The 144,179-nt window shown below is 37.6% G+C and overlaps 1 protein-coding gene and 1 long non-coding RNA gene across 2 annotated transcripts; one reads left to right on the top strand and one right to left on the bottom strand.

Moving 5' to 3' along the window:
• Positions 1-5,479: 5,479 nt before the first annotated feature.
• On the bottom strand, positions 5,480-56,768 carry LOC129031640 (uncharacterized). The gene is made up of 4 exons (XR_008501078.2): positions 56,652-56,768; positions 55,623-55,713; positions 11,682-11,825; positions 5,480-7,706 (listed from the first exon to the last, which is right to left on the bottom strand). It is a non-coding gene; the product is annotated as an uncharacterized LOC129031640 (long non-coding RNA).
• Positions 15,575-74,604, top strand: RGS5 (regulator of G protein signaling 5). Its single transcript, XM_054478144.1, has 5 exons — positions 15,575-15,713; positions 50,130-50,240; positions 56,520-56,581; positions 65,975-66,141; positions 71,188-74,604. Exons 1-5 carry the CDS (start codon positions 15,670-15,672, stop codon positions 71,347-71,349), a joined length of 546 nt encoding a protein of 181 aa, XP_054334119.1. The 5' UTR covers positions 15,575-15,669; the 3' UTR covers positions 71,350-74,604.
• Positions 74,605-144,179: the final 69,575 nt, after the last annotated feature.

A 144,179-nucleotide genomic window follows, 5' to 3' on the forward strand; every position in this document is an offset into this window, starting at 1 on the left:
GTCTGTAATTCATGTAAATTAATATTTAAGATATATAAAATTAATATCTAGCAGTGGATCTACTAAAATTTAAAAAATAGTTTTGAATGTAAATGATATTTTAAGATATTTGTAACAACTATAATGTGATATAAAAATATCTGTGGATTCTATTGGTGACAAATTACAAATATCCATCTGTGGGTTTGTTGGTTCTATATTTATAATTATAGGAAATGCTAAATTTCAGTTAGAGGTTAATGAAAAGAAAGATATCATTTTTCTCTCATTGAAGTTCACATATGCTTTAAATTTTATCAGCAGGCTCTCAAATCACCTGAGACACGTGGAGCCTTGGTGAAGAACTCATGGGTCATGCTCAGCTTTTCAAACCTGCATAGCTCCAAATTACCAGACGCTTAGTTCACTTGGGCTGCAGGATATGGCAAAGCCATATTACCCTTTTTTTTTTTTTTTTCAGACAGGTCACTTTTAGCCCAAGCTTGTCTCTATTCCAGGCATGGTAAATGGTCAACACAAATCCACATTATAAATAGTGGGTTCCTCATGGCTCTGTGTCCTACCTCTTGCGTCCAATCAGTTCTGCAATTTAAAATCTGTTACTCACAGTACCATAATCTGCGTACCAATTTTCTCTCTGTTAGTTTACATTCCAAATAATATAAATCCCAATTCAAACAGTGTTAACCAATAAGAAGATTTAATAAACCACATATCAGAAGTTTTGCACAATGGTAGAATTCAGGTTCAGTATACTTTTAGTCAGTAGCTCAACAATGTCATCAAGGTTCCAAGTTCTCTGCTCTTCTCTCAGCATTGTTTCCCAAAACAAATTCTAAGGAACACTAGCCCAGGAAAGAAGTGTCTGACAAAACAAAGAAACAAAACCTCAGTGAAAAATATGCTCAGGAAACATTTCACAGGATATTCTCATCTTACAGATGCACAGTGCTCATTGGCATATCAATGTATGTACAAACATTAGTCTTAAATAATGGTTTTCTTTAATGTTATAATTTATAGGAAAGAATGTGCATAGTTATTTTGTGGAAGGATGCCAATAGTGCTCTATTTTAGGGCCCAAATTTCTTCTCTTTGATGGGAGGAAAAGTGCCAATGCTGATATCTTTCAGGGACCATTCTTCAACAATCAGTGTTCCTTCATGCAAAAAACCCAGAGTAAAGGACAGATTGTTTTTGGTTCTATTTCATAGGGAAGGTGAACTGAACAGCTGAGTCTTTTTATTTTTTTAACTGTTATTTTAGATTCAAGGATACATGTGCAGGTTTGTGATACAGATAAACTTGTGTCATGGAGATTTGTTGTACAAATAATTTCACCACCCAGGTACTAAACCTAGTACTCAATAGTTATTTTTTTTATTCTCTCTCTTCTTCCACCCTCCTCCTTCAAGTAGGCCCCTGTGCCTGTTGTTCCCCTCTTTGTGTTCATGCATTCTCATCATTTATCCTCCACTTATATGTAAGAACATGCGGTATTTGGTTTTCTGTTTCTGCATTAGTTAGCTAAGGACCACAATTTGAGTTGACATTAAAAACCCAGTGGAGTTTATGAAGCCAACTGTAATGTGAGTACTTGGGAGTTGTGAAGTTTAGTTGGCAAGGTCGCTGTGAATTAAAATTTATTTCAAATTGGGTCTCATTTAGAATGACTTTAAAGTAACTTTATCCACCCTTTCTCAGGGCCAATTACAAGCTGAGAACCCTGGAGCCCATAGCATGCTCACAATGGTTCTACAAAGTTATCTGCAAAATACTTCACACTTATTTGAGTCTTACATGATAATATCTTCAGTGAATCCAGTATTAGAATAACTGTTCTTATATTCAGCATAGTTTTTGTGATTGCAAATGATGACCTACGAAAAATCTCCTAAAAGTAGTTTGCTGACAGGTTATAAATCTCCACCGTGCTATCTATAGCTGAAGTCAATCTGCCTAGTTATTATACACCATAGAGCTGATCTCTGATGAGACAAAATAAAAAGTGTTTATTTATGGATCTTATTGATTTATTTCCTCCACAAGACAGTGGGGGAAATCTGTGAAGGCTGGAGCCCATCTGGTTTGTGAGTCTTTGCACTGTCACTTTTCACATGGTTAAAATTTCCCAGGCCAAGAGGTTTCACTAGGCTCACTAGGCTGCAAGGGAATTGAAACTCAAATGGTCCCTCATGTCCCCCTTTCTTGCCTTTGCAAGTCTTCAGGATAGCAAATCCTCCCTGGCCCCTGTGCACTTGTCAGCCTTCGACAAGGGGATGAGACGGGGTAAGGAGTGCCCTTCATGGGTTCCTTCCCGACTCCCACATTAGCACAGGTAAAGCTTTAAGAAGTCCTGGTGAAAAAAACTGTTTAATTTTGTTTTAAACACTGTTTCTAAGCTTATTTGGCAAGAAACCCACTAACATCCTGCAGAATCAGTGCTCCACTGAACATGCCTTTGGGAGGCCTTCATTACATGACTTCTGCCTGACTCTGGCAAACTTTTTCTCTAAAAAGGTTTAGGTATCTGCATATAGGAGTGTGTATAAAATTTTTATTTTATTTTATTTTAATTATTATTATTATTATTTAAATGAATAGACATGGGGATTCACTATGTTTCCCAGGCTGTTCTCAAACTTCTGGCCTCTAGTGATCCTCCCACCTTGACGTTCCATGGTGCTGGGATTACAGGTGTGAGCCACTGTGCCTGGCCTAAAAACTTTTAAATGTAGTTTGGATATAACCCAAATGCCTAATAATTCCCTTAGGAAACTGCAGGAAAGAAGACTGGAGAAGGGATTTCAATTTATTTATAAGATTAATTTGTTTTCTAATGTTTGCTTTCATTCTGGCATAGAAGAGTTAACAGCTCCCTCTCGCAGCTGCTGTCTTGGGTAAAGGTACTATTCTTTGTGGTCCTCCTACTCTCTAACTATACTTTTGTAATTTGCTCCTTTATAAGTAAACCTTCTTCCAATTATCCTAATTTGAGTGTGCCATCTGTTTTCCCACTGACACACTAGTATTGTATGTTTACTATGAGACAGAAAGACTGTAGGTACTTTAGATAAGTTAAATCATTTAATCCCAAAATGTAGCTACATCTATTAACTATATCTTATTGATGAAGTGACTGACATCAGAGAGTTGGGATAACTTGCCTAAGGTCCCATAGCTAGTTAGCAACATGGGTTTGGAGTAAACCCAAGCAGCATGGCTCCAGAATACTTGCTTTCTACCATTATACTATGCAGCCTCTCAGATAAATGATTTTGACTATATACGATGAAATTCATGCAGCATATACAATGAATGACATAGATAAATATGAACCAACATGGGTAGATCTCAAGAATCTAAGGTTGAGGCAAAAAGAAAGCTTCAGAATCATTCCATTTTATGTATATTTTAAAATAAATACACAAAACTAGCTTTAGATTGTTTATGGATATATATGTGTGTGTGTTTATAGTAAATGATAAAAGGTTATTTGAAAGCAAACTAAATGCATCATAATGGTTTTCTTGATAATGGAAGAAAGTGTGTCTAGGGAAGAGAACAAAGGAGATTTCAACTTCACCTATAATGATTTCTTTGTTTAAAACCACAAAGTAATGAAGAATCTTGGAAAAAACAGACAAAATTTGGCAATTTTTGATTCTAGGTCATGAGTACATGAATGTTTGCTATATTACCCATTGCACTAAAGCAAACACTTTTTAAAGCTCAATTCCAAAAAGCAAATAGCAACAATAACACAAAAATTAAAGAAAAAGAAATGTGAATAGTAAATAGAAGGTGAAGGCATGGAGATTAGATATGGAAAAATTTCTTTAAAGAACTTTGGCCATAATGGGGACGACAGGGATAGAGGGAGCTGTGATTGGTGGTAGGGGTGAGATTAAGGATGGGTTCTTGAAGAGAGACTGGAGCATGGTTGTGTGATCATGGAGAATGAGCCCGAAGGAAGGGAGAAACTGATGATGAAGAAGATAGAGGGAGATTATATAGAAAGGAGCAAGGCCCTGTATCTGTGAGCAAGGGTATATATATATGTAGTAATAGAAATGTGAAGGTGTTCGTTTCTGAAGGATTCACCCTGAAGTGAAGTATGGATGTGGTGCAAGGCCTTGAGGAGAAGGTATGAGATAGTCATTTCAGCAAGTGGGAAACTGAACTTAGTAGAGCAACCTAGTAGAATTTCTGGGGAGAGCCAAGTACCCATTTGAAGTTACTGATCACAGATTTAACATGAAATCTGTCTCTCCTGTGTGAGAACCTATGTGATTCTCTTCAAGAACGTTTAGTTGCTTGGTGAAATTAGACTTAGGTTTTGCTATAGAATACATTGGAGAAATCAGGAGTCAAGGGAGTGTTTGCAAGAGTAATCATACTTTAGTCCCATGGAGTCCAACCATGGGACTAAAGTAGGGAAATAAATAGAAGAGGGATTTGAAGACTGGTGAGAAAGTAGAGTTCAATCAATTGATTATCTGATGAGGTCAAAAGATTATTTTAATGGGGTTACTTGATCAGTTAATCTCAAAGAATAGGAGATGGTGTCAGAAAACGGAAGGTTTGGATTTGAGATCTTGCAGGTGGAGAAGTTTCTGGTAATGACGAAATTCTGAGTGAATCATTGGTGGAGTGATGCAAAGCTAATTAGAAATGAGTGTTTTTAAATTCATGGTGGAAATATCAACTGAAGGGAGATTCAGGGGGGCTTTCCCCTGAATACAGATGATACAGTGAATGGAAGATTGTGATCCTGCAGTTGAAGTTCTTGGAGCGTAGGAGGAAAAACCAGGAGGGAGAAGTTAGTTTTGTTTTATTTAGCTTCAAACATGGATTAAATAAATGAAGAGTTTTGTTTTCCTTGCATAACCAGAAGCCTGGATGTAGGCTCTCCAGGCTGATAACAGTAGCTACATAATGCCAATAGCCTCCTTTTATCCTTCCTCTAAACCATCTTGAGCTTGTGGCTTTTGCCTCCATGCTTGCTGCCTCATGGTTATGAAGATCCATCATCAAGTTAGCATTACACTCAGCAAGAATGGAGAGGAGGGGGGACAAAATGAGAGAGCCAGCTGACTCTTCCCCCATTTCAAGTGAGTTCTTGCGAATTCTGTCCAGTATTTTATGTTTACACCGCATTAACTAAAACCATGTGACATGGCTAATCTTAGCTTCAAGGGAAACTTAATTTTTCCTTTAAACCTAGGCATATTTTTGCTCCATTCAAAATCAGTTTTCTTTTTTTTTGGAAAAAAGCAAGTAATGCATAGCAACTAATAGTATCTGCCATGTGTTATATCCAAGATGTGAGTTTTAATGGATAAATTAATTTTGTGAAACCAAGGAGGCTCGTTAATCTGAAAATAACTATGTACAGCAAAAGGGAAGACTAAATTATTTTTTGATCCTGAGATCCACAGGATACAAGTAAAGAAAATTAAAATTATATTTATTTTTTCTTATTTGAGCTACAGTTCAATTTCATTGAAGTCCAGGAAGTGGTAGAAATGAAAAGAGAAGAAGAAAAAGATAGGGAGAGTAAGCTAATTCATAAATACACAGATATAGGAGGGCCAGTGATATGGCTATAAGAGAAAAAGGAATTGGAACAAAATAGTGTGAGATTAATAGTTGATGAATAGTGAGGCTTTACCTCTACAGGTGCCTGATGTAAACAGAGACATAATATAGGATGGTGTTGATCCCTAATAGTATATTGGAGGAGGGTGTATATCATTTTGTGGCTGTGGTCTAGATACTTAGGTTGGTGATGTATTGGCTCCCAGGACAGCTGTCCCCTTGACTTACATGCAGAACAATGAGGGAGCTATAAGGAAGCCTGCTCCTCAGGCTTCACTGGAGCTAAGATGCTGTGTATCAGTGGCAGGTATGCCCAGCATAGTTATGGAGGTTGTGTTCTGCACAATAGCACACAGCCAAAAGAGGTTGGTTATCTGATGAGCCAGTGCCTGTGCCTTGGTGCTTTGAGAATCAAGCCATGTACTTAGGTGTTTTGTCCACCTTGAAGAGCCTTTCTTTTCTAGTTCTCATTAAGACAATATTTCCAGGCAATGCTATGATATTTGTGGGTATTCCTATTTATTTAATTACCTTACATATTTTTTTCAGTAACAGAGATTTACTTATACAGGCTCTCCAGCCTACATGTTTTGGGGGACCCAAAGACAAATAAAACATGTTCCCTATTTATCCTCAAGAAGCTTAGTGTATACCAAGGAAATAAGACACAATAGCTGTAATCACCCAGACTCAAAGAGCCCCAGCATGTTAGAAATGGAAGGGAACTTAGAGGCCATCTATTCAAATCACTCATTCAGACACGGGAACCAAAACTAAATAAAAATATTTGTGAAGAAGGAGATTAGGAATTGCAAGACTAATCCTCAATCCAAAAGATGTTTCTTATTTTGTGGAAAAGGAATTAAGTCTAAGACATTTTGGCTCAGAAAGATCAAAAAGGACGTTGTTTTTAAAATGTCCTTCAGTGCTACATTGGATAATATTTGCAGTGAGAACATGGACTTACAGAATGTTCTTCCAACAGAAATTATTTGTCGGGGGATGATGCTGTTCTCCAGGGAAAGGGACAGCTTTTTTAATGGCCGCTACTGACCTTGAGGATAAATACAACATTAGAGTAATTATACCAGAAAAGCAGCTCTCATAAAACTGTGTTGACTGTTCTTTTTAGAGACAGAGTAGGACTCCTTGTTTATAAATATTATCCAGAGGCAAAAAGCATGGAGCCTGAACACAACTCCATCCTACTTCTCATGTATCGTATGTGGTGAGAGATTCCTGGAATTTACAGTAGAATCATCTTATTCTATAGTTGAATGGAGTTTAGATACAGTGAGGCCACCCCCCAGAGAAAATTCTATCAAAACATTTAATAATGTAACAGAATATAGTTTTCCAGTCACGATTCTTTCATGAACCAAGCGAAAAGAGCTAGTGAGAATCCTTCTAAACTTCTATGCCTTCACCACCTCCTTAACTAAGGACTTACCAAAAAAGCCCCCAGACCCCTCACATTTTGTTCCCTTAATAAGTTTTCTTAGAATCATCATTTTATTCATTTTCTTTTCACTTTGTCTCAGAATGGACCTACACATTTCCAAACCTCAGCCTTCCCACTCCATTCACTCTGCTCACATTTCATTCTCCTATTAAAAATAATTAACCTTATGGCTCCTTAAGTTAACGTATCATTTCTCTCCTTCCAATCACCCTTAACCTCCTGAAAAAAGAAATCTTTGCTCATTGCTTTAACTACCTCAACTCCCATTCACTAGCCAATTTCTTACAAATGGAGTTCTGCACCCACAACTTCTCTGACATCATGATCTTCAAGGTATTTTTTCAGTCAATTAGCTTAGATAAAACTGAATCAAACCTTACCCATCTCACTCCTGTTTACTCTTGGCTTAATTCAGGATTTCTAAATGCTCTTAGTTTGGGTCTTCCATATGCATAATCCAGATTTAAACTATTCATTCCCCTACTCCATTCTCCAGATTCCAACCAAGACACCAACATATGACCAGGTTCAAAAGCCAGTGTATACAGTAGAGCCAGGCATAGCCAACGTAGAGACCTGACTTTCATGCAGTTTACCTTGGGAGAAAACTCTTACAGGAGGTAATTCCACAGAAGATGAAATCCTAGACAGAAATTAAAAACCATGAGTAAATTCAGTGTCATGGAAAAAAATAAAGAAAAAGACAGGTAATTTCAATAGCAAATCTTTGTTGAGTGCTCATTGTGTGTAATGCACTGCTATAAACGCTTTTAGGCATTGTCTCCTTTAATTTCACTTTATAGAAAATACCGAGGTGCTCAAATTTTAAGTAATTTGCCCAGTGTCACAGTTAGAAAGTGATAGAACTATAGTTTGAATTGAGATACTTTCTCTCTTTCTTCAGTCTGTTCTCTTAACCCCTATATTCTACTGCCTCCTAAAAAGTCACTGGAATCCTTTAAAAGTGTTTAAAAAAATTTCAAGGGAATTAAGCCAGGCCATTATGTCCATAAAACTAGAACAAGAACAGTTATTCAAAAGAATCAAATAGGAATCTTAGAAGTAAAATGTATAGTCATTAAAATGTTTAATTCAGAAATAATTGATAATTCTTTAATAAGAATAAAGACATACAGCCTGGCGTGGTGGGTGGCTTATGCCTGTAAGCCCAGCATTTTGGGAGGACAAGGCAAGTGGATTGCTTGAACCCAGGAGCTTGAGACCAGCATGGGCAACATGGAGAAACCCTGTCTGTACCTCAAAAAATACAAAAAAAAAGAAAATTAGTTGGGCGTGGTGGTGCATATCTGTAGTCCTAGGAACTTGGGAAGTTGAGGTGGGAGGATGACTTGAGCCTAACAAGCAGAGGTTATGGTGAGCTGAGATTGCACCACTGCACTCCAGCCTAGCTGATAGAGCCAGACTCTGTCCCCCCCAAAAAAGAATAGACATACAGAAAAAGAAAATTACAGTTGTAATCTTAAAACCAATATCATACTTATTAAGGAAACACTAGAAAATGTCCACTAATATCAGGAATAAGGCAAAAATATGCCCTTGTCAATATTGTACTATAGATATTAGATAATATAATCAAAGAAAATCACTTAGAGGCATAAAATTTGGTAAAGAAAAAGAAAACCATCTCTTTTTTGCAGAAGCTATGACAGCAAGCCTCAAATACCCTAGAAAATTGACAATAAAACTAACTTCAATAATATAATTCAGTGAGGTCTCATAATATACACTTAATAAGAAATTAATTAGAGGACATAATGGTAGAGAAAATCCCATTTATAATAGAAGCAAAGAAGATTAAATACTTAGGGATAAACTTAGCAAGAAACGTATAAAACCAACAAAAGGAAAATTATAAAACACTCTTGGCAGATACACAAGTAGACTCAAACAAATGGTAAGATATTCCTGTCTTTGGATAGGAAGACTTAATGCTATAAAGATGTCAGTTCTCCCTAAATTCATTTATGAATTTAACACAATCCTAATAAAAATTTCAACAAGCTTTTTTAGGGAATAAAAGACTTGATACTAAGGTTCAACTTGAAAAGAATGAACATACATGAATACCTAGACATTAAACACTACCAATCTTGCATAATTAAAACAGTATTCTACTGGTAATCAAAAGGACAAATATACTGGTGGAAAAGAATAGTTCAGAAATAGACTTAAGTACACGTGGAAATTTAGTGTAAGATATTCTGTAATTTCAATTTGTATTTCTTCTTTTCACTCAGTTATTTAATAGAAAGTTTTTGAATTTCCAGGAGGAAGGGCCTTTTTGGTTTTGTTAATCACATCTAGTTTTAATTCATTGCAATCATAGAACATTTTTTGTAATATTTCTACTTAACTGGACTTAACTAATTTTCTTTTTGAATTGTTAGATCCTGATTTTCTGTGAATATTTCATAGGTATTTGAGAAGAAGTTAGATTCTCTATTAGCAGGGTGTAGAGTTTGATATATATCCATAAGAAGTACGTGTGAGTGTGTGTGTGTGTATGTGTGTGTATTTGACCATAATACTTATTTTTTGTCTTCTTTCTTGTACTAAGAATAAGGCATGCCAGTCTCTGATTATTAGCATGTTTCTATGTACTAGAAAGGTAGTTGCTGTGTTACTTTGTGCAAAAATATTTATATTTAGTATTTCCATTTTAAGTTGTGGCTTTTAAGCCTTAAAAAGTATTTACCTTTGTTATATTCAATACATTTTGACTTGGATTTATTGTCTGTCAGGTTTACTTCTCTTGCTTTCTTGTTGTTTATGTCAATTATACCCTTGTCCATTTCTTTATTTTTAATCTTTCTAAATAACCTTGTTTTAGGTATGTCCTTTGTATACGGAATATAGTTAGGTCTTACTTCTGACTTTTTTTTTTTTTTTTTTTAATGGAGATGAAGTCTTGCTCTGTTGCCCAAGGTTGGAGTGTACGCTATCATAGCTCACTGCAGCCTTGAACTCCTGGGCTCAAGTAATCTTCCTGCCTCAGCCTACTGAGTAGCTGACACTACAAGCATGCACCACGATGCCTGGCTAACTTTCTTTTCTTTTTTTCTTTTCCTTTTTTTTTTTTTTTTTTTTTTTTTGAGACGGAGTCACGCTCTGTCGCTCAGGCTGGAGTGCAGTGGAGCGGTCTCGGCTCACTGCAAACTCCGCCTCCCGGGTTCACGCCATTCTCCTGCCTCAGCCTCCGGAGTAGCTGGAACTACAGGTGCCCGCCACCATGCCCGGCTAATTTTTTGTATTTTTAGTAGAGACGGTGTTTCACCGTGTTGCCTGGCTATCTTTCTTAAAAACTGTTTTTGTAGAGTTGGGGTCTCACTTTGTTAACCAGACTGGGTTTCATTTGTAAGCCTAACTAAAACTTCTTTTTTAATGGAAAATTTATGCACATTTACATTTATTGATATAACTTATATGTTTGGTCTCAAAATTCTGTCACACAATATTGAATAATTATGTGTCTTTTATGATTTTTCTATATGTCACTCTCTATGAACTGTTTATTCCTTGTTTTTTAATCTTTCTTTTTTATTTTTTGGTATGTAGGAAGATTTATATTTCTGTTCTAATGGTTACCTTTGTACATATACTTTTCTTAGTGTCTTTCATCTCCTGTTTTCTTATTTAACCTGTTATCTGGTTTATCCAATTTTATTGGTATCCTTTAACTGCTTCTGCAACAATCAATGATCTAATTCTACTTTTCTTTTTTCTCCCATTTTTAGTTTCATTATTTTTATAAAGAATTCTTGCACACCAATATTAAAAAGCCAGATAGTAAAATTGTTTAAAAAATGGGAATATACAACTAACGGAAGAAAAATTACAGTGGCCAATGTGTATATGAATAGAAGCTCAAATTCCCTAGTAATTAGAAAGGCACAAATGAAAATGACTTGGTATTTTTTGCCTGTCACTGGAAAAAATTAAAGCCTGGCAGTGTTTCATATTTGGGAAAATGAGGCTCTTATTTATTTCTGGTAGGAGTCTAAATTGGTCTAACTGTGTGATAATTTTGTACTGTTACACCTCTCAGCTGTCCCACTTTATGAACTGCATTATAGATAAACTGCTCCGGGGGCATATACAGGAATATTAATTTAAGCACTTTTGCCAGAAGCAAACAATTAGAAATGACCTAAATATTTAGCAATGGGTCTATAAAGAAATTCAATTATATTTGCATATGATAGAATTCTTTCCAGCAATTTAAAAGCATAAACTAGAGGTATAGACTTTACACTTCCTATGTTAGTACTGATGCTTTGTAATCCTGAACAATTTCATTTCCATTTATATGATCAGAGGGTTTTCTCTTTGAAATAGCAAAAATTATACCACTTATCTCATGCTTTTGTTGTGAAATTAAATGTGTAAATATATGAAGTGTTTTAAAAGGTGATTAATACATAGAAATTATTCAATAATGTTAGTTGTCATTATAATATAAAAACAAAAACAAAAAATCATAATCTTAAATAACAAAAGATGCAGATTATATTTCTATAAATCAAAACACATACCAATAATTAGTATATACTTTTTATGAATTCATATTGTCTTAGTTTGTGCTGTTATAACAAAATACCTGAGACTGGGTGCTTTATAAACAAAAGAAATTTATTTCTCGCAGTTTTGCAAGCTGGGAAGTTCAAGATCAAGGTGCCAGCAGGTTCGGTGTCTGATGAGAGCTGCTCTCTGCTTCTCCAAGTTGGTACCTTGTTGCTGTCTCCTAACATGGCAGAAAAGCAGAAGAAAATGAACCCCCTCCCTCAAGCCCTTTTATAAGGGCTCTAATCTCATCCATGAGAGCTTTGACCTCATGACTTAATCACCTCCTAAAGGCCCCACCTCTTAATATTAACACACTGGTGATTATTAAGTTTTAACACATGAATTTTGGGGGAAACGTTCAGATCATAGTACATATGTATATGAGGACATTAAAAAATGACCTGGAAGACCATACACGAAAATCTTAACAGGTACTGAGTGTGATGAAAGGGGAAAAATAATGGACATGAGAGTCCTCTTTTTTTCATTAAAAAAATAAAAAGGCAACATAAACCATATACTTTTAATGAATCCATATTGTCTTGGTTTGTGCGGTTATAACAAAATACCTGAGACTGGGTACTTTATAAGCAATGGAAATTGATTTCTCACAGCTCTGGAAACTGGGAAGTTCAAGATCAAGGTGCCAGCAGGTTCAGCAGGACTATATTTAATATAAAGTCCAGGGACTTATCCATTGCCTCTTTATTTCTTTAAATAAAAAAAGGCATGGAAGCAATATCACAACCTATTAACAGTATATATTTCTGAGTGGTAGCATTATAAATTGAGCTTGCATATGGTTTAAAACATTTGGCAGAAAGACAGAGAAATCAAGCAACATGAAGGTGAAGACCTTGCCTCTGTTTACTCCATGTGCTCCTAGCCGGCTTTAGGGTGAGACTCTTACTGTGAGTAGGGAGATTAGTGAGTAGACGTCTGTTCACCATGGATCACATAGTCCAAGAGGTCCCCAAATTGGAAGTGATAAAATGCATCTCAATAAATATATTGCTAATAATAGTTAAAATAAAGACACTTACATATGACTTAAGGAAATGAATTAGAGATGAATCAGAGCAGTTGTGTGGGCAGGAGATCCTTTTCATCTGATGAAAATGTTCAATGTCTCTCACTGCTTCCACTTGCACAGCTAACTCCTGCCTTCTGTAGAACTGTGGTATCTAGTGCTTTGGAGCCCAAACGCCTGTGGCATCCTCCAGGCAGATGGATATCTCTTCGAAGCACCCCCGTAAATTCCCTCCCCTGTTTCATTAGGTACCACTCCTAATCACCTCTTTTCACATTCCATGAAGAAGTGGTTGAAATCACTCAGAATATGATGGCTTGTTTCTCTTTTTCTTTGCTATTACAGATTTATACCTTTTTCATATATTTACTGTCATTTCTGAGGGATTCTCAGGAGGGAAAGGAGATTTAAAAATAGTTCAATTTATTTTTTCAGACTTCAAATTTATTTTACATAGCAGGCTCTCTCCTTTTTTTTTTTTTTTTTTTTAACTGTGGTTAAAAAACATATAACACAAACTCTATTCTCTTCACAGATTTTTAAGTGTACAGTACAGTATTGCTAACCATGGGCACAATGTTGTACAGCAGATCCCTAGAAATTTTTCATTTTGCATAACTGAAACTTTATACCTATTGAAACTTTATTGAATAGCAACTCCTCCATTTCTCCCATTTCTAACCTCTAGCAATCACTATTTTACTTTCTGCGTCTAGAGCACACTCTTTTACATACTCTCTGGCTATCCCATCCTTACAAAGTTTTAAAAACAAATAAGTATTGGATTTAATATTATTTCTATTTAATTTCACATTTTGGGTTCTAGTCCATCTTTTAGTAAATCGAGATAATTTTTATTCTTGAATAGTCCATCACATGAACTCCTTTGGGACAGTCAGAAACATGCTTTGATTTTTAGCCCTCGCCAAGACATCACCCTCCACTGCTCTACATTAAACTTGGGGTTTTTCTTTTCCATATTGTTATCTCCTCAAGGCCCCTTGGTATCAAATAATGATTTAGACTCTTATCACAAGGAGTCTCTTCTACTGGTTTTATATTCCCATTATTAGATTTAATAGTCAACAACAGTGTCCATATATCTCAAAAATAATAATTCATTGATTTGCTGATGTTTACTCAGTCAGTAGATGGCGGAACTTGGACAGTTTGTTTAACTCATTCAGTATTTACAGATGTCTACGTGTCTGACATTGTGCTTAGTGTTTGGAAGGCTGAGGCAGGAGGATTTCTTGAAGCAAAGAGTTCAAGACCAGCCTGGACAACAAAACTAGACCTTGTCTATTCAAAAAATTTAAAAACTAGCTAGGCATGGTAGCAAGACCCTTTAGTCCCAGCTACTTAGGAGGCTAAGGTGGGAGGATCGCTTGTGCCCAGGAGTTTGATGATGCAGTGAGCTATGATCATGCCACTTCACTCCAGTTTCTGGTCTGGGTAACAGAGCTAGACTCTGTCTCAAAAACATGTATATGTGTGTGTGTGTGTGTGTGTGTTTGTGTGTGATTTAGAGCTACAGCTTTCAAACTGTTTTGATTATGATCCATAGTAAGAAATATAGTTTACCTGATGACCCTGTGCACACTTACATATTGATAATTAAAGTCAAAATTTCAGAAAACAATACTTAACTTTTTACATCCGATGCACTTGGATATTTGTCTATTCTATTTATTTCATTAAAAACATCAAGTCATAATACACTGCATTGACTTTACAAGCCAGTAACAGGGGTTGATCAACCATTGCCTAAAAAGGGTATATAAAGAGGGAGTCATTTAAAACAACTAATTTCAGATAACAGAGAAAATTATGAGAGTACTCTTTAATTCCAAATTCAGAGCTTTTCTTACGGATTATTCAGTGCCACTTTTTTTTAAGCTTGGACTCATGCCTACCTTTTAGGCATTTACATTTACAGGTTAACTTACGAGCACCTTGGGCCCTGACAAGATAAGACACAATTCAGGTAAATTTTGGTAAATATTCCTTGAGTGATAGGAAGCAGCAAAAGTTTGAAGGAGAAGGAAAGACAAGCCTAGGCTATGGTGGGGAGGTACAAAGAATTACAAAGTATTAGTCATCCAAGCAAAGAGTAATCAGAAGACCACTGACAGAATTAACAGAGTTCAGGGATAATATCATACTCAATCCCTACTAAGATTTTGGTGTTTGGTCTCCCAGATCACTTTTTTAGTACCTTCACAGACATATGGATTCATAAAGAATATATAGTAATTATTCATATTTGTTTTGATTTATATAAACAGTAATCTTGTCTCTCAGCTCCAGAAAACCTTGCCTGGTGCTCCCTGAAGGCTCACAACATTCCAGCCCGGCCTCCATCACTTACTTATAATGTGTTTTGGGGTCTTGAGGGCAGGGAGCTTTCTCTTTCTTCTCTGAATTCCTAGCATCCAGCTGAGTGCCTGGCACTTGGTAAGTATTCACATACACAATCCTTGAATTCCCTAGATTTCAGTTTCCTTCACTGTGAAACAAAGTGGGCTAATCGATCTCCAGGAGGCCTTACAGTCCTAAGAATCTATGACTTTGACCGATCTGAAGTGGTCCAAGACACTTTGCTTCACAGGAAGCTCACATCTTCCTTGAGATTGGCCTGAGATTAGGAGTTCAAACAACCAATGACCTGTGCACAGTTTAGGGCCTAACCCTGCCCTGGCCGGTTAGCAAGAGAGTGTTGTGATAAGAGCAGATGAAAGCCTTATGCCAAAGCAGTGCCTGTAGCAGAGAAAGGATTCCCTCCTCCACCTCAGGGCCCACTGCTGCTGCTCTCCAGCCTGCAGTTTCCTCTAAGGCTCTGGATTGGCTGGAAGAGCAACAGAGGGCTGGGAAAGAGCTTCTATATATACCTCAGGAGGAAAAGCGTCCCAGACAGTTTTGAAGTTTTCAAAGACTGGCTCTGCTGTTAAGAAGTTGTACTTAAAGCAGAGGAGCTAAGCCACCTGCCAAAATGTGCAAAGGACTTGCAGCTTTGCCCCACTCATGCCTGGAAAGGTGAGAACCAAGTTATTTTTGTTTAAGAGATGCAGATATGGAGAATCTTTACTCAAGGGAGGCTGCCCAGGGGTAACAGAGGTATTGTAGTTTGTGGCTAAGCTGAGGTGAAACAGGTGCTTGACTGTAGATTGGGTATTATCTCTTCTCTGTAAACAATATAGAGATTTTGAAAGATCCAAGCTAGGAGATTAATACAATATAGAGTATTTCATACATCATTTAATATCCAGAACATAATTTCCTTCAAGGAGATGCCTATTCTATAAGTCCTTATTTAGAGTAAAAACTGTATGGTTAAGGATATAGATTCCAACATTAAACTGTCTAGATTAGAACCCTGGCTGTGCTACTTACTATTTGTGTGGCTTTGGGCAATTTATTTAACCTCTATGTAGCTCAGTTTTCTTATCTGTAAAATGGAGATACTGAGAGTTCTCTACCTCACAGGTTGGTTATGAGGACTGAATGAATTAATACATATGAAGCACTCAGAACCATGTCTGGCACCTAGTAGACTGTCTAAGTGTTAATTTTTATTAATGTACAGTGACTGGGAGAGGGAGGCAAGTTTGCAGTGAGGAAGAGGAAATTTCCCATTGTTCTTTGTTCTCTTACTTCATCAGATAGAAGTAGCTGGATGGCTAGACAGAGAAAAAGCCCTTGGGACACAGGGGTTATTTATTAGCTAGCATTCTTTTTCAGATAAATGCATCAAAATCTTTGAGGCTCCCTGGTTGTCCGTAGGCTGGACAATATTCTGGAGAGAATCCTAGGTATCTAGGCTAAGCAAATAGAAGAACAAATATCTTACTTGTTAGAAAACTTAACCCAACCATCCTCTCTGATGGAGAGAAGTAGGGATGTTTCTCCTTTTATTGAGAATGGATTTGATTAAATTGGGTTTGATCCCTTGTTATTTAAAGTAAATAAAGAAGATCCTTGCACAGATGTTCAGCCCTAAAGGCATTAGCAGTGTTTGTCTTGGAAGATTTTATTGTTTAAAGGGCCATCTATGACTTCTGTCTCTTACAAGTTCAGGTCTTCTTTTTGATGCCTTCCACTCTAGAAATAACCTAAAAATAATTTTTAAGGAGATAACATTGTAGCATATAATTTTTTCTCCCAACAATACTATCTAGTAACTGAATATGAAACTTCCAGGGAGACTTACTCTCTGAATTATGGCTTTCAAACTTTTTTTTATTATGATCCATAGTAAGAAATATAGTTTACCTAATGACCTTGTGCATACTTACATATTGATAATTAAATAAAAGCATAGAATATTATTATTTTTTTTAAATTTACATAAAAGAAACTTGTAGCTGTTAAGTTGTAGAAGTTAGATTGTAACTAGGGGATCAATATTGTCTATTGTACCAACCCTGGGGAAAACGATAGGTTTTAAAGGTGGATACTATTTATTGCTATTAGCCTGTTCTTTCCTCTTACCTAGTATATAGAAAGCCTAAGAAATAGGGAGAGTTTTCTGTGCCTTTCCAGAAAGGCACAGAAAACTCCTTGAATATGAGACAATGTATAATTATTTCCTTTGCCATTTTTGCAACTATGAGAATTGCAACTTGACTTTAATGGATGCTTTTAGCCTACTTATTGTTTGAAATTGTGTATTCTTATGTAGTGAATAAATCTTACTTTATTAATTGGCAAACAATTGACTTTAGAATGATTGTAACATCAGTTTGCCAAGCATTTTGTGATTCTATGACACATTGCTTGGCATTTGGTGAGAAATCAATAAAATTTCTGTTGAAAATTTGCCATGTTAATTATTTTGCTCTGTGTTTTCTCATAAGTATGCATAATATTCACTGAGATATATGGATGGAACATTTCTTTCAATGATTCCTATTACTGTATTATATCTGATTCACTAGCAACATTAATATTGGATCACTTTATTTTTTGATGCACAGTAAATTCTTATGCACCAGGATATAACTAACGTTCATGTAGAATATTGAAGAGTGGCGAGTGGTAAAGGAGTGAGCTTATTTTCCCCATAGATTCACTGAGTCTTTTATTTATTGGGATGTGGTAGAATACTGCAATTATTGTGAGCTATTACATATTGTTTCATAATCTGTTCTCATCGTAAATAGGGTCATTGTAATTTCTAATTACCACGCTGCCTGAGAAGAATGTTTTGGAGAAATGGAATTGTGGAGCTGCGAAGCTGTTAGCACTTACCCATGGAAAGGGTCTAACACTGTCTATTCTAAGGGGAAAATGATACTTGAATAAATGCTTCCAAACCTGCTTTCCATGGCTCTATCATCTGACTCCCACCTTCCTCCCCCACACAGGCTCCTGTCTTTGCATTTCTTCTCTCCAAGCCACAAAAGGAACATGGATATGCTTCAATGCTTAGACAAAAATATTTAAAAATTCATATAAAATAAATTAGGGCAACAAATACACATTTTGAAAAATCTGCTTTAAATGAAAAGCTCTGTTGAAGAGTTCAGTTCTGACTTCCATATGGCATTAGAAATATAATTCAGCTTACAAAAATCTGAATAGCATATCATTATTTATCAGAGTGGAAAGAGTACTAGTTAAGGAGTAAGGTGCAGACTCAGTTTTGTCATTATCTGAATTTGTGTCCCTGAGCAAGTTATTTCACTTTCCCAGGACTCTATTTGCTAATTTAATAGGTAAAAGTTGGATTCATTGTTCTCTAATATGTTTTTGAGTTCTAACCTAATGTAAACTAAGTGAGGTACACTTAGTCTCAATGACTACTAAGGGATGTGATTAAAGGAAAATTTTCCTATTTTTCTATAAAAGTTTGAGAGCAGGTGGGGAATGGTGGCTTATGCCTATAATCCTCACACTTTGGGAGGCTAAGGCAGGAGGATCCCTTGAGGACAGGAGTTTGAGGCTGCAGTGGGTCATATTGCACTACTGTACCACAACCTGGGTAACAGAGCAAGAGCCTGTCTCTAAAAATCAGTTAATTAATTAATTTAAAATAAAAGTAAAGTTTGGGAGGAATGAAGAATCAAATAATGAAAAATAATCAAGGACCCAGCCCTGTGCTGAAACCACTGGGCCATGGCAGAAGCAACCTGCTCAGTGATTCTAATGCTGATTTATAAGAAAGCAATTATAAGAATAATTTGTTTCCTGTAAGGGGAATTGTTTTTGACAGCAACTCTTTATTAGCAAAGAATATAAAATAAACTTTTTTTTAACAACAAAAAGAGAAGTTTCTTTCCATAAGATTAAAGGGTGGAATATATATAATGGGTAAGGATATCCAAAATCTGCCGCATAAGGTAAGAAAATTTCAACAATTAACAAAGATTCACTTTTCCATGACATGTAAGGAGAAATCTAATCCTAGAAAATATTCTTTCTGAATGTCCAGGGAAGCTTTCAGCCAAAGTCAACTTTGATATATTTGTATAAACTAGTCTTTATTTATTTAGATTTGAAAGACTATTGCTTATTGAAATTTTAAGTAGGCCTCGCATACTTTTATATGTTTAAAGAGGCAAATAATCCAAACATTTGGGCAATGAATAACCATAAGCACACAGTTTCTACCCTCTGGCATATTGAAACCTGTACTACATGGGTGAGAATCTTATATTGTCAATGAAAAAGAAAAGAGTCGCGTCAATTTAATATCTTATTTTTACCCATGATTTTCAAGTTTGAATTTTAGGCTTCTTTTGAAAATTTATTTTATTTTCAGAGTCTGTTGAATTTCTCTAAACAAGTTTAAATTTTAAAGTAAATATTGCTTTTTGGGAAAAGATGAATGTATTATGAAACAAAAAGTGTTACTATTGGCCAGGCACATTACTCCTGCCTGTAATCCCAGCACTTTGGGAGGCCAAGGTGGGAGGATCACTTGAGGCCAGGAGTTTAAGGCCAGCCTGGGCAACACAGGGAGACTCTGTCTCTAAAAACAAACAAACAAACAAACAAAAATAAAAACACCACAAATATTAGCCAGGCACAATGGATAGCACCTGTAGCGCCAGCTATTCAGGAGCTGAGGTGAGAGGACTGCTTGAGCCCAGGAGTCTGAAGCTATAGTGAGCTATGATTGCTACTATTGACTTCAGCCTGGGTGACAGAGTGAGACCCCATCTCTGAAAAAAGAGGATTATTTTAAAAAACTGATAATACTAATAATTGAACTGGTTGCTTTATGTTATGATGACAACTTTGATTTTTAGGCTTAAAACTGTGTGCTTATGGTTATTCATTGCCCAAAAGTTTGGATTATTTGTCTCTTTAAATATATAAAAGTATATGAGGCATCCTTAAAATTTTAATGAGCAATAGTCTCAAAAATCTAAATATCATCATAATATAAAGGAACCAGTGCAGTTATTAGTATTTTAAAGAGCTACAAGCCCTTTGCTACTCTGGGTGACTGGCATAGATCTGATTTCTGTTTCAGACTGAAAAGGGCTAAGGGTATAATGTGTTTAATCCACAGTTCACACAGGGACTTTTGGCCATCTCAAGGGTGTGTCAATGCTAGGAATTTCAGAAGCCATAGGAAGTAAATGGGAAAGGTAATTTTCAAACATTTATTATTTTTAAATTTATTTTAAATTTTTGTTTTTTAAAATTTTGTTTTTAAAATGTATTATTATTTTACAAAACAGTCATTTTTTCCCCATGTTCTCTGATTTATGTGGGTCAAGTGTGGACAATTCAGAATAGAAAGGCAGCTAATAAGCAGGACTACTAATGAACTAATCTTCTGAGGTTGTTAAACCTTTAAAAGCACTAGAGTGAGTCAAGGTTCCTGGGTTTTCAGGATTAATAAATACAGCCTTTTTCAAAGGCATAAGCACATCCTTGGGCTAATTGTAGAGAAAAGGCAAGCACCAAGTGAATTAAAGACTGGCAATTAACTTGAACAACTGATAGCTCAATTGGAATGAATTGAGGACCATTAAAGAAACCTGAGAGAGGTCCTAGCAGAGCCTCTGGTTGGGTTTAGGATTATGCTTGCTGAGAATAAGTATGAATTTCAAGCTTACTATACCTGATTTTCTGGAGATGTCATTGAAAACATTGTAGTGAAACTTTAGAATGTTGAGAAAGTGAATGAACTATTTAATAAAATTTGGAGAGGGATCACTAAGAAAAACATTTATTTTGATTCCTACTGATGAAACAATATCAGTGATTTCTCTAGATTGCCTTTCAAACCTGTGTACTTGCCTTAGGCATATGGATGAAAGACCCATGCCCTGCTCCCATGGAAATTTAAGCCCAGTTAGGGAGATAAATAAGAAAAAAGTAATGCTCAGTGTTGCAATCCACTACAAAGGAATATATCCATAAAGTGCCATGAAGCACAGAAGTTGGGGTAGTAGGCGGGGCCCCTAGAGCTTTTAGTGGGCAGGGAAGAATTTACAAGGTTATAAGGATGATGCTTGAACAAAATCTAAGAGGACAGAGGAGTTAGCCAGGTCTAGACAGGAAGAGGACAGAGAAGGAAGGCCGTCTAGGTGAAGGGGACAGGCCTGTGTGTGCAGAGACCCAGAGATGGGAGGGCACAGCCAATGTGGCTGATGTTATGACATCTATGTACAACCTGTATTATCTCTCAGAGGCCAACAAGGAGGGAAACCGCTGGGTTTCTAACCACAGTTAACCTCCTGGGCAGCAAGTCCTGCATATGGTTCTCTGGGAACTTCTCCAGTGCTCATCTGTCCCCAACTCTGAGGATGGAAGAGATTTATTCAGGGGAAAGATGGTCCTCCCCTTCACCTAAATGATTTTATTACTAAAAGGATAGACTGTATTTGGTGTAGTAGGCACCAAATAAACATTTTGTTGAAGGAATACATGAATGAATTTACAGCAAATAGAGACAAGAGAACTTCTAGGACAGCTTGGTGTTTTCTCTGCTTTCCTTGGGTATTGGGGAGACCAAGAACAGTATCGCTGGTGACATTTTAGGCCACAGTCGGAAAAAGAGTGTGTGTTGCTAAATAAAGAGAGGTGCATGCTGTGGGAGAAGGGGAGTGGGGATTAGGAGAAAAAGAAAAGTGAAGGAGACTGTCTGCATTTCTATAATGAGGAAAGTCTTGTTAAAGAGGTGAGTCTTCTTTTGGCTGCAATGATGGTATCCCTTAGGTGAGCTCTAGGAAATTGTACTGTCTGGGCTGTTCCTCATGCAGTTACTGTTGAAGCTTCTTTAGTGAATTACATTCTGTATTCCAGCTAGTTGTCCCTTTCTATTCTTTCTTTCATTTAGTCTGGGTTATGCTGAATCACCAGATATCAATTCGTAACACTTTTAGATCCCAGAATCTTACATTTTGAAACATCCCTGAAAGGTTATCTAATTTGTTTCTCTTTCTCTAGCAAGGACTACACAATATTACGGGATAGATGATATCTAGGGAGAGAGTTTATTTATGTCTCTGGAGCCATTGTTAATGGTTTTTGTCTGTACTGCTGGCCAGAGAGCAAAGGGGCTAAATTTTAATTAATTCAGTCAGGATCAATCATTAGTAACAGGAACCAGAATATGGCTGGAGGCCAGAAGATAAGTTTCCTATCTCTTTCCTCCCTTAAAGTTCTAATCGGTTCTCAGATAACATTGCATCTGCACTACTTTGAAGGCTGAGTCACCCAGAGGATAAAGACAGTGAAAGCCTGATTGTTTCTAAACCATCGGAGGAAGTTACTCTTAAGATTACAGGATTCAGGAATAGGAAAGAAAATGTTCACAGTAAGGAAGGATGTGAGCTCAGGGTCTCTCCCCTGCCTCAAGACCAGCGCTTGAACTGCAGTGTGGCGGGGTAGAAAGAACAGTTCTCTTAACTTCACCTCTATTTCTTCCTTACTGTGTGAACTTTGGGAAGTCACCAAACCTCTCTGAACTTCATTTTCTCAGACGTGCTAAAGTAAATAAATGAAATATTATATTTAAGGTGACTAGTTTTTAGTAGAAGGACCCCTATTAAACAATTATTTGCCTTTTATCTCTCTTTTCCCCTTTGTAGGCAGTGAAGGAAACATAATTTAAGTCAGTCAATTATGTGCTAAGGCCTTTGATAAAACTTACTCCTTTTTATTCTTCCTCATCATAACCTCATCTTTTAAAAAAATAATAAAGATAAATTTTAAAAATGGTACAGTATTTAAAAAATACTTTATCCATAATTTTTTCAAAGTATATATTTTTAAAATTATTATTGTTACTTTTGTTTCAGTAGTTTTGGGGGTACAGTTCATGTTTGATTACATGAATAAGTTCTTTAGTGGTGATTTCTGAAATTTCAGGGCACCCTTCACCCAAGCACTGCACACTGTAGCCTATAGGCAGTCTTTTATCCCTCATCCCCCTTTCACCCTTGCCCCCGATTCCCCACAGTCCATTATATCACTCTTATTCCTTTGCATCCTCATAGCTTAGCTCCCACTTATAAGTGAGAACATACAATATGTGATTTTCCATTCCTGAGTTACTTCACTTAGAATGATAGCCTCCAGCTCCTTCCAAGTTGCTGCAAAAGACATTATTCCATTCTTATATACAACACAGTATATGTATACCACACTGTCTTTATCCACTCACTCACTGGTCAATGGGCACATAGGTTAGTTCTATATCTTTGCAACTGCAAATTGTGCTGCTATAAACATGAGTGTGCATATGTCTTCATATAATGACTTCTTTTCCTTTGGGCAGACACTGGATTGGGATTGCTGGATCAAATGGTAGTTCTACTTTTAGTTCTTTAAGAAATCCCTATACTGATTTCCATAGAGGTTGTACTAATTTATATTCCCACCAGCAGTATAAAAGTGTTCCCTTTTTACCATATCCATGCCAACATCTATTGTTTTTTGACTTTTTAAGTATCATCATATATTTCTTCTTACAAAACATATCAAGTCTTTACAAAACGATAAATCTCATTGAAAACCATGATCATACTTAAAAATTAACAATAATTCTATAATTCATTGACTATCCGGTAAGAATCAAAATATTTTCAATGCTCTTTTCTCAATTGGATTGTTTGTATTAGGATCCAAAAATGTTCACACATTGAGATTTCTTAATCTTATATCTCTCTCAGTCAATAGGCTTCCTGTTTATTCTTTCTTTGCAATTTATTTGTAAAACAGAATCTTTTTAGACACAAGTATAAGAGGCTATATAACGTGGGAAAGGTACTAGATGGGGAATACAGGCATCTGAGCTGTAACACTGGCTTCTACTACCTAGTGGAGGATAAGTCATGTGCCAGTTCCCCTCTCCAAGTATCACTGTTACATTTGTAATAGGACGTGATCAATTATATGGTCCGTTATACTCCTTCTAGCTCCAACACCTTCCTATTCTGAATTGGGACACCATGTATTTTGAGAAAATATTCAATTTTTATTATAATTTCTTATCTCATCTAAGTCATATAGGAAGGCCTGGGAAACAAACTTCTGAATGCAGCTTAAAAGAAACAATCAATTAAATATGTGCAATTTTCTTCCCATAATGTTTAAAAATCTCTGTGGACTCAATTAAGAACCCCACATTTCTTTAAAAGACTTGTGATAAGTTCAGAATATACTCCCAATTTGTGAAAAGTATATATTAATATGCAGTGGAAAGTGATTCTGTTTTATTTTGGTGAATTCTATGAAGAAAAAGGGTGGTCTCGGTTTCTCGTACAATTTGAGGATGAATTAGAATCTGAATCTAACAGTGTATGATGCTTGCACTTGATTTACAGTTAACTTCATTTTTTCCTCTTCAAGTGTATAATGTCATTGAGGGCAAGATAAAAAAGTAAACACAGACGCATGTGACTTTGGGGGTGTGGCACCACTGACTACATTTATATTACGCTCCATTTTCTCCAGTGGGAAAGGGTGGCCCACTCCTGCCCTTCTGAATGCTGCTTAGAGGTAAACTTGTCGTTTGTCTTAACAGTGGAAAAGTTTTCATCCTTGAGGATGGGATGAGAAGGGTATGTCAGGGTTTCTAGGTCTTTACATAATTAACCAATTTTCATCTGCCATCTGGGTAGATCATGGAGTACTGACAATTCTTGGAAGTGCTATGAAGACTGCTGACTGCATAAATCCATGTCAGGCATGTATATGCTCAGCAACTGCAAATTCCAACCAGATTAGGAACATATAGTTTGCCTCCAGACTAGGCATTAGAAATTGGGTCTTTCCTGGAAAATCTGTAGGTGTGATCAACCTAATTATAGGATGCATGCATTATCAACACAGCTAATCCATGTGTGTTTTTAGGCTTATTTACCCTGACCATAGAGCTCCTGAAAAGTCCAAACAGAGTATTTATTTGCAAGGCATTCCATTCAGTTGCCATGCCTAGGTAAAATAACTTAACCTGATTTTTTTTTTCTCCTTCAAAAAGAAAATATTTCAGTGTTTAAAGGAATTGGCCAAGCAGCTTTTGAATACTTTGGAGAGTAGATACTTGATGACCATGTTGGTTTCATGAATAGTAAATGAGGCTAAGACCTTTATCCTATGTTCTCCATGTTTTCCTTCCTAACTGTTTCCCCAGGCACTGCTCAAAACAGCACCTAGCCCATCTGGACAGATCATTTAGAGACTTAAAACTCTACATTCTAGAAAGACATTGGAACTATCATATTAGAGTCAGAAGAAGAAAAGCAACACGAAATAAAGTACTTGTAAAAATGTGAAGTGCTCTCCTTTGCAAGTGTTTGTTATTATTAGCGAAGTATGTGGAGCTGTTTTGGTCAAGCTTCCACTTTTTGATATTTTCTTGTGCTGAACATCTGTTTTTGATGAGGCACTTGTCTATGGGATTCAGGAAGTTTAGAAAGAATCAAGATGTTCCATTAAAAAATAGCTTCCTGTATTTTGGCAAGTTATTTTAAGTGATAGTTTATGAGAGATATCCAGTGAATGGGAGTGTGAGACCACATAACCTGTGTACTTGGGACAAGGTCAACAGTGTAGGTCACACTGAAGACTTTCCCAGAGGATCTGGTGGTCTGATGCTTTCTGGATGACAAACTTTCAGAGTCTTAAATCTTGCTACTGAATCACCGAAGTGCAAAACAAGATGTCATTTGAACACACACATGCATGTGCAGGCACACACACTTACACACATATACCCTCAATATTGTTTATGACTTGGATAAAAGATGGATTGTTTGTTGAAATCAGAGATTTGTGCACACAAACTGAAAGTGTAGCTGGGCCTGGTAGGAAGAAACATTTTTCTTTCACAAAGCTGCACGTAGATTGATGGGATTTTTTTCCACGTTAGGCAAATAGGTATTTTCTGTCTTCATAGTTTGGATTTTATACTAAGTGTGAAAAACAAACTTTTTCTCTCTCCTCACACAACACTTCACTTCTGACACCCAATGTGTGGGATTTCCCCACAAAGAAATTCTCCAACTTTTTGTAGGCACCAAGGATGTGTTCTACAATTCAATTCAACTCTGACGCTATCTACTTGGAGTTAACACCATATCCCACAGGTTAAGGGCTCAGCCCCACAAGACTGCCCCCTACTTCAGATGCCAGTTGTAAGTTCAGCTATAAATTAGGGTTTCCTGTAATCCCTTCTTTAGCTTCAATAATTTATATAATGTCTCATAAGACACAGGAAAACATTTTTACTTTTACTGATTTATCGTAAAGGCTATTGCAAAACATACAGTTGCAAAGGATACAGTTGAACAACCAAATGAGGAGGTACATAGAGCAAGGTATATGGGAAGGGGCACAGAGCCTCTGTGACTTCTTCAGGCACACCACCCTCCTAGCCCCTTGATGCATTCTTGTTCACCAACCCAGAAGATCTCTGAACCCTGCATTTTAGAGATTTTTATGGGGGCTTCATTACTTAGTATAATTGATTATTAACTCAATCTTCAGCCCCTCTTTTCTCCCCAGAGGAAGCTTTGTTGAAAGCTCCAAGCTTCTAATCATGGTTTGGTTTTTCTAGTGACCAACCCTTATCCAGGAGGCCACCAAGAGTTGCCTCATTAGAGCAAAACATGGTCCTCTTACCCAGGAATTTCCAAGGGATTTAGGAGCTCTGTGTAAAGAACCAGGATCAGAAACCAAGTATTAGAACAAAAGTTGCTCCTAGCACCCTTATCACTCAGGAAATTAGAAGAGTTTTAGCAACTTTGTGCCAGGAGTTTATGGCCAGAGACCAGAGGTTAGACTATGGCATAATAAGAAACGCACTCATGAAGGCAGTAAGCCAGCCCTTCACACCTTCACTGCTCCCATTTTAGACAACCAATGTTTCAGTTACTTGTTTCACTTCTCCATTAAACTGTTACTCTGAAGAGGATATCTATCTGCTCGTTGTTGGACATAACAGGCTATACTCTGTGTTCCTTGGTCTGAATAAATGATGGCTGGCTACGCAAACTGCTGCACTATCTTCTTTTTTTTATATATAGCATTTTGAGCATTTGCATCTGACACTTCATAAGCAAAACGCACTCTAGGGTCAGTGGCTATTCCTGTCAAGACTTATTTGTAGCTCTCCAAGGCTACTGGCATCAGTCTCACTTGCCAGCTATGTTCCTGCCCTTCCCACCCAAGAATCTGCCACATAGCCATCGGCAGTCTCTGTCTCTTTTGCTGACAAACAGGACAGTTCTTACTGGCATTTTGTTTTTCAGAGTGTGCAAGAAGAGTATGTCCAGATTTAGTCCATCTCTGCCTTGCTGTAGTACTCCCATATCCACTCATTTCATGGACCCAGGTGGTCGCTACAGGAGAGCACACAGGGATATATATATATGTATGTATTGATCCAATCACCTTTCAAACCTGAAAGGGACTTCTGATGGCCATCAGCATGTCCTACTTTAATGAACCCCTTGAATTCCCATAGTCATTTCCATAGAGCTGTGCCCCATGTGGGTATCCCTTTAATGGGCTAGGTTTCCACTGACCACATAGCCAGGCAATTGGCCACTGCCCATGAGTCAGTAAAAACTGAAACACAGGGGCTTTCATCATTGTTAAATTCTTCCATCATTGCTAGGAAAACAACATGCAATTCAGCCCACTGGGCTCACCTGTTTTTATCTTCTTTGATGGGGTGACAGCCTTCCAACAGGATGCTGTCCATACACCTTGGAACTACTGTCCACAAACCAAGTAACTGTTAGTCAGTTGAGCACTGTTTATAGGGTATTGTCTAAATGATGGTAGAGTTTGGCAGCTCCTCACACCGTTCCACAGTCAGTCCTAAGGGAAAAGGGGCTCCCTGCTGGTATCTTCTCTTTGCATTCTCCGGGTAGTATGATCCTGTGTAAGATCCTGTTCATTTTACTATGGAACTTTTCCAGGCACTGCCATCCCCATTAGAGTGTTTCTCTGATATCACCAAGACACAATGGGTATTTCAGGTTTCAAGACTATTTTATGTCCTTCAGTTATAGAGGTAGTTTAAATTAATGTCCAATAGCAAGCTAATAATTGACCCTCAAATGGAAATTCTCTAGTCCAAAATCCTCATAGTTGTCATGGGGAGGCACTCACAGGCTTTTGCTATAAGCCTCAGTCTAAGCTCTGTACAGGGCTTTCAAACAAAGAATATGTGCATTCAGCCTCTACTCTATATTGCTTGGGCTTGAGCAATCTTATTGGTTCTAATTTAGCGTGTTCAATTAGCATTGTTTGGAGAGCAGATTTACATGTCTTCTGTGTTACAATACTAGGTAGGGGAAATACTTCCCAGTCAGATACAATGTTGATCCCCATAATATAACCATTTCACACAGAGCCTGCTTAAACATCCCAACTTTCATAATTCTATCAAATTCAAATATTTTCATAATTCTATAAAATTTCAAATTCTATCAAATCTCAAATTTTTCTGTTCTCTCAATTTCGTTGTAGCCTAAGTGAGGACTTTACCAGTGGGTTTTGGTACCACGGTGTATGAGACTCCTGTTTCTAGGAGCTCTGGAAACTTTTCTTCTCCACTCTCTGACCATTTACCCACTCATAGCAAAAGGCTTTGGGTTCCCACAAGAAGGTCAAGCCCAGAGACAGTGACACCTTTATTAATCTTTATCTCAATTGAGTGGTCTAACTTTTGCTCCAAGCAATTGCAGGTCATATTTCTCCTTCTAATCTTAGTCTGCTGGCTTTTTAACCTTCTCCAAACTGGGGTAGATGGAAGGACTTGGTTAGGGCCCTTTAATCACCAGAGATCACTTTGACCCACACCAACTTTGACAGTGTTGTATTAAGACCCTTGTTTTAACGCCATCAATGTTTGCTTTATTCATCGCACTTCTTAATAACCCTGTAAAGATTTTATCGTGCTTGCATGAGTACCATTTTACATCTCTTTATTTTTCTGTTTGTTTTGCTCCATTGAATCACCTAATGTCTTAATAACTTTTTAGACATTTTTACCTTGTTGGGAAGAGTTCCTTGACTCTTTGCCATCCTCTTGTTAACTACTCGTATCGTTTTTATTAGCATATGTACGACCCATGAGGGGAAGCCAAGATAGCAAATTCAATAAAACTTCCCAGATTGTCATTTAATTTTGCCACAGTAAGATTATATGGAGTGCCCATGCAAATGGTGCTTTCTTACCCACAACATTTACCATGTCCTGGAAACACAGGCATATTCAGTGAGTGAATAACCTGATTATCACAAGACAGTCCCACATGGCCTGCATTCTAAGCAGAATGGCTGCTTCATCTGGGCTGTTCTATATGGCATTTATGTGGGGAAAGGAACAGTTCATTTTCTTGGGATAGACAGACCTTACAACCTTACAGTAGCTTTTTTTTTTCTTTTTTTTTTTTTTGAGATGGAGTCTCACTCTGTTGCCAGGCTGGTATGCAGTGGTATAATCTCGGCTCATTGCAACCTCTGTCTCCCAGGTTTAAGCGATTCTCCTGCCTCAGCCTCCCAACTAGCTGGGACTACAGGCACATGTCACCATGCCCAGCTAATTCTTGTATTTTTAGTAGAGAAGGGGTTTCACCATGTTGGCCAGGACGGTCTTGATCTCTTGACCTCATGATCTGCCTGGCTTGGCCTCCCAAAGTGCTGGGATTACAGGTGTGAGCCACTATGCCCAGCCACAGTAACTTTTTTCTAGTTCGCCAGGTTGCCTCTTCCCTCAGGAATAACCTCCTGTGTCTCTGGATCCTGTTTTACCATCTGTGATTATCTCATTTTGAGCTGTGAGTCCAGAATCCACCCCAAATCCATTTTAGTAAAGGTTCTTCAGGAAGCTGATGATACCAATCTATAAAATGAAGGAACTCCTTCACACTATATGCCCTGGTTTCAGTAGTTCCTGGGTTGTGCTCTTTCCCTGTTGACTATCTTTTGTGTGACCAGAGGGCTCACAGGTAGTTCTGTTGTTCTGCGTAGTTTTTCCTTTTGTGGGTGCCTTTCAGGATAGTGGCTAAAGCTCAGACAAACTTATACCTGAACTTGGTCCAACACTGAGGTCTAACCCAGCACTTTGAATTTAGCTATTAAAGATAACAGTGACCATGGGATTGTATGCTTAGCATGCCTCGTCTTAGTTTGTATTTCCTTACATATCCAATGAACCAGCTCCTCAGGAGTCAGATCTACCACCATTTCTAAACTCCATTGATAACTCTGGCTTTTAGTAACTGAGTGCAGTGCAGCTGCAGTTTCGTACTATGTCGGAAAAACTCTCCTCAAGCCGTATTTTCCGTCTGCTCTCACACCACAACAATCATCAAGAAGACTTCTGCGACTTCTGGAAAAACTCCCACACACCAAGCAGTTGACACCAGCTGAGAGTCCTCCAGTTCAATTCCAGCACTATCTGTGCAGAGATAGCATCAAATCCCACAGGTTGAGGGCCCAGTCCCACAAGACCACTCCCCCTACCAGTGGTAAGTTCGCACCTCCGGAACTTCTGATAAACTGGCTTCAAGTTAAGGTTCCCAGGACCCTTCTTTGGGTTCAGTTAATTTGCGGGAGTGGCTCACAGAACTCAGGGAAACACTTAACATTTACTGGTTTATTATAAAGGATATTGGAAAGGATACAGAGGAAGAGACACTATGGTGAGGCATGGGGGAGGGGCGCGGAGTTCCTATGCCTTACCTGGTACACCATCCTCTGGGAACCTCCAGGTGTCCAGCTATCCGGAAGCTCCCTGAATCCACTTCTCTTGGGTTTTTATGGAAGCGTTTCTTCTGCCAGGGTATGAGGCGAGACCCGTCAGGGGAGTGTCTTAAGACCCACAATCACAAAGGTGGGAGAAGATTAGAGTCCTGCCTGTGGTAGGTGAAAGGAAGGCTGGAAAGAGATTCTGTTTCCTGAGGCCTAACATACCCATTATCACAAAAGACTGTAACAAGGGCTATGGGAGTTATGAACCAGGAACCGTGGACGAAAACCAATGTATATCATAACACTACACATACTATAGGTGACTAGGGGGCCATAGCCATTCTCATTTAGCTGGCAAGATTGAGAAAAATGCAAATAAAGTTTTCTCAAATTCTAATCTGAGGGTTAAAATAACTTTTATTTTATTTTTAAAAATTTCCCTCTAATCTGTTATCTTCTGGATCCACTAAGTATAGTGGATCTTTTATCTCCCTTCCTGGTCCAGATTGGGCCCTGATGTTTGTAATTATGCTGAAATGTGAGTGCAGATGGCTGGAGTGCAGCTGAGGGAAAGGGATACGTAACTGCCACTAGCTACTTATGGAAAACATTTTATTAAATGGATACTGGCTCGAGAGCATGAAAAAGAAAAGAATAACAAAGCCAGTTGACAATTATGACAGACTAGGAATGAGTGCCTAGCACAATTTTGATCACACAGAGGCATGTAATAAAAGTCTATTGAATTGAATTGATAGATTCTTCTCCATATATGGGATGTGATTTTTTCCCCTTTCTCTAATATGACCAGCTTAGAATCACAGACTGAGAATTGATTCAGGGTAACAGACCAATTCCTTCTTGCATAGATGAGAAAACAGGTCCAAATTGCTTTGGGGACTTGTCCAAAGTCACATAGTTGTGAGTTTGAGCTTATGCAAGGCCTCTGGATTTACACTTCATCTTCATTTTATTTTATCGGATAAACTTTTATTTAAGAATTTTGGTCATATGTTCATAATTTTGTCTGTCTTTGCTTTTTTTTTTTTTTTTTTTTTGAGACAGAGTCTCACTCTGTCGCCCAGGCTGGAGTGCAGTGGTGCGATCTCGGCTCACTGCAAGCTCTGCCTCCCAGGTTCACGCCATTCTCCTGCCTCAGCCTCCGGTGTAGCTAGGACCTGTCTTTGCTTTTAAGATATTTATTCTTCCATTAGCACATCTTTCACAAAGTTTTGGTTACTACACTGCAGTCTTTAAAAAGAAATGGGGCTGGGCACAGTGGCTCATGCCTGTAATACCAGCACTTTGGGAGGCCGAGGTGGGCAGATCACGAGGTAAGGAGTTCGAGACCAGCCTGACCAACATGGTGAAACCCCATCTCTACTAAAAATACAAAAATTAGCCAGGCATGGTGGTGTGTGCCTGTAATCCCAGCTACTCAGGAGGCTGAGGTAGGGGAATTGCTTGAACCTGGAGGTAGAGGTTGCAGTGAGCTGAGATTGCACCACCGCACTCCAGCCTGGGTGACAGAGCAAGACTCCATCTCAAAAAAAAAAAAAAAAAAAAAAAGACTTTTTTTTCTCTATTTCTATTTGCCAGATGCATATAACTGCCAGTTAGAATAACTGAGCAACTGAGAGAGGTGATATTGCATGATAATAATTAAAAGCCCATATGCTGACATGAGACCAGGTTGAATTATACCTTTATCATTACCTTGTTTTAACCCCATCAATGTTTGCTTTATTACTTGGTGAATTTGAGCAAATTATCTAAGTTCTCTATGGATCACAGGGTCACAGTAATACCTCCCTCATAGGATTATTGTGAGCACTAAATAAGTTTATGCATTGCATGTGTTGAGTGAACCATGCAGTTAACTGAGAAATGTGTGGTTTCTCTTAATGTTTGCTTTTTCTTAGTTATCTTCAGGTTGAGACAACCTTGCAGCCAAACCTCAGAATGGATCTAGAACAGGGAACTGTAAAACATCAGGAATTACCTTCATCTCCCTACAGAGGTGTAAGAATGGGACTCCCATGAAAGAGCCCCTTGCAAGGAACATTAGAAAGTAAATGAGACAGATGGATGACAGGAGGAAGGAGAGAAGGGAGGATCACAGATAACCAAGTTGAGCCTGGAGGTTGAGAGGATAATTGGACTCTTGATGCAATATGATTACGTGAAAGGGAAGCTATTTGTAGCAGGTGATGAGTTCATTCTTCTGAACTCTCATCTTGTGTTTTAGGAATTTTTAGATGATTTCAAGTCAAAAGCCCTGATCTTCCTGGACAATTTTATAGTTGTTAGTTATTAATTTGATTTAAAAAAAACAGCCATGACTCCCACATGCAGGACTCCAGGGAATAATTCATAGATAACATAGCCATAAAAATGAAGCCCACTCACACCCCTCTGCGTGCATATGTGTGTGTGTGTGTGTGTGTGTGTGTGTGTTTAAATAAAGACTATAGGACACTGTCTTGTCTGGTTTGAGCTTTTGGGTTTAGGAGAGGAGGAGCAATATTGGAACAAATAGCTGGTTCGGGAGAGGAAGATTAGATAAGGCTGAGAGAAACAGATAATTCAAAAGAGGTTAAAAGAATTAGGATTATCTATTAACTGAAAATAGAATGGTAGAATGAGGATCAGAGAACAGTCTGACTGGTTTTAAGTCTATTTTCTATAGTTAACTAAGTTTAAAAAACAAAAGCTAAATGAGGTGTATTAGTTTCATATTTGCTGCTATAACAGTTGCCACAAGCTTAGTCACTTAAAGCAACATGAATTCATTGTCATACAGTTCTGGAAGTCAGAAATCGAAGATGAATCCCTAGGGCTGCATTCCTCCTGGAGGTTCCGGGGGAAATTGATTTATTTGCGTTTTCTAACATCTAGAGGCCACCTGCATTCCTTGACTCATGTTACAGCCAGCAGTATAGCATTTTTTAATCTTTCTTTCTGATTTCATTGTCACATTGCCTTCAGACTTGACCCTCTTGCTTTCTTCTTACAAGGACTCTTGTAATTACATTGGGCCAACTTAGACAATCCAGGATAAATTCCGACTTCAAGATCCTTAACTTATCACTTCTGCAAAGTCCCCTCTGCCACCATGGAGGGCGATGTGGGGATGTAACTTTGGCCATCTGACTTGTTCTCCTTTCTCCTTTTATTTCTGTGTCTATGCCTTGCTAACTCTTCTTCTGTCACCTGGATACTTTTTCATTTAACAGACATTGTTCTTCCCTTTTTTTTTGGAGGGATAGGGTGGTCAGGAAAGCTTCCTAACACTCTCTGTGGCTTCTCCAAGTTCTCAGGTCTTTTTGTTTCCCTTGGTGGTGTGTTTTATAACTGATGGTCTCCTGTCACCTGTGACTTGCATTTGAAGTACATAAAATTACATTTCTATTTGTTTAAAATGGTTCATGTCTACAGTCTAGAAAAGTGTACTCAGCCCAAAGACACCCTGTTGTCTTGTGGCAACAGGGTGACCTTTTGCTTGGTTCCTAGACTTTGTGTTCCATTAAGCCCAGATCTCTAACTTAGTGACTCCTATTCCAGTAACCACACAATTTAGGGGAGTTTCTATTCTTTAGTGCTCAATGTGCAAGAACCACAGGGCAGACTGCATTGCTCATTGGGAGGAAAAGGAAGGAATCATCTAAGAATGCTGAGGAGAAGTTTTCAGGAATGTGATTTGCATGTACCTTGAAAACTTATGTGAAATTTTTAGAGAACTTATTAGAGAAATGTGAACTTCCATATTAAACATTGGAAGGAATCACTGGAGAGATGGGAGAAAGACAGAAAGAGGGCGCCTGCTTTGGGATCCAAACCAATACCATTTCCTTCTCTGGCATGCAAGATCCCAGCAAGATCTCCCTCAGGGAGAAGCTATCCCTTCATTCTATAAACTCTCAGAGAACTTTTCCGTTATTCTTGTAGTTTATATCACATTTTCCTCAGTCAACTTGTCTGTGTATTTGATATTATCTAATTTAATTCTTAGCATAATCTTCCAAGGTAGATATTATCAACATTATTATTTTACCAATGAATAAGTTAAACATCTGGCCCAAGGACAGAAAATGTGCTCCATAATCCTGAGTTTACCCTCAGGTGTGCTAATTCAAAACCAAGGGCTCTTTCTACCATATCACAGCTGCATCTCAATAAAAGCATCTATACATGTCTCCTTTGTAAAATGAAAGCAATTTGAGGTCAGGAATAATTGCTTATTAATTTTGTAAAACAACCACATAGCATCCAGTACAGTGCCTGACAAATGGTGGTTGCTCTATTAAAATCTGACAAGTAAATGAATACAGAAATGAATTGAATGCATGAATCAGTAAACAGATTGTTCCTGAAAATAGAAATCTTGGGAATAATAAGTGGCTGTTAAATTTTGGGGGGAGAAAGAAGAAATGGTTTGAGGTCTAATTCTATGCTTCAGAAACAGTCCTCTTATTCCTCATTGTTACGTTATTATTTTCCTCAGCAAACTCTTTTAAAAAGCTGGCAAAGATAAATGTTGACCAAGCATTGTTGTTTGCAGCAATGAATTTGTATCTTTTATATAAATGTATTGCGAGAGGACACATTAAAGTTCTGGGAACTGTAGTTTTATTAAGTGATGTAAAACATGTTAATGTTTATTAAGATCTCAATTAATTTTACATTTCTCCTCTTTCCCTCCCTCCTTCTCCAATACCTTTTATTACCCCTTTCATTTATATTTTTGTGATATATAAAATGAGTTACTAGTGCCATGTACAATAAGAAACTTTCAGTCTATAAAGTCCCTCAGTATAATTCAAAGCAGGAGGACATGGAGACACCCAAAGACTTTGAATGACTGCAGTGTTCAGAGGAGCTCTCGTGGGAATCCCTTCTGACCCCTCCACCTTTGGAACTCAAAATAAACCATAAATGCCTGTCTTCCTTGACCTGAGGACAATTTTCCCACTATTCATTATCTGGCTTCCAAAATGAATTGCCAAAAGTCCAGCCATCCTGCCAACAACATTTGGAATAAGATGGGAGAATTTAAGGTCAAAGAGAAATAAACTGTTTCTGTCTTGTTGGTCTTGTCCTTCCACTGTCTCCTTCCTTACCCCCAGTAACCTACTCTGAGGGATAGCATGTCAGAGACAGCCCAGAAAAGCATGGGAAATATCTCAATTTCCACGGGAATCCTTGAGTAGGGAGTGGCCAGTACTTGGGAAAAACAGTACTCTTTTAAAAACTAAAGTAAAGTTACAGCACCAGGGCGGTGATAATACAATGTAATTGAGCTGAACTAGGCAGCAGTGGAGGTCTCCACACTTGCTTTCTTTGTCACTCCATAGGAGTTCCCAATGAAGAGGCCAGCAGTGTATCTTCTCTTTGCTATCAGAATTGGTTGCATTATTATGAGGTAGAAATCTTCTGAAAGGAGTTTACCTTGAATGTTAGTCAAATAGATCTTTCTTGAGCCTGTCCTATCCTATCCTATCCTATCCTATCCATTTATCCATTCAATTAACATATTATTAATCAACATATATATGCAAGATATGATGATAGGGATAGGACAAGTATGATAGTGACAATAATAATAATAGGTAACATTTATTGAGTATTTATAATACTATACACCAAGTTCTATGCTAAACCTATTAATGCATTGACTTATTTAGCATCACAACACATCTATAAGTTAGAAATTCTATTATCACCATTTTTACATAGAAAAATGAAGGGTTGGAGTTTAATTAAGGGTTGGAATTTAATTTGCCCAATGTCACTCTGCTGGTAAGTAAGAGTTGGAATATAAACCCAAGCAGTGCGGACCTGTGGTCTTATCATCTATGTCATCCTAAGAGTTAAAGCAACTTTATGGTACTCAAGTTATTTTTAAGGTTATTTAAAATAACCTTCCTTGGTCTTCCTTGGGGAGACCAAGGAAGTAAGACAAGGCACCCATCCTCAAGGAGCTTGCTATCTCACTGGGAGTACATACATATGGGACTCTTAGGTATACATTTACAAAAAGCTAGAGTCATTCCATGAAAACGTGCTATCCATAACTTTGGAAGAAGAAATGTGTTCTGTTCTTTGCTCTGTAACTTACTGGCTATGAGAACTTGGAAACATCTTTTAATTTCTGTAAATCTCAGTTTTTCTACTTTTAAAATGGGGGGGGGGTGCAAATTAAAAGCTCCCTGAGGCCCCTTAAATAGGCCACTGTTTTGTAATTTTGTAGTAGATAAGAGAGAAAGCAGTCTGGGATGGAGTAGTTACAGAGGTTTCAAGAAAAGAGTGAGACTTGTTCTGATCCTGGAGTATTAAACTGGCATAGAGGTGGAGAGAGAAAAAGATGGTGTGCTTGGGAGATACTGAGGAGGCCAACAGGAGTAGGTGTACATGTGGTTGTGGAGAATAATGGGAAATAAGGTTAGCAGCTGAGGATGTTAGAAGGCAGAGAGTGATGTTTGAAGCAGATATGGTAGATCAGTGGTCCTCAAAGTGTGGTCCTGAACCAGAGGTGTGAATCCTCAAACCCCACCTCAGACCTCCTGAATGAAGAAAAGCCAGAGGCAAAGGTTGCATACCATATGATCTTATGTATATGAGAAAAAACAAAACTATAAGGATGGAGAACAGATCAGTGGTTGCTAGGGATAAGAACAGGGGGCCGGGCGCGGTGGCTCAGGCCTGTAATCCCAGCACTTTGGGAGGCCGAGGCGGGCGGATCACGAGGCTGGGATATCAAGACCATCCTCGCTAACGCGGTGAAACCTCGTCTCTACTAAAAATACAAAAAGTTAGCTGGGCTTAGTGACGGGCGCCTGTAGTCCCAGCTACTCGGGAGGCTGAGGCAGGAAAATGGCGTGAACCCAGGAGGTGCAGCTTGCAGTGAGACGAGATTGCACCACTGCACTCCACCCTAGGCGACAGAGCGAGACTCCGTCTCAAAAAAAAAAAAAAAAAAAAAAAAAAAAGAACAGGGTAAAGGCTTTATTACAAAGGGGCAGCATGAGGGAATTTCTGGGGTGACAGAACTGTTCTGTATCCTAACTGTAGCAATAATCTGTGTGTTAAAACCTGCACAATTGTACACCCAAAAAACGTGGGAATAAAGAAACTTTGGGGTGGAGCCCAGCTGTCTGTGTTTTAACCAGACCTCCAAGTGATTTGGGTGTACACTGAAGTTTGAGAACTACTATGGTTAATATAGAGAACCATTATAAGTGAGGAGGAAATTGTCTCTGCAAGCCTGGCCTGATAGGGAGTGCTGAAGGCACTGCAGTAGGAAGAGGGAAATGGGCAGGTGGGATGTTACAGTAATTCAGACCTGGAGAAAGGTGGTAAATATAGGTATGAAAAAGCAAGGACACATTTAACAGGATTTCCTTGGCTGGGCGCAGCGGTTCACACTTGTAATTCCAGCACTTGAGGAGGCCGAGGCGGGTGGATCATCTGAGCTCAGGCATTTGAGACCAGACTGGGCAACATGGCAAAATGCCATCTCTACATAAAATATTAATACAAAAGTTAGAAGAATTGGTTGAGCCCAGGAGGTGGAGGCTGCAGTGAGCCAAGATCATGCCACTGCACTCCAGTCTGGGCGACAGAGTGAGACCCTGTCTCAAAAAATAAAAATAAAAGGATTTTCTGGGAAGACAGAAAAACACTTGTGACAGATTAGCTATTGGCAGTGAAGAAGAAAGTCTAAATAATGTAGATTGGAGCATTTATAAATTATGAGAGTAAGGAGAATATTATAGTTACATAAAAATGGGATATTGGGAAGAAGGGTTGAGTAAAAAGGAATACATGGTGCCATTCACAAGGCATTGAACACCTCAGGTCCTTGATTGTTCTCATTTATATAGTAAATATATTGAATGTGATCCTCTTGAAATCTTAATTTTTTTATAGCTGGAGGAGCTATTAGAGGTTTTCTCACTAAACTTATTTCCTTTCTCCCTTTCTCTTTTTCTACCTTTTCTTTTTTGACAGAAAGCAAGAGAGCTCAGATAACATATTCAAGATCACCCAGGAAAGTACTGACTGAGTTGATAATAGGATTTAGTCAAGGGCAAATCTTTTGCTGTTGTACTGTTTTGTTTTTTTTTCTCTATTTCCAATTGCTATGCTCTATGTTACGTTCTATGTTGACAGCTGTCATTTTTTTCTGTTAATAATCTGGACCTTTTCCTTCATTGGCACAGGACTTTCTGTAAGTAATAATAATAATAAACCTTGCCACTTATGGAGTACCATAGTACATGTGCTAGGCACTAATATTAGTGTTTCACATATAGTAACTCACTTAATCACAAGAGGCTTATGAAATAGATACCATTATTATCTTCATTTTACAGAAGAGAAAACTAAGGCAAGGTAAGGTTTAAAAACTTGCCAAAAGTCACACATGTAGTAAGATGAATCTGGGCAGTTTTGCTCCAATATCCATGCCCTTTACCACTATGTTATTCTGTCTCTTGCTTTAAGAAAACAAGAGTTTAGTTTTAGTATTAATTGGATTTTCTAAGAGTTCAACGTTTCACTTGACTTTCTCTCTAGGAACAGTCTTTTTAACGTGTATTGTATTTGCTTTACAAGCTTCCAGTTATATAATCTGAGACAGGATTTTTGCCACGGTTGGGAGTTGGGCATTGTCTCTCCCGAGTGTGGGGAAGATTTAACCCAATTCAACATGTTACTTTTGACTGTAGTAATGGAATGGGGATCTGGAAAGTATCTTATGATATTGCTTGGACAGATCCAGGTGGTCATATGACTTAGTTATCCAAAACAGCTGGTTGCTAGTCTTTTCTTGATGACTTTTCTTCTGTAATGGAAACTTCACCACATTTATTGTTCACGATTTCCATGGTTTCATCACCATTTTATGGTAAGTTCTCCTGAACACTTCCTGTTTAAGTTTAAGCAATGTTTGTGTGTGTGTATGTGTGTGTGCTGGGGTAGGGGCCTTTCACGCTTATAGATGGCTGCCTTTTGAAAATTTATAAATGCATCATTATTTATCAGTTTCTTGTTCGAAGCTTCATAATCTCTTGAAGCTAGAGCCCCTTGTGTGGGTTTAGGTATCGTCTTGGTTAAGGGTAGGAACCCTGGTGCTTTTAGGATCAAGTCTCATTAGGGGTACCACATAGTTGTCCCCTTCTGTGCTCCTACCACCTCCCTGGACTCCTGAAAATGCGTATGTGGCTAGAGAAGATCAGGATTTGATTAGTTACCGAACCCTAAATCCCTGTCCTCTGACATTTTCTCAAGGATTCTCTCTCTTTTCCCTATTTTTCTGCTTCTTTTATTTATTTATTTTTAAATTTTAAATTTTTTTTTAATTCTTTTGAGACAGAGTCTCCCTTTTGTTTTCTAGGCCCGAGTGCAGTGGCACCATCTCAGTTCACTGCAACCTCCACCTCCCAAGTTCAAGCTATTCTTGTGCCTCAGCTTCCCTAGTAGCTGGGACTACAGGCACGTACCACCATGTCTGGCTAATTTTTTTGTATTTTTAGAAGAGACGAGGTGGGGGGTGTTCACCATGTTGTCTAAGCTGGTCTTGAATTCCTGACCTCAGGTGATCCGCCCGCCTCGGCCTCCTAAAGTGCTGAGATTACAGGCATGAGCCACCATGCTCAGGCTTTCTGTTTCTTTCTTTACCACTCATCAAACACAGTAGTCTTTCACTCCTTCTCGCTGGGAACAAGCTGGCGTATCTCAGTGATTTTGGGGTTTTGGAAAACAAATACCAAAATGGGATACTCTTGTCAATTATCATTTGCTTTTGACGTCACAACACAACTCCCTCAGAGGCAAGAAAGCACGAAATGCCTGGCTACAGTCTTTAAAGAGGAAAAATTACATGTAGAGGAACATATGAATTAACACCTGATACATTAATATGTATTTAAGCTATTATTATTATCTTTAAGAGTTGCTACAGATCACTTGTTTTCTGCGTGTTTGCCGTGGAGAGGGGTGACTGCGTGATCATGGATGGAGTCCTTGCACCTAGATTCAGGAATTGTATGATTAAATGAAAGTCTGGTGACCTCATGTGGTCCTTCACACTTGGATATATCAGGGATCTGGGGAGATAAAGTGTGTTTCTCCACCAGGTGACTGAAGAAGAGGATGCCCAACAAGTGGGGCCAGGTTTATGAAAGCAAGACCACCCTACGCATAATGAAACCCAACTGTGCCATATTTTTTGGACAAATACTTATTAACAAGCTCATGTAAAATGTTTGTATGACTTATTCTATAATCTCAATAAAGTCCTAGTTCTTTCTGCCCTGACTACACCTTGTATGAAGAGTTTGCTCAGATACAATAATATTCTAAGCTGGGATTCTAATACCTTTTAGTTGATATCAGGCAACAAGAAATCTTAGCATCAATGTCTGGATAGAGGACTTTGTGGGAATCAAGCCACAGGTGCCATCTCTAAGGGTTAAGAGTGAATTACATTTTCAAAACCTTTCTATGGAATGGGTGGGGGTTTCCACAATAGTGTCACCAGTCCAGATAACTTGAATATTATTGTGACTGGAGAGCCCATTATCTAATGAACAAGCCTATGTAGCACGCGTTCTGCTAGTTGGCAAAGCATCCGATTTCGATCTCGATAGGGATAGCTGAGGCGGCGACAGCAGCCACCTTTGGAGCATGGTCTTTCTAAAGAGCTTGCTGACCACCGTTTAGATATGAATGCTTGATTAGGTCAAGCAGCTGAATTAACTATGACATACATAATGTCATACTGTAGTGATTACAATCAGCTAAAATTTTTTATTTCATTGTTTTTCATTTCTTGTTTTGTATCTGTCTTGCCCAATTTAAACATAAACTCAATGAGAGGAGCTTATCTTTTTTATTTCATTGAAAATATCAAAACATATTATAGCGTACATCATGTGGTAGGCATTCAGTAAACATACTTTTAATTTGTTGAATAAATAAGTGAACAAAAGGAGAGGCTGCACAGGGTTTTCTTTTTCTTTTTTTCGAGACAGAGTTTCACCCTTGTTGCCCAGACTGGAGTGCAATGGTGTAATCTCGGCTCACCACAACCTCCACCTCCTGGGTTCAAGGGATTCTCCTGCCTCAGCCTCCGGAGTAGCTGGGATTGCCGGCATGCATCACCATGCATGGCTAATTTTGTATTTTTAGTAGAGACGGGGTTTTACCATGTTGGTCAGGCTGGTCTCGAACTCCCAACCTCAGGTGATCCGCCCGCCTTGCCCTCCCAAAGTGATGGGATTACAGGCTTGAGCCACTGCACCCGGCCTGCACAGGCTTTTCTCTGTCCACCATGGTCCTAAGAAATTAAGTCAGCTTATTTAAACAAGAACCCTGGGAGGCTTCCTAGTCTGTTACTGCAGGTTACTTGTGATGATCCCTTACTGAAAATGAGCTAACCTGGGGTAGCTGAGTTAACAGCTTGAACATAAAAATGAAAAGAGTTGTTATTAAGACAATCTGCTGAAGGGAAACGTTAGAACATATCAAGAGTTGAAAGGGTATAATAGATAAACGTGCTTTCTGTGAACATATTTGACACAAATGACATTGTCACTTCCATCTTTTCAGCCATCTTATAGTTTGAAGGGGCTTATTATGTAATTAATCACTAATATGAGCGAAAGCCTAAAACACTGCTAGGGAATGATTCACTTGTGTTTAGAAACAGAGCTTTCATTTCTGAAGTCATATCATAACACATTAGTACTACTACTACTATATATCCCTTAGCATTTTCTTCACCTTTTTATCATTTGGAGCACCCGAGGAGTATTTCATATTAACTAACCATAGAGTCATTTTCCATCATGTATCATATATTAATTATATAAATCAAGTAAGAAAATAAATATATGTTTCAACATGATATCACACTGTATTACTAAACTTCTCTTTCATATGCTGTTAAAGCACAAGCAATGAGTGAATTTTCTGTAGTTCAAATTGAAGTAGGTAAATTCAGAAAAAGGGTAGATGGTAGATGCCAAAACGATAGATTCTTTCCACCACAATCACCCGGCACTGCCTTTCCCTGCAGTTAAGAGTCCATCTTGATTTTAGGGGCCATGCTGAGGATCCTGGCAAGTTGAGGATTTCAGTCCCAGAACTGAGCTGACTTTCCACTAACATATTCTTATACTCCCCCTAAGGGTTTTCAAGATCATCCATTACCCTGTCTCGGAGCCACCTACGAGGAGCAAACTCCACTGATCTGAAGTTTTAAATGAGCAGCCAGGAAGAAGGCTGTTCCAGCTTTCAACAAAATGCATCCTCCCTCTTGATGGGTCCTCGCAGGGACCCTCTGGGCCCCCTTCCCTCTGTCAGTCTCTGCTGGGTTCTACCTCTCAGATTAGTTCCCAGCTGCACGGAACTCAGAGGAGCTCCTCTCTCCTCTGGTCTCTAATCCGGCAAATGTCTTACTCTCGGCTGTGGACATTGACGGCTAGCGAGTGTTTTAGAAGCTTGTGTTTATCTTTCCTGGGTATCTATTCCAGACATGTTCTTTTTAGTCCGTGGAAAGAAGCCTTGTAGTGTTTCTTCAGAAGGAAGCAGCCTGGAACCAATCTGCTCTTTGCTCAGTTCTTTGCTAATGCTCACGCCTTCCCACAGCCGGCAGGGGGCAACTGCGACACGGATTTAAATTGCATTGAGTTTAAATTGGATTATCCGATGTTAGGACACCTCTTTTGGAAACGTGTTGTAAAAATCTTGCCTCATGCTTCTCAACTTTCCTCCCTCTCTTCTTCCTTCTCGTTGTTCCTGACATATGTCTGGCGTCTACAGCGAAACCTGTTGGTGATTGCCGAAAGCCTTTCAACCACAGGAACAGCCTATGCCCCAGGGCTACTTCTGTTTCTTTTAAATCCTGAAAAATTATGGTCTCATAATTGATTCTTTTCAGATTGCTAGTGATTGCAATTATCCTCCCTGCCTCTTCTCATCGGCATATGTCCTATATAATATGAGGAACTAAATGCCCCACTTGACCATTCTCAATCTCTTTCAAGGACAGAAATTGAATTCACTTACTTTATAGTGCTTATAGTCATTTAATGGTGTTACCTCTGTCCAGTTAGCAAATTAGAGACATTTTAGTCCTCCGTGACTCATTCTAAGCTGCACTCCAATATTTCACCTACTCCACCCCAAAATGCAGCTTTACTATAACCTAGCAATTCAGTTCATTCATTCATTTGCACATTCATCAATTTACATGGCAAATCTTTATTGAATGCTATTAAATGCCAGGCCCTGTGCTAAGTGCTGAAGCTGTAATTGTGAACTAAACAGATGTTCACTCTACTCTTGGGGACCTAACACTTTAATGGGAGAGACAGACAATATTCGCATATATATATACATACGGAGATATAAATGCCAATTGAAAAATGTCATGAATGGAAAATTCAGAGGGCTCTGAGGATATGTTAGGAGAAGTTTTTAGGTATATAATATCTCCCAATGCACATTGGGAAGTTAGGGCTCCTTGAGGTTAGAGTCTATGTTTGTTTGTTTATTTATTTATTTAGAGATAGAGTCTTGCTCTGTTGTCCAGGCTGGAGTGCAGCGGCATGATCTTGGCTTACTGCAACCTCCACCTCCTGGGTTCAAGGAATTCTCTGCCTCAGCCTCCCAAGTAGTTGGGATTACAGGTGCCTGCCACCACGCTTGGCTAATTTTTTTTGTATTTTCCGTAGAGATGGGGTTTCACCATCTTGGCCAGGCTGGTCTTGAATGCCTGACCTCATGATCCACCCACCTCGGCCTCCTAAAGTGCTGGGATTACAGGCATGAGCCACTGTGCCAGGCCTATGTTCTTTTGTTTCTATACTCCACCTACCTACATCAGTGATTGGAAAAATATCTGCTATACAGTTTACATATATGTATTTTATATTCAATTGTTCCAAGTGTCTCTGAAGCGAGAAACAACTCTGTAACCCTTGAAACACCTAGTATAAGACTTTATATATAATTGGTTCTTCACACATTCTGGTGGAATGTAATTGTATCTCTCAAAATTTAGCTATGTTTCTGTTTTTAGTGATTGCTTGTGCTGGTTTTCCACACTTATGCATCTTAAGGTGATAACCCGCTAAATTCACGCACTAGCAGGAAGGACTGAGGTGGTCCATGGCCTTTTGAGTTTTGACTTCCCAGCCAGGCAGCATACCCACACAGGGAGCAGATTTAAAACTGCAAAGCCCCAGAATTATTCAAACCATTTTCAGTTTGGAATCACTAGTGTGAGTCATCAAGACAAAGAATTATCTTCCTCTGAGCCTTTAATTAAACTTTAACTCAAGCATTTTCAATTGATTTTATTTCAAAACAAGTTTTTCTTTGTAAAACAAAAGAATAACAAGACGAGGAAGAGAGATGACAGGAGATAAAAATAGTTTCTTGTTAACGAGCATTAATGTAATGTGGCCAGGAAAAAATATCTAGTGTGCAGTCAAATAGAGCCCGAGACCGAGCATGAAATTGTAAACAAATTAGAAAATTATCTTCTCTGGATGGTGTTGTTTTTGATGTTAAATTAATGTCAGATACATTCAAGTTTATCTATAAAGGGAAAATAGTTTGGTAGGCTGGAGCTATTGTTTCTTTTGAATTTTTCATTTGGTTTGTTTTATTTTCGTATGTCTGTGAGGCTATGGTAGGGAGGAAAGGGAAAGGGGGGATGAAATAATATTCCAGGGATTCTTGAGGAGTAAAACAAATCTAATATTATTTAGTCTTGTGAAAAGAGTGCAATGTTTAAAGTGATTTGAACTTCAGCATTTGTCAACTCCTCGGCCTTTAAACTTTACTGTTGTATGAGCAGAAATGCAATAATACTATTCATTCCCTGAATAATGAACTCCTAATTAAATTTAATAGACTTCACAACTTAAATACTCTTAACTTTATAATGCTCTATACTTGAGCCTATACCAAGCCAGAAATTGAAGCCATAGAAAAAAGTGTTTTCCAAAGCACTGAATATCTTTTCTCCCTTACATTTCCAGGGCAAATATGAGGAAAAGAGTAACCTGATGTTCTGGTATGTTAGTCTGCTCTGAGGAAATGGAATACGATTTTCTCTTGGCAATGTTGTAAATGATAGTTGATTTCTAGATCATTCCACAAAAAACTCTTATTTAAGCAGTGATATAGATAAAATAGTAGTAGGGTACTGATTCATCCTGGTTTTAAAAGGATTTTGTGGTATGTCTTGAGCATTTAACTACCATTTATAAATGGTGTTTTCACAGAAAATGCATTCTGAAATAGTAAAAGAAAATGTGAGATACATTGAGTTCATATGATAGGATGCCACGTCTTTAAATGCAGACAGTCTTTCAAAGGCGCTTTTCAATAGTTTTATCTCTTGTTTGTTTTCATACCAACTTGCTGCAAGCTAGGTACTGTATAGAGGTCCCTCCAACATCCATCCCTCTATCTGGAAGGGAAGCAGAGTAAGTTCTTCGAATAGGCTTTCTGCTGTCTCACATGTCACCCTCTTGCAGTACAAACTACTTTTACATCCCTTAAAATAACACGCACCCACCCTTCCCTCTGGAACGCTCATTCTTTTCTAGCCCAACTGACTGACTGCTGCTTATTCTCTAGTTCCACGTTTGCCTCCTCTGAGAAGTTCCCCGTGATTTACCATTGTGGACACTAGTGCTCCTCTGCGAGAGTTCTGCTGCTTTCTGGACAGTCTGTCTTTAAGCACCTGTTTGTGATTGTTTCCATATCTAAGACCTCTCCGGGCTAAAAGCACCTTGAAAGCAAGGAGCAAACCTAATGGTGTTTGTATATTTACTGCATACTGCCTGACACAGTAAACATGACCAATGAGTAAATCAGTAACGAATAAATGAATTAAGTCACTAATAATTCTTTTACATACATTCGATTTCTTTGTTCTAATTATCCCTTAATCTCCAACTATTATTCTTGCATCAGGAAATCAAACACAAATATTTTTCTGCCTTTTACAAAAGCAAAAGGTTCAAATGGAGCAAGAAATAGAAAAAAAAAGGAACTAAAGTTGAGAGGGGGGATAAAGTTAAAACCAAAACAACCAACCAAACAGAAACCTAAACATGAGAGACTTTCATTACATCATTGTTATCTAAATATTGGTGAGTGAACTATTGGGTCAAGGTTGAAACTGAAAACAGTTGCAGCATGCATTCCACAGGTGGGTGTACAGGAAGGGAGGGACTTACGGAGCCAGGAGGACATGGATTATGGATGAAGGTTTTCATGGACTGGGTGGGATACTGCGTCCTAGTGCACCTTGCGTCTCTGACTGTAATACTGCACATTAGCCAGCAGAGGGTAGCCACAAATATTGCATGCGTTTCTCCTCCCCACTTAATGTTTTCTTCATTTTTCAGATAAATATAAAATTGGCAATTCTTGTCCCCAGAGGTAGAATATAGAAGGTTGTGGGTGTAGTAATTCCTTAGTAACTTGCGGGGAATTTTTTGTATGTTTCAATGTAATGTTCGAAGCTAGGGAACATGGGTGGTGGGTTGGAAAAATGATTGTGTAGTTAGAACTAACTTTAAAGAAGCCTTGTTCTATGCCAAATGCTGTGCTAAGTGACTCATATGCATTAGTATATTTAATCATCTCAAAAAGTCTTAGGATATACTATTTTATCAGTCCAAATTTCTAGGCAAAAGAACTAAACATTAGATAATTTAAGTAACTCGCAACGCCTGGAATTAAAGCGACACTTATTCTAATTCTCAGTGTTATATAAGCTCCCTCAGCAGAACAGTCCCAGTTTTTACCCTAATGGCGTGCTGAGCTTGATCTGAGGTACTGTGGGACCTGACTTGGCTTTAGTCAGTGAGAGGGTCTTAGGGAAAGAGTGAAAGCAGAACAAAATGAAAAGGAAATGACACTGTAGAGATGACTGTTCCTAAAACATAGTTTTCAAAACCATATTTACTAGCCTAAAGGAAAATATGTTTTAATTAGGTATTTATGGAGTTTTTATAAGTTACCACAGGTTTCCTTACATTTTTTTTCCCTAATATCTGTAACTGCAAATCTTAGGCATTTACTTAAATCGCCTCATCACAGCCTCCCTGTGAACAAATGAGGAAAGTATGTGTACAATAGTAAAATCCTATTTGGCTGCCAAGTGAACTTCACCACATCTCTTTAAGACTTTGGTTATGATTAGCATTGACTGGGAGGTAAATATTAGCAGATTTGTAAAGAACAAAATCAAGATATTTTTAGTTCACTTTCGCCAATATTTTTAAATGTTTACTATGTTGCCAAGCATTGTGCTAGGCACAGGGGTTAAAAGATATTTAAGACTAAATTCCTACTATCAAAAAGTTCTCATATCCAGGTAGAAAAACAGAAACATAAGTCAATGACCATAATGCAATATGATGAACCCTCTCTTAAAAGCATGGGTAAAGTGCTAAGGTGACCGGGAAAGGGTAGCTTTTTGGGTCTCCCAATATTCAACAACTTGTCCTATGGATTAATATTTAAGATTTGCCTGGTGCTTTTCTAGTTTAGAATTGTGATAAAGTGATGGATAGATTAGAAGGTTAGTTTTAAAACTGAGCATGAAAATAGTTGCATCCTGTGATGGAGGAGTACCCAGAATTCTGACCATATCTACTCACTAAAATACTGAAGATACAAAGAAGCAGTAAATTCTGCTGTAGTTTGTTGTTTGGCAGTTAGTACTCATTTATCAAGGCTTACTGCACATAAGATAGTCTGACAGCCATAGGGAACAATGGATAAGGAGTTGGAAACAAAAATTTTGTAGAGAAATAAATAATCAAGTAGAATGATTTAATTTTATAGCTGGAAATAGCTCAAAAAAATCTAAAATGATGGATAACTTCATCATTTTACAGATGAGGGAACTGAGGTCTGGCAGTAAAAAGTGATCATTTTACTTCTCAAAAGAAGACATTTATGCAGCCAAAAAACACATGAAAAAATGCTCATCATCACTAGCCGTCAGAGAAATGCAAATCAAAACCACAATGAGATATCATCTCCCACCAGTTAGAATGGTGATCATTAAAAAGTCAGGAAAAAACAGGTGCTGGAGAGGATGTGGAGAAATAGGAACACTTTTACACTGTTGGTGGGACTGTAAACTAGTTCAACCATTGTGGAAGTCGGTGTGGCGATTCCTCAGGGATCTAGAACCAGAAATACCATTTGACCCAGCCATCCTATTACTGGGTATATACCCAAAGGATTGCAAATCATGCTGCTATAAAGACACATGCACACATATGTTTACTGCGGCACTATTCACAATAGCAAAGACTTGGAACCAACCCAAATGTCCAACAATGATAGACTGGATTAAGAAAATGTGGCACATATACACCATGGAATACTATGCAGCTATAAAAAATGATGAGTTCATGTCCTTTGTAGGGACATGGATGAAGCTGGAAACCATCATTCTCAGCCAACTATGACAAGGACAAAAAAACCAAACACCGCATGTTCTCACTCATAGGTGGGAATTGAACAATGAGAACACATGGACACAGGAAGGGGAACATCACACACCGGGGACTGTTGTGGGGTGGGGGGAGGGGGGAGGGATAGCATTGGGAGATATACCTAATGCTAAATGACGAGTTGATGAGTGCAGCACACCCACATGGCACATGTATACATATGTAACAAACCTGCACGTTGTGCACGTGTACCCTAAAACTTAAAGTATAATAATAAAAAAAAGTGATCATTTTTTCCAAATGTCATATATCTAATAACAGTGAGGACCAGAGCCCTGAGAAGACTAGCAGGCAATGCATGCAGAGTTCTACCTGGGAACTCTAGCATCAGAGAGCTTGGGCTCACATCTGTCTCCACCAAATACTGGCTGGGTTAACTTAAGTTATTTAAACTCGTGTCATTCGGTGACCTCATCTGCAAAATGGAAACAGTACTATAGTGTCTGCAGATATAAAATGAGAGAACACATGTAAAACAATAATGAGGATTAAAATGCAGTGCAAATTAATGAAGGACATACTAAGAGCTTGATAAATGCTATTTATTAGTACTTATGTGTCCTAATTTCTGCATTACTATTCTTTCTGCCACAAGAAAAATAAAAGTGAAATGGGATTTTGTTCAGTTTTGTTTCTCTGACACAGGAAGAAATCTCTTCTTAAAATCTGTATGCACATGTGGTGTCCTCATTTCCCCTTGTGTCTCTTCTTTCAGGGCCAAGGAGATTAAGATCAAGTTGGGAATTCTCCTCCAGAAGCCAGACTCAGTTGGTGACCTTGTCATTCCATACAATGAGAAGCCAGAGAAACCAGCCAAGACCCAGAAGTGAGTCATGAATATGGATTCCACTCATTTCCTCCAGAGGATGGCTATTTTTCAAGTGTTTAGCACCATTCCTCATCTGTAGAACTACCCCCTTCAATTACTCATTAAGGATCATAAGAGCCCTCAGAGAGTTGGTTTGCAAATAAGTTCTTTTTTTTTCTTAACTATCTCATGTCTGGAGCATCTTATTGAATACAGGCAGAATACTTAAAAAATTAAAGATAAGACTCAGCCTTATTTTTGAGAGACAGACATACTTATAAAATAGACAGACCATACTTATAAAATGATACCAGCCACTACAGCAGTGTGGTAAAAATACCTGCTCATTTACTGCCTTGGTAACCACTCCTGATCCAGTTAATTATGAGCCCTGGATGCTTACCTGCTGATGAACTATCTAAAGCTGCTTCCTCAGCAGGGTGATGTGAGAACATTTCCCTCAGAAAGATACTAAGGACAAGGCAGACAATTTCAGCCTAATCGTTCCTTCTCCAAGATAGTTCCCCTCAAGGTCCAACAGAGGAACAAAGTCTGTTACTTAAGTGAAGAATGAACACTTGACTAGCTATTTGTATTTAACGTACACCAAGTATTTTTCCCAATTCATAAATTAATATTCTCGATTGGATTTCTGCAGTCCTCCCTCATCCCCATTCTCCTCTCCCTACATATTCCTCCTGTCAATTCAGGCATCCTAGGGAACTATTACTTCTAAAGAGTCATGATGTTATGGCAGTGAATCCAGGTCTCACAGTGTGCATTGGCCCTGCTTTAACTCAGGAACATGACTCCCAGCATTCCCATTGTTCATCATCATCCCTGCTAGCTGCAGAGACTGTCACTACCTAGACAGATACACTCCATCTTCCCATTAAAACAGAGATACCCATGAAAATCAAGAAAGGAAAATGGGAAGAAGAAAAGGCCAAGGCATTCAAATTCCTTCACTCTACTATCTTAGAGCTTTGAGGATATCACAGAAGTGTGGTAAAAATATAGGAGTCCCTTTAACCTCCATTTCTCTTTTTAAATGGAACATTTGTGTAAATTGGCCAGCCTGTCCTTTGTCCAAATGACCTCAACTTAACATAGCTGGATTGATTGGGAGATAAAGAGATGAGTTATTCTTTTTCTTTTTTTAATCTTTTTCCATTAGCCTAAGTGAATATTTCCATTCCTCCTTTTTTTTATTACTTCAAAGTGATTCTAAACAGGAAGTGAGGCATAATTGCGTTTTCTGCATTTGAAAAGGAGAAGCTAATTCAGTGTGGAGCAGCAGGCACCAAGCGGTAGGGGAGAATAGGAACCACATTTCATAGCAGCAACAGATCAAAACATCTATTTTGAAGTAAACAATGTGACAATTTATTGATCCGTTGGAATTAACTTTAAAAAAATAGAGTTCTACATTTCCTGCTTTAAATCTCTGCTTTAACATTCACATAGACCCTTAAACTGTTGAGGTTAAAAGGGATTCAGAGAGAAGCTGTTCTAGAAGAAACCCTGGGGCTGACCATTTATTGGATTATTTACTTCTCTTGTCTTCCATCCGCTTTCTTCCTCCAGCAGCCTAAATTGTTTTGGAAAATTCCTTCATATCCCTAGAGAATAATTCTGTGTCTATTGCATTTTCAACAGTGACCAATAAAAAAGTTTCCCACTCTTTTCTGAATCCATAAACCCCATCCCACCTCCTCCTGTTTGGCAACTTTCTATGCCACTTATCTGACAGGAAATACTGTGTTCTGCATAAGCTCCATCTCTCTCTCTCTTCTCTCACTTTAAAATTTCTCTGTATTTTTAACTCATGTTCTTCTTTCAGAGGGGAAAGTAATTCTTCTCTTGATTGGAGGTATTTTTTAACCTTTCTCATATTCTTTGGGTTACTGACATCAGTAGAATCCGTTTTTTAAAAAGCATTTTCTATTTTTTAACATGTATTTTTGAGTTCTCACTTTTAAAAACAAAAATGGACCATTGAGAAAAACAGAAATAAGTGCTTATATTCCTATCCCCCTAAAGACAGCTCTGTTCCCCTTTTTGCACTTTTAGTAGCGCTTTTTCCCTGTGGACCCTCTTCCCCAGGAGCAAACAGGTACCCGTGTTCCATGCTGGAAAATTCTCTCCCCCGCTTTCTCTCCTTCTGCTTCTATGCCTTTCTCTTACTTTTACTGGCTAACTGTAGAAAGAGAAGTCTGTACTCATGGCTTTCAGTCTTTTCTGTATCTCCTTCTTAACCAGCTTCAACCTTACTACCTCACCCGAACTGTTGTTTCTAAGGCTCCATCTGTCACTTGTCTGCAACGTTTGACGGCTCACCAGTTGACTTACTGTTTTTTTTGTTTTTTTGAGACGGAATTTCGCTCTTTTGCCCAGGCTGGAGTGCAATGGCATGATCTCAGCTCACCGCAACCTCCACCTCCCGGGTTCAAGCGATTCTCCTGCCTCAGCCTCCTGAGTAGCTGAGATTACAGGCATGCACCACCACGCCAGGCTAATTTTGTATTTTTTAGTAGAGACAGGGTTTCTCCATGTTGGTCAGGCTGGTCTCGAACACCTGACCTCAGGTGATCCGCCCACCTCGGCCTCCCAAAGTGCTGGGATTACAGGCGTGAGCCACCAGCCCGGCCTAGTTGACCTACTCTGAAAACTCTCTTCCTTAACTTCTAGTCCTGCATTCCCCTCCTGCCTTCTCTTTCTCTAAGTGCGCCCACTGTTGCTCACCCTCTGGATGTGAGCATTCCTTAAGGCTCTGCTGTAGGTCCTCCTGAGAAACAGTAGACAACATTAGCCAACCACATAGGTTTAGTTTGTGATAACTGTTATCATGGCTTACAAAATCATCAATTGTAAAATGTTAGGAGCTGATATAGATATTCATATAGTTTATTTTATATTATAGATGTCTCCCTTTCCCCTGCCTATGTCAGCAATTTTTAACCCCTTTTTCTGGTTTGTTGTTATAGTGATCATTTTATACTAAAGAATGACCTCCACACATAAACAGTACCTAGTCTGTGCTAGTGGAAAACAGTTACAGAAGTTGTCCTGCATACGCTCACCTGGTTATGGTGAGCCTGGCTGTGAGGACTAAAGATCTATGTACAATTTCAGGCCCGCATATGGATGTCAAAAAATGACATGTTTTGCTTGTTCTTAAGTCTGTATGCCCAACCATGATGCCCAGGTCACCACTGGTTATCAGATAAGAGCTCAATAAATGCTCATAAACTTGAGCCTGGTCATGAACAGACTGTACTGTTGAGCAGGAAGGGAGAGGGGACTGGGCACATCTAATTGACAGTAAATAACTTGAATTTTCTTTTCCTTGTTAAGAGCACCAATGTGTAAGAACATTTTTAAGACATTTAAGTATGTGCCAGGCACTGCGCAGATTAAAAACCAAATCAAACCAAAACAATACAAAAAACAAAAACAAACAAAAAACCCAACCACAGGCACTTGAGGTTATAGCTAGTAAGTGCCAGCATTGCCAATAGCAGGAATAATGGTTCGTGGGACTGGTCATTAAAATCTGAGTTTGGGGTTATTTGTGGCTTTCATCAACCAGGCTAACTCAAGGCAAAACCATCATTCATTTACTTATTAATCTGACACACATTTATTGCAAGGTGGATTGATGCTGTAAGGGTACACCACAGGATAGGGTGGAATGGGAAAAGTTCTCTGTGCATGACAACCTATACCCTTCGGCAGTGAGTGCATCATTGCCATGTGAGAGATTCAATGAGTAAAAGCGGTAAGAGTAGAGTAAAAAGAGAGACGGCCCTTCCAGCAGAGAGGGCCACTTCCTGGGCCAGGTGGCATTTACACTAGGCATTATAAAACATGTGGTTAATCATCTCTATAAATGTTTATTTTGAGTTTCATTTGAAATAGCTTTCTCTCTCTCCCCCACACTCCCACGCACAGAAACTCCATACCCATCCTCTGTGGTCAGCTATGACCTTGCAAACCAGAACATTTATTGGTCATATAGATCTGCATCTATCTTGTTTCCAATGAAGTCAGACCTAATGAGGACTGGCAAATTCTGAGAATAAGGACAGGATGAACCTCTGTTAACTCCTAGGCTGGTAATCAAAACACTGGGCTTCATGCTGTGGGGGATGTGTCCTACTTGACTGTGCCCTTACATCAATTTGGACCAATTTCACCCCCAAGCGGGCTCTGCACATTTCCTTTTCAGGAATTTAATCTTGGCTGTGATGTGCTGCTGTTATTGACCATTAGCCTGGTTCCAACAAGGCCATTTGGGACAAATTAGATCGGATAACATGCTTAAGTTTGGTATACCTGCTCATGTCATTTCTTCTTCCTTTGTTCCTCTATACTAACCAGAGGAAAAGTGGGGCAGGAAAGTGATTTCATTTAATGAGAATATTTATAAAATCAGGAGATCCTGTGAGTAAATCAGCCTTCCTCTTGTTCTGAGCTACTTTCTTTTGTCCAATAATTTAATGTCCTGCTGCTTCTGTCAACAATGAATAGGGACTTGGTGGGTGTCTATTATGTGCAAAACATTGAACCTACTATAGTGAAGCAGGTAAGATGTGTAAGACCTTGTGCTAAACATGTAGGCATGAAATAATATGTACATAAAACAGTTTTCCACTTCCAGTAATATAAAAGAGCCAAGAGGAGTTATTGACCTCTAGTAGATAGGTCCTTTTCTGGTTAGAAATAAAATTAACAAGAACGCTATAAAGACATAATTATAATCACCCTGTTCATGCCGTTTTTTTTCTTTGTGAGCTCCTTTATACTAGCCAGAGAAAATGGGAAGAGGGATGGGTAGCTCACATATTAGAAATAAATTTCTGAGGCATCAGTATGTTTTCCATCTATGATGCCTGTGTTTCTAGCCAGCAAAACAGAAATCACCCAAGATTATTTCACAAGGTTTGTTACCCTCAATTTGGCAAGTTTAACTTGCAAAGAGTGAACACATAAAAGTTTATGAAAAATCATATAATCAGGACTCATAACCGATGCATGTTCTGCAATGAGGAATAGAGAAGTAAAGGGATTATTCACAATACTTTAGCCCAAAACCTACTGCCGTCTTGGACTCCTTATATAAATAAAGTGAGGCTGATTCTGTGCCTGGGACAGCAAAATGAAAAGTAGAATAAACAGCTGTCATATCAACCAAAGCTGCTAATCTGAATAATTAACCCCCCCCCCGAAATATCATTGTATAAAAACTAGAAGCAGGAATTTTTTTTGATTACCTGGACAGTTGATAAACAAATTAAGAGCTAAGGAAATTCCAGTTTAGGAAAAACACCTCAATTGGCCTTAATACTCTAGTAAATGCTTTGTCAGTCTGTTTTGATTTGGCAACGAAGAACTCACATCATAATGCAAGAGTTCGAGCCGGGTGAGCCGAAGACTGTGCAGTCAGCCATTTTTCCCAGACAATACCAGCTCCACTTGACACATCCTGCTGTGAGAGAAAAATTGGTGGTTGAGATGAAATAGCTGCAGGGTTTCTGCATATATAGATGTTAAAATAGAAGCAGCCTAAGGAGAAATTATATGTTGGCTATAACCTTCTCCTTTTGAGTCAGCATCTCGAGCATTTGTGTATAACATTCCTATTCAGGATATATTAACCACTTTTTGTTTTTTAATTAGAAAGAGTAAATCTTTAAAAAATGTCTGATCCTGTTCTAAGTGGGTAGGAAAAATGCACCTACATTTTTAACATGTAAATTTGCTATGATCACAATCCCAACATAAGGAAAGCATTATACACTCACATCTTCCACTATTCTTAATTAGATGGCTTTGGGATGTGGATGTGGAGCCCCAATGCCCTCTGTTGATTCAGTTAGGTGGTTAACATGCAGTATTGGTGAGGCGGAGAACAGGAGTTCAATCTCTGTAATGGGACAACCGGATTTCATGAAGTTATATTTGGAAAAAAGACCACAGTTGGAACAACTTTCATGGGATATATAAGATTATCAAGACATAGCTTAATGTCAAACAAACTCTACTTTTAAAAAGGGAAAGACCTAACCAAAATGTTCAAAAAAGATGAAGATATGCAATAAAGATGTATGAAAGCAAACCCAGCTCATCAAACCCAATTGTTAGAGAGAAAATAACTTAAACTTCCTTGTCCTGAGGATAGACCAGCAGTCATATCATTTCCATCTAAGAGAAACAGGAAGTAGTTATTGCTGGTACATGTGGTTCAATGCCTACTTACGCCATACCCCTTTTCTCTCCTTATTACTGATGTAGACCCTCGCTGGACGAGGCCCTGCAGTGGCGTGATTCCCTGGACAAACTGCTGCAGAACAACCGTAAGTTTCCATTGTTTTTTTTTAAATAAAGGTCAGTTAGAGACAGAAACAAAAAACATCTTTGTATTACCTGTGTTCTTCTTCCCCAGTGTTGACATTTCTTCAATTTTTGAAGGTGATATCAATAAGGGAAGGCGGCTGCAGGTATGTGATTATCCAGTTCACAAGAAAAGGAGGGTCCATGGCACTATGAGGGAATGTGAACATAAGGTGTTCTGAAGACTCATGATTGCAGTTGTGTTCCCATCTGTTCTGCTTACTTGCATGAGCCAGAGCAAGTGGCTTGACCTCCTCAACATTCTCATCAGTAAAATAGAGAAATTACATTTCCAGACTTAGCCTCATAATAAATTGATAAAGATCAGATATAGCAGCATAAAGGTTGCTAACAAGTCATGAGTAGTACATCCTGGTTCAAACTATTATACTGTCAACTGCTCTTGTGACCTGACATGGGTTGTTATCTCCTCCAGCCTCAGTTTCCTCTTCTGGCACCATGCCTTTTACATCTTCATTCAAGAAATGACAAAGGTGCTGATCAGTGCAGACTCTTTTCCAAGCTAATACCAGCGCATCAATAAGCACTAGGTGCATTTCCCCAATCCAAAATCCCTACTGATTCCCATGGCTTACAGTACCAAGTTCAAATTTCTGATGTTCAAGATCACCATAACTATATGGCCGGTCTGTAGGCAAATTGAACAGTTCTCTGCTCCATATAGGATTTCTACATATAATCCCCTTGGCTGGAATATCTTTTACTCATATCTTTCTCTCTTGAAATTCTCCCTTTCCTATAATAGATAATTCAAATAAGAAATGCCTAGTGTTCCTTGACCATCCAGAACAATTTATCCGCCCTCTGAACTTCCAAAGTCATTTGTCTGAACATCTTTTATTCCACTTATTACTTGCTGCCTTGTGTTCTGTTCATAGTTGGCTCCCTTCTATGATAGGTTATAAACTCACACGGGCAAGAGTTAGTCTTTTTCATGTAGATAATTTCACAACAGGAAGTATATAGTATCGGGAAAACAAATATTTGTTGAATAATTCACTCTAAAAGTATGAGTCAATTTAAAATACCCTACCTATATTTCTCCATCTTTATAACAAGAATGGAATATGAAACTTTGTTACATGCTTTGCAAAAATAAGGATTTACAAAATATTTCTCACAAGACCATTATGATTAATGGGCACAAAGTAGATGACAAAGAATATATGTTGAATTGTATATGAACATTCCTTATGTCTTGCTTTTGGTGTCATAAGCTTCTGCTTACCTGCAATAGAATTAATCTTTTATTTTTGGAGACAGAACACCACAGTCTCTAATTTGGAACTTTCTCTAGCTTATTCATTTCTGATTCTCTCTCTTCTTTTCTTGTGCTAAACAAAGTACCCTGCCCTGACACATGTAAGATGTTTGGTGAATATTTATGTAGTGAATGAGTGAATGAACTAAATTCATTTTGCTTCTTGGACCTAGAAATTCCACAAGGTCAACTAGTAGAATAATATTTATGTTTATTAATGGACTTATTGTCTTGACTCAGTGGTTTCTGGGCCAATAGCAGATTGACAGATGACCTATTGATAAATTATGAATACTAGTACTCTGAGCACAGGTGTTTATTGCTATTGTCAAAAAACCTGAGAGTTAGCAGAACTATTTTCATGTTTTCAAAACCTTTAAGGAGAAGAATAAATATTTATGTGCCCATATACAATCCTTTTCAGTCACACTAAATCCTTAGGGCCAAATGTCTATATATTTCAGGCTTTTAGGAGACAGAGAGCTACTAGAATAAGAAAGCTAGGGTTAGATAGAATTAAAGAGAGTTAAGCTGGAGGCAGTTAGTGTTTTGAAGGACTGAAGATTTTCAGCTTGCAAACAGATGATTACCATCGTGTAAGATTGAGGCCCGAGAGCCTCACAGTAATATTTACTACTTCTCAGAGGGGAAAATATACATGCACCTGTGTGTGTTCATGTATGTGTGTGTGTATACACATGTATGTATGTATATATATAATATTCACAATATTTCATATAATTTATATATGCATTTTAAAATTATATATGTGTATATATGTGTATGTAGTATGTATGTGTATGTATTCTTGTGTGTGTTTGCCTGTGTGTTTATATATAAGTTCCACATAATTATCTTCTTAAGTAATTAATATTTTTAAGACCTGGGCAATTAATTTCCCTAAAGCAACAAATAAGAAAGCATTTATAACTGTTCTAGTCAATGCTTTCCTTGAAAGGGACACTAATCCGTTCAAAGTAGCCCAACTGAAAAAGAAGGGTTATGGTATGGAGACCTCACAGAAACAAAGGCAAGCCATGCCCTCTGGGAGGTGAAGCCATCAGTAAGTGAGACAGTCTCTCCCCTCTGTTGCAGGAAGTCAGGGACCCCAAATGGAGGGATCGGCTGAAGCCATGGCAGAAGAACATAAATTGTGAAGATTTCATGGACATTTATTAGTTCCCCAAATTAATACTTTTATAATTTCTTATGCCTGTCTTTACTGCAATCTTTGAACATAAATTGTGAAGATTTCCTGGACACTTATCACTTCCCCAATCAATACCCTTTCTTCCTATGCCTGTCTTTACTTTAATCTCTTAATCCCATAATCTTCATAAGCTGAGGAGGATGTATGTCACTTCAGGGCCCTGTGATGATTGCATTAACTGCACAAATTGTTTGTAGAGCATGTGTGTTTGAACAATATGAAATCTGGGCACCTTGAAAAAAGAACAGAATAACAGCAATGTTCAGGGAACAAGGGAGACAACCTTAAACTCTGACTGCAGGTGAGCCAGGGGGAACAGAGCCATATTTCTCTTCTTTCAAAAGCAAATGGGAGAAATATCACTGAATTCTTTTTCTCAGCAAGGAACATCCCTGAGAAAGAGAATGTGTCCCTGAGGGGAGGCCTCTGAAACGGCCGCTTTGGGGACAGCTGTCTTTTATGATTATAGCTGAGGGATGAAATAAACCCCAGTCTCCTGTAGTGCTCCCAGGCTTATTAGGATGAGGAAATTCCTGCCTAATAAATTTTGGTCAGACCAGTTGTCTGCTCTCAAACCCTGTCTCCTGATAAGATGTTATCAATGACAATGCGTGCCTGAAACTTCATTAGCAATTTTAATTTCACCCTGGTCCTGTGGTCCTGTGATCTCGCCCTGCCTCCGTTTGCCTTGTGATATTTTATTGCTTTGTGAAGCACGTGATCTCTGTGAGCCACACCCTATTCATACACTCCCTCCCCTTTTGAAAATCACTAATAAAAACTTGCTGGTTTTACGGCTCAGGGGCATCACGGAAACTGCCAACATGTGATGTCTCTCCCGGACACCCAGCTTTAAAATTTCTCTCTTTTGTACTCTGTCCCTTTATTTCTCAGACCGGCCAACACTTAGGGAAAATAGAAAAGAACCTACGTGAAATATCGGGGGTGAATTTTGCCCGATACCCCTCTCTAATTCTCTACTCTTACCATCACTCTATTGCTCTCTTCTTCTTTATCTGTCTCTGCTTCTCCCCGTGACTTGTCTTTCTCTTTGTCTCTCTTGCCACTCTGTCTTTGCCCTTTGCTTCTCTCTGTCTGGCTGTTCCTAGAGAAGAACCAGTGGAATGCCAGGCTTGCCCAGATAATTCTACTCCAACATCACTGACCTGAAGAGACAATATTTGACCTATTTTCCCAGACATCAGCTATAGAATACCATGAATAACTGTAAGCCAAACTGACAAATCAGTTCTTATGAGAAGTTCTTATTTGAACCCACAAAAACTAATAGTCTATAATCAGAAATTACCCAACATTAGCTGTGGCTGATGCAAAACAGGTAATGAAGGAAGATACATTTGGGACATATATACCTCTAAAACTTCACAACTGGGGCCAAGTGCAGTGGCTCATACCTGTAATCCCAGCACTTTGGAAGGCTGCAGCAGGAGGATCATTTGAGGCCAGGAGTTCAAGACCAGTCTGGGCAACATAAAAAGACCCCATCTCCAAAAAAAGAAAAAAAGAAAGAAAGAAAATTAGCCAGGTATGAGGCAGGAGGATGGCTTGAGCCCAGGATAGTACCACTGCTCTCTAGCCTGGGCCACAGAGAGAGGCCCTGTTGCTATAAAAACAAATCAAGACAAACCACTTCACAATCTCTTTTTGCATGTTTGATGTGATAAATTTAAACCATTTAACCTTAAGGAGTAGCATCTTTGTCAATTTATAAGGGAAATTTGGCATTGTTATGTTAATGTAGGATATTGACTTTCACAGTTGATGTGTTAAATAGTTCCCCAAGAATTCCTTACATTCATATCTTTAATTTTTATTGAGTGGAAATGAAGTTAATTGGTACCAAGCTTCTAAAAAATATAAGACAGTTAAGTTGCTACTCAATCTCTTCTAACAAGGTTCTTCTCATTTTCCTTCATTTTTAAAGTAATTTTTAATCATCCAGTATATGTGATTGTGTTCTGAAAGTACATCAACTTCCTAGCTGTTTTGCCTTCAATTCTTTAGGTGGCACCATCTGTTTTCATTTCATAGGCACGTTGGGCGTATAAACAGTGTGTTGTTCTTCAAACACAAAAATAGATTTCACATGGGAGTTTAAATAAGAGTGACATTTAATAGTTCCCCACGCAACCATTTTTAAGAGCAGAGAAGAATGAAACAAGCCAGAAGCAGCAAAGTTTTTATGTGGATCTCCCTTCCCTAGGAGTTCCAGAAGGCCAAAGCATCTCCTTGAGACACCGTTGAGATTTAGATTTGTCCATGGGAAATGAGGGAGCCTGAATCCAGACACATCTTTTTGTTTCTATCTTTGCGCTCCCCTTTTGCTTCTTTTTCTTTGGTTTTCTTGCTTCTCTTTTCTGGCTCATTTTTGTTATCATCTTCCTCACAGGCAACCATAATTTCCTTGAAAATAATTATTATAATAATTAAAGCAATAGCTAACACTTATTATTCATCATGTGCCAAGCACTGTTCTAAGCACTTTGCATATGTTAATTTAATGATTGCAATAATTTTAGGACTTGAGTGCCATCACAATCCCTAGTTTTCAGAAAATGAAATTGAGATTAAGGGGAATTAGGTAACTTGTCCATGAAATAAAATGCTATAACAGCAGCAAAATCTATAATTAATTTTTTTAAAGTTAGTGTTCTTTGATTCTGTCACTTGGAAGGAAATGCTTCCCTGAATGTGTCTTATTTCTGCGGGAACCTCTATTAAATGTTAGGTGAACAGATTTAGACTAGGAGGTGGGATGCAAAAGAGAGGCAAACAGGTGAAACTTACTCAAAGAATTAACAGCCTCATGGAAAAGACATAGAAGCAAATAATCCCAACAAAAGAACAGAAAGTGACTGCTTCTCTCATAATAATAAACATCTTCAAGAGCAAGTCAATGGTAGTAAGTAAAGGCTACCTCACAGATGAGGCAACATTGGAGTTGGGCTTTGAATTAATTAAAAGATTAATTTTAAATTTGTAATGAATAACAATAATGAACACCAACATGTATTGAGCTACGTAATGATAATTATGTCAGGTACCATGTAAGAATTTTACATGAATTATTTATTTCTTACCACAACCCCATCAGATAGGTTCCATTAGTATCTCCATTTAACAAGATGACGCAACAGTCTCAGAGAGATTTGATGACTTGCTCAAGTTATTGCAGTAATATAATTTTTAACCAATAAGCTAGAAATGGTGCTTATCAACTATCAATGAGTTCATTTTTATCCCCTCTGGTTGAAGAGATTTGCACTAATCTAGTTTTTAATATGTTTTTCCTTTGTAGCAAACTGACTTGGATTTGTCTAATGCTCCTTTAATTTTCAAAGTGATTTTATAGGTGTTTTCATCTTGTTCTTAGGTAGGGCTGGCTGCTAGTTTACATGGATGTCAAAAGTGACACCATTCATTAGGGCGAACTCTGCAATTGTAATGTAGATTACAACCTGGAGTGTTTCCATAAGACCAGATAATCAGGTGGGTTTCATTGGCTTTCTAGATAGTGGATGCCTGGAGAGGTGGGTTGAGAGGTACTCTGAGGCTCTGTGCAGGGTCAGCAGGGAAGAACGTGGTGATTTCTCAGGGAGGTGTGCTGAGGCTCTACTGGAGTGGGTAGAGGAATGGTTGTAGGGCAAAGAAGAAATGTGTGTTCTTTGCAGAATAGAGACATTTGGCCTGGATTGTGTTTGACTCTGACCCAATAGGATGTCCGCAGGGGTGATGGGAACTAAACAGAGATAGTGGCTGAGGAAGGAGCTGACAGACAACCAGAGGCTAAAGAGGAGAAGGGGTCTCAGGGGTAGCTTTAGAGGGACCCTCTAGAGAGTGCCCAAAAGCCAGGTGCACAGATTTAGAGAAGGAATAGCTTTACACATCTCGCAGACGAATACAATATAAAGCTATTTTATGAGTTATACATGAACAAAAAGGTTAAAAGAATATTGTGGAATTCAATGAAAGTTACAAAATTAGTATCCAGGAAATGGACTTGCTGCACAGGAAAGTTATTTTCCAAGCTTATTCCCTGGAAAGTCAGTAAATGTGAACATTTCTGTGAAATCCCAGCATATATCCCCGGGTCACGAATAAGAATGTTTGGGAGGACTGAGATTTTTGTCCCTATGCTTTCCAAAGACGCAGAATGGGTGATTCAGAGATAGGTTGTGGGGATATAGGGCTAATTAGAATAAATTTGTCACAGACTTATTCTGTGGAATTATTTTTGCCTCCAGCCGTCTTAGACCTTATTGTGTGGGAGCTCATAAGACTTCATTTCCTGGAAGCTAAAACATGCCTGAGAATGTTTTCATTTTGACAGAGACTATCCGACACCTTTTGTTTAAGAAACAATGGACGTTTTAACCATGATAGAGAGAGAAATAAGTCCTATATTTTTCTTTTAGCACTTATGTTAACTCTCGTGTCACTAAGTTAAGACAAATAGTGCTGGAAATATAGTAGGAAATATTAGAAGAGAGAGAAAATACACCTGATTTTATCCAGTTACAGGTTATCAAATGGTTTTAAAGTAATTCTTCTGGCCAAGTTTCTAGAAAAAATTGTTTTTTTTTCTTTGTTTTCCTTTTCCCTTCTTTTCACAAGTGTTGAAAATTGTTTATTACACCTACCATTGCTCCTAGATATATTTTTATTGTTAATCAATTGAAAATGTATTTAGGGTAAGTACAGGAAGAAGGGATCAAATTACTAAGTGTCTTTTTTGGATCCTGAAATTGTTGGTGACCCTAATACAAGTTAATGATCATCCTAGCCATTCTTTTTCTTTAAAATTGGGTATAGTTTCAGGGTACTGTGAAGGGTATGAGAACAGTAAAAATATACAGGAGGTAAATTGAAAATGGATAACTATATATAGTGCCTTTGTTTTTATCATTGCATACATTTTATGCTTGTGTGAAATCAATATATTGGCAATGACTAATAAATAAAACTTTAGAGCCTATAAAAAGAATAGGAAAAAAGAATAAATGAAAATTAGGCCAAAGGAAATGAATTCAGAACGTAAATATGATCCCTAAGCAGAACTAATGTATTGCAGAAGTGTTTCCAGGTGGGGGCAAATTAGAGAAAACCAGACCCTAAAGTACTGGTGACAATAATCCTTCCTTCTGCCCTGGGGGGCAAAGTGACATTCGAAACATGTTACTGAGGGTAGGTCTGTGATTTTGACACAGCTTCTGGAAAATTAGAGTTTTTCTCTCTCCTCCTGTTTGAAATCTTTACTCCTCTTAGATAATAAATGAACATGAATTCTCTCCCTATAGCTATACATTGTTTAGAATTTTGGTTTATATATATATATATATGTGTGTGTGTGTGTGTAATATATGCTGAATAATACATATATATATTCAGCATTAAGGAGAAGGAAAATATTGGATCAGGCCCAAGAATCCTTACATATACATAGTTTTGTAATTTTAGTTTTATAGTTTTAGTTTACAATTAAAAACTATATCTATATATAATAGGCTATATCTATATCTATATAGACTAAAATATCTATATGTTATATAGAGATATAATTTTTAAATTATAAACTAAAGTCTATCCTACATGAGCAATTGTACACTGGAAACAGAATCATAATAGCTATAATCATATTGCATTTAACATGTTAAAGAAACCTGATGTATAATTGATGGACATGGTAAGTACGCTACATGGGGTAACTTCATCTGGCCCTTTCCCTCTCATCCTTTGGGTCTCAAATTGAATGTTACCTCCTTGCCTTCCCTTAGCCTAAAATGAAGTCAGGACTCTCCTATGACTCTGTTACTACCTTTCATACAGTTTTCCTTTCATCGTGTAAATGTTTCTTCATTTTCTTTCTACTGTTTCCAGAATCTATAAGCTGCATTAGGACAGGAACCATGTCTATTTTACTTATCGTGGTGACTTATCATAGTGCTTGGAACATAATAGTTAAACAAAAATCATCTGTACAAAGAGAAAATAAAGAATTGTGAGTAGTTCATAGTGATACTTAACATTAACATTACTTGTATAGACAAGCCAAGTTTTAAATGTACTATTTTCTCCTTGGTAGTTTAAGTGTCCAGAATGGCATTAGTGTTAATAGTGTTCCTTGATACGTAAATAGGTAAACGTTTGTCACTTAAATAGACATTGCATTTGATTGTTTGGAAAGACAATGTGGTAAATCTCTCTTTCTAGTTCTAGAGTTCTATATGGCTCTGCATGATGAGCAGGGCTTGAGCTCTGTGTTCTCTGCTGTCTATCTTCCATCTCTGTCTCATTCCTTCTGCATTTGAATGAAGGAGTAAAGGAAGCTAGACATGAATGAGCTAAAACTTTGTGCATAGAATAGTATTGCTAAGCCCTTTCCCTTTCTCTCATGGATACAACATTTGTGTTGGCCTTGTCTTTTTCTCCCAGTCCAAGTGCAGTAGAAAGCAGGCAGTCATTATTGGACAGTTGCTTTTCCAAGACGCTGAATCATGCACCTCTTGAGAAGTAGCTTAGAATAATGGATAAATGCATGAACTCTTGAGTCAGACTTCCCTGGGTTTGAATTCTGGCTCTGCCACTTACCAGCTGGTTATTTATTGGAAAGTCATTTGATCTTTCTGACCTCATTTATAGAATGGGATATTGATAGCACCTGCCGCTTAGGTTTTTAAGGAAGATTAAATGAGTTAACATTTGTAAGATTCTTATGTAAATGACAAGAAACGTTAAGTAAGTAAGACTAGGCTATGTACTAAGTAAGACTAGGCTATATAGAAGGGTATGCCATTTGTTAAGTAAATTAATAAATTTCTCCAACTGACTGTTTTTTCTTTCCAGATGGACTTGCCAGTTTCAAAAGTTTCCTGAAGTCTGAATTCAGTGAGGAAAACCTTGAGTTCTGGATTGCCTGTGAGGATTACAAGAAGATCAAGTCCCCTGCCAAGATGGCTGAGAAGGCAAAGCAAATTTATGAAGAATTCATTCAAACGGAGGCTCCTAAAGAGGTTGGTCTGTGGGTAGGTGGGTCAGTTAAGGGCAGCTCATTAGCTCTCAGGAAGGATTTACATCTGAGACACAGACCTCCCGTTGGGAGCCAAAGGCTATTCCTATTTGTGAGTCCACCACCTTATTAAGCACCTACTGAGTACAAAGGCAGAGCAACATGGTCTAGTATATATGAACATGAATCCTGTTCAGACCGCTTTCTAGTTTTATGGGTCTCACCTCCACTAACCTCCAGTGGAGATCATACCAATGTGAAATCTTGCATGAACTGTTGAGTCTCTGTGAACCTCATTTCTTCCTTTGTGAAAATAAGAATAATGGAGACTACTTTATGGAGATGTTGTGAGGATTAAATTAAATAATGGGCATAAAAACTTATACAGGTTGAACATCTCTGATCTGAAAATTCAAAATCCAGAATGCCTCAAAGTCTGAAACTTTTTCAGCACCATGATGCCACAAGTGGAAAATTCCACTGACCTCTTGTGATAGGTCTCAGTCAAAATACGGCCAAAACTTTTTTCATGCCCAAAATTATTAAAAATATTACATAAAATTACCTTCATGTTATATGTATAGGTATATATGACACATAAATGAACTTTGTGTTTAGACTTGGGTCTTATATTAAGATATCTTTTCTCATTATGTATATGCAAATATTTCAAAATCTCAAAAAATTCAAGATCTGAAACATTTCTTGTCCCAAGCATTCCAGATAAGTGATGTTCAACCAGTGTATTTTTCCTTTCTCTCACTGCTATGAAGAAATACCCAAGACTTGGTGATTTATAAAGGAAAGAGGTTTAATTGACTCACAGTTCCACATGGATGGGGAGGCCTCAGGAAACTTACAATCCAGACAGAAGGCACCTCTTCACAGGGTGGCAGGAGAGGGAATAAGAGTGGAGTGAAGGGGGAGGCCCCTTATAAAACCATCAGATTTCGTGAGAACTCACTCACTATCACCAGAACAGTATAAGGGAAACTACCCCCATGATTCAATTATTGCCACCTGGTCCTGCCCTTGACATGTGGGAATTATTATGATTTAAGGTGAGATTTGGGTGGGGACACAGAGCCAAACTATATCAACCAGTTTCTCAGTGTCTGAACTCATTAATGCCTAATGAGTATTTCTACAACTTTTCTTTGTTTCTCTTTCCGTTCCCATTTCTATTCTTTCCTTTAAACACCTCTCTTTTTTTGCCCTCTCTACTCTTCTTTATCCTTTATTTCCCCACTTGGACTTTTCCATTCACACTGTACTTGCGACAATGGTATATTTACTCATGAAAATCAAAATATTACAAGAAAACATGCTAGAGATGTTGAAAGCCAATAAACCACTGATTGACTACTAAAGCCCAGATTTTTGTTGATTTCAAAGAAACTTTGGGGAAGTTGATCTGCTTTTTTCTTTGTTATTTATAAAACCACATTGAAAGCCTATTGTGGAATTCAGGATGGCCACAGCAAGTCCTGTTCATCATGGTTTGGTCAGGTTACTCTAATTTCACTTGTTTCTTTTAATCCAGTCTGGAAATTAAATATTTCATCAAGGTTTGGAATCAAGCACGGAGGTGATCTGGGCAAGCCTTGTTGAGTAGGCAGCAATCTACTTAAGATGTTTGAGAGAGAAAAACTCCCAAATATCCCTTCTCTACCACAGATACTCTAGACTCCTGGAGTTCCACCATTAGACATGTATTTCTTCAGTTATGAGTTGCCCTAAATGTGTTTGAGTGGTTGGACAAATTATGTACCTTGATACTAGTAGATGTGCTTCCTCCATGACACAGGGTTGGAGGTTAGGTGTATGCCAATGTACAGTACTGTGGGTCAAAGCCATGAAAATGAAAAGGTGCTAGAAAGAAACTAGATTTAGGTTTGATGTGGATATTAATCTTGAAATTCTCTCCAGATCACCCCTTCTTCTCCTCAACCTCCACCCTAAGCACATATGTTAGCTCTACCCTACTTCTGTTACCATTTGTGCTGGGCCATCCTTTCTTCTGTCAGCATGTTATTTCTCTGTATATATTGACAAGAAGATTAATTTAACATTAAATTGGACATGTATTTCCCCATTTCAAAGGATTCTCCAACTTACCTTCCTATCAACTTGACTTCCTCTTCACAGAATTCTAGGATTTGCTGAAATACCTACAAATGGTAGAAACCCACTCAGATAATTGTTAGTTACTCTGAGCTCTGGGAAAACATTATTGGTTATTATGAAAATATGAGACATTAACCTAAAATATAATTTTAAAATAAATAATACCATGGCTAGCTGAGTTACAGGGACAAATAAACTGTGGTCACTAGTTGCAAGACTGTAATTAAAATAGCCTTGCCCTTCATTCTAAATGATCTATGCTTATGCAAGAGTACAATAGTATACATTAGACCCAAATACGGTCATCCCAGGATTATGTAGAATAATGATCCTGAGCTGGGCATTAGAGAGAATGTGAATCCTACTCCTAGCACATAAAAACTTTCAAGAAATATTTTTGAGATGAAAGCATGAAAATATCCAACTTCAGACATTCTTAGATGTGGGACTTTGGGCAAGTCTCTAGCTAAAGCTCTCTAATCCTCAGTTCTTTCAACTGTAACCATCTTGTATATATATGTATGTGCACCTGAAGTATGTTAAGTCATAGCTTTTATTACTTAAAAAATTCTCCAAATTTTGTATTTTGACGTAAATATTTACTATTTAATTTTGATGAAATTGACCTATATAAGACCTAGATTACCCAGGCAAATAGTAATCTGAATTTTGTTGCTCTGAATACTCACCTCAACTCTTTAATACAAGAAACTGACTGAGAGATACAATGGTAAGAATTGGAACTAAATTTAAACAAGAGAAATGGCCATGTGGAGGTCAATAAGTAGATAATTTATACATTGCAAATTGTCGTTTGACCATATTTGAAATTAATGAAATAATATTTTTTCTGGATAACTAAACAAATATGTATCAGAATGACTCATTAAAGAAGGCTTAAGCACATAAAAATACTAAGAGAAATAGCTGCTATTTGCTGGTGGATACTATGTCTAGAGGGTTTTAAATACATCAGTCCTTTAAAAAATAAGATTAGGAGCTACTTTTATAATTTTTAGAAACTCAATCATTTGGAATAAGCCTGTCTACTGAGCTCTGTACAGATATATATTTAATATAAGAGAAAGAAGAAGCATTGCTTTCAGTGTGGTGGGAAGAATAATAGACTGAGAACGGAGAAATCTATGTTATAGTCTCACCTCTAATCCGCACTAGCTGTTTGTGGGCATGTAATCTGACCTCTTTGAGGTCTTCACATTTAAAGGCAGACATTGGACTTCATCAACTCTGACGCTGATCCGAATTCTGACAATCTGGTCTTCCACCAGGCCTGCATAAAGTACATTGACTCCTTTCACCTCTGGAAAATCTTAATGTAGCTCAACGCCCTTCATCCTAGACTTTGAAGCACAGCTCAGTCCTGATGTCTGTTCTGACCTGGCTCCCCAGGGAATCATGCATTTTGTCTCCAACTCTAACTAATAGCTGCTTCATAATTCTCTGAGCCCAAAGAGCTCTATTCAGTACCAAGAACCTCTAACAGCCCAGGAGAGACCCAAAACCTTTATCAATGTTTCAATTCACAACCATAGGCTGATTTGGATTCTATTTCTGTCTTGTTTACACTCAAAATCCTTAAAAACCATTAAATTGTACAACATGGAGTATAAAGATTCCTTTAAACTCATAGTCAGCCAAGTTCAAACAGGCTGTACCTTGTACACCTCCAGAGGAACCATTCACATAGTCCCTAGTATGGTTGCAATGTAGTGGCCCTGCACTCAGGACATGTAAGCCATAGTGCATCCCAGTGCTGGAGTCTACTGGTTAAAAGGCTGGGCTCTGGAGCCACATCACTGGATTTCTGATTCTTCTCTCTACCATTAATGAACCTTGAGTAAACCATGTAACATTTCTGTGCATCTGTTTCCTCAACTGTAAAATGTAGACGACAGCATCTATTATACCTCATAGAGTTGTAAGATTAAATGAGTTCATCTTTGCAAAGTTCCTGGCACCGACTGAGCACTCAATAAATGTTAATTGCTGTTAGCTGTTTTCATTATTATTCTGTCAGAATGACTGTTTCCTGGTTTGTTTTTGGAAAGAGCAAGTTTTCTTGTTCTTCTGGAGCCATGCAAAAGGTCCTGGATCCCCAGACAGAATTTACTTCTCTCTGTTCAATTCCTCCAATAGATGTGAAACCAAATGTTGTGTTAGAATTTTAAAATTAGGCACCAGGGCCAGACGAAGTGGCTCACACCTGTAATCCCAACACTTTGGGAGGCCGAGGCAGGCAGATCACCTGAGGTCAGGAGTTCGAGACCAGCCTCACCAACATGGCAAAACCCCATCTCTATCAAAAATACAAAAATTAGCCTGGCGTGGTGGCACATGCCTGTAACCCAGCTACTCGGGAGGCTCGGGCAGAAGAATCACCTGAACCCGGAAGGCAGAGGTTGCAGTGAACCAAATGGCGCCACTGCACTCCAGCCTGAGTGACAGAACTAGACTCTATCCAACAAAAAAAAAAAAAAAAGAAAAAAGAAAAGAAAAAGAAAAAGGCACCAGGACAGCTGGATTCAAATTCTGATTCTCTAGATTCAAATACACTTATCAGTTCTGTGATCTTGGGGAAGCCACTTAACCTTATGCATATACATATTTTTTTCTATAAAAGGAAAGATTCTTAGGATTGTTGTCAAGGATTAAATAAGTAATGTGTGTGTTAGCTTCTATGGGAGATCTGACACCTGGTGGTGTCTAATACCGGTTGGATGCATCTGTTGGAACATCAGCTGCCTTATCCCATCACCTATAAAGTGAGAAGTGACATGTCTCACTTTTTAATGACTTTCCTCCCCTCTTATGTTTTATTGATGAGAAATTCTACCTCCCTCTTCACCCCTCATCAAATTCTATAACTTAGGCTTATGTAGTGACCCTGTTTCCTGGCCCACAGGTGAATATTGACCACTTCACTAAGGACATCACAATGAAGAACCTGGTGGAACCTTCCCTGAGCAGCTTTGACATGGCCCAGAAAAGAATCCATGCCCTGATGGAAAAGGATTCTCTGCCTCGCTTTGTGCGCTCTGAGTTTTATCAGGAGTTAATCAAGTAGTAATTTAGCCAGGCTATGAAACCATCCTGTGAGTTATTTCCTCCATAATAACCCTGCATTTCCCATTAATCTACATATCTTCCCACAGCAGCTTTGCTCAGTGATACCCACATGGGAAAAATCCCAGGAGATGTTGCTTACTCTTTTTGCTCACATTGCTTTGGATACTTATCTACTGTCCAAAGGCCTTCTTTCCCCACTCAATTCTTCCTGCCCTGTTATTAATTAAGATATCTTCAGCTTGTAGTCAGACCCAATCAGAATCACAGAAAAATCCTGCCTAAGGCAAAGAAATATAAGACAAGAATATGATATCAATGAATGTGGATTTAGGTAATAGATTTCCACCTAAATTGGTCTACAAAAGAATATAAGTGTGGACAGACCTATTTCAAAGGAGCTTGATTGATCTCAGTTGTTTCAGTTCTGATCCAAGGAGAGCACCCCTCTAATTATTTCTGAACTTGGTTAATAAAAGGTTATAAGATTTTTATGAAGCAGCCACTGTATGATATTTTAAGCAAATATGTTATTTAAAATATTGATCCTTCCCTTGGACCACCTTCATGTTGGTTGTGTATTATAAATAAGAGATACAACCATGAGTATATTATGTTTATACAAAATCAATCTGAACACAATTCATATAGATTTCTCTTTTACACCTTCCTCACTGGCCCCCTCCACCTGCCCATGGTTACCAAATTCTGTTTTAAATCAATGACCTAAGATCAACAATGAAGTATTTTATAAATGTATTTATGCTTCTAGATTGTAGGTCAAATGTTTCCATTTTCAAATTATTTAAAATTCTTATGAGTTTAAAATTCATAAATTTCTAAATCCAATCATGTAAAATGAAACTGTTGCTCCATTGGAGTAGTCTCCCACCTAAATATCAAGATGGCTATATGCCAAAAAGAGAAAATATGGTCAAGTCTAAAATGGCTAATTATCCTATGATGCTATCATCATAGACTAATGACATTTATCTTCAAAACACCAAATTGTCTTTAGAAAAATTAATGTGACTACAGGTAGAGGCCTTCTAGGTGAGACACTTTTAAGGTACGCTGCATTTTGCAAAAAAAAAAAAAAAAAAAAAAAAGTAATCTTTTAGCAACCCCAGTATTCCCTCACTATTTTGCTTCCTGCATTAGTAAATTTTACTTACAGTCAAAAGTGCAGATTTATACTCCTGACATGCCTCATTCACAGCTAAATAATAGGCCATAGGACTTTTGGTAGGTTTAAACTTTTAATTCTGTATTTCATGATTATAAATCTTGCTAGAATTTTTTCTAATCTTTAGTAGATTTGATTAAATAATGATTCACAGAATTTAGTAACAGAATCAGACTAAGCCATGTATGAGGGTAATCGAGATGAGGATATTAACTCAAAAGAAAGAGGGTGATTTTTAAAGGATTAATAAAATTCTGAAATGTTAAGTAGAAGATTACATTGTCTAGTCTTGTATTTCCTCCTTCTGTTGCTCTCTTTCATTCACACACTCTCAGTTTCCCATATTTGTAGCTCATTTATTTGGTTATTTCTTAAGAATATTGAAAGTGAAGCAACTATGTGACTGTATTCTTCAGGTAAACACTGACTGTGCTTGTTGGATTTTCCCTATTTTTGTGACTTCAAGAATAATGTGCCCTGCTGAATACATGCCATTTCACATTCTGAAAATGGGTAGAGTGGCTGGGTGTTCTGCCAACAATTGCTAGTGGTGTGAATTCATTCATATTTGCCAGTATTGCTCACTTCACAGAAACTCCTTCATCAAGCAGTCCAGAGCGAGGCCAGATCAATGCTGCAATCATGAAGTTCTCATCACATGCAATTGTGTAGGATTGACAAGGAACTCAGTTAAAAATTTCCAGGGTGCACTTCCAACACCAGCTTCAACATCTGTCTACATTGCCCCCAAGTTAATAAAGTGCCAACCCTTTACTCTCTCATACAGCTAGAAATGTTAGAAATCCAAAATCTTGGTGCATTATTTTTTCATAAACGCTAAAACATTTGAAGAAACAATTTAATTATTTAAAATTCAAGTATTTTATTCACATTGTTTGAAATATCCAAATGTTTAAAAATTCTCAGATAGTTAACTAGCTATCACAGATCTCACCTAGAGGGTTGATGTTAGGAAGACTCCAACGGACTGTACTCACAAATTGACTGGACACCCTATGAAAGTGGGTAGACTTTTCAGTGGAAAATAAGAAGGGCTTTTACCTACAGGGCAGGAAAGGGCCCCATGAGAGCAGTTCTGTGGAGATATAAAAAGAATGGAAGAAGGAATGCCTTATAGTGATATTGTGACATTATATCTATATATCTGCATATATCTATCTATCTATATCTACATCTATATAATCTTACATTTAAAATTGTATTCCTACACATATTAGAAACTCTTCTTCTAATATATGAAGTAAAAAAATTAAAAAGAATACAAATATTCCAGCCCCAAATGAGAAATCAAACATATTAAAATTGTTCTAGAAAATTTCTTTGAACACTTTTGAAAGTTTTTGGAAACTTAGAAAAGAGGGAAAAAAAATCCTGTGTTACCAGTAATTTCCATGGTAATACGGATAAAATACATTCTTTCAATTCTGGGAAATTAGAAAAAGTGGGGTAATCTTTCCAGGAAAAACATGTGTAACATCTGCTTATCACTCCATCTCCCTCCTCCTCCTCTCCACATTCCCTTGAGTAAGTGTCTGGGAAAGCATGAAGCTTGATGCAAGAAACCTGTTGTACTGGAGTTTTCCTCCCCTGTGAAAATGTAACTACTGTTGGGAGTGAATTGAGGATGTAGAAAGGTGGAACCTAATTGTGGTCAATGGAAATAGGAGAATATGGTTCTCACTCTTGAGAAAAAAACCTAAGATTAGCCCAGGTAGTTGCCTGTACCTTCAGTTTTTCTGCCTGGTTTTGATATAGTTTAGGGTTGGGGTTAGATTAAGATCTAAATTACATCAGGACAAAGAGACAGACTATTAACTCTACAGTTAATTAAGGAGGTATGTTCCATGTTTATTTGTTAAAGCAGTGTGAATAGCCTTCAAGCATGTGAATAATCTTCCATCTTCCCTGCCACACACACACACACACACGCACACACACACACATTTTTTTGTTTCTTTCAGGTAGACACTTTTTAAAATGCAGAACTAACTGAGGCATTTCAGTAACTTTGCTTTCAAATCAATAAAGTCAAACGTATGGAAGCATTTTGTGCCCTACTCTCCATACCCCATGTACTCTAATTCTCCACTGTTTGAATTATGCTTTAAGTAGAATTCAGTGCTGAGGAGAACTTGGTGAAAGAAATTATTTTTATTATTATTTTTATTTTTGTCCTTTACAAAGCCATGGATTTTATTTGGTTGATGTGTGCTCTGTACACAAGCCATTTCAATAGGATGGAGCTGTTAATTATTTTCCAAAGAGTAAGAGACATGCAAAAGTTTCAATAAAAACTGGGTCACTAACAAATAAATTGATAAACTAATAAGCCTTCCCTTCTAGGTTTTTGCCAAACTGCCTATCCAATAACAAATTTGAGAATCGTTGAAAAAGCTAGTTACATTTCAGAGAAACGATTTTCATTATTGAAACATTTCTCCCTAGCAGGCCATTTTCCCTTTTTCCTGGGAATTTAGCAAGTTTAGGAGAGAATAGTCATGAAAAGAAAGGGAAGAAAGGGGAGAAGGGAAGTGGTTAAAAAGTAAGTGCTCCGACCTATGAACGTAATCCCTTTGCTAGGAAATATTTAAGAGCAGCTCAGCTTGGTTGAAACTGAGTTTTGTCATCTTCCATATTTGCAGGAAGGTATTTCCTGACTTGCAATGCAGCTAGATGTAAAATTTTATTTTATCATCCTAGAAAGCCTTGACTAGAAAAATGAATAAATATTGAGGGTCTCCTGTCCGTATCTGGCTTGCATGTGCCAGAAAGCAGAGAATAGAAAATGCAATTTCCAACATCCAAGCATGGAAACCCAAGGGGTAGGTAATTCTATGTAGGTTTTGGACATAAAGTTTGGTGCATCTTGGTTTATGCTGGCTCAATTGCTATTAAACCTCTCTGGTTTATAGTCTCTTCATTCTATTAGACAAGCATGTATTGAACACTTGCTTCACACAAGGCTCTTTAGTTAACAATTTAACAGCTACTGTTTGTGTTAAACACACTTTTCACCAAATAGGTTCTGAGGCAAACAAGAGCAATGAATATTTAAAGAAAGGCTTTCCCAGCATCACTTACACATCCCAAAACTAAAAAGATCAACTCTTGCAACTGAGAAAAGACTCCTGGCTTTGAATGGAAACTTACAGCAGAGAGTCATAGGCAATGGCAACAACAACAACAATAACAAACATTTGGAATATTATTCTCAACTCACGTTTTAATAATACATCTTATTATTTTTCTAGTAGAGAAATTACAAATCAGCCTCTTTGACATTTATATACAGTTTAATAAGCCTCTTGCAAGTTACTTGTTCTCTCACCTGAGGTATTTTTTCCTCCCCACCTTGTCCCCTATTCCTCCCTTCCTCTTCTCCCTTTGCAAGAGGAAATATTTAACGTATTTGGGTCTAACTTCAATTATGTAATAATTAATACATTAAAAGCATTTAACTTCCTTTCTAGAAAAACGCACAGGCTAAGGCATAGACAAAACAAAGAGAAATGCTGAGAAATTTGCCACTGGAGACAAGCAATCTGAATAAATATTTGCCAAAAGTTCTTTTTATGTCATATAGTGTCAGGATTTGAAGGAGCTATTTTTCTTAATGTTGCAACTAGCAACTCATCTTCGGCAGACACAGCCAGGAGAATGAAGTAGAAGTGAAAGGTTTATAAATCCATTTGTAAGCATTTATCCCATATATTTTAAATTCAAGAAAAATTGTGTTTATCTTTAGAATTTTGTATTCAATACTTTATGTACTATGTGACTCATACTTCTGGATAAAGCACCAAATATGTATCTGTAACCACAATCACACATATTATATTAAATATATATCTATATAACAGCCTCATATGAGTCGTCCTTGACTCCCAAGTATTTTCTATATGAAACATTCTTCCTTAAGATAGGCTTGTTCTTTCACCGTGCTTCTTACACCAGGTGAGCTCTTGATCAATTGGGAGGATGCTTACTAATAAAGGACAACTATACTACAGCCTGACATGCAAAACTCAGGGAAATACAAAGTGCCCCATTTTCATAAACTCTGTTGACTACTTTCCCTTGGCCTCAGGTGACAATAATTTATTGACTCAGCTGCCGTCACTGTTAGAAACTGACTGAACATATATCATTTGGATCCTGCAATATTCAGTGAGTATAATAATTCCTTTCTCTTCCTCCCCTGGTGAAAGAGCTGAGAGATTTGAAATCCAGATGTCACTGTAAGCAGCTTAATTCTGTGACCATACATTTGGTGCTCACATAGTTAAGATAATGTGGGATTGAGAATGGGTAAAAGGGAATCATACAACTAGTGGGTTTGGGACTGGGTAAAAGGGGAAAATTTATATTCAGATAGAAGCATTAAGAGAAGATTTACAAGGAGAAACCATGGAAAGAGAGAGAGAGAGACAGACAGACATAAAGAGAGATTAAAGAGGGTGTCTGTCTTGGTCTCTGATAAGTTTCTTAATTTTCATTCCCAGGCCCCATGAGGCCTAGCTATATTTAATATAGATATAATGCCCCTGAATCATTTCAATATCACCTACTTTCCTGTTTAATTATCTTGAATGAGTTTCCAAGAGTTTTCACCAAGAACTATTATTAGAGCAAAGATCATCAACACCTCTTTGTTTCCCCTACAGAGAAGTGATATTCTCGAGGTCACTCTGCAAATCAGTAGCAGAACAGAGATTAGAGATCAGTTTGACTGTATCTCAGATGCCCGTTTGGTCCGATAAACAAAAGTAACCACATATAATCCCTCACGACATTAGGGTTATTGGCTCTAACTTGAGCAAAAGAGCTGAATTAACCACTCTCCAAGTGGGAACCCATTCTACCATCTGTCAAAGTCAGACCAAGCTCTCCAAGTTATCAGCTTTCTAAAGCACATTGTACCAGTTTTACATTTTCTAAATCAACAGTACCTTGAAAATTATTTTGCCCATAAACCACTTTCCAAGTTCATTAACTTTTCAGATGGCTTCCCAATGCCTCCACTGCATTCTGCATTTGAATTAGTCTCATCCGGCAAGTTCCTAGTCCACTTTCCACACCTTTCCACTTTTTGGTCAAATCTTGCCCTCTTTTAACAGCTTAACTTGTTAAAGCAATAAAAGATATCAATGAAAATTTTATTTAAAAGTAAACCTTTTGGCTTGACCTTTGGCAGCCAGTCTTCTTGGCCAGGTTAGCCTGGTCTCTGCTAATGAGGTCACATTTTCAAATCACTTTCACCGTAGAAAAATGCTGTTGATGACAGGGGTACAGGGGTGGGTGTGCCCATAGGCAATTTTGAAGGTCAGTTATGCTTTGAAAAAGTGATGCCTTATGACTGCTACTAGAAGGAACTGTCTGTGACAACTGAGAAATAGATGCCTGCCTCAGATTTTGCTGCTAAATGCCCTAAGCCTCTTTGCTTCCAAGCAGAATTCTTGGAAAACAGAAGAGACACTTAAGCAAAAATTGGAGCCTGGAATGAAGATTGATGTTCCCTTATTTCTTTTAACTGAACACTTATTTTGACTATTTTAATTTCACTAAACGAAAGCCTTAACTTCTATACTATTTGAGTTTCTCAAGCAATTCAACTAACAATGAGCAAGGAAGGCGATAAAGAAAAAGTCTAGGCCGGGAGTGGTGGTTCACGCCTGTAATCCCAGCACTTGAGGCTGACGGGGGCTGATCACGAGGTCAGGAGATTGAGACCATTCCTGGCCAACGTGGTGAAACCCCATCTCTACTAATAATACAGAAATTAGCTGGGCGTGGTGGTGCATGCCTGTAATCCCAGCTACTTGGGAGGCTGAGGCAGGAGAATTGCTTGAACCAGGGAGTTGGAGGTTGCAGTGAGCCGACATCGCGCCGCCGCACTCCAGCCTGGGCAACAGAGCGAGACTCCATCTCAAAATAAATAAATAAATAAATAAATAAATAAATAAATAAATAAAATAAAAAAAGAAAAATTCCAGATACAGAAAATGTCAGAGTTGGAATAGACATTACAAATGCTCTCATACACCCAGGATGAAAGTTCACTCCTCCTCTCTGTGCAGATTCTTTTCAGCTTAGATGCCAGCAGCCTGGGGGACACAGACACTTAGAGTCCAGAGAACAAAGGAGGAACCTACTCGCCTGGCCAGTCATATCAGCCAAATAACTAATAACGATCAGTCGGGTAATGGTCATCACACACAAAAAACCATTCTGCCCTCCTACAATGGCACCACACCCAGCCCAATTTCCATTTTATATATGAGGAAATTGAGGCCCATAGAAGTGAAACGTTTGTCCAGAGTTACACATCTGTATAATGCCATAATCTTTACAATATGATCTGATTCCTAGTGTGGGTGTTTTTTTTTCCCCCTCTGGAATAAAATTCATTTTATGTCACATTTACATATCTATAATAACATAATAATGGATATTCTTAAAGTTGATATCAGAGAACTATAAGACACTAGAGAAATGATAGGATAGAGTTGACCCCAAAACACCCTGCTTCTCAAAATAGACTCCTCTCCTATATCTCTGTAATAATTTTCCCAACTAACTATCCTTTTGGGTTAGCAAACTACTCCTTTAAGTGTAAAATGTCCCATTAGGAAGTTAGCAGCCATTGATTCTTTAATATATATAACTCCAATGGGATGATACACATTGCTTATTTCTTTTTTTAAATTAATTAATTAATTTATTATTATTATATTTTAGGTTTTACAGTACATGTGCACAATGTGCACGTTAGTTACATATGTATACATGTGCCATGCTGGTGCGCTGCACCCACTAACTCGTCATCTAGCGTTAGGTATATCTCCTAATGCTATCCCTCCCCCCTCCCCCTACCCCACAACAGTCCCCAGAGTATGATGTTCCCCTTCCTGTGTCCATGTGTTCTCATTGTTCAATTCCCACCTATGAGTGAGAATATGCTGTGTTTGGTTTTTTGTTCTTGCGATAGTTTACTGAAAATGATGATGTCCAATTTCATCCATGTCCTTACAAAGGACATGAACTCATCATTTTTTTATGGCTGCATAGTATTCCATGGTGTATATGTGCCACATTTTCTTAATCCAGTCTATCATTGTTGGACATTTGGGTTGGTTCCAAGTCTTTGCTATTGTGAATAACGCCGCAATAAACATACGTGTGCATGTATCTTTATAGCAGCATGATTTATAGTCCTTTGGGTATATACCCAGTAATGGGATGGCTGGGTCAAATGGAATTTCTAGTTCTAGATCCCTGAGGAATCGCCACACTGACTTCCACAAGGGTTGAACTAGTTTACAGTCCCACCAACTGTGTAAAAGTGTTCCTATTTCTCCACATCCTCTCCAGCACCTGTTTCCTGACTTTTTAATGATCACCATTCTAACTGGTGTGAGATGATATCTCATTGTGGTTTTGATTTGCATTTCTCTGATGGCCAGTGACGGTGAGCATTTTTTCATGTGTTTTTTGGCTGCATAAATGTCTTCTTTTGAGAAGTGTCTGTTCATGTCCTTCGCCCACTTTTTGATGGGGTTGTTTGTTTTTTTCTTGTAAATTTGTTGGAGTTCATTGTAGATTCTGGATATTAGCCCTTTGTCAGATGAGTAGGTTGCAAAAATTTTCTCCCATTCTGTAGGTTGCCTGTTCACTCTGATGGTAGTTTCTTTTGCTGTGCAGAAGCTCTTTAGTTTAATTAGATCCCATTTGTCAATTTTGGCTTTTGTTGCCATTGCTTTTGGTGTTTTAGACATGAAGTCCTTGCCCATGCCTATGTCCTGAATGGTATTGCCTAGGTTTTCTTCTAGGGTTTTTATGGTTTTAGGTCTAACGTTTAAGTCTTTAATTCATCTTGAATTGATTTTTGTATAAGGTGTAAGGAAGGGATCCAGTTTCAGCTTTCTACATATGGCTGGCCAGTTTTCCCAGCACCATTTATTAAATAGGGAATCCTTTCCCCATTGCTTGTTTTTCTCAGGTTTGTCAAAGATCAGATAGTTGTAGATATGTGGCGTTATTTCCGAGGGCTCTGTTCTGTTCCATTGATCTATATCTCTGTTTTGGTACCAGTACCATGCTGTTTTGGTTACTGTAGCCTTGTAGTATAGTTTGAAGTCAGGTAGTGTGATGCCTGCAGCTTTGTTCTTTTGGCTTAGGATTGACTTGGCAATGCGGGCTCTTTTTTGCTTCCATATGAACTTTGAAGTCGTTTTTTCCAATTCTGTGAAGAAAGTCATTGGTAGCTTGATGGGGATGGCATTGAATCTATAAATTACCTTGGGCAGTATGGCCATTTTCACGATATTGATTCTTCCTACCCATGAGCATGGAATGTTCTTCCATTTGTTTGTATCCTCTTTTATTTCCTTGAGCAGTGGTTTGTAGTTCTCCTTGAAGAGGTCCTTCACATCCCTTGTAAGTTGGATTCCTAGGTATTTTATTCTCTTTGAAGCAATTGTGAATGGGAGTTCACTCACGATTTGGCTCTCTGTTTGTCTGTTGTTGGTGTATGAGAATGCTTGTGACTTTTGTACATTGATTTTGTATCCTGAGACTTTGCTGAAGTTGCTTATCAGCTTAAGGTGATTTTGGGCTGAGACAATGGGGTTTTCTAGATATACAATCATGTCGTCTGCAAACAGGGACAATTTGACTTCCTCTTTTCCTAATTGAATACCCTTTATTTCCTTCTCCTGCCTAATTGCCCTGGCCAGAATTTCCAACACTATGTTGAATAGGAGTGGTGAGAGAGGGCATCCCTGTCTTGTGCCAGTTTTCAAAGGGAATGCTTCCAGTTTTTGCCCATTCAGTATGATATTGGCTGTGGGTTTGTTCTAGATAGCTCTTATTATTTTGAGATACGTCCCATCAATACCTAATTTATTGAGAGTTTTTAGCATGAAGGGTTGTTGAATTTTGTCAAAGGCCTTTTCTGCATCTGTTGAGATAATCATGTGATTTTTGTCTTTGGTTCTGTTTATATGCTGGATTACATTTATTGATTTGCATATATTGAACCAGCCTTGCATACCAGGGATGAAGCCCACTTGATCGTGGTGGATAAACTTTTTGATGTGCTGCTGGATTCTGTTTGCCAGTATTTTACTGAGGATTTTTGCATCAATGTTTATCAAGGATATTGGTCTAAAATTCTCTTTTTTTGTTGTGTCTCTGCCTGGCTTTGGTATCAGGATGATGCTGGCCTCATAAAATGAGTTAGGGAGGATTCCCTCTTTTTCTATTGATTGGAATAGTTTCAGAAGGAATGGTACCAGTTCCTCCTTGTACCTCTGGTAGAATTCGGCTGTGAATCCATCTGGTCCTGGACTCTTTTTGGTTGGTAAGCTATTGATTATTGCCACAATTTCAGCTCCTGTTATTGGTCTATTGAGAGATTCAACTTCTTCCTGGTTTAGTCTTGGGAGAGTGTATGTGTCGAGGAATTTATCCATTTCTTCTAGATTTTCTAGTTTATTTGCATAGAGGTGTTTGTAGTATTCTCTGATGGTAGTTTGTATTTCTGTGGGATTGGTGGTGATATCCCCTTTATCATTTTTTATTGCATCTATTTGATTCTTCTCTCTTTTTTTCTTTATTAGTCTTGCTAGCGGTCTATCAATTTTGTTGATCCTTTCAAAAAACCAGCTCCTGGATTCATTAATTTTTTGAAGGGTTTTTTGTGTCTGTATTTCCTTCACTTCTGCTCTGATTTTTGTTATTTCTTGCCTTCTGCTAGCTTTTGAATGTGTTTGCTCTCGCTTTTCTAGTTCTTTTAATTGTGATGTTAGGGTGTCAATTTTGGATTTTTCCTGCTTTCTCTTGTGGGCATTTAGTGCTATAAATTTCCCTCTACACACTGCTTTGAATGCATCCCAGAGATTCTGGTATGTTGTGTCTTGGTTCTCGTTGGTTTCAAAGAACATCTTTATTTCTGCCTTCATTTCGTTATGTACCCAGTAGTCATTCAGGAGCAGGTTGTTCAGTTTCCATGTAGTTGAGCAGCTTTGAGTGAAATTCTTAATCCTGAGTTCTAGCTTGATTGCACTGTGATCTGAGAGACAGTTTGTTATAATTTCTGATGTTTTACATTTGCTGAGGAGAGCTTTACTTCCAAGTATGTGGTCTGCTTATTTCTTAAAATCTTTCTGAAGACAGCCCAGAGACAAAGGGTGTTCTGATTGAGAAGACTGGTTTGATTGAGGAAGAGAGAGGTCTGACTATTGTAGTGTACTTTTTGAAAATTGGTAATTCATATGCATTATATACATCCCCATTCTCTGACAACACAAGGTAATAAATAAAGATTTATGCACACATAAGTCTTTTATCCTAAATATTACTCTAGCAATTATCATGTATTTGCTTTATTCTTTACTGAGATTCGAAGAACTGGTAGAGTTCTCATACTAAATTTCACAACTACCCATTGCAAACTGACATTTGCAATTTATTCCATTTTGTTAAGCATTGTCCATCACTTAAGAATTCTCCCTTAAATGAAAATTCTCATAAAAAAAGTAACACATACAATCTTTAACTGCTTTTTGTGACAAGGGAGGAAATAATTTAGAGCATTTATCTGATTATGTTATTCTTCTGTTTCAAACCTTTCAATAGTTTTCCATGCTTTGCAGCCTCCTGTAGTCTTCAGACACAGAGGAGAGAGAAAGAATTGTCTAGTCTATAAATCCCTGTGTGTACTCTTCACTATCCATTGATAGAATAACACCTCATATATCCATATATTATTATTATTATTATTAAGATAGGGTCTCACTGTGTCACCCAGGCTGTACTGCAGTGGTGCAATCTCGGCTCACTGTAACCTCCGCCTCCCAGGTTCAAGCAATTCTCCTGCCAAAGTCTCCCGAGTAGCTGGAACTATAGGCATGCACCACCACACCTGGCTAATTTTTGTATTTTTAGTAGAGATGGGTTTCACCATGTTGGCTAGGCTGGTCTTGAACTCCTGATCTCAGGTGATCCTCCCACCTTGGCCTCCCAAAGTGCTGGGATTACAGGCGTGAGCCACCGTGCCCAGCCCATATATTATTTTAAACTCACTCAGGTGCAGTTGTTAACAGTAAAATACATACTCACTTTTAGAAATTTCTGAATTTCTGTTAGCTTGCATTTTGAATATTTTAAGTGAATAGATAATGATATTATAGCCAATCATACATGGATGCTCTCAAAAACCACTCTTAGTCTTAAAATGTTTTAATTCTAAAATTTTGATTACCACTGCTGTGGAGAATAGTGTCTTGAATCCTTAGCCTCATAGATAAAGTTCTCTAAACCAGCCAGTCATCAGCAACGTCTTGCAGCTCTCCAAATGCACCAAGCTTTCTCATGCTGTAGCCTATACACAGGCCAGTACTATTCGCTATATTCCCTCTATTTCACCTAGCCAACACCTACACATTTTTTAAGACTTAGCACACAGATGTCATTTTCCCCAGGAAGACTTCCTTCACACCCATCAGACCCCAACTGGCCAAAATGGGTGATATTCCTTCAGTTTGGCATACTTTCACTAAAGATATGTCTCTACAAATTAGATAAGATAAATGTTTGGGATGGTTAGAGAATTCTCTTTGAAGTGTGTTGAAAGAGCCAACGTCTGGTATTTTAACTTCTGAAAAAAAAATCTGGACATGTAAACTTCCAGATACCCATCTCCTCCCAAGTTCCTAGGAAGATAGGCCAAGAAAGGAATTAAAATTACTATGTCTTTTAACTATGCCCTCAGGAAACAACATCTCTCCCATGTCTCAATGTTTTCCAATGTGATGAATACCAAGTCAGAGAGGCTGGAAGGCTGGTACCAAGACAGACAGGAAGCTGTTGGGACCACTGATAACCCCAAACCACTCCAGGCAGATAGTTACCTACTCTGTCTTCTTCAAAGTAGCTGCGTATCAAATTTCCTTGACTCTGTGGCTTTGCTCCTTTCCTGGATAAGTAGATTAGATACCTATCGGGTTCTTTATCCATCCCCAGCCAATTTGCTAACCATTAAAAAAATAGAGAAAATAAATGAGTTATTTTTTATTACTTTATGGCAGGTAGCTATTGTGACTTTCCATTTTAATATCATTCTGTTTCACTTAAGGCAGTGAGCAGTTATAGGGGGATTATCTTACTCCTTTGAAACTGCACTTTATTTCTCTAAAAAGGTTTAATGACATTTAAGAACTGTGTCTCTCATTTTGCCACATTTTCCCAGTCCAGTCTTTCTAGAATGACTAAGTATAGGTAGAGGAAACAAAATAACATGTATTTTTAGCTTGTGTGAAGGGCCTTGTGTTTTATTAATTAGCAGCCTGTAAAGTGTTTGCTTCTGAAGATAAAGGCAATTGAAATCCAAATGAATGAATTTACTCAGAACCTAATTCCTCAAGACAGGCAAGAGACTTAAAAGAGCTCCCAAAGATATATATGGCATATTTTAGTAAAAACTTAATCAGTGGCTCTTTGAACTGTAAGCACAGACATCAGAAAATGGTGTATATGCCACACAACCTCAAATTATACTACAAGGCTACAGTAACCAAAACAGCATGGTACTGGTACAAAAACAGATACACAGACCAATGGAACAGAATAGAGAACTCAGAAATAAGACTGCGCATTTACAGCCATCTGATTTTCAACCCTGACAAGAACAAGCAATGGAGAAAGGATTCCCTATTTAATAAATGGTGCTGGGCAAACTGGCTAGCCATATGTGGAAAATTGAAACTGGACCCCTTCCTTATGCCTTACACAAAAATTAACTCAAGATGAATTAAAGACTTAATTGTAAAACCCCAAACTATAAAAACCCTAGAAGAAAATCTAGGCAATATCATTCAAGACATAGGCATGGGCAAAGATTGCATAACAAAATCACCAAAAGCAATTGTAACAAAAGCCAAAATTGACAAATGGGATCTAATTAAACTAAAGAGCTTCTGCACAGCAAAATAAACTCTCATCAGAGCAAACAGACAACCTACAGAGTGGGAGAAGAATTTTGCAATCTATCCATCTGACAGAGGTCTAATATCCAGATTCTATAAGGAACTTAAACAAATTTACAAGAAAAAAACAAGCAACCCCATTAAAAAGTAGACAAAGGAAATGAACAGATACTTCTCAAAAGAAGACATTTGTGCAGCATATGAAAACATATGAAAAAAAGCTCAACATCACTGATCATTAGACAAATGCAAATCAAAACCAAAGTGAAATACCATCTCAGGCTAGTCAGAATGATGATTATTTAAAAAATCAAGAAATAAAAAACAGATGCTGGTAAGGTTGTGGAGAAATAGGAAGGTTTTTACACTGTCAGTGGGAATGTAAATTAGTTCAACCATTGGGGAAGATGGTGTGGCGATTCCTTAAAGATCTAGAACCAGAAATACCTTTTGACCCAGCAATCCCATTACTGGGTATACACCCAAAGGAATATAAATCATTCTATTACAAAGACACATGCACACATATGTTCATTGTAGCACTACTCACAATAGCAAAGACATGGAGTCAACCCAAATGCCCACCAATAATAGACTGGATAAAGAAAATGAGGTACATATACACCATGGAATACTATGCAGCCATAAAAAGGAATGAGATCATATCCTTTGCAGGGACATGGATAGAGCTGGAAGCCATTATCCTCAGCAAACTAAGGGAGGAATGGAAAACCAAACACTGGATGTTCTCACTTATAATTGGGAGCTGAACAATGAGAATACATGGACACAGGGAGGGGAACAACACACTGGGGGCCTGTCAGGGGGTGAGGTTGGAGGAAGGGAGGGCATTAGGAAAAATAACTAATGCATGCTGGGCTTAATACCTAGGTGATGGGTTAATAGGTTCAGCAAACCATCATGGCACACGTTTACCTACGTAACAAACCTGCACATCCTGCGCATGTACCCCAGAACTTAAAATAAAACTAACAAATAAAAAAAAATGGCGTATAGGTAATATGAGGCTTTAGGGCTGGAAGAATGGCTTTTCTAATTACCACCATCATTTCCCTCTGGTTAGATTAGTATTATGTGGCTCAGAGTCAAAAAATTTTAGTGGTAGGGTAGATTCTTTCTCTATGTGATCTTGGGCAGCACAAGTAACTTAACTCCCTGAACCTCTTTTTGTTCATCTGCAAAAATGGAACTACCTAGATTTCTATAACACAGTGAGGTGATGAGGAGTAAATGAAATAAAATAGAGAAAAAGGTTTTCTAACCTGTAAAATAAGGCTATTTTCTCAAATCTTCATCCAGGCCAATTTGCTTCCTTTTTTATCTTCCTGGTGTAAATCATTAGGACATGATCAGAGAAAGTAAGCAATAGGTATCACCAGGAAAGACAGTAGTAATATGTCCTTATTTCCGTCCCACTACCTCCTTCCTTCTGCCATTTCCTAAGTATGAGCTAGAAAAAGATAGAACCATGCCTTATTCCTGATGTTCTTGTGCTCTGAAAGCCTAGAACATAACTTAGCCAGCTGACACAGAATTATGGCCAGTTAGCTGGTCTACCAGACATCTACTGCAGATGCTTTGGCCTCCTCAGCACCACAGTCTTCTCGATGACCTAATAATAACTACTGTTTGTGTAACTTTTCCCTATGATATTTCACTTGATCATCTTCGCAACTCTGTGACTTGGTTAAAGTAGATAGGATTCAAGTGTTCATTTTACACATAAGAAGCCTGAAACTCAGAAAATTTAAGGGACTTGGCAAAGTCACATGGATAGTACTGGCAGAGCTGAGCCTAGAGCATGGGTCTCCACCTCCAGCTCTGGAGTTCCTTCCTTATAACAGATTCTGCAGTGTGCTGCTAACAAACTCAGCATTATAGCGTCTTTTCACGGCTGGTAATAGAGAAAAAAAATCTTGGGTGACATCTGTGTGCTCTGTATTGGAGATCTGTGGTATAAATGTGTGTTTGTGTATACTATACATATGGTATCTCATTGTGGTTTTGATTTGCATTTCTCTAATACGTATATATTAGATAATATATATTTTATATATGAAATATATATATATACACACACATATATATGTATATATAAAAAATCTTTTAGCGTTATTCTTGCTGGTCACAGTTTCTCATTCCTGTAATCCCAGCATTTTGGGAGGCTGAAGTGGGAGGAATGCTTGAGGCCAGGAGTTTGAAACCAGCCTGGGAAACACAGCAAGACCCTATCTCTATAAAAAATAAAAATTAGCTGGGTGTGGTGGTGGGTGCCTGTAGTCCTAGCTGTTCAGGAGGCTGAGGCAGGAGGACTGCTTGAGCCCAGATGTTCAAGGCTGCGGTAACCTATGATTGTACCACTGCATTCCAGTGTGGGTGACAGAGCAAAGCCCCAGCTCTAAAAATAATAATAATAATAGTAATAATAACAATAAATCCTTCTCATTAGAGATTAACACTAATAGGTTCAAAGTTTATCTAAGTGTTTAAGAAAAAAGAGAAAGATAGAGTAGCACATACGTGAAGGGCTGTTCTTTAGTCTGCCATTCAGGCTTGCATACAAAGCCTTTGCCCTGCTTTCTTTGGTTAAAAAAGGTGTTTGATCTCAGATTACAGCCAGCTGGACCATCTGCCACTCTTGTTTCCCCAAAGTCTGGAGCTCTTTACTAACACTTGAGGTTATGCTTTAATGTCCACTTATGGAAGCCTAATATTGGCTCATTTTGTTCATGGTTGTCTTGCTTTAGTATTTAATGACTTCATACATCTGGATGTTTCCTTTACATTTCCAAATCATTTCTACATTTGAAATTACATTAGCTTTCAAAGTCCAGTTTCTCTTCCTTCAGAGTCTTTGTAGCTACTCTGTCTCTGATGTTCCACAATTTTATTTTTTTGATATGTTTATATCATTTATTCTTGGGCTTAATCTTTCCTATCTTTTTCTGAACTTCCTCTTTTTACTACTTGAGTCCTTTCTACTACTTCTTTCTAATTTCTATGGTAGAAATTCCTTCTTACTTCAAATTTAATTTGCTTATATTCTTGTTGGATACTATGCCAGATATCTTGCACATGTGATTTTATGAGACAAGAATTTTTACTCCATTTTTCTTATGAGAAACTGTATTAGTCCATTTTTGCATTACTATAAATTAATACCTGAGACTGAGTAATTTATAAAAAAAAAAGAGCTTTAATTAGCTCATGGTTCTGCAGGCTGTACAAGCATGGCACCAACATCTGCTCAGTTTCTGGTGAGAGCCTCAGGAAGCTTCCAATCATGGCTGAAGGTGAAGTATGAGGAGGCACATAACATGGCAAGATCAGGAGCAAGAGGGAGGGAAGAGAGGAAGGGCTAAGCTCTTTAAACAACCAGCTCTCGTGTGAACTAATGGAATAAGAACTCACTCATTACCATGAGGAGGGCAGCACACCATTCATGAGGTATTCCCTTGACCCAAACACCACTCACCAGACCTCACCTTCCACACTAGGGATTACATTTCAACATGAGGTTTGGAGAAGACAAACATCCAAACCATATCATCCTGCCCTTGGCCCTCCAAATCTCACATCCTCCTCCCATTGCAAAATACAGTAATATCTTCCCAACAGTCCCCTAAAGTCTTAATTCATGCCAACATCAAGTCCAAAGTCTCATTTGAAACTCAAGGCAAGCTCCTTCCACCTACGAACCTGTAAAATCAAAACCAAGTTATTTACTTCCAAGATACAGTGGTGGTACAGGCATTGGATATACATTCTCATTCCAAAAGACAGAAATTCACAAAAGGTGCAATAGGCCCCACACAAATCTGGAACTCTGCAAGGTAGTCATTAAATCTTTAAGCTCCAAAATTATCTCCTTTGATGCGATGTCCACATCCAGGGCACACTGGTGCAAGAGGTGGGCACCCAAAACCTTGGGTAGCTCTGCTCCTTTAGTTTTGCAGGGTGCAGACCCCATGGCTGCTCTCTCAGGTTGGAGTTGAATGCCTAAGGCTTCTGTAGGTTCCAAATGCAAGCTGCCAATGGCTCTACCATTTGGAGGGTGGTTGCCCCCTTCGCACAGCTCAAATAGGGAGTGTTCTAGTGGGGACTCTGTTTAGGGGCTACCCTACAGATCCTCTTGGTGCTGTCCTAGTAGAGTCTCTCCATGGGGACTCTGCTTCTGTGGCAGGGTTTCTGATACATACTCTGAAATTTAGATGGAAGCTGCCAAGCCTCCTTCACTGTTGCATTCTGCAAGCCAGCAGATGTAACACCATGTGAAAGATGCCAAGGCTTATGGGGGCTTTCAATCTCCAAAGCTGCAGCCCAAGCTGTATCTGGGCCCCTTTGACCCACAACGGGAGCTGGAGCAGCCGGGATGAGGCAACAGTGTCCTGCAGCTGAGCAGCGAAGTGGCCCCCTGGGCCTGGCCACCAAAACCATTCTTTTCTCCAAGGCTTCTAGGCCTGTGATGGGAGGGGCTTTCCTGAAGACTTCTAAATTGGCTTCAAGGCCTTTTTCCCATTGTCTTGGATATTAGAAATGGCTCTCTTTTAGTCATGCTATTCTCTCTAGCAAGTGGGTGCTCTGAAGCCTGCTTGTATTTTTCTCTTGAAAATGCTTTTTCTTTCTCTTCCATGTGATCAGGCTTCAAATTTTCCACAGTTTTATGGTTTGCTTCCCCTTTGAATATAAATCTTTAAGTAACTTCTTCATTCCCATATATAATTATAGGCTGTTAGAAGCAGCCAGGTCACTTCTTGAATGATTTACTACTTATAAATTTCTTTTGCCAGATACCCTGGGTCATCAATCTTAAGTTTAAAGTTCCACAAATCCCTAAGATGTGGACAGAATTCAGTTAAGCTCTTTGCTAGGGCATAACAAGGTAGACCTTTGCTCCGGTTCCCAATAACTTCTTCATTTCTATCTGAGACCTCCTCAGCCTGACCTTCACTGTCTATACTTCTATCAGCATTTTGGTCACAATCATTGAAAAAGTCTCTAAGAAATCCCAAACTTTCCCTGGTTTTCCCATCTTTTTCTGAGCCCTCCAAACTCTTCCGGTTTCTGCCTGTTACCCAGTTCCACAGCTGCTTCCACATTTTTAGGTATCTTTATAGAAATGCCTCACTTCTCAGTACCAATTTTCTGTATTAGTCTGCTTTTTGCATTACTGTAAATACCTGAGATTGAGTAATTTATCAAGAAAAGAGGTTTAATTGGCTCACAGTTCTGCAGGCTACACAAGCATGGCACCAACATCTGCTCAGCTTCTGGTGAGAGCCTCAGGAAGCTTTCAATCATGGCAGAAGATGAAGCAGGAGCAGGCACATAACATGGCAAAATCAGGAGAAAGAGAGAGAGAAGGGAGGAGATGCCAGGCTCTTTAAACAACCTGCTCTCACGTGAACTAATAGAATGAGAACACACTCACTACCATAAGGAAGGCAACATGCCATTCATGAGATGTCTTCCGCCTGGCCCAAACACCTCCTACCAGGTCCTATCCCCAATATCAAGGGTTAAATTTCAACATGAGAGCTGGAGGAGACAAACATCAGAACCCATATCAGGAACTAAACTTCAGAGAGAGTCAGTGATAATTCCATGTTCATGCAGCTAGAAAGGAGCCAAGTTGGATCCTTGGGAGCTATCAACACTGAGTTTATTGTTTTCCATTCTTTCCTCTCTTAATTTTATTACTCCTTTTTTTTTTGATCTTCAAACAAGGTTATTTTACACTGAAGAAGCCCTATGTTTTCTCTTTTACTTATTTTAGAAACGTGTAATTTTTATGTGCAGAGTGCCTGTTCTTTTTTCCCGTCCTATCCACTTTTTGTTGATATGCCTCATTTATTCACCATTCCACTGAATCCTATCCAGCTCCAATTTCACTCTTATCAACCACAGACTATATCCCGCAGGAATCGAAGGGATTCACACATTCTTAGGCACAAGGAAATAATAGGCTATGCTAATAGCAACTGGAGGTTACAGAGATTTTCCAAGACAGTTGCCATTTTAAATATCTTACTTTGTTTTTTCCAGAAATACACTTGTCAGACTATGTGTTCTGATTTTGAGTTTAGAAAATATATTTCTTCCAGCCCAGCTGTAACTCAATCCAGACAGGCCAAGTTCATATAACCCTAGTAATGTTAACAAGTCAGCAGCTGTAGAAACGCATTCCTAAGCTTCAAGAGACAAGCAGCTGAATTTTCTAGATCCTGAGGCATCAATGGAATAAGTCACATTATGCCTAAAAAATTTTATTTTAGAAAGTTGCAGTCTAGTAGGATAAACAAAAAGATTTTGATCTGATCATTATGGATATTACTGCTTAGAAAACCTTTGCCAACACTCAGCAAAGCCAGTGGCTTCATGCTTTTCTGCACTTTAACACTTTGTTCTGAACTCAAATATAGCATTCATCACAGTTGTTTAATATACATGCCTTTATTGAATGCCAACCATGTGCCAAGTCCTATGCAAGTTAGGAATACAGATATGAAGTAAATCCAATCCCTGATTTCCAAGGAGCTTGGCATTTATTTGGAAAGGTATATGTATAAACAGTTCCAACATAATGTGATAAGTGACATGCTAGAGCTCATGATTGTGGAATCCTCAAGGAGGGGACCCCAAATGGCCCTCTCTGTATAGTGCAGCACAGTAGATGAATTTCATTGTATATCCATACTACATTGTCACTACCATTTACCTCCTACTTGAATGAGTTAAACAGGTGCTGCACTGCACACAATCACTCTTACTCTCCTCACACAATGCATTCTCCTTACTTGCATGAACTTTTTCCATCTTCTCCCAGGTGAGCCATTCTTTAAAGGCTCAACTGAAGGGTCACTGATTAATGGAGATATTCTGACAATACCCTTCCAAATTAAGATTGACTCCTTTTGCCTAGTGCATTATCTCTAAAATAATAATATATATTTTTTCCATTTCAATGGTTGCCTTTTAATTTTGTTGATTGCTTCCTTTGCCGTGCAGAAACTTTTTAGTTTGATGTGGTCCCACTTGTTTATTTTTGCTTTTTGTTGCCTGTGCTTTTGGTGTCATGTCCAAGAAGTCACTGTCCAGACCAATGTCCAGGATCTTTTTTCTTAGTTTTCTTTTAGGAGTTTTACAAGTTAGTGTCTTATATTTAAGTCTTTAATTCATTTCAAGTAAAGTTTTGTTTATGGTATAAGGTAAAGGGCCAGTTTTATTCTATTACATATGGATATCCAGTTTTTCTGACATCATCTATTGAAAATACTACCCTTTCTTTATTGTCTATCTTTGGTGCCTCCTTGAAGGTCACTGTGCAGGTTCTTGGGAAGTAGGATTGTGGCTAAGAGGAGCTTGAACCAAGTCACAGGGCTGCCTCAGAGTCCACAGCTGGAACAAAGGTCTACAGGTCAGCCTCTGGGGGTACAAATGGGTGTGCCTTCTGTCAAGTTCCTGGGAAGGTAGAAATGCCCCAAAACTGCAGCTGAGAGGGGCCAGAGCCTGGTCACAGGCTGCTTCAGGGTCTGTCACTAAGACTGAGGTTGGCAGGCCTGCTATCCATGGTATAGGTGGGCATGACTTCCCCTGGGTGCCTAGTCAGATGCTACTGGTGACAGGAGCAAAACCAAACAGAATTACAGCTGAGTCCACAGAGGGACAGGGCTATTTCTGGGTCTGTACCTGGGATCACAATCTGTTACTTGGGAGTAGATCTGCTTTCTCAAAATTACTGTCCTTGGTCTTGGGGTCCACCAGGGTTTTGCAACTTTCTACCTGATCTCAATGTTCCAACATTGGCACTTTGTTCATGGCCTGCTAAATTATTGCTGTGGTGGAGTTTGAGCAGGGGGCCTCCTATTCTTCTATCTTGCTGATACACTTTTTTTTTATTTTCTGAAAATGTTTTTACAAAATTAGTATTATTTCTTCCTTAAATGTTTGATAGAACATAATATTGAAGTCACCTGGGCCTGAAGATTTCTTGACAGATATGGGCTATTTGAATTTTATATTTTATCTTATGCCAGTTTTATTAAGTTTCAATTTTTAAGGGCTTTTCCTCCTTCATCTAAGCTATTGATTTTGCTGACATAGGTATTACAGGATATATAAGATATTTCCTCTTTTATTTCTGATTAATAATTTGTGTTTTATTTCTCTTTTTCTTGATTTGTCTAGTGAGATGTTTATTACTTAAGAAAACATCTTGAAAACCAGCTCTTGGTTTCATTGATTTCTCTACTGTTTAATAAGGTTTGCATTTTATACTTTTTCCTGCTTTCACTTTTATAGTTGCCCACATATTTATTATTTTCAGTATTCTTTATTCCTTTATTTAGGTATGAGTTGCCTAAAGAACTGCCATTAGCATTTATTGTAGTGCATATTTACTAGTAATACGTCTGCCACCTTGGTCTTAAAATGTTTTATCTTCTTTTTTGATGTATATTTCTCTGGAAAGAGAATTATACATTAAAAAATGCTTTTTTTTTTTTTTTTTTTTTTTTTTTTTACTTCTTGTTTGTTGTTGTTGTTTTGGATTGTCTTCTAATTTGAATTACTTCTTATAAGAAGCCAGTAGTGAATCTTAACTTTGTGCATCAATTGTCTTTTTTTTCTTTTTTGTCACTAATTTATAGCTATTTTCCTATAATATTTGCCTGGCATTATGAGTGCCCCATTTTTGAGAGTCTGAGCGATGTTGTCTTCTTTTAGACAGTGTTGGGATTTTACCGGTAAGCAGATAATTTGTTGGCAAATCAGCTTTTTTTGTTCGCAAATTGGCTTTTTTATGTGTGTGCGTAGGCTTGTTTTAGGCTTTGCTAGGATCAGACAAATAATACTCCTTACTTCTGAGCTGTATTCAGCATTGTGGCCCTTCTGCAGTTCCAGCTATATATCCCACATGTTATACCAGGATTGTTTAAGTGTTCAAAACTCTAATAACCCTAGAACGGTGTGAACTCCACAATATCTGTTTGGCTCACAGCCCCCCAGTGGCTTTCCTCTCAGTCTTGTGCAGTATCCCTTTGTGCATGCTCAATTTTAAATTTGACTAGAGACTCAGTGAGACTAATTTTCAGATTTCTGGAGCTCCTTTTTTGTGCAGTTCTTACCTCTTGAGTACTATGACCTGTAATTTCCAGCCTCTGTAGAAGTCTCAAACTCTATTTTTTTCTTCCACTTGGAAAAATCTTTGCATTCTATTTTGATTTCACTTTCCTCAACTGTAGTTTAGAAAATGTTCTTAAGCACAAAGCTGGGGTGAAAGTAGAGCTCAGTTTGTGTGTTTCCATTCTCTCCAGGATCACAGGACCACTGTCTGTGTCCAATGTCTGAAACTAGTTGCTTTATACATTTTCTCCGATTTTATACTTGCTTAAGACAGGGAGGTAAATCTGACAGCTGCTATTCCAGAATGGTGTAAATGGGAAGCCCCCTGTTATTATTATTATTTTAAAAATTCTGGTTGAATTTTTCTTAAACTTGCATACAATAAAGTTCATTTTTTGAGTTGCATTATTCCATGAGTCTTTGACAAATGCTTAGACTTGTGTGTCTATCATCACAGTACTATACAGAACAGTTCTATCACCCTAACATTTCTTTTATGGGGCTTCTTTGTAATAAACTCTGTCCACCCTCTTTCAACATATGACAACCATTGATGTGTTTTCCATCTGTGTAATTTTTCCTTTTCCTGAATATCAAGTACATAGAATCATCCAATATGTAGTCTTTTGGATCTTGCTCCTTTCCCTCTGCAAAATGAATTTACAATTTATCCATGTTACATGAATCTATAGTTCATTTCTTTTTATAGTTTATAGTATCTCACTGTATGAATTGCTACAGATTCTTTATCTATTTACCTATTAAAATCATCTTAATTGTTTCCAGTTTTTGACAATTATGAATAAAATTGCTATAATACTCATGTATAGATTTTTGTATGAATACAAGTTTTAAATTCACTTGGATAAATACACAATTAATGGATTGTTGGGTCATATGTAAGTGGATGTTTAACTTTACAAGAAACAAACTGTTTTCCAAAATTACTGTGCCATTTTGTATTTCTCACTAGCAATAAATATGAGTTCCTGTTCTCCACATCCTTAAGAGCATTTGATACTGTAATTTTGGTTTCTTACCTTTTAATTTAAGCCATTCTAATAAGAATGTAATAGTACTTCATTGTTGTCTTTATTTGCAGTTTCCACATCTTTACATATGCTTATTTGCCATGAATATGTATTGAATAAACTCGACTTAGTTAACCTATATAGACGATATGCCACGAAAATGAAGTGTATTTGTTTTCAAGTGGACATGGATCATTTAGCACAAGTGACCATAAACTGGCAGATGCATCAAGCCTCAAAACTTTTCAAGATATTAAAATCATGCAGTTATCAGAATTAAGTAATGATAACTAAAAAATTCTTAGATTTTAGGAAACTGAGCAATATACCTCTAAATAATCCATGAGTCAAATAACACTAGAGAAAATCAGAGAATATTTTAGCTGAATAATTACAAAACTATGACATAAAATTTGTGAGATGTAGCCAAGTCTACGTTTAGAGAATAATTTGCAGCTTAAGATGCTTATACTAGAGCGAAATAGTATCTAAATATAACAATGGTCTAAACAGATATCTGAAAAGGAAAACAATAGAAAAATATAAACCTAATGACAGTAGGTTGGAGTAAGTAAGGTGAAAATTAGAATAAAAAATAACTAAATAGAATTTAAAAGTAAAATCAAATGAATCAAGGATGCTATTGTTATTCATAAAGGCTAATGATAATTTAATTTAAAGCAATGTAAATCTAGTTATCTGTTCAATAAGTGCATGATACAAGGTAAAATGTTCAGGTCCATAGATAATTACATTTTTAAAGTATTTTAAAGTTTGAGATCCCTATTCTATTACATAAGCAGAGGCTTATGTAATAGAATATTACATAATAAATATTATATATTTATTAAAATATAAAATAATAATATTTTGTTATTCATAAAAGCTAATGAAACTGAACAAGACAAACAGAGAGAAAACCAAAATTGGAAAGAGATAAACAGGAATGAACAAGATCATAAAAAAGAACATAAGAGAATAAAATGACAATTCACAGACTGGGAGAAAATATTTGCAAATTATATATCTGACAGAGGAGTGCATCCGGAATACATAAAGAACACCGAAAAACAGCAGTAAGAGAACCAATAACCAAATACAAATGGGAAAAATATTTAAACTTTATTTTTACATATCTAGTTATAACATATTTATAATTCTGTAAATGCTGAAAGCTTTAATTGTTAAACGTTCATACATGTACAAAACACATGGTTACACTTTTTAAACATACCTAGCCAAAATCTACCTACTGTGATTCTGTGATTTTTTTAATCCTACTTTTCCTTTTAAAAACATGTTTAGAAAATCAATGCACTCATTCTTTCACATGACATCTATTTGAAGGTTACTTTTTCGTTTTCTCCCAAGTTCTCATTCCTCCAGGCTCAACTGTTCTCTGTACAATTTTATTTTTAGATCATTTTCCATCCAGCTTTAAACCTCATTTTTTTGCCGCATGTTTTTGTGCTCTTGTCATCCACAGAGAATAGGAATAGGTGATATCCATGGCCTAATCCTCCAGATGGGAATTATAGGGCTAAGTGTAGAAGTATTGATAGTTCCCCAATTTGAATCCTATTTCTCTTAATTTTGCCTAGTTTGCCTTAAGAAAAACATTAGGCTGGGAGGTGGGGGGCAGTCAAATGTCACTTTGCTTCTACAAATTGTACCCCAACTCTCCTGCACTATCAATTTTTACCTGCTGTCTGGATCATTTCCACCAGCATTCATACATGATGCCATATCTCCCTTTTTTCAAAACAGCAACTCGAAAAATTAAAACAATTATCCTCCTTTAGGTACGACCTACTATATTGAAAGGGTTTTCAGTCTCCACAAACTTATTTTTATTCTCTCTTGAAACTGTTCTGGTCAAGCTTTTATCTTAATAATTCCACTGAAATCATTCTTGTCAACATCACCCCCTAACTCCCACATTGCCAAATCTACAAATCTAACAGTGAACTCATAGATATTGCCTTATTCAAAGTAAGCAGCATCTGACAGAGTCAATCACTTTGTTAACTTGATTTAAGCTGTACTACCTTCTTTGTTTTCTACTGCCACTTCTTAGTGTCCTCAATTTGATCTTTCTGACTTTCAAATGAAGAAGCACTCAAGGGCTCAGTTTTTGGACTTCTTCCTCCTCTTCCTTACTGAATGACATACAGTCATATAGCTTTAAATATAACCCATACACAGATAACATCAAAATATGTTATCTCCAGCCTCTGCTTGTGTAATAGAATCGGTATCTCAAACTTTAAAATACTTCAAAAATGTAATTATCTAAGGACCTGAACATTTTACCTTGTGTCATGCACTTATTGAACAGATAACTAGTTTACATTGCTTTAAATTGAAAATTTTGTCTTCTTTCTATCCACCAGCCTCTCAGTCCCCCTCTCTGGGGTTAATAAATGCTATCATTTAAAAATAGTCTTTCAGAGATAGATTATACATGTATAAGCAAATGTATACATCTTCCCCTCCTGATTATACAAATCATAGCTTGCTAGTTTGTACATTTGTATCCATAACTATATATCATCTTGGACATTACAACATGTGAACATAGATCCTTCTCATCTATCTCTTTTTTACTGCATATTTTATTATATAGCTGTATCTTAATTAGCTTAATCAATTCTTTACTGCTAATCAGTAGTAGATTGTCTCCATCTTTTGCTATTACAAACAATACTGCAATGAATAACTTTATACACATGCTATTTCTCACCTATGCAGGTGTATCTCTAGGATAGATTCCAAAAGTGGAATTTCTAAGTCAAAGGAGAGAAGCAACTCTAATTGTGATCAATTTCTGACAAATCGTCCTTCATATGGATTTCAAAAATTTATATTCCCATTAGCAATGTATGAAATGTCTTGTTTTCCCATACCCTTGCTAACATTGCCTATTATGTTGTATTAAACTGTTTTATTTTGTCAATCTGATAAGTAAAAATATTATATCTCTCAGAAATTATAATTAGCACTTTTCTTATTTTGAGTGAAGCTTGACATCTTTTCCTATGTTTAATTAACACATGTACAGTATATTCTTTTCTGTGAACTTTTCATATTCATTTCATTAGATTGTTGGTAATTTTCTTATTGATTCATATAAACTCTTTATAGATGAGGAAAATTCATGCATAGTAATATGATCCAAACTTTTCTTTCATGTATCTTTTGTCTTTGAATTTGCTTGTGGCTTTTAGAAACATATTTAGAAATAGAATATACAAACTATAGGCACCATTTAAAGAATAATACACAAATAATGTATCTCTGCATAGTCCCCTATATGCTAATCTTAAATGATGTATTACCCTCTCCAACTATTATCCTAGATTTTGTTAATTACCTTTTTGTTTTCTTTTTAAGCTTATGTTCGTATATCCTTAAATAAAATATTGTTTAATTTTGTCTGTTGCTGAAATTTACATAAATGGAATTATATATATTTTGTGTTTATGGTTTCTGTTGCTCATATGATGTTTTTGAGGTCATGCTGATGTATGTTGCTTTAGTTCATTAATTTTTATTGCTGTATAGTATTACATTACATAGAAAATATCATAATTTATTAATTTGGATATTGACAGATATTTGACTTGTTTTTCTAAACTATCTGTACATTTAGTCATTTTGCTATTATGAATAATGCTTCAGTGAGCATCTTTTACATCTCTTGATGCACATGTGCAATCATTTGCCTAAGATTGTACCTAGAAACAGAATAACTGAGTTTTAGATTTTGTTAATGTTAAAATTGAATAGGTTATACCAAAATGTGTTTCAAAGTGTTTTTCCCAGTTTATACTCCTACAAGCAATAGATGTGTCCTTTTCCTCTATGTCTTTCCCAATGCTTGGTATTAGGTGACTTATTCTTTTATTAATTTATTTTTTACTATCATGGGTGCTTTTATTAAAAGGAGACTTCTTTCCTGTCATTTCTGAGTGCTTAGCAAGTCTGAACAGCAGGGTTGAAGAGGGCCACTTTTTAACTGCCCACTTCCCAGTGAGGCCAATTAGTGTCTGAGAGTGGAAATAGGGTTCAAGGAGCTGTTCAGGGAGAGAGGGACCACTCTCTATCCGACTAAGGCCTCCTCCACAGCTTGGTGCCAGCCTTCAGACCTGAGGCATGTGGAGACAGTGGATAGAGTGGGAGACAGTGCGTGGGTGAGCTGCCTACAGCCTGGTTGGGCATGTAGGTGAGTTATTAATTCTTGTCAACCTTTATGGTGAAAAATGTTATTTTATTATGGTTTTAATTTACATTCCCTGATTATTATTGAGTTTGAGCATTTTAAAAATACGCTTTCATTTATCTATACACAATTCTTGTTTCTCCTGTGGGATGCCTAGTCATATCTTTTACGCGTTTCTTTTTTGTCGCTTTCTTATAATTTATATAACTGCTTTTTTATTTTTCTAAAACTTTGTCATAAAATATACATGAAATAATGTTTATTGTTGTAAACATTTTTCAACTTCAATTTTAATTGACAAACAATTTATGGGGTACAATATAATGTTTATTTTTTAAGAGATTCAAATGTTTTGTTTCTAAGCAGTTAAAATATACAGAGGAAGGCCGGGCGTGGTGGCCTATGCCTGTAATCCCAGCACTTTGGGAGGCCGAGGTGGGCGGATCATGAGGTCAGGAGTTTGAGACCAGCCTGGCCAATATGGTGAAACTTTGTCTCTACTAAAAAAAAAAAAAAAAAAAAAAAAAAAAAAAAAAAAAATTAGCTGGGCATTGTGGCACGTACCTGTAATCCCAGCTACTCGAGAGGCTGAGGCAGAAGAATCGCTTGAACCTGAGAGGCGGAGGTTGCAGTGAGCTGAGATCACGCCACTGCACTCCAGCCTGGGAGACAGAGCAAGACTCCATCTCAAAATAAATAAATAAATAAATAAAATTTGTTTTCAAACACTGAACAAAACAGTAGGTCTTTTTCATAAATACCAAATGCCTTATGTTGAAGACAAATAAATGGGAATATTTCTTTGTTATAATTTAATCCATCCATAGATGGATATCATTTCTGGCATTCAAAAACATGCAGTAATTGGCAAAGCAATGCAACTTTTAGAATATAATAGAAAAGATTATGTCTTCAGGGTAGAGAATAAATTTTCTTTTTCATCATTTTGAAATATCTTTTTAAATTTTTGAAATGTCTTTTTAAAATTTTTTTAATTTTTTGTTCATCTTTCATTTTAGATTCAGATTGTGTTACCTGGGCATATTGTGTGATGCTGAGGTTTGGGGTACGATTGATCCTATCACTCAGGTACTGAGCAGAGTACCTGAAAGGTAGTTTTTCAACCCTTGCCCTCCTTCTTCCCTCCTACCCCAGTAGTCCCTCCCACTGCTAGTAGTCCCTTTAGGTAGTTTCTATTGTTGCCATCTTTATGTCCATGAGTACCTGATGTTTAGCTCCAACTTATGCATGAGAGCATGTGGTATTTGGCTTTCTGTTCCTGCGTTAATTTGCTTAGGATAATGGCCTTTAGCTGCATCCATGTTGCTGCAAAGAACATGTTCCTTTTTACTATTGCATAGTATTCTGTGATGTATATGTACAACATTATCTTTATCCAGTCCAGGGTGATTAGCACTTAAGTTGATTCCATGTCTTTGCTATTGTGAATAATGCTTCAATGACATGTGACTGCATGTGCCTTTTTGGTAGACTGATTTGTTTTCCTTTGGATATATACCCAATAATGGGATTCCTGGGTCAAACAGTAGTTTTAAATTCTTTAAGAAACCTCCAAACTGCTTTCCACAGTGGCTAAAATCATTCATATTTCCATCAACAGCCTTCCCTTTCTTCCACAGCCTTGCCAGCATCTGTTGTTTTTTGACTTACAATGATAGCTATTCTGACTGGTGTGAGATGGTATCTCACTGTGGTTTTGATTTGCATTTCTCTGACGATTAGTGATGTAGAGTATTTTTCCATATGTTTGTTGGCTGCTTGTGTGTCTTCTTTTGAGAAGTATCTGTTCATGTCTTTTGCCCATTTTTAATGGGGTTAATTGTTTTTTGCTTGTTCAGTTGTTTAAGTTCCTTAGATTCTGGATATTAGAATTGTGTCTAGTATTTGTGTAGTTTGCAAATATTTTCTCCCATTCTGTAGGCTGTCCATGTACTCTGCTGATCATTTCTTTTGCTATGCAGAAGCTCTTTAAGTTAATTAATTCACACTTGTGAATTTTTGTTTTTGTTGCAATTGCTTTTTGAGGGCTTAGTTATAAATTATTTCCCAAGGCTCATGTCCACAGTGGTGGTTTCGAAACATCTTCTAGGATTCTTATAGCTTGAGGTCTTAACATTTAAATCTTTAATTCCATTGTGAGTTAGTTTTTGCATATAGTGAAAAGTAGGAGTTCAGTTTCATTCTTTTGCATATGGCTAGCCAACTATCCCAGCACCATTTATTGAATAGGGGGTCCTTTCCCCATTCTTATTTTTGTCAACTTTGTCCAAGATCAGATAGCTGTAGGTGTGCGGCTTTATTTCTGGGTTCTCTATTCTGTTCCATTAGTCTATGTGTCTGTTTTTGTACCAGTACCATGCTGATTTGGTTACAGTAGCCTTTTAGTATAGATTGAAGACAGATAATATGATGTTTCTGGGTTTGCTCTTTTTCTTAGAATTCCCTTGGCAATTCAAGGTCTCTTTTAGTTCCATATGAATTATAAAATAGCTTTCTTAGTTCTGTGAAAAAAAAATGGCATTGGCAGTTTGATAGGAATAGTGTTCAATCTATAAATTGCTTTGGGTAATATAACCATTTTAATGATATTGATTCTTCCAGTCCATGAGTGTGGAATGTTTTCCCATTTGTTTGTGTCATCTGTAATTTATTTTAGCAATATTTTGCAGTTCTGCTTGTAGAGATCTTTCATCTCTTCAGTTACATGTATTTCTGGGCATTTTATTTTTTATGTGTGGCTACAATATGATGTTTTGATACATGTATGTATTGTGGAATGATCAAGTCAGGCTAATTAATGTATCCATCACCTTACATACTTATCATTTCTTTATGGTGAGAACATTTAAAATCTACTCATTTAGTAATTTGATATATATAATACATTATCATTAACTATAGTCAACATGCTGTGTAATAAATCACCAGAATTTATTCCTCTGTCTAACTGACACTTTTTACCCTTTGACCAACATCTTCCCTTTCTCCATCCACCTTATTCGCCCCCACCCTCTTCAGCCTCTGGTAGCCACCCTTCTACTCTCTAATTCTATAAGTTTGACCTCTTTACATGCTACATACAAGTGAGATCATGTGCTATATTTCTTTTTGTGCCTGGCTTCTTTCACTGAGCATAATGTCCTCTAGATTCATTCATGTTGTTGTAAATAAAAGAATTTCCTTCTTTTCTAGGGCTGAATAGTATTCCATTGTGTATATATATTACTTTTTAAAGAAATCCATTTATCTACTGATGGGCATTTTGATTGTTCCTATGTTTTCATTATTGTGATAGTTTTAATTATTTTTAAATGTACAGTTCAGCAATGTTAAGTATATTTACATTGTTATGTAACTAATCTCCAGAATTTTGTAATCTTGTAAAATCAAAGCTCTATACCGATTAAACAACAGCTCCCATTTCCCCCTACCCCAGGCCCTGGCAGACATCATTCTACTTTTATATTTCCATGAGTTATTTCAATGAGTTTGCATACTCTAGATGCCTTGTATGTATGAAATTATACAGTATTTGCCTTTTTGTGATTGGCTTATTCCACTTACCATAATGTCCTCAAGGTTCATTCACGTTGTTTCATTTTTCAGAATTTCTTTCCTTTAAGGTTAAATAATATTACATTGTATTTATATATACCACACTTTGATTATCCCTTCATCCATTAGTAGACATTTGGGTTGCTTCTACCTTTTGACACTTGTTAATAATGCTACTATGAGCATGGTATACAAATATCTTTTCAAGACCCTGCTTTGAATCCTTTTGTTGTATATCTAGAAGTAGACTTGCTGGATCATATGGTTATTCTATTTTTAATTTTTTGAAGAACTACCATACTGGTTTCTATAGTGGCTGAACCACTTTACCTTCCCATCAACAGTGCACAAGAGTTCCAGTTTCCCCACAAGATGATACATCATTATGGTTTTGATTTGCATTTCCCTAATGAATAGTGATGTTGAACATCTTTTCATATGTTTGTTGGCAATTTGTGTATTATCTTTGAAGAGATGTCTATTCAAGTAGATTCACAGAAGTTGTAAATGCTGTATATACATGTATATACATATAAATGTTAGATTGGTGCAAAAGTAATTGCGAGTTTTGCCGTTACTTTTAATACATATTTAGTTACATAGATTTATAGGAGTTACGAATTTTGTATGCATTATGTGTATATATATGTGTGTGTATGTGTGTATATATATATATATATATACACACATACATACATATAATTTTATGTTACAAAATTCTTCCAGTTTGGAGTTTGCCTCTTTTTTTTGAGAGAGTGTCTCACTCTGTTACCCATGCTGGTGTGCATTGGTGCAGTCTTGGCTCACTGCGACATCCCAAGCTCAAGCAATCCTACCTCAGCCTCCCCAGTAGCTGGGACCATAGGTACATGCCACCACACTCAGCTAATTTTTTATTTTTTGAAGAGACAGGGTTTTGCCATTTTGCCCAGGTGGGTCTCAAACTCCTGAGCTCAAGCAATCTGCCTGCCTCAGCCTTCAAAGGGCTGAGATTACAGGCATGAGCTACCATGCCTGGCGTAGAATTTGCCTTTGATGAATAGAATTTTTTTTAAAAAATTTATATTGTTTAATATGCCCATCTATTCCTTAATAGCCCTGTAGTTTTTGTTTTTATTATCTTCCCTATCTTAAATTCATATTTTCTATTGTTTTCTCCTAATTATGTTTAAGTATTGCTTTCACATTTAAATCTTTGAGATATGTCAAGAATTGATTTTGTAAATGTTATGACTGGTTCCTACTCCCATCCTCATTTTGACACTTGATTATCCCAGCAAAATTTATTGATTAGTCTTTTTTCCACTGATATTAATTAACCTAATCTGTTATTTATCATGCTTTTGGTATGTGAGTAGGTCTGTTTCTGTACTCCTTTTGTCTATCTTTCTCTCTTATGCTAGTACCATACTATCTTAATTGTTTGAGTTTTAGACTATATTTAATAAATTACAAGATGCATGTTTATTTTATGTTTAGCGCATCTGATGATGGAATATCACTTGGCCAGAGGGCAGTCATAATGCAAATTTTTTTCCTAAGCAACTGCAAATTTAATTATAGATAGTCATATTGTAGTCACTTACATTGTTACATGCATTATGATTTATACATGTGATGTGTGCAATTACTACTTGAATTCCTTTAAAAAAATGCACTATGGTTTCTCATTGAAAGGAAGATTCATTGTATATTCATAACATCCCCAAAACATAGCAGTTGGGCATAAAGTTGCAAAAAAAATTCTTGTTGGAGAAATAACCATAATTTTATATTTTTAAAGACAACATCAAATGCTTAATAGAACCTAATAAATTAAGATAATCATAAGTAGATGACACTATTTTACATTTATTTATTAAGATACATGCAAAACATTTTCTATCACAATCAAAGTAATTAATCAAAAGATAGGAGAAATGGTCTAATAGATAAAAATGGTCAAATAGATAAAAGAAATTTCAAAACATTGAAAGGCTAGTGTGACTCATTCATGCATTATGCAGCCTATAATTAAGTCTATCATGCTTCATCGCATAGAGTGATAGTGTTTTTCTTTCTTAATGGTACATAAATAGTAATGTATCTTCCAAATTATGCCACCTTAGATTTGAGGGAATAAGATAATTAAAATCAATACTAGCAGAGCAAGTTCTGATTCTCAGTCTTCTCCTAAGAAAAGCGTAGATTATTTTTTGTTTCATTTTTTCATACAGACTTTGGGAACAGTTTATCAAGTTTCACTAAGAAAACAGCAAACAAAACCACTGATTGATTGAAATTGTATTGAGTCAATGACTTAATTGAGATTGAATTCCATTATTCTGATAGTGCAAGTTTTTATCCATGAGTGTGACATATCTCTCCACTTTGGAATATCTTCCTTATTACATTTCAATAGATCATTATAATTGTCTTCATAAAGTCCATGCACGTTTGTTATGGGTTGAATTGCATCCCTCCAAAACATATATTAAAGTCTTAAACCTCAGTATCAGTGAATGTGATCTTACTAGGAAATAGATTATTTGCACATACAGTCACGTTAAAATGAAGTTATACTCAATTAGAGTACAACCTAATCCGATGTAAATGGTGTCCTTATAAGGAGGGGAGAGAGACATACAAAGAGAAAACAGCCATGTGAAGCACAGAAATTAGTTAAGCTGCCACAAGATAAGAAATGCATAGGGCTACCAGAAGCTAAAAAAATCAAGAGGGATCCTTTCCTAAAGTTTAGGAAGAAGCATGGCTCTGCCAACACCTTGGTTTCAGACACCTAGGCTCCAGAACTGTGAGAAAATGAATTTGTATTGTTTTAAGCCACACAGTTTGTGATAATTTGCTATGGCAGTTCTAGAAACCTAATATTTTGTTGTATTTTAACTATTTGTGTATAGCATACAGAAAATCCATTGAGTTTTGGTATTGGTATATTTTCATTAGTTTAACAATTTGTAGATTCTTTTGAATTCCTCTGTATAGATAAATACACCAACTAAAAAAAATTTTAGCTCTTGTTCTTTCCAATTCCAAAATTAGAAAATATCTTATTTTTCTAATTTTATTGTGATGGTTAGGATTTTTAGTACAATGTTGAATTTAAGAAGTGATAGAAGGCATCCTTGCCCTTTTCTGATTTAAGACAATAATTTTTAACAGTCCATATTTAGATATGACATTCACTGTAGTTTTTATGTAAATGTCACTTATCAGATAAAGAAAATGCTTTTCAGTTTTTAATTTGCCAGATTTCACTATAAATGAAGAGAATTTTTCTTTTTTAGTGTGATTAAGATGCTGGTTTATTTTTAATTTTTATTTTTATTTTAAGTTCTGGGGTACACACGCAGCATGTGCAGGTTTGTTACATAGGTAAACATGTGCCATGGTGCTTTGTTGCCCCTATCAACCCATCAGCTAGGTATTAAGCCCAACATGCATTAACTGTTTTTTCTAATGCTCTCCCTCCTTCAACCCCACTCTCTAACAGGCCCCAGTGTGTGTTGTTCCCCTCTGTGTGTCCATGTGTTCTCATTGTTCAGTTCCCACTTATATGTGAGAACATACAGTGTTTGGTTTTCTGTCCCTGCGTTAGTTTGCTGAGGATAATGTCTTCCAGCTCCATCCAATGTCCCTGCAAAGGACATGATCTTTTTCCTTTTTATGGAAGAGAATTCTTAATCAAATATGTTTCTATGTGTAACAGACACTTATATAGTTTTCCCCCTTTAATTGCTTAATGTGGTAAAAACATGCTGATTTTAGTGTTAAATCACTTCAAATTTCTAGAATAAATTTAAGTCATAATGTATTCCTCTATTTTCTTGTGAAGTTTGTTGTGTAAATATATTTTTTTAAAATCTTTGTTTCCACTTGCACGAGTGAGATCTGCCTTTAATTTTGATATTGGTATCAAAATTATGATAGCCTTGTTAAATATGTTGAGAAACATTCTTTCTTTTTCTGTTTTCCAGAAGAAATTATATGTAGTAGAGGTTATCTGTTCCTTGAATATTCGGTAGAATTTATCAGTAAAAGCTATTTGAGACTGATTCAGTTTTGTTATTGGTTATTTGATTCCTTGGGTTCTTAATTTTTCACAAATTAGTCTCTTTTGTGTTTAACATTTTTTAAAAAAAACTTATTTGTATATGTTTTTACATATTACATGCTAATTTAAAATATCCTTCATTGTTTTTAATCTCTGGGATCCATAGTTATCACACACACATACACACAACTTTTTCTAAATATTATTTGATTGTAAATTCTTCTGATAATTATCTGAAAGTTTGGTTCATTTCATTGGCCTCTTTTTAAAAAAAGCTTTTGGCTTTACAAATCATTTTTATTATATGATTTTTCTTTATTTGGTTAGTTTCTGCTCACGTCTTTATGATTCTCTTCTTTATTTTTGTAGTCTATCTGGCTCTCCTTATTTTTAATGTCTGAAGTTGGATGTTTAGCCCATTATTTTTTAGACTTTCTTGATTTTTACTGCATGCTATAGAATAAATCTCCTAAGTACTGCTTTAACTCCATTATACAAGTTTTGATACATAGTGTTTTCATAATTATTTAATTCTAAGAAAATTTTGTTTTCTATTATAATTTTGCCTTTAATTATTTACAAGTATGTTTCTAAACCTTCAAATGTATTTTTTTCCAGTCATTCTTGGTTTTGATTCATAACCTAACTATATTGTTTAATTATAGGTATTCTTTACGAAAATAATTCATTGAAATTTGTTGGGGTTCACTTCATATCTCAGCACATGGTAAATTTTTGAAGATTTTTCAAGAAAAAGTCAAAAGAATGTGCATTCTCCAGTTGTTGGTTTTCATGTTAAGTTTATAAATGCTCAAATGTATAGATTGTACTTTTTAAATCATCAAAATTCTTACTGATTTATTGTTTGTGTGATCAATTAATTACTAAGAGAAGGAACATTCGTCCATGACAGAGGGGTAACTTGTATCATGCAAACCCTCCTACTGAGAACAACTACAATATGTGGGAGAAATAAAAAATAGCCATATGAGATCATCAAAATGCACCCAAAACAGTCAGTAATTGAATGGTAAGATGCTAGAGTGAAGAAAAATATATTGAGATTAATCCTACATTTATCCATTGCTTTTTTCCCCCAGAGAATTTGTTGACTCTTGGCATGGAGTGTAAATTCTGAAAAGAGAGTAGTAGAACCCTACAGTTTGTAGTGTTATCAGTGGGCTGAGGGACAAACATTGGGAGCAGCCAGCACTGAGGAGCCAATATCATTGAGAGGGAAGAAATGGTAGAGAAATTAGCCGAAATTCTGAATTCAGTTCCCCCTGTGTCAGTGATAGATTCCTATGCTGCACATACATGGTATGGAGGCTATGAAACCAAGCCGAATGCCTCTTGCATTTGCTAAAGCAGAGATTTTGACAGTGTTGAGGGTTTAAAAATAACATTGCGTCATAGGAAGACTTTGTCTAAATTAAGATGATCTAATTTTCCAATTTTTTTCCCTCACAATCTTATAGCTTCGTTTGCCATTAAAACCAACTCATTTGGAACTTATTCCAGCATAAAGTCCAAGATAGACTTTATTTTTTGCCATACGGCTATCCATTTGTCTTCGAACCACTTATTTAATAATCAACCTTTTTCTTCTGATTTGAGATGTTATCTTCATCACAGAGAAAATTGGTGTCTTAAAATAAATATAACCAAAATTAGAGGCAGACATTTTGTTCTCAAACTCACCCTCCTCTGTCCCTTCTCCAATGTTTCCTATTTCAATGAATGATACCACTAGTCACCCAATTGTTAGACCAAAACCTTAAACTCATCCTTTACTCCTCTTTTCTTTAAACCCATTGCCCATTCCTTCTACAAATTTTATTGTGTCACCTTCAAAAATATATACAGGATCTGACCACTTTTCACCACCTCCACAGTTATCATCTTGTGTCCAAGCTATCAATATGTTCTTCTGGGCTCCTGAAATAGCCTCTTAACTGTCTCTTTGCTTCCATTCTTGCCTTTGCTTTCTTAATTCACTATATTCGATTCTTCATACTGCAGCCAAAGTGATTTTTTTTAAAAACCTAAATCGGTTAAGAGCCATATGATGGTTTCCCATAAGACTTAGGATAAAATCTAAAATGTTTACCATGATCTTATATGATCTAATGCTCACTTTCCAAACTCCTTCTTTACCACTCTTCCCCTAGTCGTTCTTTATTATCCATCTCAATGTTCTTCAAACATTCAACACTTTCTTTTCTCTAGGACTTTGTGCTTGCTATTATTTTATTTAAAGTGTTTGGATTTTTTGGGCTGGGCTTAGTGACTCACACCTGTAATTCCATCACTGTGGGGGCCGAGGCAGGTGGATCATTTGAGGTCAGGAGTTCAAGACCAGCCTGGCCAACATGGTGAACCCCTGTCTCTACTAAAAATACAAAAAAATTAGCCAGGAGTGGTGGTGGGCACCTATAATCCCAGCTACTCAGGAGGCTGAGGCGAGAGAATCACTTGAACCCAAAAGGCAGAGGCTGCAGTGAGCCAAGACCATGCCACTGCATTCCAGTCTGGGTAACAGAGCAAGACTACATCTAAAAAATATAATAATAATAATAATAATAATAAAATAAAATAATAAAGTATTTGGATTTTTTTTCTGCCAGATATTCACATGGCTCACATTCTTAGGTCAATTTAAGCTTTCATTCAAATGTTCTTTTCTCTGATCTTTTACTAATACCTATCTAAAATATTACATTGCCACTTTCTATTTTCTTACTCTGTTTTATGTTTCTTTACACAATATTATATACACACATGTGCACGCATACACACACACATATGTATGTATATTTCCTATTTGATAAACTACACATTCACTTAACTAAATTGTTGGCTTTTTCCATATTTTTCCATCTGGTATCCAATGGTATTTTAAAATATATATTAAAAATTCTGCTGGAATCTAAATATATTGTTTTGACATTCTCTGATATGCCAGTAAATCTACTCAAAAAAGAATAATGAGGCCCATTTGCAATTACTTGTTTCCTATGAATCAATGCTTTTTTCCAGTAATAACTACTTCTTTCACTACAATGTCTTACCAAGCCATCTGCATCTGCATAATCAACTTCTTAAAATTTTTTAGGAGTTGTATTGAGCTGATTAGTCTCTAGTACAGATAAAAACTCTTTTTTCTTCATTATATCCTTTAAGAATATTCCACTTGAGTACCATTTTCATTCCATCAAATTTTCCAAAATTATTGACTATGGTTCTTGTGTTTTCAGTACTCTGAAATAGAATTCCCTTGAACATGAAGACTTGAACTCATTTGGAAGCATAAAGTTCATGCAATAGAAGCATAGAATGAGAAGAATGGCAGAGGCAGATGTAAGCAGCACCCTAATCAATGGCCAAGTGAGAAGAGCTCTGTCATGTCAGTGTCTATTTTGTGTATCAGAGACAAAACCCAATAAACCCTTGAAAATACAAATAACCTTCTCATGTTTTGATTCCATGCTTACTATGAAATCTGATTATCACACAGCTTTAAAAACTATCCCTAGAGCTGGAACTAGAGTATCTCTTCAGGAAGAAACTATTATTGTGTGGAAAATAAGTTGATAAGGTTGAACTGGTAGGTGAGATCTTATAAGTATTGGTTGTCAAAAAAAAAAACCAAACAAAAAAAAACCCAAAGAAATAAAGTTCTCTGCTCCAGAAATAAAGAGCAAATTATTTGAGGTTGGGAGGTATCTTTATTGTCAATGTTCTGTGTTGTTTTTGAAGGTGGATGTATTAATGTGTGATATAGTTTGGCTGTTTCCCTATTCAAATCTCACCTTGAATCATATCTCCCAGAATTCCCACATGTTGTGGGAGGGACCCTGGGGAGGTAAATGAATCATGGGGGCTGGTCTTTCCCATGCTATTCTCATGATAATGAATAAGTCTCACAAGATCTGATGGGTTTATTGGGGATTCTGCTTTTGCTTCTTCCTCATTTTCTCTTGCTGCTGCCATGTAAGAAGTGCCTTTTGCCTCCTGCCATGATTCTGAGGCCTCCCCAGCCATGTGAAGGCTCTTTTTCTACCCAGTCTAGTATATGCCTTTGTCTGCATCATGAAAATGGACTAATACAGTAAATTGGTAATAGGAGAGTGGGGCATTGCTGAAAAGACACTCAAAAATGTTGAAGTAATTTTGGAACGGTCAAAGGTTGGAACAGTTTGGAGGTCTCAGAAGAGGACAGGAAAATGTGGGAAAGTTTGAAACTTCCTAGAGACTTGTTGAATGGCTTTGACCAAAAGCCTGATAGCAATATAGACAATAAGGTCCAGGCTGAGGTGGTCTCAGATGGAGATGAGGAACTTTTGGGAAATGGAGCAAAGGTGACTCTTGTTATGTTTTAGAAAAGACTGGTGGCATTTTGCCCCTGCCCTAGAGATCTGTGGAACTTTGAACTTGAGAGAGATGATTCTTCTGGCAGAAGAAATTTCTAAGAAGCAAAGCATTCAAAAAGTGACTTGGATGCTGTTAAAAGCATTCCATTTTGAAAGAGAAACAGAGCATAAAAGTTCAGAAAATTTGCAGCCTGATGATGTAGTAGAAAAGAGAAATCCATTTTTTGATGAGAAATTCAAACTGGCTACAGAAATTTGCATAAGTAGCAAGAAGCCTAATGTTAATCCCCAAGACCATGGGGAAAATGTCTCCAGGCCATGTCAGTGACCTTCACTGCAGCCCCACCCATTATAGGCCTAGAGGCCCAGGAGGAAAAAGTGGTTTCATGGACCAGGCCCAGGGTGTCCATGCTGTGTGCAACCTAGGGACTTGGTGTCCTGTGTCCCAGCTGCTCTAGCCATGGCTGAAAGGGGCCAACATAGAGCTCAAGCTGTGGCCTCAGAGGGTGGAAGCCCCAAGCCTTGGCATCTTCCATCTGTTGTTGAGCCTGCAGGCTCAACAATTAAGTCAAGAATTGAAGTTTGGGAACCTCCACCTAGATTTCAGAAGATGTATAGAAATGCCTGGATACCTAGGCAGAAGTTTGCTGCAGGGGCAGGGCCCTCACAGAGAACCCCTGCTAGCCCAGTGTGGAAGGGAAATGTGGAGTCAGAACCCCCACACGGAGTGCCTACTGGGGCACTGCCTAGTGGGGCTGTGAGAAGAGGGCCACCATCCTCCAGACCCCAGGATGAGAGATCCACTGACAGTTTGCACTATGCACCTGAAAAAGGCACAGACACTCAACACCAGCCTGTGAAAGCAGCCAGGAGGGGGGCTGTATCCTGCAAAGATACAGCAGCAGTGCTGCCCAAGACCATGGGCATCCACCTCTTGCATCAGAGTGACCTGGATGTGAGATCTGGACTCAAAGGAGATCATTTTGTAGCTTTAAAATTTGACTGCCCTGCTGGATTTTGGACTTGCATGGGCCCTGTATCCCCTTTGTTTTGGCCAATTTCTCCCATTTGGAATGGCTGTAGTTACCCAATACCTGTACTTCCGTTGTATCTAGGAAGTAGCTAGCTTGCTTTTGATATTACAAGCTCATAGGTGGAAGAGACTGGCCTTGTCTCAGATGAGACTTTGGACTGTGGGGTTTTAGGTTAATGCTGAAATGAGTTAAGGCTTTGGGGGACTGTTGGGAAGGCATGATTGGTTTTAAAATGTGAGGACATGAGATTTGGAGGGGCCAGGGGTGGAATTATATGGTTTGGCTCTGTCCCCACCCAAATCTCAACTTGAATTGTATCTCCCAGAATTCCCACGTGTTGTGGGAGGGACCTGGGGGGAGGTAATTGAATCATGGAGGCTGTTCTTTCCCGTGCTATTCTCATGATAGTGAATAAGTCTCATGAGATCTTATGGGTTTATCAGGAGTTTCCACTTTTCCTTCTTCCTCATTTTCTCTTGCTGCTGCCATGTAAGAAGTGCCTTTCACCTCCCACTATGATTCTGAGGCCTCCCCAGCCATGTGGAACTGTAAGTCCAACTAAACCTTTTTTTCTTTCTAGTCTTGGCTATGTCTTTGTCAGCAGCATGAACACAGACTAATACCATGTGTCACTTGTGTATAATTTAAAATTCATAAAGAAATAGTATCGACAAAACAAATAAAGAACTAAAATCTGGATACTGGGGAAATCAGGGAAGAGAGGGGAGTAGAGGAGAAAATGTTATTGGGTATCTTAGCAGAGTGGCCAAAATACTTTTAAGAGCAGGGATAGCTAATTTAGAATTACAAGTTTTATGTTTTCTTGTACTGAAAACCCTATCTGCCTCCCACTGCCTTCTGTAAAGTCTTATACACGTATCTTTGCCTTTTAGCCCTGTTATGTGTGTGTATGACGGTAGAGGGGAATCCAAGAACAAGAGATTGTGTCCTATTCTGCCTAACTTGATCATAGAAAAAGAATGAGCTACAGGAATTTTAAGTAGGTAACCAGTGAAAGAATGAACCATGAGGCAGAACTGACTGTAAACTGTAAACCCATTAGCACACATAAAAAAGTGGAGATGGAGATAACAGATGATTTGAGCTGCTGAGTTTCATGATATTTTGATTTTTTCCTTGTCTATGGGAGGATAATGCTCCAATCCAGTGAACATACATACCTTGTTCCAATGAGCATTTTCCTATATTAGTTGGCATTCTATTTATGAAGAGTGTAAACTTCAGGTGAATTCTATTATTATGAGTCACTTTTTTTGAATTGAACTGACTCAGATGGAATCAACCTAGGTGCCTGTCAATGGTGAATTGGATTAAGAAAATGTGGTACATATACACCATGGAATACTATACAACCATAAAAAGTATAAAATTATGTTCTTTGTAGCAACACAGAGATGGAGGCCATTACCCTAAGCAAACTAACACAGAAACAGAAAACCAAATATTGCATGTTCTCACTTGTAAGTGGGAGCTAAACATTGAGTATATGTGGGCATAAAGTTGAGAACAATAGACTTTGAGGACTACTAGTTGTGGGAGAGAGGAATGAGGGTCACACAGTATACCCATATAACAAACCTGCACATGGATCCCCAAGTATAAATAAAAGTTGAAATTTTTTAAGAAAAAGAACTGATTCTGATTATTGACCAGCCTTCTTTGAACCTATGAAGCTGAGGTTCATCTCCTAATTCATGTTAAATTTACCATGGGACCTTCTGGCATTCAGCTATTCTTTCCTAGAGAACCCTGTAACATTCTTACATTATTCGACTTCTATACTGATAGCTTTCATTTGCTTCCCTTCTCTGTTTGTTGTTGTTGTTGTTGTCGTTATGGAGTTTCACTCTTGTCACCCAGGCTGGAGTGCAATTGCACAATCTCTGCTCACTGCAACCTCTGCCTCCTGGGTTCAAATGATTCTCCTGCCTCAGCCTCCTGAGTAGCTGGGATTACAGGCACCCATCATCATGCCTGGCTAATTTTTGTATTTTTAGTAGAGAGGGGGTTTCGCCATGTTGGCCAGGCTGGTCTCAAACTCGGGACCTCAGCTGATCTACTCGCCTTGGCCTCCCAAAGTGCTTGGATTACAGACATAAGCCACTGCGCCTGGCCGTATCCCTTCTCTTTTGAGTCATTTTTCTATTTAAAAAATATTTGGGACAGAAAATCACACCAACTTTTCTTTTGGAGTCCATATAATCTTCTCTGTTCAAGCATAGGTCATAAATCTGACTATGTCCACGCTTGCCCTCTTGCCTGTGACCTCAGTCAAGTTATTCAGTCTTTCTGAGCCTCAATTTTAACTTTTCTAAAGTGGAGATAATAATAACATCATTAAAGCAGCAATAATTAAACAAGATACATACTTGCCAAAGTGCTTATTACTTTTCTAGCTACATAATAAGGGCTTAAATTAACTCCAGTTCATCTTATTATTTAAAGATTCTGATGACTTTAATCACCAAGTTCTTTCTTAACTCAAGGGTAGCATTTTTTTCTCTGCAGTGGGATTGCTATCAAGGCAGAGTGAGAAATTACTAACTGCTGCTTCTGGCTAAATGGCACTTCTCCGCCGATTTCATCTCTGCTTTTGTAATTCTTGGCTCAAATGGCAGGTTGGGTCTCCACAAAAATTTCATAATCCATTAATTACATTAGTGGGGATTATGACTATTTTGGAGAGAAAAATTTAATCCTCTCTGTTTAGCACTTTGTAGAGGCTGAAGCTATGAAAAATGGTTGATCAACATTCACACTAGGCTATGAATGGCAGCAAGCCAGATGTGGAGATAGAAAATATAGCCATTGTTTTTGTAATAGTATCTTATTGATTTCTAGGTGTTAGGCAGGGGTTAAGCTTGCTAAAATTATGTTGCATTCTCTAAAATAAATGTCACTGTATGCACTCTTTTAGAACTTAGTTATTATTTCCTAGAAAACTTTGTCATGTGTCTTATACTACTGAACTTTCACCGTTGGCACTCATGTTTTAGAGCTTCTCATCTTTTTTGAATCATTTACATTTTCAAAAATTTGAGTGATCTGACCATACCTACCTTTTTTTTCACTCTTATATCATCTTTTCTCTGAAGTATAGACCACAAACCTGATTATTACCAGGACTCTCCTCTTGCCAGCTTAAGCCCTGCCTAATATCCATAAATCAATAAAATGTGTTGTTAAGAATAATGTAGTTTTAAAATAAAGAGAGTGTAACTACGAAACTAACAATTAAAAGTAAGTGAAAATGTTAGGTGCAAAGTAACACTTCATAAATGCTTAAATTCACTGTTCCGTTATAGAATTATACAAGTCAGACTAATAAGGTAATTTCTGAATCTCTGTTTCCTCTTTTTTTAAGATGGTTGGATAATATGATCTGATCCACTAACCTTCCAGAAAAAAGACTTATATAAATATGAGCTTTATTATTATCAACAATGTTCTGACTCTTTTCAGATCTTTGGTTCAGTTTTGTTGAAATAAAGCTCAGAACAGACAAAACAACTTGAAAAAAGAAAACTGTCCTTCAGTGGAAATTGTCTTTATTACATCTGCCAGAATACCAAGTGATGACATAAATCAGGACTCAATGTTTTATTAGGCAAGTCAGATTCCTCAGATCAATGTTTTGTTTGAATAAAGATAATTAGGAAATTTTTGTTCATCTTAAAGAAAATATGCAAATCTTTTTTTTCTTTTTAGGGAACAGGAAGAAATTTAGCATAACTTCAGGCAGAGTGAATTAGGAATGTTAAGGTTTTTCAAAACAAGTATTTCTTATAGAAAATGTGATCTCTCTAAAATTGTCTATCTCCAGCAAGAATCCTTGATTGTCATCATCACCAAATGCCCACATATGTTTATAGTTTTCTAAGGGTTTTATGTTTCCTTGAATGTTTAAAATATTCCGTCTCTTTCAAAAAGTGTTTGAAAGGCATGCAGCAAAGAATATAAATAACCAACCTTCCTTCCTTCCTTCCTCCCTCCCTCCCTCCCTTCCTTCCTTCCTTCCTTCATTTCTTCCTTCCTCCCTTCTTTTTCTTCTTTTCCATCATCTGTCAACAAACATTTTTGCCAGCACTTAAAATAAATATGAATGATAATAATGAAAAGATGATGAGGAAACAATATAAATGAGATGTAATCATGTCTCGAGGAGCTGACAGCCTAGTGGGAGAGACACGAAAGACTAAGTATAACAATAAAGATAAGAAAATGCTCTGACAAAAGAGAGCAGAGTTGACCAACTCTACCCTGGGGAATCAAAGAAGGTTTTACAGAGAAGGAGACACTGAAGGTAAGTCTTAATTATTGTTAAAAAAAAAAATCAAAAAGATTTTGTCAGGCAAAAAGAAGCAAGGTCAATCCAGAGAGAAGAAACATCACAGACAAAAGAAGGGCTTCACGTAAAGGTCTGACAGGAGAGGCAAGGCCAGAAGACCGCTGGTTCTGCTCTGTGTCAAAGACGCAATGCAGAGAAGTCTGTTGACTTTAGCAGAACAGCTGATAAATTACTTTTCTCACATGCTACAAATATTTGTCAAAGCTCTTTTCTTGTGAAGTGTCAGGATGTCGGTCCAGAGGATGACATCAATATTTTTCTTTAATTTCTTACATTTTTTACTTTATCTGCTTTTCTTTCCCTTTACATACCTCATATTCACTGGGTTATTAAAAACTGGTCTGTTATAAGAAAAATAAATTGGTAGCCTGTGAAGATGAGTAAGATTTTTACAATTTTCTGGAGAGAGGAGAAGAATGCACAGGAAAAAAAAAAAAAGACTGCAGTGGTGCCTAGGAGTCCCACTTATATCATCGTATTAAACTAACTTTGCGGAGGAAAGAAAAGGAACTCTGCTGTGCTAGGCTAGGAGGTGGACATTTTATATCTTACTTTTGAACTCCTGGCCTCAAATGATCCTCTCACCTTGGCCTCCCAAAAAGCTGAGATTACAGGCATGAGCCATTGTGCCCAACCCTATATCTTATTCTCAATCCTCATGAAATACAAAGGCCTTTCAGTGTTTTCCGAATCATGATCTGGTTCATGGTTCTAACCTGCTAACACTCTGGCCTCATTGCCAACCATTCTTTCCATCACTTACTGGACTTCCATCTGGTCCTTAAATGTGCAAAGCATGCTTTCCATCTGCCTAGTACTCTTTTACTTCAGATACCCATGTCTCTTTTGCTCTGACATCCTTCAGGTCTCAACTCAAAGTAGCCTTCCCTGACCACACTACATAAAACAGTGCCCCACATTGTACTCCAATCTCTTCCTCTAGTTTATTTTTCTACTCAAAGTACTCATTGACATAGTATGTATCTTTATTTCTATATTTCATTGTCTTTATCTTCCCACTGGAGTTTGAGCTCTATGAGGTCAGGCATTAGTCTATTTGGTTCAAATAAAGTTTTTTAAAGAGTTGACATTTAGTTCCCATCAATGGTAAACTGGATTAAAAAAAATGTGGTGCATATATACCATGGAATATTTTGCAGCTATAAAAGATAATGAGATCACATCCTTTGCAGTGACCTGGACGGAGCTGGAGGCCATTATCCTAAGCAAATTAACATAGAAACAGAAAACCAAAAACTGCATATTCTCACTTATAAGTAGAAGCTGAACATTGAGCACATAAGGAAACAAAGAAGGGAACAACAGACATGAGGACCTACTTGAGGGCAGAGGGTGGGAGAAAGGTTAGGATTGCAAAACTACCTATCACATACTATGCTTATAACCTGGGTAATGAAATAATCTGTACACCAAACCCCCAAGACATGCAATTTACCTATATAACAAACCTGCATATGTACCCCTGAACCTAAAAGTTAAAGAAGAGTTGACATTTAGTAAATAGTTAATATATATTTTAGTAATAAATCATTTATATTTATATTATTAACAACATTTTACAGACGAGGAGCCCGAATTTCAGACAAGTGTAATCATTTGCCTGGGGTTCCTTGACTCATAACGCACCTGGATCTGAATATATGATGTCCCTCAAAGCCATGATTTTCCCACTATACCAAAATTTATTCCCTAAAAGGATGGCTTCCATGAGACATATCTTCAGACATAACTCATAAGCTTATTGCTTACAATATTCATCATGGTTCTTAATTGTAAAAACCAAATCCTGTATAGCTAGTTTAAGCAAAAATGGATCTATTAACAGTTACAGACCGTTCACAGAATTATTGGCAAGGCTGAAGATACAGACTTGGATTGAACTTCCAGAAATGATTTTAACACCACACCAAAGAACTGGCCTGCCAAGGAGCTGCTGCTCCTTCCGCTTTCAAGGAATAGCAGAATCAAGAAAGTAGTTGCCATGGCTCCTGTCGACACCTCGGCCATGAACACAAACCTGCTGAATCAGGGAAGTCACCACTACAGGTGCCAGATCCAGAATTTTACCACAATTGCCATGATCCTTGCCAGCAAAATAACTATGTCATATCCTGGCTCTCTTTCTATTTATCTCCCTTCTATATTAAAGATTCATACAATCATATCTAATTGGTGAAGTTCAACTCACATTCAGAAAGTTTGCTGCAGTGGGTTATGAGGAATATAATTCTTTGGTTTCCCAGGCTAGCAGGACTGGAAGGCAGCTTATAAGGGGCTCAGAACCCTGTTGGCAGAGCAAATCCACTGTCCTATGTTAGGCTTTTGTTAGTGCATAATTTTAATCAGTCTTCACAGAGACACTGTAAAGTAGGTACCATTTTGCTTACTGAATTGAAGAAGAGATGGAGGCTCTGTATTAGGGTTCTCTTAGAGGGACAGAACTAATAGGATATATATTATATGTATATATATATCCTATTATATATATATCCCATTATATATATATATATTATATATATCCTATTATATATATTATATATATCCTATTATATATATAATATATATATCCTATTATATATATAATATATATCCTATTATATATATATAATATATATATCCTATTACATATATATAATATATATATCCTATTACATATATATAATATATATATCCTATTACATATATATAATATATATATCCTATTACATATATATTATATATATATCCTATTACATATATAATATATATCCTATTACATATATATAATATATATATCCTATTATATATATAATATATATATCCTATTATATATAATATATATATCCTATTATATATATAATATATATATCCTATTATATATATAATATATATATCCTATTTTATATATATAATATATATATCCTATTTTATATATATATTATATATATACATGGGAGTTTATTAAGTATTAGCTTACATGATCACAAAGGTCCCACAATAGGCTGTCTGCAAGCTGAGGAGCAAGGAGAGCCAGTCCAAGTCCCAAAACTGAAGAACTTAGAGTCCAGTGTTTGAGGGCAAGAAGCAACCAGCATGGGAGAAAGATGTAGGCTGAGAGCCTAGGTCAATCTCTCCTTTTCACATTTTTTCTACCTGCTTTGTATCTGTAAGCTGATTAGATTGTGCCCACAAAATTAAGAGTAGATCTGCCTTCCCCAGCCCACTGACTCAAATGTTAATCTCCTTTGGCAACACCCTCATAGACACACCCAGAATTAATACTTCATTTCCTTCAATCCAATCAAGTTGACACTCAGTGTTAGCCATCACGAGTTAACCCCTTGTGAACTTGAACCCATACACATCTCCTGATATCATACATAATCTTCAAATAAAGACAACAATGAGGTCATAATTATGCCTAACATAATACAACTATCCTTCGTACAACTGGAAATGCACCAATCCCCAACCCAAATCCTATTACATAAAGTTAACAATACTTAAACACTGATATGAAGTCAATAAATCTTATGTCACGTGATAAAGGAAAAGGAAATAAAATGAATATATTTTCTTACAAGTGTATACATGCACACACATGCTTTTAACAAAAGAAGGAGGAAATACTCATGACAGTTACGGTCCTCATTTCTGCAGCTGGTCACGTGGTCGTAGCTAGTATTGATGACTACCTTCTTCTACTACCCATTCTGTATTCCCTGTCTTCAGCAAGCACCTCAGCAGGTCACGGTTTTTGTCCAGGCCCAAACCTTCATTCCTGAAGGGTCTGGGCCGTTTGTAATCCTGCCTGGATTGGGCTGTTGTAGTTTCCCATTACCGATCTTAATCACAGGGCATGGTAATATTAAGAGATGTCCTAATGGATCTCCTGTATTCCATTCAGACTCTTCCTTACCTCTGTTGTGGAGTAGTAGACTGATTTCATTTTGATAGCCCCGGTCAGTCACCCCAGCCAACACTCTAACTCCCTTCTTAGCCTGCTGATTTAAAGGTAGGAGAAGCCCAAATTGTCCAGGTGGCAATCTTAGCTTCCAGTTTAATGGAATCATTCTTATGTCTCCTGATAGCAGTGTTCCTTGCTCTGGAACTAAGACCTCTAGGCCAGCAGAACATAATGTTGCAGGAACAGGAAGCAAAAGTTTTGCTAGTGGATCACTAGGGGTGATGATGAGTGGTGCCACTTCCACTTCTGCCCCTTGATTCCTGGACCCATGAATCCTGGCTATGGGAGAAACAATACCATATATTGGATGCTGATTCAGAGAATACACAGCCTTGTGGAGAACTTTGCTCCAGCCCTGCAAAGTACTGTCACCTAGTTGGTGTTGTAATTATGACTTCAAATGATCATTCCATCATTCCATCAATTCAGCTGCTTCAGGATAATGGGGAACATGGTAAGACCAGTGAATTCCATGAGGCTGAGCTCACTGTCCCACTCATTTAGCCATAAAGTGAGGGCCTTGGTCAGAGGCAATGCTGTGTGGAATACCATGATGGTGGATAAAGCATTCTATGAGTCTGTGGATGGTAGTCTTGACAGAAGCATTGCATGCAGGATAGGCAAACCCATATCTGGAGTAAGTGTCTATTCCAGTGAGGACAACTTTCTGCCCTTTCCATGATGGAAGAGGTCCAATATAATCAACCTGTCACCAAATAGCTGGCTGATCACCCTGAGGAATGGTGCCATATTGAGGACTCAGTGTTGGTTTTTGCTGCTGGCAAATTGGGCACTCAGCAGTGACTGTAGCCAGGTCAGCCTTTGTGAGCGGAAGTCCATGTGCTGAGCCCACGCATAACCTCCATTCCTGCCACCATGGACACTTCATTCATGGGCCTACTGGGAGATGACAGGGGTGGCTGGGGAAGGAGGCTGAGTGGTGTCCACAGAACAGGTCATCGTATACACTTGATTATTAAAATCCTCCTCTGCTGATGTCACCCATTGGTGAGTACTCACATGGGATACAAATATCTTTACAGTTTTTGACCACTCAGAGAGGTCCATCCACATACCTCTTCCCCATATTTCTTTGTCATCAATTTTCCAATCATGCTTCTTCCAAGTCCCTGACCATCCAGCCAAACCATTGGCCAGAGCCCATGAATCCGTATATAATTGCACATCTGGCCATTTCTCCTTCCATGCAAAGGACACAACCAGGTGCATTACTCGAAGTTCTGCCCACTGGGGAGATTTCCCTTCACCACTATCCTTCAGGGATGTCCTAGAAAGGGGCCGTAGTGCCACAGCTGTCTACTTTTGGATGGTGCCTGCATATCGTGCAGAACCATCTGTGAGCCAGGCCCTACCTAGTCTTCTCTTCCTCTGTCAACTGATCAAGGGGAACTCTCCATGAGGCCATCAGTGCAGTCTGGGGGAGAGAAGGCAGGAGTGGAGACCATGGGCATCTGAGCCACTTCCTCACGTAAGTTACTTGTTCCTTCAGGACCTGCTCGAGCCTGATCACGTATACCACTTCCATTTGATGATGGAATACTGATGTGCACAACCCACTTTATGGCTAGATGGGCCAGAAAGCACCCAGTTCATGATAGGCAGTTCAGGTCACATGGTGACTTGATGACCCATAGTCAAATGTTCGGTTTCCACCAAAGCCCAGTAACAGGTCAAGAGCTGTCTCTCAAAAGGAGAGTAGTTATTTGCAGAAGATGGGAGGGCCTTGCTCCAAAATTCTAGAGCCCTCTGCTGTGATTCACCTATGGAGGCCTGCCAAAGGCTCCAAACTGCATCCCTATCTGCCACTGACACCTCAAAGACCATTGGATCTGCTGGGTCATATGGCCCAGGTATCAGAGCAGCTTGCACAGCAATCTGGACCTGTTGCAGAGCCTTCTGTTTTTCTGGACCCCACTCAAAACTGGCAGCCTTTTGGGTCACTTGATAAATGGGCCAGAGTAACACACCCAAGTGAGGACTGTGTTGTCTCCAAAATCCAAATAGGCCCACTAGGCATTGTACCACCTTCTTGGTTGTAGGAGTGGCCAAATGCAGCAACTTTTCCTTCACCTTAGAAGGACAAGCCCTACACCACTGGACCCCAAGAAATTTTACTGAGGTAGAAGGTCCCTGAATTTCCCATCCTCTGGCATGCAAATGTCCCACTGATAAATCCAGTGTATTTGCTACTTCTTGCTCACTGGATCCAATTAGCATAATATCATCAATGTAGTGGACCAGTGTGATATCTTGTGGAAGCAAAAAGTGATCAAGGTCTCTCCAAATAAGATTATGACACAAAGCCAGAGTTGATACACCCTGAGTTAGGACAGCAAAGGCATATTGCTGGCCTTGCCAGCTGAAGGCAAATTGCTTCTGGTGGGCCTTATGGACAGGAATGGAGAAAAAGGCATTTGCCAAGTCAATGGCGGCATACCAGGTACCAGGAGATGTGTTAATTTGCTCAAACAATGAAACCACATCTTGTATAGCAGCTGCAATTGGAGTCTCCACTTGGTTAAGCTTATGATAATCCACTGTCATTCTCCAAGATCCATCTTCTGTACAGGCCAAATGGGAGAGTTGAATGCGGATGTGGTGGGTTTCACCACCCCTGCATCTTTCAAGTCCTTGTTGGTGGCACTAATATCCACAATCTCTGCAGGGATGCAACATTGTTTCTGATTTACTCTTTTTCTAGAAAACAGTAGAAAATTTTTCTAGAAAATTTTATAGAAATAGTAAATTGGGGTAGAGGCAGCTCTAATGACTTCCATTTGTCCTTTCCCACCATAAAAGCCCTCACCCTACCAGTCAGGGAGCCAATGTGGGGGTTCTACCAGCTGCTAAATGTGTCTGTGCCAATTATGCATTCTGGCACTGGGAAAATGATGATAGGATGAGTCTGGGGACCCACTGGATCCACTGTAAGTCAGATCTGAGCTAAAACACCATTAATTACCTGACCTCCATAAGTCCCTACTTTAACTGGAGAACCACAACGACATTTTAGGTCCCCTGGAATCAACATCAGCTCAGAGTCAGTGTCCAGTAGTCCCTGAAATGTCTGATCATTTCCCTTTCCCCACTGCACAGTTACCCTGGTAAAAACCCAGAGGTCTCCTTGGGCAAGGGTGCAAGAGAGATTCACTGCATAAATTGTCGGTAATGAAGTGGAGTCCTCCCTCAGTGGGACCCAGCCTCCCCTTCATTCAAGGGATTCTGGGTCTTTAAACTGGGTTAAGTCTGGAAGTTGATTGGGGGACCATGATTCTCTGTTTTTATAAATCAAATTAGTCTTTTGTCCGTTTGACCTAGAACTTTTCTGTTTGTATAATTTAAGTAGGAATGCGTGATTTCAGAATTGCTCTGGACCAGTGACTATGAGGGGCCTTCCATGCTTTCCCTTTCAAAATAGGAGTATATATCACAGTTATTCTGTCCCCATCCCATTGTATAATCAGTGTGTGGAGGGCAGATTGTCTTGAAAGTTTTTAGGTCTATAGAATATGAGCCTCATCTGAACGTGATTCTGGACTTTGATCTTGAGGCTGGGATTGAATGAGACTCTTGGGAATGCTCATGGGGGACCCACATTTATGTGTGGAAAAGATATTAAAATATGCATGAAAGGTGGAATGTGATAATTTAGAATACCTTACAGCAAATATTCACTCTCTTCTTTCTTCTTCCACAGTTAAAAAGAACTTCCTAAGATAGCTTCCTGGCATGGCTTTGATCATGTGATCTTTTGGCTAATGTGATGTCGGTAGAAGGGGTATTATTATAGGAAAGACTTGAAGTATGTTTGCACAGTGGGTGTTGCTATCTTGCACTTCTCCCTGAGAAGAACATAGCATGGATAGCCTGCTGGCCAAGGATAGAAGGTTTGTGGATAAGAACTAGGCACAACACTGTGGCCTGAGGACAAGTCCAACTTGGCCTGGCTTGGATCAGAGGACCCTCAGCAGTTCCCTAAGCATGCAAGTGAGAGTAATTGTTTTAAGCCATTAAGTTTCAAGTTTTGGAGCAGTTTGTTGTGCAGCAAGAACTAATTGATATAAAAAATTAATAAAAAATGATAGTGTTCTGAAGAGCTGCCTCCAATGGTCAAGAAATAAGGAAACTAAAGTAGTAATCAGAAGGTTGCTTGGAGTACACACAAGAAATCTAATAAAGAGAGTTTAAGACTCTTATGAAACACCCACCCAACAGAACACATTTCTGCAAGCAGCAATGTTATTAGCAGTAGTGACCTCTGATTTTAAACATCAGAAATCAACTTTGGCAAACTCAAGAGACTCAAAAAGAATGCACTGTAGTTGTATAGTATGTACTGTATTATGTAGTTGGCAAAATTAAAGGAAGAGCTGAGTTATCGGACCCTGAGAAGTTCAAAACTAGGGAACTGATTTAGCAGCAGAAACTCAGAGACAGTTTTATTCTTAACATTCAAATGACCAGAGTCTGATACTGTAGTTGTATAGTATATACTGTATTATATAGTTGACAAAATTAAAGGAATAGCTGGGTTATCAGACTCTTGAGAAGTTCAAAACCAGGGAACTGATTTAGCAGCAGAAACTCAGAGACAGTTTTATTCTTAACATTCAAGTGACCAGAGTCTGATAGCCTTGCTTATTTCATGAGATCAATCTCATGGAGAGAAGGGGGGGCCAGGCTATTATGACTGATGGCATCACCAGGAACACATGAAGTGAAGGAAGGACAATTGATCATTAACCATTCTCTGGGCCAGGTGCAGGATCACACCTGTAATCCCAGCACTTTTGGAGGCCGAGGTGGGTGGATTGCTTAAGGTCAAGAGTTCGAGACCAGCCTGGCCAACATAGTGAAACACCGTCTCTACCAAAAAAAAAAAAATACAAAAATTAGCTGGGCTTGGTGGCATGCACCTGTAGTACCAGCCACTCAGGAGGCACACACACACACACACACACACACACACACAAAGAGTTCTCAGTTTTCTCACCCCTTGAATGGCCTAGATAATTTTTTATCCTCTTACTCCCAATATTTTCTATTAGCAAGTTACCTAAGGATCCCAATATTAAAACATTACATCATGTTCCAACTTGCATCAAAGTTGTATCAAATCAGAAGGTGCCTGATTTTCTTTTTAAGAAAATATTTCTAAACCACAATGAAAGATGACCTATAACTACATTAATTCATTGATTATTGAATGTTGTGAACATCTACTCTATACATAAAATTTTTGAATTTCATAATCAGACTTTAGAGTACCTTTACTTGGGGCCATCCAACACTCTCCCTTTCCTCGCAGGCTTAACTACAGCACCTTACATAAGTAAATCACACAATGCTTTTTAAGGGCTTCACAGCCAATAGATAATTTAATTCTTAGGATAGCCTATTAAGTGTCAGCTTGTCTTCTTTGATTCTACTCTAGAAAAAAAAAATTTTTTAAAAATCCTCAAAACTTGTCTCCTGATCATTTCTGAATATTTTTCTTAATACGTTGTTACCAGTCTCTGGAAAATATAGATTGCATTGTCTATTTATTTTCTTACTGTTTTTTCAGGCTGCAGATAAAGGGTTCTTCATATTTGTGGGGTGGGGAGCAGGCACAGATGAACACATTACCCTTGAGCCTTTGCAACATTGCTTTCACTTTAATCATTACTCTGTAGATATAAATTTTGAGAAGTTTCTGCTCCTATTTAAAGAACTGAAGATAAAATTGAGAAATATTGCTAACAAGAAAGGATGATAATTTGGTCATGGCTAAATGACCCTGATAGCAGGTTTTATTTATAAGCATGACTCATTGAAGATTAAACAAGTTCTGCTTATCTATATTCCATCACTGGCCTCATCCCATTCTGAATTAAAACTGATGAACTATAAGCAATAAAAGAGATTTATTAAAATATAGTTCCTATTTCAGCTTGTAAAGGTAGTAAATTCTCTTTCCTTCCTCACTTTATTTCTCTGGCTCTCATTTCATCTTAGTTGCTAATAAATGAGGAGAAAAGGTCCCTTTTATTGCGTCTTACAAAGAAATCATCTTGGGTGATAGATATATCTGAGTCTTGTGGTAACAATACTGGCTTCATTATTGTCATCTACTGATGAGAGATTAAAAAACTATCAGAGTGAATTCAGCAGCATTTTGCTGGTGAGTGGGTTTCTTCCCAGTTTGGAGTCAGCGGTCTCTTTTTGAGAGAAAGAACTAATTAAAGGACAACCTGTCACATGCAAGAAACAATGTAACTGCCCAATGTGTCTAAAAAATATTTGGAATAGTCCAGTTCCTGGAAGAAGCTAATCCAAGTACATCTGCTTGACTGGAACCATTGGAACTTCTTTTCTCCCAGTGATCTGTGAAGGGAAAATTCAGCTGACCAAAACACCTTTTCCAGTAAAACAGGCTCTCCGACAACACCTCTTAATTGAACTGCGTCTAATGTGCATTTAGCTGACTGGGCAACAGTGCTTTCATTTGTGCACCAAATGGTTGCCAAGCACAACATGTTTCTGACTTAAATATGCTTTCTAATGTATTTTCGTTTTCCTATATTGGCTCTTAAAAATTTTGTCTTTCTTTCCCCTGAAACTCTATTGTTACAAATCTATCAGGTATTAAATCAATCAACTTTTCTTTCCCTTCTCTCTCTCTCCCTTCCTCTCTCCCTTCCTCCCATCCATCCTTCCTTTCTTCCTTCCTATATTTCTCTTTCTCTGTCTCATTTAAATTTTTTTTTGTATTCAGTTTTCTTTTATTCAGTAAGCAAACATTTGTTGAATACCTACTCCTATCCCCCGTTGGGTTTTCCAGAAAAATAATATGACTCAGTTCCAAGAGCTTAGAGTACTGCAGTGATGTGAAGAGGGAGATATGTCTCCAATGAGTTCCGGTGCTTGCATGGGAAACACCTTAAATAACATCACATCTTAAGTTTAAGTGTTTGCATATCCATGTCACTACATCTGTAAACACTTGCTGAACGCTAGTTTCTCTGCCTACAAACGTTCTAGAGCTATAGCATATACAGAAGAAATTTTCCACATGGGTTTGCCTTCAAAGACCTATTTTTAAAAATAAAATAAAATAAACATGAATTTAGGAAAATATCACAGAATTGAAACGGAAAAAGTTCCCTTGTCCCCCTCACAGGACATGCGACAGGGCGAATGGCTCACTTCTTCAGTGTCCACTGCTCAAACCTCTAGGGGAGCATACAGATGGGCAGGTTGTGGGGCTCTGATCCCACGGCAGTGTCTAGGGGTGAATGTTTACAGCTGAAGCCCCAGTGGGTGTGCCTTACAGGATGCTCTTTTAGTTTAGCCATCTGCTCAGTTAGACCCCTGCCTTATCACAAGGACAGAAGGCTGTCTGTAACCCGGGGTTCTTGCCTTGGTGTACCGGAAGACTCAGATCACAAGGTTTTATTGAGCGGAAGTCGCTGTCAGCAGATGCGGGAGCCAGAAGGGAGATGGTTTTCTCCTGGAGTTGGGCCGCTTGGTGGCCCAGGCTCTCCTCCAATTGCCCAGCCAAACTCCACATGGTTCTGCGGCTGCTGGTCAGTGGCCTGCTGGCGTGAAGGCATGTCGGTGAGCTCCTTTCAACGTACAGACGTTTGTGTGTTCCTTCACTGATGTGCTCTTCTTGATGTCCAGCTGCCTGTGTGTCTGCCTGCTAGGGTCTGGGAGGGGTTTCATAGGCACAGCATGGGGGCATGGCAGACCAGGGTGGCCTTGGGAAATCCAACATTTGGGCAGGAAAACAAAAATGCTGTCTTCACCTAGGTCCGTGGGCACAGGCCCTGGGGTGGAACCCTAGCCAGGGACCAGGCCCACCTCTACACAGCACTTCCGTTCCCACCCTCCATATCACTTAAAGGGACCATGCCCTTCCTTTCAGCACTTCCCTTCCGTATCAGAATGGCATGAAGCAGGTAGAGCTGAGTTTGATTAAAGGTATATATTTTGGAAATACAGAAGAGAGTCATTAAAACCAATAGGGTCATTAATATTTTCCTAGAAAAGTGTAACATCACTTGGATTAGAAAATACAGATAGAAATGTGAAAAAGGAAGATGAAACAGAATGTAATATTTTCCTATTGAAATAAAACATATATTATATTAGTTGTTACCGATATGAATATAGCACCTCATATTTGATATTGGTAGGACAAGTTCTGTCTTCACTGTTCTTGTTTTTCATACTTTTTTCTTTGCTATTTTTTGAGCATTTCTCCCATTTGACAGGAACATTTTATGCAATTTCAAAATTACCTTATTGGGAGTGTAATTGCAGTTGCATTACATTTATTAATTTGGGGAAAATTGATTTTTGGATGTTGTTAAGAGTTCTTATCCACTACTATGAATCTTTCTGGTTAGTTCTTACTTTATATGTTTGGTAATATTTTACAGCTTTCTTTATATGTTCCTGATAACATTTTAATTAGATAACTTATTATTAAATTTCTTCTTAAAGGTAATATACTAAATAAGATACTTTCGTTTCCATCTACAGACACATTTTGGTACAGAAAGGAAAAGTTATTCATATTGGATATATTAATCAAAATACTTGACCAAATCTTATTAGTTCTAATAGATTTTACAGCACCTTTGGGATTCTGGGTATCCAGGTTGATCATTACATAAAAAGATTTTTTAATCTTATTTTCTGATATTTTTCTCAGTACACCATATATAAAAACAAATTATGTATGTTAAATGTAAATGCAAAAGTAGTAAAATAATAAAATAATTTTATAAGAAAAGACTCTGAACAGATTAGCTTAAACAAATCATTAGACACTTGTAGAAGGAAAAAACTAGTACACTGGAAGGCAGATCTGAAGAAATTATTCAGAATGCCAGAGAGTTGAGGCATAAAATATTGGATGTAAAGATCAACATGTGTAAGGAGTTCCAGAAGAAAATAAGGGAGATAGTGGGAGGAGAATTAATTATCAAGCACATAATGATTATTTTCCAGAATTAATTAAAGACAATCTACAGTTTAACAAGTCCTACTAACTTCTTATAGAATGAATAAATCTACAAGTAAAAAAAATTGGAAATGAGAGAATTGTAAAAGCAGATAGCAAAAAGGCAGATTATCAAACAAAGAAAAACTATTACACTTATAGCTGACTTTCCATTAGCAGCAATGGACGTCAGGAGATCATGGAAGACTGTATTTCATGTGTTAAGGAGAAATAAAATTCAAACTAAAATTTTTATATCTGGTGAATTTCTCTTTAAAGAATGAAAATAAATTAAAAAGACTTTTAGATCTCAGATTTTGTTTTTTGAGAATTTACCACCCATAGATTTCCCCTAAACAAAATCTAAAGCCTTTATGTCTAGCAGAAGGAAAATTATTTCAGCAGGAAGGAATGGTGAAAAAAAAACTCAGTACACAGTATTGATTATATAAGTATGCAACAATATTCAGGTTGGAGTATTTAAAAAAAATAAAATTAAAGTAATGAACAGCAATGCTATATAATTTGGGGTAAAGATAATCAGACTTTAAAATATTCTAAGGTCTTTGAAATACAGTTATTTGCTGCATAACAACATTTTGGTCAACAAGACTACATATATGATAGTGGCTCCATAATATTATAATGGAGCTGAAAAATTCCTGTTGCTTAGTGACATTGCAGCTGTCATAATGTCACAGTGCAACACCATTATTCATGTTTTTGTGGTGATACTGGTATAAACAAACTTAGTGTGCTGCTAATCATATAAAAGCATATCACAAGCAATTATGTGCAGTACATAATACTTGATAAGGATAATAAACTGTGTTGCTGGCTTATATATCTACTATATTGTACTTTTCATCATTATTTTAGAGTGTACTCCATCTACTTACATATATGAAAAATGTAGCCCCGTCAGCACTACTGTGAAACTGTGATCTAGAGAAAAAAAAAGGCAAACATAAAGAAGCCTCAGGCAGGTTCTTCAGGAGGTATTTCAGAAGAAGGCATTTTTACCACAGGGGATGACAGCTTCATGCATGTTATTGCCACTGAAGACCTTCCAATGGGACAAGATGTAGAGGTAGAAGACAGTGATGTTGATGATTCTGATCCTGTGGAGGCCTAGCCTAACATGTGTGTTTGTGTCTTAGTTTTTTAACAAAAAAAAGGTTGAAAAATGAAATAAAAAATTAAAAATAGAAAAAAGCCTATAGAATAAGGATATAAAGAAAGAAAATATTTTTGTACAGCTGTAAAATGTGTTTGTTTTAAGCTGAGTGTTATAACAAGTCAAAGAGTTAAAAAAATTAAAAAGCATATAAAATAAAAATGTTAGTAAGCTATGGTTAATTTATAATTAAAGAAAAATATTTTCTTCATAAATGTAGTGTAGCTTAAGTGTATGGTGTTTCCAAACTCTAGAGTAGTGTACAGTAATGTCCTAGGCTCTCACAGTCACTCACCACTCACTGACTGACTCATGCAGAGCAACTTCCAGTCCTCCACGCTCCATTCACAGTAAGTGCCTTATAAAGCTGTACTATGTTTCATGTTTTATACTGCATTTTTACTGTACCTTTTCTGTGTTTAGATACACAAATAATTTCCATTATGATACAACAGCCTACAGTATGGTACAGCAACATACTGCACAGGTTTGTAGCCTAGCCGCAACAGGCTATAGAGTATAGCCTAGGTGTATTGTAGGCTTATACTATCTAGGTTTGTGTAAATACACTCTGATGTTCACACAATAATGAAATCACCTAAAGATGCATTTTTCAGAATGTATCCCTGTTAAATGACACATGACTGTATCCAGTTAAAGGGTAAATACTAGTTAATACATTGCTTGGTTAAATGTATGTGTTAAAGTTTGCAGAGTAAATTTGAAAATAATTGGAATAGAAATTTTAACTTGCAAAATAATAATGAGGGAAACAATTAAAATGAGAAACAACAAGCAAGGGAAAAACAGACCCCATCCCACCCCCCAAAAAGTGGTAAAAATGAATCGAAATATATCAGCAATAAGAGTTAATGTATATTCTACTAAAATACTTGAAAGGAGAAAATATTATCAAACTAGATGTAATACCCTATTTAAATTATATTTAAAAACACATTGAAAATATATGGATATAAAATAGATAAAATTAAAATTATGTATATATATATATATATATATATATATATATATAGACTAGGCAAGTAATAACCAATGCAGAGCTCATGTAACTATATTAATGTCAGATAAATAGGCTTTACAGGGAAAAAACAAATATCCAAGAGTTATTAATAGATAACATATTTAGATCTCAGGAAGATATAAATTATTCTAAAGTTGTTAGTACCAAATAATATAGGCTCAAATATATAAAGCAAACATATGAAGGGAACTGCATCAACTTGATAAAGAGTACCTCCAAAAAGCCTAAAGCAGGCATTAAGTTGCATTCCCTTTAAGATTATGAAAGTGGTTTTAGGTCTAACATTTAAGTCTTTAATCCATCTTGAATTAATTTTTGTATAAGGTATAAGGAAGGGATTCAGTTTCAGCTTTCTTCATATGGCTAGCCAGTTTTCCCAGCACCGTTTATTAAATAGGGAATCCTTTCCTCATTTCTTGTTTTTGTCAGGTTTGTCAAAGATCACCCCAGCCATCCCATTACTGGGTATATACCCAAAAGATTATAAATCATGCTGCTATAAAGACACATGTACACGTATGTTTATTGTGGCACTATTCACAGTAGCAAAGACTTGGAACCAACCCAAATGTCCAGCAATGATAGACTGCATTAAGAAAATGTGGCACATATACACCATGAAATACTATGCAGCCATAAAAAAGGATGAGTTCATGTCCTTTGTAGGGACATGGATGAAGCTGGAAACCATCATTCTGAGCAAACTATCACAAGGACAGAAAACCAAACACCGCGTGTTCTCACTCATAGGTGGGAATTGAACAAGGAGAACACTTGGACACAGGGTGGGAAACATCACACAGCGGGGCCTGTCGTGGGGTGTGGGGAGTGGGGAGGGATAGCATTAGGAGACATACCTAATGTAAATGACAAATTAATGGGAGCATCACACTGACATGGCACATGTATGCATATGTAATAAACCTGCAGATTGTGCATATGTACCCTAGAACTTAAAGTATAATAAAAAAATTTAAAAAAAAGATTAGGAACATGGTGAGGATGACCACTATTACTACTTTCATTCAACCTGGAGTAAAATGAGAAAAGTACAGTACATCAAAATGGTTAAAGACAAAATTTAATTACAAGTATTTGCAAATTATGTGATTATCTTTGGAGAAAATCCAAATGAATCTCCAAATAAATTATTAGAATTAATAAGGCAATTTAGAAAGAACATTGAATATAAAATTAATATTTACAATTCAAATACACTTCTCAGCAATAACAAACAAACCGTAATTTAAAAGTGCTTTCAAACTAGCAGTAAAGATATAAAATATCAAGAAATACATCTTGGGGGGAGGAGCCAAGATGGCCGAATAGGAACAGCTCCGGTCTACAGCTCCCAGCGCGAGCGACGCAGAAGACGGGTGATTTCTGCATTACCATCTGAGGTACCGTGTTCATCTCACTAGGGAGTGCCAGACAGTGGGCGCAGGTCAGTGGGTGAGCGCACCGTGCGCCAGCCGAAGCAGGGGCGAGGCATTGCCTCACTCGGGAAGTGCAAGGGGTCAGGGAGTTCCCCTTCCAGAGGTGACAGACGGCACCTGGAAAATCGGGCCACTCCCACCCGAATACTGTGCTTTTCCGACGGGCTTAGGAAACGGTGCCCCAGGAGAGTATAGCCCGCACCTGGCTCAGAGGGTCCTACGCCCACGGAGTCTCGCTGATTGCTAGCACAGCAGTCTGAGATCAAGCAGCAAGTCGGCAGCGAGGCTGGGGGAGGGGCGCCCGCCATTGCCCAGGCTCGCTTAGGTAAACAAAGCAGCCTGGAAGCTTGAACTGGGTGGAGCCCACCACAGCTCAAGGAGGCCTGCCTGCCTCTGTAGGCTCCACCTCTGGGGGCAGGGCACAGACAAAAAGACAGCAGTAACCTCTGCAGACTTAAATGTCCCTGTCTGACAGCTGTGAGGAGAGCAGTGGTTCTCCCAGCACGCAGCTGGAGATCTGAGAACGGGCAGACTGCCTCCTCAAGTGGGTCCCTGACCCCTGACCCCCGCGCAGCCTAACTGGGAGGCACCCCCCAGCAGGGGCAGACTGACACCTCACACGGCCGGCCAGGTACTCCAACAGACCTGCAGCTGAGGGTTCTGTCTGTTAGAAGGAAAACTAACAGAAAGGACATCCACACCAAAAACCCATCTGTACATCACCATCATCAAAGACCAAAAGTAGATAAAACCACAAAGATGGGGAAAAAACAGAGCAGAAAAACTGGAAACTCTAAAAAGCAGAGTACCTCTCCTCCTCCAAAGGAACGCAGTTCCTCACCAGCAACGGAACAAAGCTGGACGGAGAATGACTTTGACGAGCTGAGAGAAGAAGGCTTCAGACGATCAAATTACTCCGAGCTACGGGAGGATATTCAATCCAAAGGCAAAGAAGTTGAAAACTTTGAAAAAAATTTAGAAGAATGTATAACTAGAATAACCAATACAGAGAAGTGCTTAAAGGAGCTGATGGAGCTGAAAACCAAGGCTCGAGAACTACGTGAAGAATGCAGAAGCCTCAGGAGCCGATGCGATCAAATGGAAGAAAGGGTATCAGCCCTGGAAGATGAAATGAATGAAATGAAGCGAGAAGGGAAGTTTAGAGAAAAAAGAATAAAAAGAAACGAGCAAAGCCTCCAAGAAATGTGGGACTATGTGAAAAGACCAAATCTACGTCTGATTGGTGTACCTGAAAGTGACGGGGAGAATGGAACCAAGTTGGAAAACACTCTGCAGGATATTATCCAGGAGAACTTCCCCAATCTAGCAAGGCAGGCCAACATTCAGATTCAGGAAATACAGAGAACGCCACAAAGATACTCTTCGAGAAGAGCAACTCCAAGACACATAATTGTCAGATTCACCAAAGTTGAAATGAAGGAAAAAATGTTAAGTGCAGCCAGAGAGAAAGGACGGGTTACCATCAAAGGGAAGCCCATCAGACTAACAGCGGATCTCTCGGCAGAAACCCTACAAGCCAGAAGAGAGTGGGGGCCAATATTCAACATTCTTAAAGAAAAGAATTTCCAACCCAGAATTTCATATCCTGCCAAACTAAGCTTCATAAGTGAAGGAGAAATAAAATACTTTACAGACAAGCAAATGCTGAGAGATTTTGTCACCACCAGGCCTGCCCTAAAAGAGCTCTTGAAGGAAGCGCTAAACATGGAAAGGCACAACCGGTACCAGCCACTGCAAAATCATACCGAAATGTAAAGACCATTGAGACTAGGAAGAGACTGCATCAACTAACGAGCAAAACATCGAGCTAACATCATAATGACAGGATCAAATTCACACATAACAATATTAACTTTAAATGTAAATGGACTAAATGCTCCAATTAAAAGACACAGACTGGCAAATTGGATAAAGACTCAAGACCCATCAGTGTGCTGTATTCAGGAAACCCATCTCACGTGCAGAGACACACATAGGTTCAAAATAAAAGGATGGAGGAAGATCTACCAAGCAAATGGAAAACAAAAAAAGGCAGGGGTTGCAATCCTAGTCTCTGATAAAACAGACTTTAAACCAACAAAGATCAAAAGAGACAAAGAAGGCCATTACATAATGGTAAAGGGATTAATTCAACAAGAAGAGCTAACTATCCTAAATATATATGCACCCAATACAGGAGCACCCAGATTCATAAAGCAAGTCCTGAGTGACCTACAAAGAGACTTAGACTCCCACACATTAATAATGGGAGACTTTAACACCCCGCTGTCAACATTAGACAGATCAACGAGACAGAAAGTCAACAAGGATACCCAGGAATTGAACTCAGCTCTGCACCAAGCAGACCTAATAGACATCTACAGAACTCTCCACCCCAAATCAACAGAATATACATTTTTTTCAGCACCACACCACACCTATTCCAAAATTGACCATATCCTTGGAAGTAAAGCTCTCCTCAATAAATGTAAAAGAACAGAAATTGTAACAAACTGTCTCTCAGATCACAGTGCAATCAAGCTAGAACTCAGGATTAAGAATCTCACTCAAAACCACTCAACTACGTGGAAACTGAACAACCTGCTCCTGAATGACTACTGGGTACATAACGAAATGAAGGCAGAAATAAAGATGTTCTTTGAAACCAACGAGAACCAAGACACAACATACCAGAATCTCTGGGATGCATTCAAAGCAGTGTGTAGAGGGAAATTTATAGCACTAAATGCCCACAAGAGAAAGCAGGAAAGATCCAAAATTGACACCCTAACATCACAATTAAAAGAACTAGAAAAGCAAGAGCAAACACATTCAAAAGCTAGCAGAAGGCAAGAAATAACTAAAATCAGAGCAGAACTGAAGGAAATAGAGACACAAAAAACCCTTCAAAAAATCAATGAATCCAGGAGCTGGTTTTTTGAAAGGATCAACAAAATTGATAGACCGCTAGCAAGATTAATAAAGAAAAAAAGAGAGAAGAATCAAATAGATGCAATAAAAAATGATAAAGGGGATATCACCACCGATCCCACAGAAATACAAACTACCATCAGAGAATATTACAAACACCTCTATGCAAATAAACTAGAAAATCTAGAAGAAATGGATAAATTCCTCAACACATACACCCTCCCAAGACTAAACCAAGAAGAAGTTCAATCTCTGAATAGACCAATAACAGGAGCTGAAATTATGGCAATAATCAATAGCTTACCAACCAAAAAAAGTCCAGGACCAGATGGGTTCACAGCCGAATTCTACCAGAGGTACAAGGAGGAGCTGGTACCATTCCTTCTGAAACTATTCCAATCAGTAGAAAAAGAGGGAATCCTCCCTAACTCATTTTATGAGGCCAGCATCATCCTGATACCAAAGCCTGGCAGAGACACAACAAAAAAAGAGAATTTTAGACCAATATCCTTGATGAACATTGATGCAAAAATCCTCAATAAAATACTGGCAAACCATATCCAGCAGCACATCAAAAAGCTCATCCACCATGATCAAGTGGGCTTCATCCCTGGGATGCAAGGCTGGTTCAATATACGCAAATCAATAAATGTAATCCAGCATATAAACAGAACGAAAGACAAAAACCACATGATTATCTCAATAGATGCAGAAAAGGCCTTTGACAAAATTCAACAACACTTCATGCTAAAAACTCTCAATAAATTAGGAATTGATGGGACGTATCTCAAAATAATAAGAGCTATTTGTGACAAACCCACAGCCAATATCATACTGAATGGGCAAAAACTGAAAGCATTCCCTTTGAAAACTGGCACAAGACAGGGATGCCCTCTCTCGCCACTTCTATTCAACATAGTGTTGGAAGTTCTGGCCAGGGCAATTAGGCAGGAGAAGGAAATCAAGGGTATTCAATTAGGAAAAGAGGAAGTCAAATTGTCCCTGTTTGCAGATGACATGATAGTATATCTAGAAAACCCCATTGTCTCAGCCCAAAATCTCCTTAAGCTGATAAGCAACTTCAGCAAAGTCTCAGGATACAAAATCAATGTGCAAAAATCACAAGCATTCTTATACATCAATAACAGACAAACAGAGAGCCAAATCATGAGTGAACTCCCATTCACAATTGCTTCAAAGAGAATAAAATACCTAGGAATCCAACTTACAAGGGATGTGAAAGACCTCTTCAAGGAGAACTACAAACCACTGCTCAAGGAAATAAAAGAGGATACAAACAAATGGAAGAACATTCCATGCTCATGGGTAGGAAGAATCAATATCATGAAAATGGCCATCCTTCCCAAGGTAATTTACAGATTCAATGCCATCCCCATCAAGCTACCAATGACTTTCTTCACAGAATTGGAAAAAACTACTTTAAAGTTCATATGGAACCAAAAAAGAGCCCGCATCACCAAGTCAATCCTGAGCCAAAAGAACAAAGCTGGAGGCATCACGCTACCTGACTTCAAACTATACTACAAGGCTACAGTAACCAAAACAGCATGGTACTGGTACCAAAACAGAGATATAGATCAATGGAACAGAACAGAGCCGTCAGAAATAATGCCACATATCTACAACCATCTGATCTTTGACAAACCTGAGAAAAACAAGAAATGGGGAAAGGATTCCCTATTTCATAAATGGTGCTGGGAAAACTGGCTAGCCATATGTAGAAAGCTGAAACTGGATCCCTTCCTTACACCTTATACAAAAATCAATTCAAGATGGATTAAAGACTTAAATGTTAGACCTAAAACCATAAAAACCCTAGAAGAAAACCTAGGCAATACCATTCAGGACATAGGCATGGGCAAGGACTTCATGTCTAAAACACCAAAAGCAATGGCAACAAAAGCCAAAATTGACAAATGGGATCTAATTAAACTCAAGAGCTTCTGCACAGCAAAGGAAACTACCATCAGAGTGAACAGGCAACCTACAAAATGGGAGAAAATTTTCGCAACCTACTCATCTGACAAAGGGCTAATATCCAGAATCTACAATGAACTCCAACAAATTTACAAGAAAAAAACAAACAACCCCATCAAAAAGTGGGTGAAGGACATGAACAGACACTTCTCAAAAGAAGACATTTATGCAGCCAAAAGACACATGAAAAAATGCTCACCATCACTGGCCATCAGAGAAATGCAAATCAAAACCACAATGAGATACCATCTCACACCAGTTAGAATGGCGATCATTAAAAAGTCAGGAAACAACAGGTGCTGGAGAGGATGTGGAGAAATAGGAACACTTTTACACTGTTGGTGGGACTGTAAACTAGTTCAACCCTTGTGGAAGTCAGTGTGGCGATTCCTCAGGGATCTAGAACCAGAAATTCCATTCGACCCAGCCATCCCATTACTGGGTATATACCCAAAGGACTATAAATCATGCTGCTATAAAGACACATGCACACGTATGTTTATTGCCGCATTATTCACAATAGCAAAGACTTGGAACCAACCCAAATGTCCAACAATGATAGACTGGATTAAGAAAATGTGGCACATCTACACCATGGAATACTATGCAGCCATAAGAAATGATGAGTTCATGTCCTTTGTAGGGACATGGATGAAATTGGAAATCATCATTCTCAGTAAACTATCGCAAGAACAAAAAACCAAACACCGCATATTCTCACTCATAGGTGGGAATTGAACAATGAGAACACATGGACACAGGAAGGGGAACATCACACTTCAGGGACTGTTGTGGGTTGGGGGGAGGGGGGAGGGATAACATTGGGAGATATACCTAATGCTAGATGACGAGTTGGTGGGTGCAGTGCACCAGCATGGCACATGTATACATATGTAACTTACCTGCACATTGGGCACATGTACCATAAAACCTAAAGTATAATAATAATAATAATAATAATAATTACAATAAAAGAAAAAAAAAGAAAAAAAAAAAAAAAAAAAAGAAATACATCTTTAGAAAGTATGGATTTGTTTTACAGACAAATTGTAAACTTTTTGAAAGGTTTTAAGAAGATGCAAAGAGAAGGAATACCATGTTCATAAACAGGAATATTGCATATTAAATATGTCAATTAGCTTCAAATGAATTCGTAAGTATAATTCGATTCCAGTTATAATTTTAGTCAAGGTATTAAGAATTGTTCATCAAAATTTCTTGGAGAATCTGCCAAGCTAATTCCATGGGTGATGGAAGAATAAGGACTCAAAAATAACCAAGACACCCCTTAAAACAAAAAAAAAAAGCTTGAGGGAATGAGGTTAGGAAAGGTGGATAAATAAACAATCCAATGGAATAGAATATTCCAGATATAAATCCTTATTCGTATGGCAATTTAATTTATGACACACTTAGCACTCACACCTAGTGTCGAGTGAATTGATTTTTCAGTAAATGTTACCTGGATACATGCAAAAGAAAATATTAATCAACTACTTCATGAAAAAAATCAATTTCCTGTGGATTAAAGGTGTTATTATAAATGAAAGGCATAGGTATATAATTTTGAAAACATATAGGAAAAAATATATATGATCTTAGCATTATAGATAAACCATAAAGGGAAAACTGATATATTCAGCTACTTTAAAATGAAAATTTCTGTTCATTAAAAGATATCATAAATATTCAGGAAAAACAAGAAACAAAAACTGGAAGAAAATGTGTGTAATATGTAAAACTGACAATGAATTAGCATCTACGATATATAGAAATTTTAAAAAATCATTATTTAATAAAACCAAATAGAAAAAAATGGACAAAAACTGAAACAGCTACTTTGCAGAAGAAAAATCACAAAGCAAGGAAACAAAAATATGTGCAACGTTTGTTACCAGGGAAGTGCAACTTAAAATCATGAGCCATCAATCTCCATTTTGCAGACTGGCAAACATTGAAATGTCTAATCATATTAAATGATGGCAAAAATGTGAATCAAAGAAGACTCTTGCACACTGCTGTTGGGAATACAACTCAAACTCCAGCCTCTTAGGGCATGCATTTGCTTGTTGCCATCCTCTGGGCCATTTTTCTAGCACTTCTATAGAACAGGTGGATCCTGGCCACACATTCTCATCAGTAATAATTTTTTTTCCAAATTTTGGGAAACACACACAAAAGCAGCTTTAATGACAGGGTGGATTATGCTGCGGAAATAGGTGAGAGAAAATGCATTAATTAGGAGACATAAAGAATGGCCATTGTGGAATAGCAAAAAGAACTAAGGGGTAATAATTTGTCATTTGCTCTCTAAAGTTTACACTTCACAAAGGAAGTGGTCTCCAGGTAAAATAATAATAATAATGATAATCGACAAATTTATTAAACAATTATTATATATAACAGGTGTTATCCTAAAGTCTCTTAATGACCTCCAGGCAGATATATTTCTATGAGAATGGTTAGCCAACTCAGGGAAATACTGTCTTTAACTAACTTCCTTTCACTTTGGTTCAGCATTCAGTAAGGGACTTTATTATTATTCATTAACGGTTCTAGAGTGACCTTATTGGAAGGAATAGGTATTCTGAGTATCTTGTCCACATTACATCCTTGATTTTCAAAACTTGTCTCTTGAAGGTGCATAATATAAGCCAGCAATTTTTGGATTTGTTTACTCCTAAAGATTAATGACTTTTGAAGTTCTTCAACAACCTTATCATCTCAATTTACTGTCACATATTTGCCCTATCAAGTTTTCCTTTATGTTATTATCATTATTATTACTTTACCCAGGAAACAATTATAATTTAGAAAGCAGTGTGGTGTCATAGGAAGAACATACAATTAGGTGACTGAAGACTTTACCACTTATTAGCTAAGTAAATTTGTTTTTCATCTGAAAAATGGACATCATAAAATAATATTTACTACACAGGTTGTTGTGAATGTCGAATGAGCCAATGTGCTTTGTGAATTCTAATATGTTATGCTTGAGAGTAATTATGAATGTAAATTACTGGACAGATGCCCTTTACCATGATCCCTCAAGTGCTTCATGCAAACTGCTCTCCTCTGCCGAGCTCCTGTAGGTCATGTGGTGGGAAATTTTTAAGTTTATTTTGCCAGTGGGGAAACTAACATACAAAGAGTGGTAGAAACTTACCTAATATGAATGAAAATAGAACCTCTGTCTCCTGGTTCTTGGCTTTGTCCTCTAGATCAGCGGTTTCCAAACTCAACAGAGATATTGTTACATTGTTTTGTTTTGTTTTAGGTACCTGTCCCTAAAATTCCAAATCTCTGGAGTTGGGGCCTGGGAATCTATCATTTATATAAAGCTTCCCTAGTTTCTACTTCAGACAAACATTTTCTCTGGCCCCAGATTAGTTTTCTAGAACTAGATGAGTAACTAGATGAGTTACCCTCAAATGCTGGTAACTCTTATTTGAGAGAGCCATTTGGTGTTGATTATTGAAAGAAGTGTAATTTATCCAACAAGCTCTGTATTCAAACTGACCTTTAATCTGGAATCTGTTGCTCATTGATCGTGAGATCTTGAGGTAATGACTCAACCTCACTCAACTCTGAATAGCTTTATTAATATGCAAAGTAAAAATATTGGAGGAATTGAGTGGAATAATGTATGTAAAGCACAATTCCAGAGATAGACTTAATGGCAGCCCCCAATAAACAAAAACTACTATTATTACCTTAAAATATAGACTTAAACATTTACCTTTAATTATTCCCTCATTTCCTTTTGCTTTGCATGGAGCTTTCTATTTATACATTAAGTTATTCATCTGACTCAAACTTCCCAAAATATTTCATCCTGAAAAGTAAACAGTGCCAGGAGCCTATTTTCAGCACTCATTTTTAGTGCTGAGGTCACATAATACCCACCTTATTTTCTCAATTATCCATGTGCTAAAGAGTCATAAATCAGTGAATAGAATTGGAGGCAGGTGTGGAGCCTGCCCCACCTGCCATCTATAATTATTCCATGGGCCGAATCCAGATGTCAATGGGATGTAGAAATTAAGGAGACAGCTTAGTGAGCCGGCTGTCATGGGGATGCCAGTATATCACCGCTCTAGATTTAGCTTGGTTTTAGAAGTCCTAACTATCACTCCGATGATAAGAATATACTGTGTAGGTCACAAGAGGAGGGTTTGAAGGCAGCATGGAGTGGAGTATTCAATGATAATCTTAAGCAAGCTATTTAAAAATTTACAAGAAATAGAGAATAAAAACAGAAAGAGGAGTATACCCAGAAATGAGTGTGGTACAAGATTAACAGAAGAAACTTTCAGAGAAATATTTTTTTAGGAAAGAGTGGTCAATTAATCCACACTCTTTGAGTAATCACCATGTGGACAAAATTCCAGGCTTGTGTGAGATGCAGTCTAGCAAAGAGTATGAGTTCTGAGGCCACATGGCCTTGGGGCAAAGTCCTGGCTCCTTTGCTTATGAGCCATGAGGTCTTGGAGTAAACTCGCCCCTCTGTGCCTCAGTTTCTCATTTGTAAAAAGAAGATAATAAATTTTAGTGGCTCATCATCAAAGAGTTGTTCCATGTATTAAATCGGTTAAAATAAATCAAGTGGTATTAGTAGAGACTAAATAATAAATTGTAGTGATTTTAGGCTGTGGGTATAAATGAGAAGGTTGTACATATAAAGGATCATACTATTTTAAATTATATATAATTATATAAAATATATGTAAACTTTTGTAATATGTATAAAATAGCTATATGAAGACACTTTGTACTCCGGTAATGTCTTTAAAATCTTTTCTCTGTAAAGTGGCTTCAACCAGATCTTCCTTATTCTGATTATTTTATCCCAGCCCCCAGCACAAGGCTAGGAAAAACACCCTTGTATTCTTCAAGAGGGAAATGGCAGGAATATAGTAGACTCTAACAGGATTATGTCACATAAATTTCAGTACACAGTAAGCACTCAGGGAGTGGGAGGATGCAAACTTCCTGTTTGCATCTAGGAGTACGTAAACTGGTGTCAGTCACTCTGTCAACAAATAGTCATTTTCTATGTACTAGGCTCATGTCTTGATGCAAATCAAATGAGACATGTTTCATAACCTTGAGGAACTGGCAGTGTCGCTTGAGATAAAATTATAAATTAATGGTCACAGAACAATGTGCTAGTAATAATAAAAGCATGCCAGAGTATTAAGGGAATCCCACAAAGGAACATTTAAATCATGCCAGAAAGTGGGGGAAGGCTTCTCAATGTGAGTAGTCTTG

The sequence above is a fragment of the Pongo pygmaeus genome, chromosome 1 (genome assembly GCF_028885625.2).
Source record: "Pongo pygmaeus isolate AG05252 chromosome 1, NHGRI_mPonPyg2-v2.0_pri, whole genome shotgun sequence".
Taxonomy (NCBI): Eukaryota; Metazoa; Chordata; class Mammalia; order Primates; family Hominidae; genus Pongo; species Pongo pygmaeus.

What these genes read in the sequence shown, in the direction of transcription:
- RGS5 (XM_054478144.1), top strand. Translation starts at nt 15,670, where the DNA reads ATGTGCAAAGGACTTGCAGCTTTGCCCCACTCATGCCTGGAAAG. An exon ending in AAACCAGCCAAGACCCAGAA is followed by an intron (nt 50,241 to 56,519) that starts GTGAGTCATGAA and finishes TTACTGATGTAG; the next exon opens with ACCCTCGCTGGACGAGGCCC. An exon ending in CAAACTGCTGCAGAACAACC is followed by an intron (nt 56,582 to 65,974) that starts GTAAGTTTCCAT and finishes TTTTCTTTCCAG; the next exon opens with ATGGACTTGCCAGTTTCAAA.